Source organism: Culex pipiens, chromosome 3 (assembly GCF_016801865.2).
Source record: "Culex pipiens pallens isolate TS chromosome 3, TS_CPP_V2, whole genome shotgun sequence".
Lineage (NCBI taxonomy): Eukaryota > Metazoa > Arthropoda > Insecta > Diptera > Culicidae > Culex > Culex pipiens.
Genome location: NC_068939.1, coordinates 5,375,757 through 5,519,935, shown reverse-complemented (window position 1 = coordinate 5,519,935; position 144,179 = coordinate 5,375,757). Strand labels below are relative to the sequence as shown.

Below are 144,179 nucleotides of genomic sequence, written 5' to 3'. Positions count from 1 at the left end.
GAGTACGAGAAGTTTTTTAGGGTTTGAAAAAGAATATTCTTTACAAAAATCTACTTATGGAATTGAACACTGAGAATTTTAGTAAGGTTTAGCTGAATACTGTATGAAATATGAATTGTCAGAAAAAAGTGCTTGTTTTAAAACAATAATTTTCTGAGTTTTCAAACTTAAATTATCAGTGCATCGAATAGTTCTCAAAATACATAATTAAGTTGTTTAATAAATTCTATAAGATCGATGCCAACATTTACTTCCCCGTCCGACGGAAGGCGTGATCAGACAAAGCTCGTCTCTAAAAATGCCACAGGGACCTCATGGGATCGAACCCAGGTCGACTGGGTGAGGGGCAATCACGCTTACCCCTACACCACGGGTCTCCTCGGTTTACAGTACTGAAAAAAAAACTATTGATGTTTGAGAGAGCAGAAAAATGTCTGCGATCCAACCAAGTTTTTATTTGAGATTCCTCGAAAATATCGACAAAATTCAATTTTAAACCCAATTTTGAATTGAATTTGAAACGGGTAAAAAAAGAGAACTCTGAAATTTTTAGATCATTTGTGTTTGATGGTTCATTCATGTGACTTAGTCAATGTATTGTTTCTTTTTGGGGTAAAATTTAGCCGTGTTTCTAACTAGTATCTCTTACTATTTCTGTAAATGCAGTAATATTGGTTATGTCTCAGTTCATGATTTGACACACTTTGTTAAAACAGCCTAAAATGATCCCATTTAATGTTCAAAAACGTGAAATCTAGGGACCTATAGAGGAAAATTAAATTTTCTGGGAGAAAGCACAGCACAAACATAACTAAAACTACCAGATTATTATAATTAACAGTTTTACAATGCTTGTGATTGTTATCAATATTGTTTTTTGGGCAAATTATTATAAATTGATTCCGACCTTGTTATTCCATGATCTTGTTGCTCGATTGGAACCCCGATTTGACAGTTCGATTGGAAACATGAGAGTGAAATGTCGCCTCTCCATATAGGCTCTAGTGAAAACAAGCAAACAAAATCAGGTTTAAAAAAAACTCTAAATAATGCAAAGTATACGAAAAATGCATTCCTTTATGCTAAAACTTATCTATTGAAAAAAATATTCAAATAAAATGAGATTTCAACGTAAGTAAAAAGATGTCCGCTTTAATTAGAACACGACCTTCCACCTTGCTTCAAACAACCCCGACACAGTTTAAAAATGCCCTCAAAGGCGTTACACCGCAAAACAAATGAGTCCTTGTAGGCAAAGTGTCACTGCCGTCTTTTCACCGTCAACCCCTAAAGCCCAACCCAGAACCAGAACCCAGGTGCCTGCCATTCATAGGAGAGTGTCACCCAGTTCCGGTTCAGCTTCTTATATAAATGGGAACAACTTCCATGAACTGCTTGCTCTCAATGACATAATTATTTCACCCTCTTTCTGGTGCCTATGCCAGGCGAAAAAGCCCAGCCCAGGCCCGAACCAAGTTCTTTTCAAAATGTGAGAGATGCTTCCATTCTTTACGTTTTCCAGTGAAAAAGTCGGAAAAGCGGTGGAAGTTGGAGCGGGGGGCTTTGATTACATAACCTTACTCACTATAGCAGCAGCAACTTGTGGTGGTGGTGGTGATGGTGGTCGCCATTCATAAAACTTTTCCACGGCAAGGACGTTCCTGTGCAGCAGCAACAACCGGTTGATGACTCTAGCTGGGTGCTGCTGCAGAACGTGACCACTTGTGCTGCTCTGCCAAGTGCAAAGCTCCCAAACCCCAAAACTAGACCACACCATCAACCGCCGTCCCATGAGGGAAGGACACACGTCGTTGGTTATTAGCAACTGGGTGGCCCAGTGCAGCTTGCAGATTGGCTTGCCAGGTTTACTGAATTTGTAAGGGATTGTGGAATCTCGTTAGATTTATTAAAAGTGTATTTTTGTTTTTTTGAAATGTTATTGTTAGTTAATATTTGAGATGAATTGAAGTTTCTTGTTTTAATTTCTAATACGATTCGTAAATTTAAGTTTTGAATAAAAAATATTGAACATAATAATTTTAGACAAAGAATAAGAGTATTAAATTATTTTAACAAGATGATACTGCCCCCCAATCTTCCTCCTTATAAACTGACTGCACAGTGCACGTACACACATGTCAGTGTGGGTGGACCAGCGAGCAATGCACAGTGGTCCAGATCGCAAAATTAAGTGGAAAATGGATTTTCCGAAAAATGGTGACGTTTTGGAGCTTTGGTGTCTTCAGAAGAGTTGTTGCAAATGGAAAGGGGCAACTTTTGGTTTGGTTTAAAATTAGGGTGGTTCACGATTAGAGTGATTTTGAAAATCTAACTTTTCAGGAATATTTTTGGGAATTTTTATGTCTTGTAGAAAGTTGATGGGCTTGCCAATCCAAGCAACTTTGTCGAAGACACCAAAATTTTATCTCGTAATCTACGCGTTCTATGACCAAATTTATAGAAAGCATCTGAGCAAACCTTTAAAAATCAGTTTTTTGAACGTGGCAATTCAGGGTTAACTTTTAGAGAAAAGTGATATTCGGAGCACTTTTAGAGCTCTACAAAACGAACATTTTCATTTTTTGACATGTCAATTTGGACTTAAGGGTCAAAAGTTACAGCCATTTTAAGGTAAAAAAGATGCAAATTTAAAACTTAAATATCTCAAAATGGCGCAAGCCAAATTTTAAGACTAGGTTGCATTTGAAAGAGGAGATCCAGCACTACAAACGCTGAAAAAATCTCAGGGGTGTTTTTCTTTAAACTTGAGATATCTTCATTTGAAAAAGTCTAATTTTCAAGGGAAAACCATATGGGACCACCCTAACGAAATTCGAAAATAGTCCAAATATATGTTTTTCCATGTAATTTTGCCCGCTGAATCTGAATCTGCCCTCAGAATTGAGCAAAAATGTCAACAAATCGATTTTTGGTCATATTTTGGGTTTCCATGTAAAATTATCATTTAAACCCAAAATATGACCAAAAATCGATTTGTTGACATTTTGGCTCAATTCTGAGGGCAGATTCAGATTCAGCGGGCAAAATTACATGGAAAAACATATATTTGGACTATTTTCGAATTTCGTTAGGGTGGTCCCATATGGTTTTCCCTTGAAAATTAGACTTTTTCAAATGAAGATATCTCAAGTTTAAAGAAAAACACCCCTGAGATTTTTTCAGCGTTTGTGGTGCTGGATCTTCTCTTTCAAATGCATCCTAGTCTTAAAATTTGGCTTGCGCCATTTTGAGATATTTAAGTTTTAAATTTGCATCTTTTTTACCTTAAAATGGCTGTAACTTTTGACCCTTAAGTCCAAATTGACATGTCAAAAAATGAAAATGTTCGTTTTGTAGAGCTCTAAAAGTGCTCCGAATATCACTTTTCTCTAAAAGTTAACCCTGAATTGCCACGTTCAAAAAACTGATTTTTGAAGGTTTGCTCAGATGCTTTCTATAAATTTGGTCATAGAAGGCGTAGATTACGAGATAAAATTTTGGTGTCTTCGACAAAGTTGCTTGAATTGGCCAGCCCAACAACTTTTTAGAAGACATAAAAATTCCCAAAAATATTCCTGAAAAGTTAGATTTTCAAAATCACCCTAATCGTGAACCACCCTAATTTTGAACCAAACCAAAAGTTGCCCCTTTCCATTTGCAACATATCTTCTGAAGACACTAAAGCTCCAAAACGTCGCCATTTTTCGGAAAATCCATTTTCCACTTAATTTTGCGATCTGGACCACTGTGCAATGTGACGAGACGCAAACGGTCGGTGGGTGGAAAAGTAGGTCAAATTTTAAAATAACTGGGGAAAAATTATGCTATAGAATGCGGGAATGTCGTTCTCGTTCAAATCTCTCTCATTCTCTTTTCCATTTATTCTCTTCTGAAAATTAAATTTCTCCAACGCATTGGAGCGTTCTGTTCTGGCCAGAATGATGAGAAACACTTGGTTGACAAGCTTCATTTTGGTTAGCTTAATTGTTGACTTATAAATTTTCAAAGATGTGTAATGGAACAACTTAATGTAAAAAAATGGTATTCAATTTATTCTACCTTATTAGTAAAAATCGTTTTAAGCTATAAGTACGATATTTTAACTTTTCTTACAAAAAGAAAGCTTAACGACTCAAGTTATATTTTTCAGAAATATTTTAATACAATTGAAGGAACGTTAGTATTATGATCAAGCATATTTTTATATAAAAAAAATCTTAAATTGTAACAAAATTCAAAGTTTGCAAAGATTTGCACTCTCAGGGTTGTTACGGGAGAGTCGAAAAAAAATCCGCGCCAAATCCGCGCCGACCTAAAATCCGAAACCGCGCAAAATCTACGCCATATAAAAAAATATCGCGACCAACATTTAAGAAATTTTATTTTTTAATGAACAAAAACTAATTCAGAAAGTATTTGATAAAAAAACTCGTTTTATGGTTAAAGGCTCCAAAAGAATGAAAGCAATAAATACATTTAAAATATCCTCAAAAGATGGTCAAGGCAAGGGTCATGAAAAAAAAATCTTCAAAATAGAAAATACAATATTAAAAAACTTAAAAATTTAACTTCAACAATATAACCTCAAAAATAAATCGAAATCTAAAATTATAATATGATAAAATTTTAAATTTCGAAAGTCTAAATATTCAAAATCTAAGATTTTTTATACAGTTTGTAATCCAAAATCCTCGCTAAAATTTCACTCCGAAAAAAAATTAATTTCAAAAACTCTTACATAAAAACTCTTACATAAAATTGGACTTCAAAAATTGTGGAATTCAAGAATTTAAGAATTTAAGAACTAAGAATTTAAAAATAAAAACATTTAAGAATTTACGAATTTTAGAATTTAGGAAATGAAGAATTTGAGAATTTTAGAATTTTAGAATTTTAGAATTTTAGAATTTTAGAATTTTAGAATTTTAGAATTTTAGAATTTTAGAATTTTAGAATTTTAGAATTTTAGACTTTTAAAATTTTAGAATTTTAGAATTTTAGAATTTTAGAATTTTAGAATTTTAGAATTTTAGAATTTGAGAATTTTAGAATTTTAGAATTTTAGACTTTTAAAATTTTAGAATTTTAGAATTTTAGAATTTTAGAATTTTAGAATTTTAGAATTTTAGAATTTTAGAATTTTAGAATTTTAGAATTTTAGAATTTTAGAATTTTAGAATTTTAGAATTTTAGAATTTTAGAATTTTAGAATTTTAGAATTTTAGAATTTTAGAATTTTAGAATTTTAGAATTTTAGAATTTTAGAATTTTAGAATTTTAGAATTTTAGAATTTTAGAATTTTAGAATTTTAGAATTTTAGAATTTTAGAATTTTAGAATTTTAGAATTTTAGAATTTTAGAATTTTAGAATTTTTGAATTTTTGAATTTTAGAATTTTAGAATTTTAGAATTTTAGAATTTTAGAATTTTAGAATTTTAGAATTTGAGAATTTGAGAATTTTAGAATTTTAGAATTTTAGAATTTTAGAATTTTAGAATTTTAGAATTTTAGAATTTTAGAATTTTAGAATTTTAGAATTTTAGAATTTTAGAATTTTAGAATTTTAGAATTTTAGAATTTTAGAATTTTAGAATTTTAGAATTTTAGAATTTTAGAATTTTAGAATTTTAGAATTTTAGAATTTTAGAATTTTAGAATTTTAGAATTTTAGAATTTTAGAATTTTAGAATTTTAGAATTTTAGAATTTTGGAATTTTGGAATTTTAGAATTTTAGAATTTTAGAATTTTAGAATTTTAGAATTTTAGAATTTTAGAATTTTAGAATTTTAGAATTTTAGAATTTTAGAATTTTAGAATTTTAGAATTTTAGAATTTTAGAATTTTAGAATTTTAGAATTTTAGAATTTTAGAATTTTAGAATTTTAGAATTTTAGAATTTTAGAATTTTAGAATTTTAGAATTTTAGAATTTTAGAATTTTAGAATTTTAGAATTAAAAATTTAGGATTTTAGAATTTAAGAATTAAAGAATTTAGGATTTTAGAATTTATAAGCTTAAGGATACTGAAATCATTTTAGATTTGAGAAATTGTTTTCTATATTGTTTTGAATTTGATATTTCTTAGTTTAAAAATTTTGACTTTTTAATTTAGATTTTTTTTTAATTTTCAAATTTTCGATTACCCAATTTTTTTTTATTTTGAATTTCAGATTGCTAAAATTTTGAATTTCAAAATTTCAGATTTTTTGAATTACGATTTTAGAAATTTCGAAAAAAAATCATTTGTATTTTGATTTTTTTTGTTATTACAAAAACTATTAAAACATTTTTTTTCGATTTTTTTAATTTCTGAAGCTTAGAAATTGGAATGTTCTGATCTTTTTATTTTCGCCAAGAATGTTTAAATTTAGAAAAAAAAATATTTCTACCGATTAAATTCATTCCAAAATTCGAAAGTGGAGGCCAGCTTCTGTTACGTCCAATCAAGGTCATATTTGGCGCCCACCAGAACAAGCCCCAATAATAGTTTTTGTTATACATTTTAATGTCTATATCTTAGGGAAAAGTTTGTAATTTTTGATTTACAAAATAAAAATTTAATAAATCCAGTATTAAATTTAAAATAAATAAGGTTAAAAATCATTACTCAAAACTTTAAAAAAATTAAATATTCAGAGCTGAGGATGTTAAGAAATGACAAAAAACATATAAAAAATAATTTTTACATAATCTTTATCTTCATTTTTCGACGTTTCGTACTAAGAAAATACAAACATTTTCAAAATTGCCATCCGCGCGAAATCCGCGCCTGAGCAAAATTAGCCAGCAAATCCGCGCCAGATCCGCGCTATCCGCGCGAAACGCGCCATCCGCGCGATCCGCGCCGTCCGTAACAACCCTGACTCTTAATGACATTGTGGGAGAGTGCGAAACAAGATCGAGAGAAAGGGAGTCTCAGCAGATGATGCCGCAGAGATTTGTGAGGAATGTATGCTATTGCTGGAAGCGATGGCATTGACCTGCTTGCCTAGTATGTCAGTTATGATTTGCTTGTGGCTAGAACTAGTACAGAGATAGGTACTTATAGTGCAAATTTGAAATAATCTACTCTGATCTACTATAATTTTTCTTTTGGTGTATTCTTTAAGAAAAACAGTCAACACTTATATATAAAATCATAAAATTTAAATATTGTACACAATGATGTGAACACCACTCCGTCATATATATAGTGTAAACAAACAGTATAATCGATTGTTTCCAACCGCATCATCTTCCACCCAGGAAATGAGCCACATTTCCCTTATCAGCGAGAAACCAACCCAACTAAACCAAGTTTTGCAGATTCATGGCCAAGGGGGAAGGGCAACGGTGGGGGTAACCCCGAAAGCTCCGTCGCTCAAAGAAGTTGTGTGTTTGCGCTGCTGTTGATGATTGTGCAAGGCAAGACAAATTACTTTTGCATGCTAATTTGCAAATCCGCTTTCGCTTTGGGTCCAACTTTTTTTTTGTCTTTGTTGAGGAAGAAAAGTGTAAGATTTGCCTTAAAAAAAATAGATACTCAATGAAAAAAAAAATGTTACTTTCAATCGATTCTTTGGTTGTCCATATCGAAGGGACCATCGAGGAAGAGAAGCATCAGTTTACAGAATGATGCCAAACGAAGACTCGAATATTTTTTCCCTGATCCCAGCAATGGAGGAGAATCATGGCAAAAGTTCAGCAAGCAGAACAAGCGAATTTCTAACATACATAAAGCCCCGTTTTTAAAGAAAAATATCTATACATGCCATGAGAAAGAGAAAATATTGACAAAAGGAGGGATTTTTTGAAAGAAACAAATCGAGTAAGAGATTCTCCGATGAAAATCGAGCAAAGAAGAGAATCGAAGTATGCAATTTAAAAAGACTGATGAAACCATCGATAGATGGAACAATATTGGAGATAGCGAAGATCGACCAACCAGAGAATCGACTGTAATTTGGCTCAAACTATGTGGGGGCCTTCCCTAAGACCAAAGAAACCATTTTGTCTGCATACAATTTTGGCAGCTTGGCAACAATGGTACGTAATTATTCGAAATCTGTAATTTTTAAAGGAATTTTCTTCAGCAATGTTGTAGGTATTGATGAAAAAGAGGTACACGGAAAAAAATCTTGCCGATTTTTTATTATATTTTTTCACAAATACAAAAAAAATTGTATTTTTTTTATTTTCGAGATTTGTTGATATGTTTTAAGGGATCAAAACCCGCAACTTTTGAGCCGTAGAGAAAAAATGGTACGAAAATTTACCGCCAAGTTACCAATATTTGAAAAAGAGATATTTAAAAAAAAGTCGAAATTTTAATGCATAACATTTTTTTATCTCATTTTTTTTTATAAAAAATTGAATTTGCATGCAATCGCAAAGTACTTTACAGATGTTTTTTAATAAAGTATCTCGTTTTCAAGATATAGCCACCAAAAATTTGATTTCAGTGAAATATTTTCTAATGCCGATGTCTCAGCAACTAATGGTCTGGTTTTCAATGTGAAACATTCGTGAAATTTTCCGATTTTTTCGAATACAATATTTTAAGTGGTTACATACATGTAGAAAATTACAAAATTTTATATTTCCTTTTTTTAAAACCACTTCAAAGATGATTTTCAATCACTCCTGAAAGTTTCATGAAGATATTTCGGGATTTAACTGAGTTAGAGACAATTTAAGCTCAGAATTTGGCCATGCGTAAAGCAAACTGTCTGACTTTCTGAGCGTTTTTCTTTGAACACCAATTTGATTTACGGGTGGCACGATATCTCGAGATGGGACGGACCAAATTGGCTGAATTTTTGGGTGAAGAAATCCAAGATATATTCCGTGTGCATGACGAAGCCCGATTTTAAAATTTTGGATTTTCAAAAAATACAAAAATCAAAAACTGTAAATTTTTGAGCATGAGCATGGTTGACTGCCAATGAGTTGCTACTCCGTTATTGACAGATCAGCTGAAGTTAAACAATGAATCAAAAATTATCAGTGGGAGCCAACCATCCGTTCACTGTTTAACCTCTGAAGATCTCTACTTTATTAGTCAATACCGGCGCCCTCCCAAGAAGCCTGCAGTTCAACGAAAGGGAGGAATGTTAGTCCGATAGTTGAAGTTGCAGACTCATCAAGCACATAGTTTTTCGCTATATACTTGTTGATACCGCTTGAGACCGTTGAATCCACAGCATCTCCTTCAAGCATCACGTGATTTATATTTTTTTGGGTTAGTAGGATAAGGTATTGGCTTTTCGATGCCTCCCGAGCTACGACGCTATGGGGAGGACTTTCATAACAGACCCGTCGGCGGGCCTTCCGAGCAACGAGCGGGTAATCTTCTCCTCGCAGCACACAATACACGACAAAAATGTGAAACAAAAGGCACACAAAAAATAAAATCACTTTTCACTCCGAATATTTTTTACGACCACACGCTCCCTTTGTCAATTATGCACTCTCAAAAACTGTAAATTTATTATATGAAAAACATAAAAATATTTTCAACTTTTTTTATAATTTAAGTTTTTTTTAAATTGGCCTTCGTCATGAACACGGGACCGGTTTAACGAGTCTTCTCCAAAATTTTCAGCCGATTTGGTCAAAGCAGTGATGAGATATCGAGGCACCCGTTTTTTGAAACTACTATCAAATGCCTATACCTCGGCCATGATACAACCAAATGTCTTCATTTTTTTTGTTAATAGATGAAAATGTATATTTTAATGCCATGAATACAGATTTTGAAAGAGTTTAAGTGTGTGCTCAAACCAACCTCTGACATTAAGGACGATTTACAAGAGTGATTTTGTAGCCTCTCCTTAGTGAGGAAGGTAAAACTCTGGTGTTGAAATGTTTATTTTGCAGTATCAAGAATGGCTCTATTTCACTTCTTGGTGGATAATTTCGAGTATATTTTATGCGATGAATAAAGATAACAAGAGTGCCTATGAAATTCATCATTCAACATCATTTTGCTTCTCAACTCAACGGGAATGATATTAACAGGTAATCCTGAAAAAAATATCCTGTTGGGTGATCGGATTCGACTTGCAAAAATCAAAGTTTAAAATTCCATCGTTATCAACAAATTGCAACTTTGCTTACAATCTGCCGATGCTCATCAAAAAAAGTTCGAACGTCCTTCGAAAGTGAAACTGACTCATCCAGTCGAAGATGACGATAAGCAAACTTTTAACGGTGTTGTTGAGTTTATTCCTGCAGACTCATCTAAAAAAAGAAAAAGTGCAAACATTTGCCTTCTTCCTCTAACGCCGAAAAATATCCCCTTCAAGTCAAACCAAAGAAGAAGAGTCACGGCTAATTATTGGCACTCGCCGCAGACTGTAATCCTCTTTGCTTCTTGAAACGAAAGAAGAAAAAAAATCAACCCCCAAAGCTTGTGCACTGTGGTAGCCGAGCTGGGCCCACACTTATTGCTAGTTTTGTTTACATATTTTATTTTTCTGTTTTGTTTTCACACTAGCAGCACCCACTGAAATTTGAACCGCTCAGACGCCCAGGTCAGACCAAGTTGCACGTGCTCGGTCTTTTCCTTATGCTTCTTTTGCTTCTTCTGGTGGTGGACTATTGTGAAGGAGGAAGGGGAAAACTTTTGCGAACGAAACGAAACCAACGGTCGGTAGGTAATAATAACCAAAACAAACGCGTTCAACTTCTTCTTGCGTTTTTCGAAAACTATTTGGACCAGACGTATCGCGCATTCCACGGGCTATGATTCATCGTTTTCGTATGCAGCTGAACAGATTTGTATTCACTGAAAAAAACCAATTCTCGAAATCGTGAATTAAATTCACGAATGCGAGAACCACGAAGGAATATATTCACGTTCATGGTGCAAATGCACCATACTCATGAATAAATTCCTTCGTGGTTCTGACATTCGTGAACTTAATTCACGATTACGAGAATTGTTTTTTTTTTCTGTGTTGGAACAATTTCGCTGAGAAAAACTAGTTTTCCTGCAATAATGTTATCGGCTAAATATGTCCTTTCCGGTTATACCATTAAATCTACATGGCTACCACTTTCAGAGAAGTTGCCTCTTCCGGTCCCAGTATAAATCATGGAACCGAAAAAAACCTCTCCTAATCACTTTAACCTGCCAGTAGAGGACCAGACTTCCTGTTTCATTGATTGCCATCCTGCTTACAAATCCCTCAAGAGAGCTGTACTAAATTGCTCTACCTATCCAGTCCAGTCCGAGTCCCATCCCATACCAATTCAAGTGCCAGCTCCTAGGTCATGTTTTATGTTTGTTTTCCAGCAAACGCGGAGTGGATGGTATCAACAAGTAGCGTGAGTTTGGATCCACTTGAACTTCTCTTTGCCATCCCTTCAATGACGACCGACCTCAGATCTAGATGTGTAGAGGTACGTTACCTTCATGTCGCGATGAATCAAAAGGTACGACGCTTCGAGGGCAGGAAGTTGGGCAATCTCCCCTGGCTGGGGTAAGCTGTCAACTGTTGAACCTGAGAGCAACCACTTTGAAGCCAAACCAATGATTGTCCAATGACCCCACGATATCAACCCGGCCAAGCACTTCCTCCCAGCTGGCACTTGGTATTTTTATCCGTATTATCCGCATCGACCGGGGGCCAGCTGGAAGATTATTTGATATTCAATCCAATTTCACGCCGATGCTTTCCCCCCCTACAAAAAAAGTAGGAAAACAGCCCGAATTGCGCCGCGGTCACACAAGGTTCTTGTCCTCTAGAAGGTTCCGTCTGCTGTTGCGCTGCGCCGCCAAGGGACAGTCAGCGAGTTGTGTTTGCTTAGGATCTACCACAGAAGCAGCCAGGAAAGGCAGACTGAAGTCAACATTTCCACCAGAGCTCCGCAGAGCTTGTTTTGCGGTGCAATCACTTTCGCTAATCGTACCCGTGTTGCCAGCTTTGATTGTGGTGAACCATTTTAATGGCCGGTTAAATACCTAAATATCGGTACTTGGTTTTTTCTTCATCACCAAATAATATTTTCAAATTTTTTTATTAACCCTAAAATTAACCATAACCGGTCTAAAACAATTTTGTTAGGCCTTTTCATATGTAAGGGGTTGAAAATATTGTTATCCGAGAGACCGGACATTTCACGTTCACGTTACTTTCATTTTTTAACAATAAAACTGGACCCATATTTGCTGAGTTATCGTCACTTTAAAAATTCAACGCTATTTTGGAGAAGTACATAGTAAAAAAATGAATGTTGGAAGATTGAAAATCTGTTTGGTTGAATAAAATCTATTTTTTGAGTAAATTTACCAAAAACAATGTCTAAAAAAAATTTATTCGTCAGTACCTGATGGTAAAATACACTTTTTTTTATGCAAAATCTATCAACATTTCCATATGTAAAAATACCGATTTTTTGTGTAGAGAAATTTTCGTTTTCTTATGAACAATTCTCTACGAAATCGTTTTTTTTAAGAATTTTATTTTTTGTATTTTTTAATTCGACTGAAACTTGTTTGGTGCCTTCGGTATGCCCAAAGAAGCAATTTTGCATCATTAGTTTGTCCATATAATTTTCCATTTGGTGATTTTCTATTTAACTTGTTGTCACTAAAACTTGATTTGCAAAAAAAACACTATTTTAATTTTTTTTATATGTTTTAGAGGACATAAAATGCCAACTTTTCAGAAATTTCCAGGCTGTGCAAAAAATCTTTGAGCGAGTTATGCATTTTTGAATCAATACTGATTTTTTCAAAAAATCGAAATATTGGTCGCAAAAAATTTTCAAATTCATTTTTCGATGTAAAAGTAAATTTGCAATCTAAAAGTGCTTTAGTTATATTTTGATAAAGTGCACCGTTTTCAAGTTAAATCCATTTTTAGGTGACTTTTTGAAAATAGTCGCAGTTTTTAATTTTTTTTCAATAAGTGCACATGTTTGCCCACTTTTGAAAAAAATATTTTTGAAAAGCTGAGAAAATTCTCTATATTTTGCTTTTTAGAACTTTGTTGATACGACCCTTTGTTACTGAGATATTGCCATGCAAGTGTTTGAAAACAGGAAAATTGATGTTTTCTAAGTCTCACCCAAACAACCCACCATTTTCTAATGTCGATATCTCAGCAACTAATGGTCTGATTTAAAATGTTAATATATGAAACATTCGTGAAATTTTCCGATCTTTTCGAAAACAATACTTTCAAAATTTTTAAATCAGGACTTACATTTCAAAAGGGCCAAACATTCAATATTACGCCCTTTTTAAATGTTTGTCTTGTTTTAAAAATTTCAAAAATATTTTTTTACCGTGTACATTTTTTTTTATCATGTATCATTTTTTTCAGTGTAGTCCATACCCATACCTACAACTTTGCCGAAGACACCAAATCGATCAAAAACTTCCTTCAAAAGATACAGATTTTTGAAATTTCATGCATCATTTTTGTATGGACAGCTGCCAAATTTGTATGGAAAATTTTATGAACAAACTAATGATGCAAAATGGCTTTTTTGGGCATACCGAAGGCACCAAAACAGTTTCAGTCGAATTAAAAAATACAAAAAAAACTAATGACCGAAATCTGAGAGAACTGCTCTTAAGTAATTTTTTTGAGGCTGTATCTCAGAGCCGCTCTGATTTTTTACGAAAAAAAAATATTTTCGAAAAATAACGAAATGCTTACTATTCATATTTCTTTAATTGTGACTTGAAATTGAACAAAAGTTTGATTTTCTTTTTATTTATTGAACATGATTTTTGCATCCTCTAACCTCTCGGTCATTTCGGTTTGTTTTGGTTTTTTGACTTTTGTCTGCTTTTAACTGGGCTACGGCCCAGTTATCGAGCGCCCAGTTAACAGCGCCCGAACAACTACTGTAATCGAAAAAAAAATGATTTTACAATTGAAAATAAAGTATTTTTTTTGAAAAATTGGCATCACTGCTGGATTATTTTTGACCAAATTATGACATAGCTCAAAAGATGGAACTGCGAAAAGATGAAAATTGCGTTTAATTTAAAATGTTTGATGACGTTCATTTTTTTTACTTCATTTAAGATGTAACATTCACGATTCATTTCTGTGTAGTTCTCGAAAACGGTAAACTTTATCATTTTTTGTAAAGAACTTTTCATTTTACCAACATTTTTTCTTAATTTTGTGTTTGATATCCAAAATAATGGCAACACTGTCCACACATTTTTCTCAGAAAAGCACAGAAGGTGACTTTGAGAAAATCGAATTCTGTTGTCAAAACTTATACTGACAACAACTATCGATTTTTAAATACATTGGGTATGGGGGTGAGACTGGGTCATACAAAAATGATGAAATTTGTATGACCCAATTTTTGTAAGGACAACTGTCAAATTGGTACGGATTGTATGGACGATTCGGTGATAGGGACCTCCTCCACAAAAAGTCCATGTCCGAAATTCAGGAGAATATTTCTATTGGATTGCTGTTTACTGATTTCGTATGAAGTCAGCTGATTTTGTATTTGATTTTCTTCAAATAAAACCATATGTCTGAGTAATTCTCCAGAATTGAAACTGATTAAACTAGAATAGACTCGCTTGCACCAAGGCGCAAAGCAAGGAATGGGCATGACAAGAAGAATTATTAGTTCTCGTCATGCTTTCTTGGCGAATATGTTCTGAAGTTAAAAAAAATGTTTACTATTCGGCTCAACTGTGACTCGTATGCCATCCCAATAAATTTTTATGAGTTTTTAAATGGCTTTGAAAAAATAGAGATTACGTCTCGAGAGCACTACACCACGAATATTACTCAGCTACACCACCATTCTACTCATTTTTGTCCCATATTTCTACAAAACCAATACTAACATTGGACAATTTTGCAAAGAACAAGTGCTACCGTAACAAAAAATGTGGGTATTTCCAAATTCAAAAACTTCGTCATCCCTCTTATCGTCACACTAACGAGACTCACGTCCAGTTGAGATTGTTCCACAACAGTTACCAAGAGTCACTGGACGCGATCAGTCATGCTGACCTTTGCTTTTATTTTGCTACTCCTTGGCACGAGCCAGGCCCGGGGAAAGTCCGAAGAAAGTTACGGTTGGGATTTTGTGCAGCGGCAAGTAGGATTCAAACAATAATACTTCTTATTTCTTGTTTCAGATTTCGTCAAACAGTCAACAAACTTTTCGCTCAACTTTTATCGACATTCGTTCAATCCGGACGAGAATGCGATCCAGTCGCCGGTGTCGGTTCAGGCCACACTTTCGCTCTTGTATCACGTAGCTAGTAATAGTACCGCTGCTGACATGCAAGCGATTCTCGGGTTGCCCGCTGCGAAGAAAAAACCTATTCCGAGTCTGGTAGAGTTCCTCAACAGCACTGGTGGCAGTGACAGCGTCCTCAGGATGGTCTCCAAAGTGTACCACAGCCCGGAAGACCTGAATCCAAAGTTTCTTCCGCTTCTGCAAGATTCCTACAAGGTCGAGGTTGAAGAAGCAGATTTTAAGCAGAAACAAAAGGTAGCGGATTCGGTGAACCGGTGGGTCAATAGCTCTACCAAAGGATTGATCCCGGATTTGATCACGGCCAGCGATTTGAAGGACAACGATCGTTTGATCCTGTTGAACGCGATCACCTTGGACGCCAAGTGGGAACATCCGTTTCCGAAGAGTTCTGCCAGGAAAACGTTCCATTTTGTGGACGGCGATCATGACGTTGACATCATGTCCATGGATGAGGAGGTCTCGTGCGGTAACTTAGGTGATTTAAACTTGCTGGAATTACCGTATGAAAGTGAGACCGATTTGTCGATGTTGTTTGTGATGCCGAAGAACGGGTCGTTACAAGATTTAGTCAACCAACTCACGTTGGAGTTCTACGAAAGGCTAAATAGTGCACTTAAGCTTGAATACGGAACGGTTGAGATTCCCAAATTTTCGATCAACTCCAAAGTCAAAGCCAAGGACGTGCTGCAATCCATGGGATTGGGATCGGCCTTCGAGGTGAAGGCATTCAAAGTATTCGCTCGGAAGCCAGCTCAGCTTTCCGAGTTGCGCCAGAAGGCAGTGATTAATGTGTTCGAAACTGGAACCACAGCAGCTGCCGTAACTGGTGAGTGTGTTTGGCTTGATTCAGTGGGAGATGGTTTTCTATTTTGTCTTGTTCAAATTTGCAGAAGGCCAGCTGGTATTTCACACAATTCCATTGGAACTTTTCATCGGAAATCGTCCCTTCATCTACTTGATTCGCAGAACTTCAACGAAGGAGATTTTCTTCATCGGACATTACTCTCACTATAAGCAGTAAATTAATACCAACAATTACTGAATAATATTAATCAACATTTCCAATAAACAAACTGGCAGCACTGCCAACCTCATCGTAAACTGCATCAAAGGCTACGGATGACCATCCGAAATCGACTCATTTGCCCTGTGCTTTTGTCCCCAAGAGATCCCCAAGTACAGCGCTTCCTCACTGTACTCGACGAGCTGTGATTACATTTTTTTCGCTTCTTCTTTTCAATTAATATCTTGGTTGGTTCAGTGATTTATACTTGGCCCTTACTCTCACTCTCGTGGCATGGCTCGATAGGGTCTCTGGCTGGAAGTTATTATGATTATCATCGCCATATCGGCAGCCATCAGCGCGCGGCAAAGGAACAAATTATCACGCGCGAATGGCAGTCTTTTGCTTTTTGAAAGAAGCAGAAAAAGTTTGAGCAAGCGACATGGTCGGTATACTTTGTGAAACATGTTGTAATCATGCTTTGAGAAGCAAGTTTTAAACGTAAAGTTTTATTTTCATTTGCTAGCTGTTTGTAATAATCGATCAAAGGAATAATTCACTGGAAAGTAAACGAAATCCTTCTTTGCAACATCTTTAGCCTGAATCAAATGTGGTGACTAATTGGCTAAGTAGGAACATGTAGCACATGAGTCATAATGTGAACAGTTTCGGTATAAAAAGACCATTTTAAGAATTAACTATTTTAACGGGATTTTAAAGTGTCATTAAATGCATTTGACACGATTGTAACAGAAAACCGCAACGTTAAACAGTTTCAAATTCTTCAACTCCTTATCGCTGTTAAACATGATTCACACAGCATTTCCAACCAGCTTGAACGTGACTCGCGTGATCCATCTGCCTGCAGTTATGACAAATCCGAACCCCACTCGTCACCACAAAAGCTCCCCCCGACTGCACAAACAAAATCATCTCGATTCTCGGTAATGGACGGTGCTTTCCATCAACAACAACATTGCGCACACATTTTCCCAGTGAAATCGAAAGGTATCGCTAACCGTTGGTATAATAACCAAGCTTGGTGAAAAATTCCACCTTTTCAAACGTGCGTAATATTCGAGATAAAATGTTACGATGGATAATCTGTGCTTGTCTCAAGTGCGCACAGTGGCAGAGGTTTGAGGTTTCACCAGTCCACCGGACGAGCATAGTTTTTCACTTTCGTAGCAGCAATGTGTGCACCGCAACGATCAAGTTCACTTTTCGCATAGATAAGCCGGTTTGCTGTCCCGATTGGAAAGATAGTCAACTTTAAATTAATATCGATAGATTTACAAATGTATTAAAATCTTAAACATGTAAAAATATATTGTTTTTAAAATATAAATAAATTCAATAAATTAACCACTATTTTCTCATCTCGGATAGTACTCAATGAATGCAACTCCTCCTTAGACTACGCATCATTTGGTTTTAAACGTTCAAGTGCAACAGAGATAAAGCTTAAGAAAAAAAATAGCAGCAAAATCGCGAACAATCAACATACCAGTGCTAAATGTTGCTTACAACGAGTCAACATACCACGCTGGATAGCAAGTTGTTTCTTCATCGTGCAACAGAGAAGAAAAAATGCACCCGTTTGTTAATATTTGGCTGAGGTGGTTCCGAATGTTTTACTAAGATTTATTTCTGCAGAAAAAAAATCGTTTCAGATAGTTTAGAAAGGCAAATCTTTATTTATTCAAAACGAGACACCACATTGAAGAAAAAACTTTGAAACTTATTTTAATCCACCCCAACTGTTATTTTTGCTGGGCCCATCAAAGGTTATCCAAGCGGTATTTCTTTAACACGTACAACTGCAAGTCATAAAAACATTAGCAAGATCAATGCACTGGCTGTGGAGTATAATCCTTCGAAGGATTTTGAAATTTAAAATCATGATTTGTTCTGTAGTGTTTCTAGATTGTTAATATATTATAAGTTTTATTTGCGTTAAAATAAGACAACATTCGGTCTGATACCATATTTTGATATTTGGGAACCCTTGAAAAACAACTTTAAGTATTATTCAAGACTATCGTAGTTTGGATACCATGATGATGTTTTTTTTGGTATTACAGGGTTTTTTTCCGGATTCCTCTAAATGTATCCGCCCTTCAAAATGACAATCCAAACAAGTGCTTTTACTGGGATTGAGGAATGAAAAATGTCAAAGACGTTTCTTTTAAATTATTGATATAGGGTATATGGCCCTATTTTGGACCTATTATGCAAAGCGTCAACATATTTCGCTTAGTTCTCAGGATCGGTCTAACTAATTTGACTCGTTTCAGGATTGTTTTGTGCCTTAATTTATGCTTAACAAAGTGTACTATTGAAAATTTAAAATAATTTAACCATTCCATTGTAATTAGCATTTCAAGTAAAACATTTTTTGGATGCTTTTTGGACTTATTGAATGTATTTTGGAGACATCGCTGAACCTATTTTGGACCCACACTCTGATTGGTTGAAATTTGGACAACTCGAATTACGGCGTGCGGCGGCAACACGCACACTTACAAAAACTCGGTTTGATAAACCAAAGGGCCTATCCACGATTATAATTTGGAAAATTTCTTTTCAGAAATTAAACAATTATGATGAAACAATGGATTTGAATTTGAAAACGTGTTTCAATCATATTGAATGGAAACTCATGCATCTTTAGCAGGTCTCTGTCCTATTTACAATTTGCATATTCTTACGACCTAATTGTTCAGGCATTAGAACATAAAAGACAATCCGTTATTACTCGCAATAAAAACACATTATCTTAAAATTAAATGAATGACACAGATACATAACAAGTTACAATGAAAAAAGGTTCTAAATTTTACGCAGAGCTTATGTTCAAATATTATTAAACAATCAAGAAATTTTAAAGGGAGATTATAGCTTGTAACTTGGTGTGAAACTTTCTCATCTGTCATGTTAAACTTTACAGTTGCTTGTTTGTCTTGTTAAAAGCAGATTTGAGGTTTTCAAACATTATTTTTACTTCGAACTTACCATCACTTAGGTTGCTGATATAATTTTTAAGAAAATCATTTATGTCAATACTTAGTTAATTATGTTTACATATAAATTTTAGGTAATATAAACCGGCTCCGTGGCTTAATGGTTACGACTTCTGCCTCACAAGCAGAAGGTTCAGGGATCAAATCTCGGCCGGTACCTTTGAAATTTGGAATCAGGAATTTGAACTTTGAATATGAACAAAAACGAAAATTAATCAGGTGGGATTCGAACTAACACCTCCAGATTGGTGGTCTGGGACGCTAAGCAGTCGGCCATCAGAAGGTTCACAATCTTGCAGTGAATTGATCCGTAGTGTTGAAACATGTTAGGCATTGTTAGCTCTTTCTCATATTAAATAAATACGCGCTGATCCCTGATTTGCCTGACGGGATTGGAAGTCTAAATATAGATCGAGTTTCCTTCAGATGCTTGCTTCTATGTTTAGGCGGGGCCGAACAATGCCCAGCGACCTCGGAATTGGACCGCAAGGAGCTCTGTCATTCTGAAACGGGTTGTTGGAAGCAGCGCGAGGGCTATCACCACCTAATACCCGGGACTGAGATAAGTTGTATCAGCATTCGGCATATACAAAGTCTGATACAAACTATACTTTCCCATAATTTCGCTACCGGTTAGCGGGTATTGGATTGGACCACACACACATACACACACACACACACACACACACACACACACACACACACACACACACACACACACACACACACACACACACACACACACACACACACACACACACACACACACACACACACACACACACACACACACACACACACACACACACACACACACACACACACACACACAGGGGGGTTTTTCCGGATTTCTCTAAATGTATCCGCTCTTTAAAATGACAACTCAAACAAGTGCTTTTACTGGGATTGAGGAATGAAAAATATCAAAGACGTTTCTTTTAAATTATTGATATGTTCCTATGAAAATTTGTTAAAATCGTTGAAAATTATCTATATCGGGATACCATGATTTGGTATTTTTGTGGTATTTCATTGTTTTTTCTCTCGAATTGCTCAGAAACAAGATTTTTTTTGTATTTTTTCTGAAATCATTGATTTTGTATCAAATGGACACTCAAAAGAATTGGACCTTATGAACCCCTTGCATCTAGTTTCTTTTTAAATAATATTCTAATCTAATCTAATCTAATCTAATCTAACCCTAGCGCAGCCAGTCTTTCGAGGGCATCCTGGAAAATGCCTTAGGTTGATTAACGCCTAGCATCCTCTTGTCATTATTAACAATTGCAGTGCCCAATGCAATAAATTGCTTTGAAACATCACAAACGTTAAAGCGGCCAGGCCAACTGCGTAAAGTTTACCGCAAAGATGATTCTTTGAATTGGATTGAGTTTGAACACGAATGTTCAAACAACAACACATTTCTGAATCGACAGGGGAGGAAGAAACGTGGGGATCCCCCGCTCACGTTCCTGTTTGTAGGAGCAATAAATCGTTGGGAGCCACCAGCTAAGAAGTTTTGGTGCTCCGGGACCGTCGAGGATGGGACACTGTATTTCCACAAATGCCCTGGACACTATTTGCCGTGGTTATAGCGCCACAACTCGCTCTAGTTTCTTTTTAAATAATATTCATAAAACAATACTAAAATTTTGTAGGTGGAAGAACATTGTAGAGCGTCCAATTTCCCGTCCCGGGAAAAAAATCCCGGGAATTCCCGTGATTTCCCGAAAAATAATATTTCCCGTTTCCCGGGAAATTTGTTGATTTCCCGGGAATTCCCAAAATTCAAGCATTTTCATTTACTTTTTGATCGTATTTTTTTGAAAATTAACAAAAATGATGAGAGAGCACCTAACTTAATTTATTCATTTTAATTTACTGGGCATATTGAACTAATAAAAAATAGGTTTATTTCAGGTGTATTTCAGATAATATTTATTGTAAAACAGGGTAACAATGATAGGATTTCATTCTGTTTTTTTTTCCAACTGGTAAGGTTTTTCTCAAAATTATTATTTTGTAAAACCTGTACTGTACTGTACTGGGTAGGCCACACAAGTTCCATGCACTATTGTTGGAAAAAAATGTTTTAATAGTATTTGAAAAATAGTGACGTTGGAAATTGTATTTAGCATTTTGGGGTAACTTTGTACAAAGTATTTGTTGTTAAAATCAGATTTAAAGTGTTAAAATTTTACACAATCATTAAAGTTGCTGATATGTTTTTAAGAAAAAAAGTCAATGAACTTAACTTAGTTTATAAGCTTTTTAACAATATACATATAAATTTTAGGTAAAATTTATAAAAAGAAAAAAAATTGCCTAAAAATCGATTGAATGTTTGTTGCCAAAATTACGGTCTAGAACAAGTTATTTGCCATGAAAAACATAATTTCTGCATGATTTTATTTGTTTGCTTTGTGAGTCAACGTTATTTTTAAACATGAAATGGTAACAGAGCGAATTTAAAAGCATTTTTATGGTTGAGAAGCATGGACTTTACTCACTGATTCAAAATTTGATTCAAAAATAATACTTCTAAAAAAAATCAATTGATTTTTTTTATTTGGTAGGAGTTTAAAGACAGCATACAAAATTAGAAAATTTCAATATTTTTGTAAAGTTATATGATTTTTAAAAGCAATCAAGCCATTAATTGACCCCCACACTCATTTTGAAAATTAAAGTTGCTGTTCTATACAATTTAGTTGCAAAATATCAATCAGAATCAGGAAAGATCAATTTTCGATAAATTTAAAATTTCACGTTAAACGTTCAAGTTCCCGGGATTTCCCGGGAAATTTGTTAAAAATTTCCCGTTTCCCGGGAATTTTGTAACCCCGGGAAATTGGACGCTCTAGAACATAGGTATACCAAAACAAGTGTTGGTAGCTATGCTGGAAATTAGTATTGGAATGGTATTTTCTTGGAATTATTTAGCACTTGGAATATCATGGTTTGATACTGTTGTGGTTTATTACCAGGCAACCAAGGGCACATTTTGCTTTTTTGCCTTCCTCACCTCACTGAGGCAAGGCTATAAAATCACTCGAAAAATGAACTTTTTAAATACACCTCTCAGATATACCTTCAGGTATACCTATCGACTCAGAATCAAATTCTGAACAAATGTCTGTGGGTATGTGTGTAGACATGGTTTTGTTTCCACACGATTATCTCAGAACTGGCTGAACCGATTTTGGCCGAATCCGCCTTATTCTGTTCCTTTTGGGGTCCCCTAAGACCCTAATAAATTTTATTCTGTTTAGTGAAGTACAAAGTTATGCCATGAAAAAGTTTTTTTCTAGCTACTATAAAGGGTGATTTTTGCATAACCTCAAAGGCAGGGTCTTTTTGCCTACGCGCGAGAGTCGCGCAGCATGCATATTGCCCGGTTGCCACATTGTTTAAGCAGTGTCTGCGTCTCTTCTGGAAAAAGTCTGTATTAAGTAACGTTTTTTTTTGTATTCCCGTGTAATGCGGTAAACAAGCTTTGAAAAAGGTTGTATGACCTTCATATCCTTTTGAAGAGTCTTTGCAAATAAGGTTCTTATTTTTTTTTCACAATCTAACCGTTCGCATTCCTCAATTCAAATAGGAAATGCTAAATTCCTGTTGTGACCACTTAAGTTATATTAAGTATATTAAGTGATATTTATATACGTTTAGAAGCCGGATCTCAGTAATTTTGATGAAGATGTTATACGAATCTATCATGTAACCCGTCATTGGATAGGATCACAGTATATTTGATTGTGGTGATGTCTGGAACTGGATATATCATGCGACCTAACTTGAATAAGGTGCGAAAAACAGAGTACTGAGACAACCGAATGACAATGATATCAAAAAATCATTGCAAATCCGGGTGACATGGTGTTAACATTTTATTCAACCCATTTAACTCGATTCCACCTCCCTTTCCTTTCTTCACTGCGGACATCAATCATCCAGGCCGTTGGGTCCCCCGTACAATAGTTGGACGATCAATGTGGCAATGTCGGAAGTGCTAAAATCATTGTCATCCAGCCAAGCCGATATACGACGTACGTATTCGCGCTGCTTATATGGAAAGGGACATTATAGTTGGGAGAAAAAAGAGTTTCATTCACAACCACTTGTTAAATGTCACCGATGGGCAAGCATACCGCATCAGCAGAGATGGGAATACATTACGCTTTGACCTGAAGGGATGAATTTTGTCCTTATTCTGATAGAGTTAAAAATTTACTCAAGATCATACTTTTCAAGAATCATTAGAAATTGCGATTCATGCCAATAGATAATTAAAATTATGAATTCTTTCGTTCCATATGTTACGCAAATCATTATTATTCAGCTTATATTTGAAAGAACGCCTTCAATACCAAGCTCAGAACATCTGTACAAATGTTTTCGCATTGAATATCTCAACAACCTAAACAAGTATCCATATCTGACGGCAAAGTAACGATTTTTATCGCCTCGCTGTCACACAGACTTCATGGTTGAAGCTGCTGGTGAACAGCGGTTCAGCAGTGACGCGTTAATTAAATCAGCGCGAGCCCGGAGAGTGCCATCTGCGTGTATGTGTATTACTTCCAGCCGGGAAAATATACATGACCACACTCCGTTTGGACGGATGTGTAATCTTGGGGTTGGGACGATCGACCAAATTCTGACTGTAATCAATCTCCATTAGACGTTGGTTGTTTGCGTTTTTGTGTGTGATATATCCGCCGAGAGCAAGCTCTTCTATAGGTCACTTGGGCACTTGTAAGATTTCCCGGAACGTATAGTATAGCTTCTAATATGTCCCCGTCGACGGTTGAGGTCAGCAAATGGGCCCCGCCATCATCATCAACGTCGCTGCTCCATAAACTTGTATCAAAATTGAATCCCTCGTCACGAACGATATAAAATAATGACACTCGACGGCGATAGTGCCCGGCTGAGTACATTCATTCATGGTAGATGGACTGTACTATAAGCTATAGCTAGAGCTATCACTTGAGGCAATCAGCGTTATTGTTTTCGTCCTCCTACGCGGACTCCAAAAAAGTGCTTGCAATTCTCGAGTATTTATTTTTATTTTAGATTTTAGAAAATACTCAGCGTTATTACAGCGATATTGTTGTTTGAACTTTTCACAATTCAGAATGTAATAAATTCCGTCATACAAATCGATTCGGGCGGGGCTGGCAAGCCCTTGTTTGGCCATGTCACGTCCTTCACCCCTATATAGCAGCAGCACCGCAGCAAACCTTTAGATGGCCGTCACACCAGGAATGGCAGAATGGCGCAAAAACAACTGACTAAATAATAATAATAATAATAACAGCAACGCCGATACCGATACCACCTCCCCTCTCCATCCATTTAATTACGTTCAATTGTGAAGGGAGGGTGCGCGCTGCTTTGGAATTTGTACGGACATCAACGACGACGACGACAACGACTTTGTAATGCGCGTTTGGAATGGGACACTTGCAGGTAGTAGGTATCGACGAAACAATGCAATTCTTGAGGAAAACATTCACCTTGGTAGTTAGATAGTGATTTAACGTTTAAGCTGTTACGATAGATCAGAACACTGGAAATTACAAAAGTTTTCCATGCTCCAAAATCAACCTGTTTGAATCCCCCTACAACAGGTCGGTCCGTCGGTCTACGAAGCCACTAGTTGCTGAACGAACCACTATAAACAACAACACCGTTTGATAGTCGTCCAACTATTTGAAGGTGCTTCCTGGGTGAAGGTTGGGCGAGTATTCGCTGCACATCAACCGTGTAGTAGGGGCGTAGAACGTCCAAAAATGGAAAAGTGAGCAACAACGCCTCCCTTCCTATCCCCGTGTCCAGGTTGGAAACCACGACACGTGACATCATATTAAACGAGGGGGGAAACCTACTGAAATTTACTGAGCAGGGTGATCCTCAACTTTGATATGCGATCAAAAAGATTGCAGAATTATTCAAGTTCATCCATAACGGCAAACAGAACCAGAAGGCAGTTTTGTACCGCAGACTTTACAGCTTGCAGGTATGTACAAACAAGGCGAATGAATTCAATTAATAAAATTTAAATTGATTAATTTGCAAGACGCTCGCGCTCCCAGCTGCGGTAAGTTGTGGCACGACCACAGCAATAAAACAATTTAGTATTATGGCAAGCGAACAAAGAGCGATGCACTTGAAACTTGAAACCACTTTACCATCAATTTAGAGTGTGCGTATATTCTTTATAGTGCGATCCCAATCGAATTACACGTTAAACTAATGTTATCGCTATCCACAAACCCATCGAAAAAAAAAGTCCAACGATACCGCTATACCGTAAAATAAAACAAGTAAACCCTAATCGCGAAAAAACAAAACTACTCTTTTTATGGACGATGGCACGAGTTTAGCGGGATCTGCCCCCCTTCCTCCCCTCAAACCATGAGCGCTGCTGTCTGTTGCTTCACCTTCCTCAGCCGGAACATTATGGCGGTCAATAAAATATATACAAACGACCTGCCCACTTCCGAAAGCCGAGTCCCAACAAGCGATGAGCGCGATACGTTCGCGGGGTCTGTCTCCCATTGACGAAGAAAGTGACCACGTGAACATTATGTTTCGTCACAGACAAGTGGACAGGACTGTTAATGGAACATTTTTGATTTGGATGAAACTTTGTGTGAACTTTTCTTATAACCAAAAGTAGACATTTTGCATACAGTCATTCCACATATTCGGAACACCCACAATTTTGGAACACTTTTGTGTTAATTTGTCAATAGCAATGCAGCTTTTTTGTCGACCCTACTATTTTTAGGACCTTTATTTGGACATTCTCTTGCTATTTCTCTAGTAAAAGTATTTACTTTTATTTCAAGACTATTTTATCCAGAGCAGCAAAACACTGCCTGTTCCATAATTGCGGGATGTTATTGTCCCTCCTGAACACCTGAATTTATCTGATATTTTCACAAAAAAAAAGTTATCAGACCATGAATAGAACATCACTATGCTTGAGTTTCATTGGTTTCAGTGAGTGAAGTCATTATTTTGTTACAAATATGAACTCCTGGAGAGATCCAAAGTTTGTTTACATTCGTAAGAAAAAAGTGTTCTGAATTTGTGGATTTCAAGGGTCAATGTTTTTAGCATAGCAGTTGCTACTGAGCAATTCCAGCCCAAAACAGGAATTTTTTAGGTACTTTTTTCTCGACCGTCTCCGATTTCAATGAAACTTTGTAGACATGTTATCCTACGCTTATATAAGCCATGTTTGTGTATATGGAGCCAGTTATGGAGCGATAATGACATTTGAGAAGGGCGTAAGTGTTTTTAAATATTTTTGTAATTCGTAATTTAAATATTGCTGTATCTCGAAGCCTTTGCATCGTATCAAAAAGTGGTCAAAGACAAACTTGTAGGAAATTTGACACTGAAAGAAAAAAACACTCCACTTTTATGAGATTTTTTTATTTTTAAGTTTAAAAGTCAAATTTGAGGGTGAGCCCACGATTTTTTTTTTGTTAAAATTTTTGTGGAAATAGCCTAAGATGTTACAAAAAGACTTACGAAAAATGAAGGATGGAGCAACTCACCTAAAAAATACAAAAATCATTTACTGAAACTGTTTTTTTTTTCAAAAGTGCTCTAAACATCAAAATTTTCAAAATCCGAACTCGAGGGTCGATTTTCCAGACAATTTTACCTGGTGAAGTTACAGTGGTTTTAAAAATAAAAATGTTGAAAAAATAGTTTTTTTTGTGGTTTTTTGCATTTTATATATGACAGACTTGATTTTTCAGTCTCGAAAATATTTTTACCGGAAAGCTCGTCCAATTTCTCATAAGTTTGTCTTTGACCACATTTCAATTGGATGTATGGGCTTACAGATATAAGCTAATTTACTATCCAGGTTACTATACTTCACTGAAAAAATATTATGTTTTCAATTATGAGCAATGTAATTACCTTATTAAAACCAATGTAACTTCACAAGGTTTGGACTTAGGAGCCACCTTTAGTTTTGGGCTTTAGAATGGATTTAGACTAACGGTAAGGCAAGGGTCTTATAAAGGACGTCAAATAACATCACCACACCGTAAACGACGTTTAAATTCATTGTATTTTCCGAATTATGAGCAAAAATGTAAATTGATTGACAAAACCACGCAAATCTGGAGTTTTTTTTTTTTTTTTGAAAAGGACCAATAAACCAAATTTTCAATTTTTGCTTTTTGGGTGTTTTTTAATACCCCTGACTCAAGGCTGTTTTAAAACACCCAAAAAGCAAAAACTGAAAATTTGGTTTATTGGACCTTTTAAAAAAAAACTCCAGAAATGTTGTTTATTTCGAGGTTTTTAAATAAGCTTTCTGAAAAGTTAGATTGTTTGAAAAAGTTTGTTCAATGTTTAGAATGTTACCAGGAGCTATTACGAAGGTAAACAAACAACAAGGGAACCTTCAAAGCATTTAGAGGCTTGGTGGTGGAAGTGTCAAATTAAAATCCACTTGAGGGCAGAATGGACCACCCTTTTCCTGCCTTATAAAAACAATCAAAAGTTGCGAAATTTGAGCTAAATTGATTATTTCACTACTGGTAGCTTCACAAATCACGTTTAATGCAACATTAGATGATTTTTTAGTTGTTTTAATGCTTATTGGTAAAAATACAGGGTTGTTACGGAGAAGTCGAAAAAAAATCCGCGCCAAATCCGCGCCGTCCCAAAATCCCAATCCGCGCGAAATCCGCGCCATAATAAGAAAAATAATTTTGCGCGACAAATATACAACAGAGTTTCACAACAATTTAATTTTTATGAATGTATTAGAGAACAAAAATTTAAATCGTTTTATGATTAAGGGTTCCGTCGGAAGGAACGCAAAAACCACAAACGTTAAAATTATGTTGTATTCAATAAATAGAATTTAAAATCCAGAATAGCTTTATCTTAATCTCAAGACCCAGAATGTTGAAACGCTGAAAATTATATGATCAAATTTATTTTTGCTAGGATGAATTAAACCAGAGAGAAAAGCCATAACAATAAATTTAGCAAAAAACAAATTCAAATAGGGATTTGAAAATTTAAATTTAAAAAATCAATAAATTGAAAAAAATTAAAGATTTGAAAATTCATAAATTTAAGGATTAGATAAATAACATGAAGTTCGTGCTCGACACGAAATTTGTATTATATTCTTCTAAAAAATTCTCAATCCTAAAATATTACTTAAAAAATGCTCCAAAGTTATCAGACTTTCTGTAATCTATGATGGTGACAAAAATTGTAGCATTTAAGAATTCTGCGGTTCTTTTATTAAGATCCAGAGTTTGAGAATTTAAGAATTTAAGAATTTAAGAATTCAAGAATTCAAGAATTTAAGAATTTAAGAATTTAAGAATTTAAGAATTTAAGAATTTAAGAATTTAAGAATTTAAGAATTTAAGAATTTAAGAATTTAATAATTTAAGAATTTAAGAATTTAAGAATTTAAGAATTTAAGAATTTAAGAATTTAAGAATTTAGGAATTTAAGAATTTAAGAATTTAAGAATTTAAGAATTTAAGAATTTAAGAATTTAAGAATTTAAGAATTTAAGAATTTAAGAATTTAAGAATTTAAGAATTTAAGAATTTAAGAATTTAAGAATTTAAGAATTTAAGAATTTAAGAATTTAAGAATTTAAGAATTTAAGAATTTAAGAATTTAAGAATTTAAGAATTTAAGAATTTAAGAATTTAAGAATTTAAGAATTTAAGAATTTAAGAATTTAAGAATTTAAGAATTTAAGAATTTAAGAATTTAAGAATTTAAGAATTTAAGAATTTAAGAATTTAAGAATTTAAGAATTTAAGAATTTAAGAATTTAAGAATTTAAGAATTTAAGAATTTAAGAATTTAAGAATTTAAGAATTTAAGAATTTAAGAATTTAAGAATTTAAGAATTTAAGAATTTAAGAATTTAAGAATTTAAGAATTTAAGAATTTAAGAATTTAAGAATTTAAGAATTTAAGAATTTAAGAATTTAAGAATTTAAGAATTTAAGAATTTAAGAATTTAAGAATTTAAGAATTTAAGAATTTAAGAATTTAAGAATTTAAGAATTTAAGAATTTAAGAATTTAAGAATTTAAGAATTTAAGAATTTAAGAATTTAAGAATTTAAAAATTTAAAATTTAAGAATTTAAGAATTTAAGAATTTAAGAACTTTATTTAAGAATTTATAAGTTTTTGTTCCATTGATTGTTTTTATTATCAATTTTAAAAATTTGTAAATTTGGAGAATTTATTCTTGATTTTTAAATATTTTGAATTCCTGATTTTTTGGATTTTTTTTTTATTTAGAAATTTTGATTTTTTTTATTGTTGGCTATTTAAAATTCAGAATTTTTCAATTTTTGGATTAAACAACTATAAAAATAGAATTTTAGAACTTCTGAACTTTTAATTTTGAATGTTGGAGCTTTCATATTTGAACATTTAGATCTTTTTATTTTTTCACCAAAAATATGTAAATTAAAAAAAAACCTTTCTACGGGTTAAATCCTAACTAAAATCAAAGGCGGAAAGCCAGCTTCTGTTCCGTCCAATATTGCTCATATTTGGGATTTGACCACAATACGTCCACCAGAGCACCCCCAATATTTTTTTTTGTGTAATCCGAATATCTATAGAAAAGCTTGAAATATGGTTCAAAAGAATCAAATCAAAATGTATCCAGTATAAAATAAACAATACATATTGTTAATAAAACATAACCTGAAACTCATAAGAGATGGAATATTTAGAACCCGTATCAGATGTTAATAATGAGTTGAGTGTAAGAATAAATTTATTTAAAAAATCTTTAACAAAAATTATCTCTTCTTGTAGATTATTTCGACGTTTCTTATTAAAAAATTACAAACAAACATTTCCGGAAAAAATCAATTTTGTTTCAGTAACAACTTCTAAGAAATTAAAGTTTTTGCACATAAAAAAATTACAGTAATTCCTGATAATAATTTTCTTTATAACTTGAAAGTTAATTATTTTATTTATCAAAATTGTCATCCGCGCGAAATCCGCGCCTGAGCAAATTAAGCCAGCAAATCCGCGCCAAATCCGCGCTATCCGCGCGAAACGCGCCATCCGCGCGATCCGCGCCGTCCGTAACAACCCTGAAAATAGTGTCTTAATACAACATATTAACACTATTTTCAAAAATGTTTATTTTGGTAAGTGACTATTTTTATAAAAGTGGTCTAACTTCATGGAAACTATGTAAAAAAGGTCCCTAAAGCCATTTCTTATCTCCCTTCGACGTTGTATTAGACAAAATGGCTTGTTTTCTAAGGTGGCCCATCCTGCCCCGCAGGGTGGCCCATTCTGCCCCGCACCCTGGAAAAGTAGTCGAAAAAACATTTTTTTAAAGTGGGTCAAAAATATTTAAAAATTTTCATCAACCAAGTACACAACATTGAAGGGAACATTCCAAAGCATAAGCCTTCTGCACTGAATTCATAAATTTGATTTTTGGCGCATTTTACTTAGGCGGCCCATGGATTTTTCATTTTTAAAAGGTCGGGTAAAGTCGAGAATATTCTATAACTCTTGAATCCAATCCACTGCACCTAACTAAAAATGTAAGGTTAGTTTTACCTTTTTCATTAATTATTTAAAACATCGGCACAGATTTTTCTAATACGTAATTTTCATGGTCCAAAATTTAATGAATCTTTTTCATTCATTTATTGATTTGTTAATACATATTGGATAATTATGAAGGCACGCATTTGACATATAGGTATTACACTGGTAAACAGCATTACACTTTTTTCAGATCACTTTTACACACTTGTATGGGATTTTTCAGTTCAAGTTTGATTACACACTTTCGTGTAATCATACTTGAACTGAAAAATCCCATACAAGTGTGTAAAAGTGAACTGAACAGTGTGTAATGTTGATTATCAGTGTATGTTTTATTTTTTGACATTGCTAATATTTCTGAAGTAAATTTTCAAAACAACCTATGAGTCATGGGTTTCCTATGCAGATAGGACCTTTTGAAAATGTAATCTAGATTTGTAAAAAACGGTTCCAACTTAAGCTGGGGAATTTTTTTTTATCCAAGCACCTTTCAAATGACGAACGTTTTTCGAAAAAAAAACTTTTTTGTCTTAAAAAGACATGGAACAAAATATTGGAAAATAACACAAGAAAATTCAGAGTTTTTCATTGAGTACGTTTATTTTTTTTTATTATGTTGTAATTATGAATAGTTTGATTTTTATTAATTTTTCTGCCTGTGTGGATCAATCGGACCGCGCACTGGACTCACAATCCAGAGGTCGCCGGTTCGAATCCCGAGGCGGACGCAAATAAATTCTTAGTGTAAATATAGGTTTTCGGTGCCCTCTCCCCGTGCCATACCTTCACACTTAGGAGACCCGGGAGGCGGAGTCTTGTCGCAAAAAGAACGATACATGCCTGTGGATCCGTTGACGAAACCGCAAGGTTTAAGAGGGCCACATAATAAGGTGTTACGTCGATTCCGTTTTTTTTTTATTTTTATATATTTAGAAATTTTGCTTCTTGATTGATTTGCAATTATTTTTGCTTACTATTTAAGGTTCTGAAAAGTCGAAAAAAGTCAGATAAAAAATAGCATCCATCCATACTTCGACTTTTCACACAACAAATTGAGAAAGAGAACCATTTTTGAAAATTCTTATTTTTGTATACGTTCAAGATGAGAAAATGCCGTATTTTGAGCTGGGGAATAATTTGGTTAAAATTCAAATGACAGTGTAATCAACAAGATTATCTAGGGACCATTCATAAACCACGTGGACACTTTTTTGGTAATCTCGAACCCCCCCCCCCTCGTGGACAATTGTCCATACAAAAAAAAATCTTTTTTGTATGGAGCATGGACAATCACCATACCCCCCCCCCCCCTAAAGTGTCCACGTGGTTTATGGATGGTCCCCTAAAACTGTCGAAAAATAGTTTAACAAACAACTTTACTTTTAAGATAAAGTATCAAATTTGCAATCAAAAAAATACATACATTACAGAAATGTCTATATCGTCCACCGATTTCAAGTAATAGCCTCTTGAAAAAGTTTTTTGTTTTACAATTCCGTCATAAAACTACTAATTTTTCCTTTCATTCTCAAACGACGTTCAGTGGTTTTGATTGATGCTGAAAAGCAGAACTTTTCAGCACATGTTTTAGATTGTCTAAATACAACGACATTCGACGTACAATTTCATTCAAAGTGTTGAATGGAGCTTGATTTGATTCAAACTTTTTTTTGCAACTTGTTGCATAATAGTAGTTTATGCAACAAGTTGCAAAAAGAGGATTTTTTCAGCACGAGTCGTACATTTATCCAACGAGGTTCACCGAGTTGGATGAATACGAAGAGTGCTGAAAAAATCAAGTTTTGCAACGAGTTCCATACAACATTTTTTGCAATTCCGAAAAACACCCATTGAGTGAAATTTTATGTCAAATTTTCATGTATTTTGTCAATAAATCGTTTGAATCAAAAAAAATGTTGAAAGGTGTTACTTTTCGAAACAAGTGCTGAAAAGTAGAACTTTTCAGCATTTATTTTGAAAAGTGTTGCTATTCGGTTCTGTTATTTTTGGTACAGAAAAGTAGGCTATTTCGTCGTTCAAGAATTACAGGAAAAGTAAGTAGTTTCACGACGGAATTGCAAAAACTACTTTTTGCAACTACATTACAGAACGATAGATAGTAAATTGTTCAGAATATATTTAACATAGATTTTTTTTGTATTTGTAATGAACTGAGTAAAAGTTCCTAAAATTTAATTATATTCTGGGCTACAGATTGAATGGAAACATAAATGATTGTAAAAAAGCTTTTTTCGTGTAAAATACACTTGAAAACGTAATTGAAATTTGTTTTAATTACTCCTCTTACGTAGGCCACAGGCCATGTTGAGGGCAATACACTTGAAAAGTATTAGCAAAAACCATATGAAATTTTTTTTTTTTCATATAACAGCTTTTTTCGCACAAATATTAAAAAAAAGCCGTACATCATTCTCAAATATACTTAATCAAAATCTGAAATGCTCTGTATTTTATTCCATTAAACAAATATCGTAATCCAACAAAAATATTTCAACACTTTAAAGAAATGTCAAGTTCGTTTGCCTGTGACGTGTGGCGCTCTCGTAATGGCCCATAACCCGAAACTGGTTCCAGAGCGCTGCAGCGTTGTGGGTTCCTTCCGTTTTTTTTTACCGCCAAGCTTTCCCTTTGGTACGGTGGGCCTCTTCAAAGCGCGCGAGCCTTCGCCGGATGACTTATTTATAGAAAATAGTGTGATGGGCCAGCATCATCATACCAGTTTGACTGGATTCGACGGTGGTATTTATTGATGGGTGCATCGGCGTTTAGAGTGCATTGCATTGCATTACCGAGAGTGAGAGTTGGCCGGAACCGGCTGGACCGGATCAACAGCTGATGTTACGATGCGAACCTGGTGGGAAAATGGAAATTCTGCACTTCCGTTTCGGTTTTGTTTGATGAAAAAGTGTTGGTGTTGCTGGTCAATTGAACAAAACGACACAAGTGATTGCGACAGATGTTCTTCCCAGGAATTAGGAGGTATTATATCATGACACAGCAGTGATAAGGGAAAACAACAGAAGCACTTACGGCCATGACAGAATAAAAAAACCCCACAGGAAATCACATATTCCACACCAATGCATCGAGGCAGGGCCGGGTAGGGCAAAACGAGTTCATTCGCAAATTAAAGTCAACATCAGAATACAAAAGAAATCCTGGATTCCGATCACGCCCCAAATCATCCACCCGGCTCCATCATAATACGAAACGACCAGAATAAAAGCACTCCCAAATAAGGGCAAGCCGCGACGGAATGTCGCATGCGATGCGGGCTCTTTGTATTTGTGTCCTGTTGACCGACGACTGCAGCACAGCAAGAACTGGCCGACGCCGGAAGTACTGATTGCTGCTCTCGTCCCGTAATCGCATTGAAATCTTGGTACGGCGATGCACGTTAAAACACTCTGCCACTGATGATGGAACGACTTCAGATTGGGATGGGGACTACATACAATACATACGTTACAGACACACACGCACAGCTCGGCAGCAGCAAGAGTTGAGTGTTGACGAGAGAACGACCTTGCCATCGCTCGTACGTACGTGTGGTAGATCTTTGAAGAAACGGCTGAAGGTTGACAACAACAAGCAGCAGCACACACAATCGGTCATGCCGCCAAGTTTGGTCCATCGGAGATAATGAGGTCGTCCAGATATATGCTGGACAAAGCTGAATCAACTTCAACCAGCAAGTAACTAGAGGTCGAAAACAAGGTGCGTCTGCTAGCACTTTTACGTGTGTCTTCCTGGATAGCGTGAGTTGTGGAGTGACATGTATAATGACAGTGTGTAGAAATTATGGTTTAGCTCACGTGAGGCTTCGAAAAAGTTCGGCCAAGTTGTGGTATTGATTTATTTTTTATGATTTTATTTTTGTTTGAATTGTCATTAAAATTAGTCCTGGATCAATCATTTACGATTTGTGGTTCCAGAGATTTAAAATATAGATTTTTACAACTAGAAAGTTGTCCCATTTAAATGAAAATGGAGATTCTTGCTTGTTTTCGTATCAATAACGCCTTCAAATTTGTGCTTGATCAGAAAAAGTTGAAAAAGTTTATAAAGTTTTCGAGTGCTCATGCGTTTGAGGTGTAATTCCTTAGTTATAGAGACTTAACTGCACAGAAAAAAATAATGTCAATTTGGAAGCTTTAATTTTGGAAGGTTGAATATTACCTCTTTTATGATGTAATTTTACCTCAATTTAGACTGAAAAAGTGACATTACACCAGAAAAGTGGTAAAATTATACATTTCCAGAGGTAAAATTACACCTTTTTTCTGACATAAAAGATGTACCCCTTCCCAGATGTAATATTACCATGATTTTTTTTCTGTGTGTGGTGAATATTCAGTGCATAAGACTGTTGTAGAAGCTATCATTTCTTGTCGGCCTTTTAGAGTCTTGTTGCATCAATCAAAAAAAATTATGTACCTATACATACACAGAAAAAAAAATCTTTTATGTCAGAAAAAAAATATATAATTTTACCTCTGGAAATGTGTAATTTTACCACTTTTCTGGTGTAATGCCACATTTTCAGTCTAAATTGAGGTAAAATTACAACATTAAAAAGGTAATATTCAACCTTCCAAAATCACACTTTCCAAATCAACATATTTTTTAACTGTGTATTATTTGTAGAAGAATTTAACGTATCGTAATTAATTTTTCACTTCAATTTACTATTTCTGTACTTAATATCCAGAACCATCATTGACAATCATTGCTCCATGCTCCATGATTACACCATATATAAACATAAGAATGGTTGGATCGGTGGAGAATAAGATTTTCTCAGTGTTACCTAATTATCACTTGTTTTTTTATCCCAGATATCTAGGGACCGAATGGTACGATTTTCAATGTTAAACATTTATTTTTCTGCTTGTTTACATTTTTGTTAATGTTGATTTTTTCAAATCTTACCCAACACTTGAAAATGTTTAAAATAAGTTAATCCTGATTATAACAATATTGAAAAAAGTAGAAAATTTCACAAAATTAACATTTCACAGCATCGAAAATCAGGCCATTACTTCTCAAGATATCAGTGATCAAAAACGAGGGCTTTTCGGCAATACTGAAAAAAAAAATTGTTTCCTTTTTTTTAACCTCAGCATCCAAATACTGTATCAACCTTGGTATCAACAAAGTTCAAAAAAGCAAAGTGTAGGGAATTTCTTCGATTTTTTTTCAATAAGCAAGCCTGGGAACTATTTTGAACATTGAAAAGATGATTGAAAAATGATGATTGAAATTGAAAGTGAAGTGTAGTAAACTTGATTTTAAATAAAAAAAAATCTTTGACCTTTTTACAGATTTTTTTTCGCATGCTATTTTTGTATGGATAGCTGCCAAATTAGTATGGAAAATAAAAAAAATAGGATAAACTGATGATGGCTATGGCTATTTTGGGCATACGAAAGGCACCCAAAAAGCCAGAAATATAAAATTTAAAAAAAGTCACATTTAGTAGAGAATTGCTCTAGTTATCGAACTGGTTATGCGCTCTTTTTAAATGATGCTCCAGATATTTTATACGTAAAATTACATTGAATTTCGAATAAAAATTATATGAGATAGAATAAAAGTTTCATAGATCTGTAATCACCAGCGTGCATAGGGTGGGGAATATGAGGCAGTTGCCCCATCATCCTCAGAAATTTGTTCTAAAATTGGTCAGGGGATGTTCATAAACGACGAAAATTTTAAAAATCTCATATTGTTCCCTCACGTTCCTCGAAGTTCTCGCCACGCTAGCGACAGTAATTCTCTAGAACTTTGCCTTTTTTCGAGATTTTAAATGTTCTTTTTTTATTTTGAGGAAGCTTTGTTCATGGATTTCCTATTATATGTCAAAAGAGGTTATGTTGCATCATTAGTTTTTCCATGCATGTGAATATTCGAACAACCGTAGAGATTTTTTTTTTGAAAAGGTCCTATAAGCTACAGTAGTTGTTAGGTAACTGGGCTGCTTTTTAACTGGGCGCTCGATAACAGGGCCGTAGGCTAGGCCGTAGGGCAGTTAAAAAGCAGACAAACGTCATAAACCAAAACAAACCGAAATTACCAAGGGGTTAATGGATGCCAAAAGCCTATTCAATAAAGGAAAAAACTTTTTTCAAACTATTTAACTATTTATTTAATTTCAAGTCACAATTAAAGAAATATGTAAAGTAAGCATTGTACATAAATTTGAGTAACTTTTATTTTTATATTTCATCAAAAAACATTATGCATTGGTAGTCCCCTCGTTATTTTTCGTGCAGCCTAGTTAGCGAGTAGCATTCGATGACTGGGCTACGTACTCAGCCCAGTTACCGAACAAGTACTGTGTGTGGCGGTGAGGAAAATTAGAAAAAAAATATGCGTTTTATTATTTAATATTGCCTATTAAATTTTGACTGTAATGGGGTCGCAGAACTCGAATTTGATGTCAAAAACAAGAAAAAGAAAAAAAACATTTTTCATTTTTGTTCGTGATTTAATAAGGCCGATGCAAATATTTTTAAAAGTTTTTGTCCCTCGGCTCTGGCCGTAGTCGAGGGGGGGGGGGGGGGGCAAAAAAAATCAAAAAAAAATAATAAAAATATTAAAATAACATGCCATAGTTTCAACATTTGCATGAAAAAAGTGTTTTAAAATTTATTTTACACTAGTTCAGTTGTTTTGCAATAAAAGTTTTCAAAAAATGTAAAATTTGACGAAAAAAAAAAACTTTAGCGATAGTAAGTAAAAGTAAATCTTTCCCAGTTCCTGAGGGGAACACCCTTGAAGAGTATCGGGGCCGGCATTTACAAAGCGGATTCAGTGGCAGTTTCATTCTCAACTTAATGTTAACATGTTAAGGTTAATGTTAACATTCCATAGGTCGCCTCCCTAAGGTGTCGTGATAAGGTCCAGTTTGTGACGATACACTACCTTCCCTTTACTAAGCAATCGATTCCAGAAGGGAAAAGATCACCAGTTGTGTTGGTCCGAGCCGGGATTTGAACCCCGATCTACCGCTTACGAGGCGGAAGCGTTACCACTGGGCTACGTGGCTCGGTCAAGTTTTTTGAAAAAATATTTTTTTGCCCCCTGATTTTTCAGGCCAACATTGAAGGAGGGGGGACAAAAAATTTAAATAAAATTTGTAACAACCTAATCCGAAGTCCTATACAAACCTTCGGATAGTCGAATTTTCGAATTATCGAGTCTGGACTGTGCACAATATTGAAAAAAAATGTATTTTTGGAAAAATCAAAACTATTGTCAAACAAAATTTTGAAAATCATTTTTAGATGAAAAATCAAATTTTCACTTGAAATTTACTTAACTTTGGACCGTTCTCAAGTTTAAGGCAATTTTAGGTATTTTTTTCCAAAAATGTCTTTGTTGACCAGACTGACAACCAGCATTACACATAATTCGGTTCACTTTTACACACTTGTATGAGATTTTTCAGTTCAACTAATATCACATATTATATACCGTCATCAGGGGTGACATTGGGTCATTTAAATTTCAGTATTTTTGTATGACCTAATCTCACCCCCAGACCCAATGACACCCCTGATGACGGTATTACAAAAGTGTGTAATGTTGATTCTTAGTATGGTTACAGCCTCTTAAAGTTTAAATATTGTGGTTGACAATGTTAAAAAATGAATCTTTCGAGAATATTAATTCTGTTCTTTTCAATAAACATAATTTCAAAATTTCAGAATCAAGAAACTTTTTGTAAAAGCTAAAAATACTTGTTTTTAACGTTTCAAAATGATAAATCATTATACACAATATTTAATTGCTTTTAACTGTATATGTGACAGAATAATAGTAATATTAATTTTATTTGGTAAAGATATCCTGTTAGTGAGACTTTTTATCAGGGCAAGGATGGAAATAATGAATAATGATTTTGTTTTAGAACAACTCAGGGGTTTCATCTTCCAACTTACCTCCTCGAGTGCTGCAATGGTCTGCCGGCACTGGACCATCCGGGACACGAACGTGGACGTCGTCGGCGAGTTGTAGTCCTCGCGGGTTTCCTCGAGGAACTCGCTCACTCCGATTAATCCTGGCATTTTGGCGGTTGTTTTTTTTTGTCTCCTGTTTCCTTCAAAAACACCTTCTGGTCTGGTTTGATCGACGACAGGTGGTTGCCCTGCCAGATGCTGGGGCCCTCTCCCTTCCCCTCGGTTTCTTCTTCCCTTCGTGCGCGCTCTTTTAGCGCTCGTTTTCGTGGAGTATAATTCGATTTTTTCGATAATTTTCCTTCCCTTCACACTCTCCCGTTGCTTGCGCTCCTCTCTATCTCTCTCTCTCTCGAGGGTATAATTAGATTCACTTTACCTTTTGGGTGCTGCACCTTGCGACCTTCACACAGACACGCACTTCAAAATTTATCTTCTTCTCAAATATTTATGACCGCAATTTACACCATCCTCCTCGCTTGTGCTTCCACAACATTTGCTAAATTTGGTTTTCCAGCTACAATTTTGCCTCTTCTTGCCAAGGAGGGACACCTTGCGCACACACACACACGCACGCACACTCACACACTCCCGAGGGCTTCTGCAACAACAGCAAACTGGCTCGGAATTGTCCCCATCCGGTTCCGAGCTGGAACGTCGTCGTAATTCACTTCCAGTGACATGATGTTGTCATATCTCTTGGCTTTCTTTGCTTCCTTCTTTTTTTCGAACTGTGTGACAGCTGCTAAATTCCAAGGGACTGACACAATCCGATCCAATCCAAGCAGGCAACGGGCAGGCCCTTCTCCGATGTCTTCTTTTGTTTTTTTTGCGTCACTCACCACCAAGCCCTTGGCCCAGGTGATTTTCTTCTTCTCCAAAAATTCCGGAAAATTGCGTAAAAAAAAAACTTTCTTCAGCGATACAAATCTGCCCGAAGTCGTCGTCGCGGTCGTGTTCTGATAAGTCTAAAAATATTTCGCACTGCAAATAAAAGGAGAAGATGGGTTTTGCGAAATTTCAATACACAGCAGCAGCAAAGTGGTGAAGAAAACTTTTGTGGCGTAGAGAGAGACACAGACAGAACACAGAGAGGCAGAAACGCAAGAAAACACCCACTTTTTCACTGGGCAGCTGCGGAACGTCGCGACGCGCCTCCCCGGGAACCGCGATCCGGAACCACGCACGGTGTCCGCCCAGAAAAGTCGCGAAAATTGGGCTTCCCTTTTTCCGAAAGCGCCCCTTGCTTGATTGATGTATTTTTTTTTTTTGCTTTTTTTCTCTCTCTTGCTCCCAGCGCAGTCTCGCCTCGCGCGATCTCTCGACACACACTTTGCGACCGTTTAAAATGCTTGTCAATCTGCAACTGAAGCGACGGCGACGACGGGCGACGCACACACACGGACAAACCACTGGGCCAGCCATCTGTCGCAGAGGGATCGTTCGTGCGTTGTGGTACGAATGTTGAGGTTTTGTTCGGGCGAACTCTGTGGGGCTGCGTAGCGGAATGTTTGGATGGACGCTTCGCAAACGCGATGACGTTTTGAAATGTTTCGCATGTGTCACCTCGCTGCACAGACAAATCGACGTGAGTTTTTCATCAAGACCATTTTTTTTAAGTTCAAATAAATAGTGTAAAAGCAGACAAAAATCAAAATATGTACAAACGCAAAGCCATGGCCACTACATTTTTTCGGCGCAACAAAAGTGATGCACACGTCGGTTTGGTGCAACGCGCATAATAAACAAAAAAATCAAAAATTCAAAAATATAGATGGCATGGAAAAAAATAGAGAAAAAAAAATTTCTTTATTCATGTAACTGAAATGAAATTTTTGAGAGGACTTTCCACATTTCGGCATGTTTAAATTGGGTCCTTAAATTTTGCTTAAATTAGTAATATTTTTGTTTACAACGATAAATCTAATCTAATCTAATCTAATCTAACACAAACGCAGCCAGTCCGATGAAAGCATGCTGGAAAGTCTTGTGATTAGATTACGCCCCAAGCACTTTTCTTGTCATTATTAATAATTGCAGTACATCCGAGAACACCCGAAAATGCATTGCAAAAATTAAAGCGGCCAGCCCTACTACGTTGTGTTTACCGCAGAGAGGATTCTGAGAACGGATCACATTTCACAGAATCTACAGGGGAGGAAGGATGCGTGGACATACCGTACCAAACGCTCCTGTTTACAGTTTCATATGTGTTTTGTATAATGTGTTAAGTGTAAAATATAGTGTGATTATATAATCAATTAAATATAATAATGCAATATAATGATCATTTAATAAAATCCCATCACCTCTATATAATAACACGCACCCAAGCAGACAAACAGCGACACAAAAGAAATGAAAATGAGCATGCAAAAACAAGACAGCGCGTCCCCGTGGTCAGCGCACTAATGATGCCAAAAGAAAGGAAAATGAGCATGCAAAAACAAGACAGCGCGTCCCCGTGGTCAGCGCACTAATGATGCCATTATTTAATTATAATAACCACTCACCCAAGCACACAAACAGCGACACAAAAGAAATGAAAATGAGCATGCAAAAACAAGACAGCGCGTCCCCGTGGTCAGCGCACTAATGATGCCATTATTTAATTATAATAACCACTCACCCAAGTACACAAACAGCGACACAAAAGAAATGAAAATGAGCATGCAAAAACAAGACAGCGCGTCCCCATGGTCAGCGCACTAATCTATTTTTGTTTACAACGATAAAGCTTATTTTCTGAGTACAATGACCCTTAGAACGACCGTAAAGGATTTAAAATGGATTTTAAAATCAATTTTAACTTAGCTCCCCTTCTTGACACAAAATGTCCTACTTGACAGCTCGTCCCAAGGGAACCACAGTTGATTAATCTTAAAAAATGTTGTCCTGTCAATTTCAAGGTCAATTTACTTGTTTGCGTTTAAATTTAAAAAGTGATCTGAAATGGTTTGTTATCGTGTTTTTTAACGTTGTACATAAAAAGTGACATATGGCTTAAGGACCCTATTCATGAGTTTATGTTTTTATTTTTATTTTTTGTTTAATAATATTTTTTTTTGTGATTTTGTATTTTTTTCTTTTTTAGGATTTTTTAAAATTTTTATTTCAATAAAGATATTTTTAAACATTAGATAATTTAAGCATTTTCTAGCATTTTGTTTATAAATTGCAAAATTTCTGAATCTTGATCTCGATCTTGATATTTCCAAAGCTAGAAAAAATCAGTAAAGATTCAATTTATTTTTTGAATTGTTGAATATTTGTATTTTTTTCTGTTTTAGAATCTCGTTTTTTTGAGTTTTTGAATTTCTCAATTTTCGATCGTTTTAGGAGGCAGTTTTTGCTAGAGTTTTTGTATATTTTGCTTGGTTTGTTCCGGAGGTTGTATCGAAAATGATTCCTCTAAGAACAAGGTATATTCCCATTTTCCAACCGAGCATTGCAATTTTGAGGTCCAAAAACATGAAAAGTATTAAAATTGCTCGCATTTTCGTAAAACTTGATCAATTCCAATTCTATTCGATGCATTCGAAAGGTCATTCAAAGCTTTTCAAAATTTGTCATAAAAATCCAACATTGATTTGACTTTTTCTCATAGCTTTTGTATTTTATTGCTAAAAGTGGATTTTTAAAAAACCTAAGTAACTTTTTGCAACAACCTCCAGCACCCTCACTCCCTTAGGTAAAAAATAAGGATTTCATGGACTATAAGCCTACGTAATTAACTTTTTGGCCAATCACAGTTATTCTCATAGATTTACGATTTTTCTATAACAAACTAATTACACTTTTGTCACTTTTGGTGTATTGGATGTTGTTGCAATCCGATTTCAATGAAACTTTGTAAACATGTTATCCTAGGCATATATAAGCCATTTTTGTGTATATGGAGTCAGTTACACTCGATAATGACATTTGAGAAGGGCGTAAGGGTTTTAAATATTTTTGTATTTCGCAATTTAAATATTGCTGTATCTCGAAGCCGTTGCATCGTATCATCAAGTGGTCAAAGACAAACTTGTAGGAAATTTGACGGGCTTCCCGAAAAAAATACACTGAAAAAAAACACTCCACTTTTATGAGATTTTTTGATTTTTTAGTTTAAAAGTCAAATTTGAAGGTGAGCCCATGATTTTTTTTCGTTCAATTTTTTTGTGAAAATAGCCTAAGATGTTACAAAAAGACTTACGAAAAATGTAGGATTGAGCAACTCACCTAAAAAATACAAAAATCATTTACTGAAACTGTTTTTTTTGAAAAGTGCTCTAAACATCAAAATTTTCAAAAGCCAAAAAAAAATCAACGAACGTTCTTTTTAACCGAACAATTTTTTTAGTGTGTAAACGTAATCTCACCCACATTAGCATATATCATTTCTTATCCTAAAAGCAATCCACTTTAACGACCCCCGGGTCTCTTGTGGGCTCTGTTGCAAGTTTCTGCTCATTTCTAGGCGTCCGAAGGTTATGTGTGGTGAGTCACCCAAAACCTCTTTTACGACGCAAATGGACCGACGTTTTACTTCCCCATCCGATAGAAGGCTAGGAGGATAAGGCGGGAATCGAACCCGCGCCCCATAGCAACTCAGGGATCGGCAGCCAAAGCCGCTAACCACCGCGCCACTAGGCCCTCTTCTTTTCCTATAAGGCTTTCTAGGCCCAGTGAAAAAAATATAATTTAACCCAAAAATTACGAACTTCTCGTCACAGTGTCCTGATGCAAACAATGATCGAGCTCGAGCTGTCACAGCCCTGCGAAGTATGTTGTCTGACATATCGGGCGGCCAGTAAAAAAAAACCAGCTAGAAGTCGCCTGACAAAAAACTTTTGCTAGAAAAAGATAGGAAACCTGATGCAAACAAACGTCCAGCTGTAATGTAAACATACTTTGAATGTGTTGGTAAATTTCTGACTGGAAAGCCTTGTATGGTCCTAAATTTAACCTCAATCTTTTTCATTTTTCAACACATGCGCATGTAGATAATTCTATCCAGATTTGTGAGCGAACATGGCGTTACAAATTGTGCACGCCCGAAATGTCAACATCGCACAGTGGTACCTACATTAGAAAAAAGTGTGGCTGTCAAGCAATAGCACACTTTTTTGTAATTTTGACATTTAATTCTTAACGCCATCTTCACTAAACAATCTAGATAATGAAATTTATTTGATCGAAAATTGCCATGACAATGTTGTGGACAAATTCCTACACCAATAGCCAAAACTTTTCCTGTAAAGAATTGTGCACGCCCGAAATGTCAAAATCGCACAGTGGTACCAACATAAGAAAAAAGTGCGGCTGTCATTTTTTGTAATATTGATACTACTGCGTAATTTTGACATTTCTGCCGTGCACCATTCGTAACGCAATCTTCTAATCTAATCTAATCTAATCAGACCTTAGCGCAGCCATTTTTTGGAGGGATCCTGGAGAGTGCCTTAGGTTAGATGACGCCTAGCACTCTTCTTGTCATTTATTAACATTTGTAGTGCGCCATTGCATTGAAATGCATTGAGACATCACAAGCGTTAAAGCGGCCAGGCCTACTGCTTAAAGCCGTATCGCAGAGATGATTCGTAATTGAGTTGAGTTTGAGCACTGAGTGTTCGAACAACAACACAATTCTGAATCGACAGGGAAGGAAGAAGCGTGGGGACACCACCATACGCTCCGAGATTTGGTTGTATTCGTTGGGAGCATCATGCTAAGAAGGTTTGGTACTCCGGGATCCTCTGGGATGGGACATTGTATTTCCACGAATGCCCTGGACACTATTTGCCGTGGTTATAGCGCCACAACTCGCTCTGCACCATTCGTAACGCAATCTTCACTTAAGAGGCAGTATTTGTAAATATTGCTCGGTTTGTTCTAGAGGTCGTATCGAGGTGCTCCGATTTGGATGAAACTTTCAGCGTTTGTTTGTCTATGCATGAGATGAACTCATGCCAAATATGAGCCCTCTACAACAAAGGGAAGTGGGGTAAAACGAGCTTTGAAGTTTGAGGTCGAAAAAACCTAAAAAATCTTAAAATTGCTCGCATTTCCGTAAAACTTCATCAATTCCAACTTTCTTAGATGCATTCGAAAGGTCTTTTGAAGCACTTCAAAGTGTGCCATAGATATCCAGGATTGGTTTGACTTTTTCTCTTAGCTTTTGCAAATTACTGTCAAAAATGGATTTTTTCAAAACCTTAATATCTTTTTCCAACAGCCTCCAACACCCATATTCCTATGGGTCAAAAGATAGGCAACTTCATGGACTATAAGCCTATGGTATTAACTTTTTGGCCAATCGCAGTTTTTCTCATAGTTTTTCGATTTTTCTACAACAAACAATTTACAACGTTAGATTTTACCCTGCTGGCCTCCATAGCGGCACTTTTTGGTCTCAATTTTGTCATATTCGGAATCCTCGGACAATTTCACGTGAGTTAGAGGTATTGGAATTGTAATTTTGATTTAAAAAATAATTAAATAAAACATTTCTGAAAAAAGAAAAAGATTTTATTTACCCTATAATCAATGCGTCAAATGCTGTATCAAGTAGGCGAAAACCTGTTTTACCCCTAATCCAACAAATTGTTAAAAAATATTTTAATTCATTCTTAATGGCAATTTTTACAATCAAATTTACAACTCCAATACTTTTAACTTACGTGAAATTGTCCGAGGATCCCGAATATGACTAAATTGAGACCAAAAAGTGCCGCTATGGAGGCCTACAGGGCAAAAACTAACGTTGTAAAATGTTTGTTCTAGAAATTTTGAAAAACTATGAGAAAAACTGCGATTGGCCAAAAAGGTAATACCGTAGGCTTATAGTCCATGAAATTACCTATCTTTTGGCCTATGGGAGTATGGGTGTTGGAGGCTGTTGGGAAAAGATATTAAGGTTTTAAAAAAATCTATTTTTGACAGTAATTTGCAAAAGCTAAGAGAAAAAGTCAAACCAATCCTGGATGTCTACGGCAAGTTTTAAAGTGCTTCAAAAGACCTTTCGAATGCATCTAAGAGAGTAGGCATTGATGAAGTTTTACGGAAATGCGAGCAATTTTAAGATTTTTTAGGTTTTTTGGACCTCAAACTTCAAAGCCCGTTTTACCCCACTTCCCTTTGTCGTAGAGGGCATGAGTTCATCTCATGTATAGACAAACAAACGCTGAAAGTTTCATCGAAATCGGAGCACCTCGATACGACCTGTTACACATTGGTGAAAAACTCGCTCTTAAAAATCTGGATAATGAAATTTATTTGGTCGAAAAATGCCGCAGTGTGCGAATTACCGAGCGTTTACTGTAGTGAAATATTTCAGTCTTCAAAATTTGCAAAACGCACGCACCTTTTCCATTGCGAAACATTGAAACCCCGATTGTGTCACCACGTCAATCAAATCTGGCCACACTGCTCTGCCTGTCTGTCACTTTTCATTCGTGGATTCGTGGTCGTGGTTTTCTGTCGCAGCATTTTTTGGGCCAAATCTTGAAACCTCCTTGCGTGATTTGGGGATTACTTCCTGTTTCGGGAGCGCAAATTGTCCTTTACGGTGTTCCGGATACGGGTTTTTCTATTTGCGGGTTTACCGAGTGCGAACGCAGTTTTCCGTGAAAAAGATTGTGTGCACATTTGGGAGCAAAGGCAGGAAAGAAGACAAGAAGAAGTGTGTGTGTGAGTGCTGTGCAGTGCAGTCATGGCCAACTATCACCAGCACCATCGGGAACGCCGTGGCGGAGGTGGAGGTGGCGGCGGCGGTGGCCATCGGCACTACAGAAACAACCACTCGGGTGGCAATGGGGGTGGCCACAATCAGCAGCAACAACAGCAACCGCCAAGTGGTGCCAAACGGTCGTCTCCGTCGGAATCGTCAACGTCGGAGGCGAACGACTCGACCTGTGTGGTCTGCTTCAAGCCGATTCTGATCTACGCCATCGGCGAGTGTGACCACCTGTGCTGTTTCGAGTGTTCGGCCCGGATCCGGGTGCTGTGCCGGCAGAATGATTGTCCCATTTGTCGGCGCGATCTGGCCAAGGTCATCTTTGCCAAGACGATGGCCCCGTACCGGGAGTTGGACGTGCGGAACCGGTCCGGGTTGTACGATAAAAAGTACCGGATCTGTTTCACCGACGGGGACGTCCAGCAGGCCTTCTTCGAGCTGCTGGACAACAAGTGCCCAAGGTGAGCTAGGAGGAGAAGGAGTAGAATGGGGAGGTTTGGTGCATCGGAGGAATTTCGTAACGTTGGAGAAACTTGGCCAGCTCTGTGCGGCGTGGTGTGTGCGGAGTGTGTCGCGATTGTGATGTTGCGCAAAGAGCAAAAAGTGTTGCGTACAGTGGCGCACAACCGATTGGGAACGCTTGTTCTATTAGTAATTTTTATGATTTTGAACATCTTGGAAATCTCTTGTAAATTCTCAAAATTATTGCAATAATTAAAATTGTAATGTTTCATGAAACGTTTCTTAATTTGTTTGCGCACCTGTACTTGAATTTAACACCAAACAAGTGAGGAATGCATTCGCCTCAGTCTGCTCGTGGAAATTCCGTCGCGCACTAACCAATCGTCCAAATGCACCCTCCGTTCGAGATCGTGTATTCCCTCGATTTTGGCACCGGCCAGCTTCTAACTCCACTAACGACCACCCCTTCCAGATGCGACGAGAAAAACTTTCCCAAGTTCGACCAGCTGCGGGAGCACGTCCGGAAGCGGCACGAGCTGTTCTACTGCGACATTTGCACCGAGCACCTGAAGATCTTCTCGTCGGAACGGCGCTGCTACAGCCGCCAGGAACTGGCCCTGCACCGGCGGGTGGGCGACCCGGACAACGTCGGCCATCGGGGCCATCCGCTGTGCGAGTACTGCGACAAGCGCTTCCTGGACAAGGACGAACTGTTCCGGCATCTGCGGAAGGAGCACTTTTTCTGCCACTTTTGCGACGCCGACGGGGCTAACCACTTTTACGGGTGAGATTTCGCTGTAGGTGTGGGTGGCCCCCACATGATTAAGCAAGAATTAAACGACGAGAAAATTGGCACAGAGTCAGAGTGGTGGCAGCTTTATCACGTTCTTTTCAAATTACACCCACAAGCAAAATTAAAATCATTTGAATGAGTTGTCACCCTGAAGACGAAGAAGCTCTTTAGCAATCTGCACACGACCCTTTCTCGAAAGGTGGTGAAAAATGCTCTAATCCCCCCTCCTTTTTCCCCCCTGCAGGGACTACGACACGTTGCGGGATCACTTCCGGCAGGAGCACTACCTGTGCGAGGAGGGCGAATGTGAGCAGGAACAGTTTACGGCGGTGTTCCGGTCCGAGATTGACCTGCGCGCCCATCGCGCGTCCGCCCACGGCAAGTCGATGAACAAGCTGGCGAACAAGCAGACGCGGACGCTGGAGTTGGAGTTTTCGTACGCGCCACGACATCGGGAGGGCGCCGGTGGGCCAGGGGCAGGAAGTGGCCCCGGAGGTGGTGGCAGTGGTAGGGGACGGGTTGGGGCACGCGAGGGAGGAGGAGGTCGAGGAGGTGGCCACACGGGTGGTCACGATAACCAGCGGGAGTTTGACGCGTTTGTGGGCGATCTTGGCATGATGACGCAGCACGCTCCCAAGCGGATAGACGCCAGCAGTGAGCAGGACTTTCCGACGCTCGGTGGCACTGGGAACAACCCAGTGTTTCGACCGAACAATGTCTCAATACGGCAGCGCGTGTTTGGAGTGGCCGGTTTGGCCAGGACGAAGGAGAACTTTCCGGCGCTCGGAGCGGAGGGTGGAGACGGTTCCGGAGCGACCAGCGTTAATGAGGGCTTTAGCAGTAAGATTACGGCTAGTTCGTTGCTGAAACCGGGTCAACCGAGTAGTAGTAGCAGCAGCAGCGGCAACAGTCAACCCAGCACCAGTATGATGATCCACGTGTCGAACCGACCTTCAACGGCTTCCTCGTCCAAGTCTTCTGCAACGGCGAAAAAAGCGGCTGTGGCCGATTTTCCAGCGTTACCGGGTAAGTTTTTCATGTGTAACTTAAAATCAATATTTAACATATCAAAAAAATTTAAGTGTTTCAAGAATTTGTATTTTTTTAAATTTATTATGCAGTCATAATCATTTAGATTCAGTTAAATTTACCGATTTTTTAGTGTTGAACAGTTTACTAAACTGCAACATTATCGAAACACGGTAAAAAGTTAAATTTTGTTCATTTTAACAGATTTCTCGACTACCGAAATCAGAGAAAAATCTAAATTCTAAAAAAATATAATTTTACTTAATGAGTTGGTGATAAAATTTGGAAAAAAAAACCAAACTACAAAGGCAAAATATTTTATTTTATATACTTTTTTTTACCGAATTCGGTTAGGAGTTGGGAAATCGGTAAACTTTAGATCAGTAAACCATCCACTAAAGTAAACCAAATTTAACCGAAAATCGGTTGTACGTTGAACAATAATTAACTTTATTATCGAATTTCTTTACTGCCGCTCTAATCTGGTCCGTCCCATATGTAAAAAGTGAGTGCTGAGATAACGCTGTGAGAAACCCAAAAAAAGTTTCACCATTTTTCCCATTCTAAACTAAATATTTCTATATAATTATTTATACAGTTATTTCAATAACAGTCTTAAAAACGCAACTACTATAAATTGGATTAAAAAAACTAACAATTTGGAGGTAAATTTGAGAAATTTCCAGCAAGAGACCAACTTGACTTTATTTGTCCATAAATAAAGGCAAGTCGGTTATGATATCAAGGTAGGCTTGAACATTTACAACACAGTTTCAACCTGGTTCAACTGTCATTTCCAGGTTTATTTTGGTAGTTTTCTAATTAAATAATTATAACCAAATAATAAAAAAATGTTTATTTCAGATTTATTTGCTTTAAATAATGTATTTAATAAAGTTCCTGGATATGAAAATATGATCTGCAACGACACCAGAAATTGTCAATATATTACAGAGGCAAATTCTCAACTGCTGAGCCCTTGAAAATAATTTAAAAAACTACGCTTATCGTTGGTGGAGTCTCTCCCAGAACCAGGATCAACCTTATTCATTCAAGAAAAAATATAACTAATTTTATGGTTTAGATATTAGCCATAACGGTATGTATTTTATATTTTCTTTCCGTGGTTGTACATTTCAAAAGAAAAAAGTCACTAAAGGTTTGAAGTATCTTGTTTTTAAATCTTCATATATTTCTTCAAAAATGAACAATAAATGATATTTTCAAGTTATACGTACTCTTAAAAACATACTCTGTAGATTTCAAATAATTTCGCAGCCATTTAAACGATTTGCGAGACATTTCTATATGAGGAACTGACTTGCCTTTATTTTGCATATGGGACAGCACGAAAGTCATATTTATTTTGGATTTTTTAGAACAAACACTACTTTTTTATTCAATAGGCTAAAAGTATATGTAAAATTAAAACTTTTGTCAATTTATCTCTATTTTGACAAAAATACATATGGGACGGACTAGATTAGAGCGGCTGTTTAAGTTTTTATCGAATTCGGTCATTTTCAGTTTACCAAACTGTTCAGCAGTTAATAAATTCATTGAATTTTATCGACTTCGGCATAAACATCTATTTAAGTGTGAAAAAACATTTGAAAAAAAAAAACAAATTGAAAATATTCGACTTTAATATTATTTTATTAATTTTTTGAATAACATTTAATTTAAATAAATTAAAATCTAATACTTTTTATCTTAATTAGGCAATTTTCACAAAAAAAATAAAGAAAAACAATCGTGGGATCACCTTCAAATTTTACTTTTAAACTTAAAAATCAAAAAATCTCATAAAAGTGGCGGTTTTTGCCTTCCTCACCTTACTGAGGAAAGGCTATAAAATCACTCGGAAAATGAACTTTTTAATTAGACCTCCTAGGCCTACCTTCATTTGTACAAATCGACTCAGAATCACCAGCTGAGCAAATGTCTGTGTGTTTGGCTGTATGTAGACATGTGTACCAAATCAATGTCACTGGAATATCTCGTCACAGGCTCAACCGATTTTGGCCGGAGTGGTTTTAATCGATCCGTCTTAAAGTCCCCTAAGTTGCTATTTAAATTCATGCAGTTTTATCATGTATTTAAAAAGTTATGTTAAAAAAACTGTTTCATATTAAATTAAAATTATGGTAAAAAGGGTGGTTTTTACATGAAACCCTCACATGCTATATATTTTTAGAAAGCATATGAGAAGACGTTTTAGGTGGAGTAAGAATTTGCAAGATCTGACTTACCTATCTTAAATTACAAGCAGTTTAAAAAATGGTCTGAATTCACATAACCTCAACTGGTCGGGTCTGATCGCCACGAAAAAGCCGTGTAGAGGGATGCCATTTTCCTCAAAGGCCGTGTCTGTATAATCTTGACAAAAAGTCTGTAGGTAGTCTGTTTTTTTACTCATCACTTAGGGGAGATCCATAAACATGTGGACACTTTAGGGGAAGGAAGGCACCAACCACCTAAAGGTGGATTAAGTAACGTTTTTTTCTTTCAGTTTATTTTTTCGGAAAGCAAATTTCATACAAGTTTGTATTTGACCACGGCTTCAGAGAGGGTCCGGTACAACCGATTCCCTATTTGACATGGAATTGCTCTAAATAAGTTTTCTAAATTTAGGTCGAAATGAAATCAAAAAACAACCTATTTAATGTTAGATTTAAAAAAAACCTAAACCCATTACAAATGGCTGAGTTTAAATAATTGTATGTGCAATTAACATTTAAAAGCATTTTAGAAGTCAGAGTTCTGATGAAAATCGTGTACAATCTATCATCCGTTGTTGGTATGTAGTCGAAATAATTTACTGATGAGTCGTAATGCTTGAAAATCGGTAAACTTTATCTTAAGTTGTGAGCTTATAAGTGAATTTATAGATCATTTTTAATTTTAATTTTAAAATACAGTCAAATACGGTTTTCGTTAAATACCCAATTTCTCCCCATCTTCAGGAACAAAAAGTAAAAAATCCGACCTGTACGCGGACATGGAAGGCAGCACCAACGGAATGGTCAACCTGAACGCGATGGCCGCCAAACATCGCGCCATGGCCGACGACTACGTGTCCGTTTCGAGCGTGGTCTCCAAGGTGGCCACCGTCCAGGCAAAGGACACCGCCAAAAAAACCGCGCCCCAGAACGTCGTCCCGAGTGTCAACTCGACCAAGGCGTTCCCCACGCTCGGCGATCCAAAGCCCAGCGGTGCCAAACCACCCCAGTGGCTGGTGGCCAACAAGGTCAACTCGACTTCGTTTCCCGCGTCCTCGTCGTCGGCCGCTTCGGCTACCAAGAAAAAACCCGCTCCGGCACCGAATTTAAAAGAGGAAAGCAACTTTGTCAACTTGAACGCGTTGACGGGAAAAAAATCGAGTGGGGTGGAAAGTTTTGTAGTCGCTGCTGCTTCGTCAAAGGACAAGAACGCCAGTGACAAACGGAACAACAACAACAACAACGAGCAAGCTCAGTCTAAGGTGGGCAAGGCCAAGGACAAGAGTAAAACGGGTACCAACGGCAGCGGAGACTCGCGAAATAATAAGGAGAATGAAACGCTTCCCGGGGATAACTTCCCCGCTCTTGGTGGGGGTCAGGTTGCGGATTTCGCGTTGGCCAATCTCGGTGGGGGGAGCAGCGCCGGGTCGGCAAGTTCGAAGCGGGGACCGCCCGGCTTTGAGAATGTCAATTTAAACAATAACAACAATGGGGCGCGGAAGGTTCCGGGACCGCCGCCCGGGTTCAACAACGTGACGGTGAATTCGGTGGCGCGAAACGCGAACAATTTGACCTTTACTAGCTCTAGTGGGGAGAGTTACGACATTCTGCCTGGGACGTACAAGTACGTGGCGCCGTCCAACTCGAGCAAGCGGAATCAGGTGAGGGGAAATTGAAATTTCGAAAATGCTGAAAATGACATCATTCTTTCCTTCGCAGAATCTTGTGACCCAGTTCCAACGCTCGCTGAAAAAGGACGACGCGCTGGCCGAGTTCCGCACCATCTCGCAGATGTTCCGCGATGGTTCGTACAACCCGGGACCGTACTACGAGCACTGCAGGGTCGCTCTGGGAGACCGATTCCACGAAATCTTCCCGGAATTGCTGGTCCTGTTGCCTAACATCACCAAACAGCAGGTTGGAACCGCTGAGGATTGAACTTAACTTAGATTTAACCATAATTTTGTTGTTCCAGGAACTGTACCTGGTGTACTGTCAGGATCCGGCCAACAAGCATAAGATCGGAACAAAGAGTACCAGCAAGTTCGCGCTCGAGGTTTGTCACGTGTGCAAGCAGGTCCTCGTGCGGGACGACCTGACCGAGCACTTCCAGTCGCACTACATGGAGAACAACTTCCCCAAGCTGGATAAGGGCCCGGCCCTGGGGGACGGCAAGCTGGCGTCGTCGTCCGCCTGGCGGAAATAACACCGTCGAAAGTGTAACTAAGGTAGATGACCATAATTTTGGATGTGCTTTTTCTTTTAAAGCTTAAACAAAAAATCAACACGGCTCCATTCAGAGGTAAAAATGTTTTTCTTGATTACAATCTAAGTTGAATAGTCGGTAGAAATTATCGTTCGAACAAGAGTTTATATTTTTTTTCGTTTTCGAGGCCAAAAGTTTTCTTTTTTTTTTACCATCAAAAGTAGTTGAAGCGTGTGTGTGTGCGTGAGCTCTAGGTTTTTTCTTGTAATCGAGGAAGGTCGAAAAAAAAGGTTGCGTTTGTTTGCCCCCGCGCGCAAGCTAGAACGTTAAACGCGAACCATTTCGTGAACCCGCGCGAATGACTCAACCGTGTATGTTCTTTTGTTTTATTAGATTATTTTTATTTTTTAAAAGTGCGCAATATAAATAACGGAGGAATTATACGCGTATTTTGCTCTTTCTTTACCTTTAATGTTAATATATAAATAACCTGTACAAAACAGAAAAAATAAATAAATAAAGCAGTGCAACGCAACAGGCTTCAAACAATGTAAAGTAAAAAAAAAAGAATATAAATATGTAATCCCAAGCAAATATCCGACAGAAAGAAACCTAATCTTCACGTTTGCCCATCCAGCAATTTTCTCTTTAATGTAAATAAAGGATTTCAGTTTCAGTAAGAATTGCTACCCACTATATCAAAATATTATAACATAGAGAAAACAGAAAACAGTGGTTGTATAAGCGCTTTGATTAAACTTCGGAGTTTGTTCTGCTTATATCACATGGCCCAAATGTATATTAAAGTGAAGAACAGGTATTTCGAACATTCAGTTTAGATCGCTGCAATAATTTTTTAAATGTTTTTGAATCGCCTTTCCTCAACACTTGCTCTAAATGCCTTAAAACAAATATTTAAAAAAATGTATGATTTGGTCTAAAATATAAGTAAAAAAATATGTTTTTAAACTTTTCAAAATTTAAGCTTGATTTATATTGAAATTATTTCCAATTTTTAACATTGAAAATCGAACCAATAGTTTTTCCAATTTTCTCTGCTTTTTAAATATATTTTTTTAGAACTGCTTTCCTAACACTTGAAAACGGTACTTTTCGATTGAATATTAAATTTTGCTTTAAAAAATATAAAAAATGTCTGTCCAGATTTTTTTTAATTCATATTTCCTAAACCAGATTAGCACCATCACGCACTTTGGTTCAAAAGATGTAGTTTTAGTCCATCAAAACATATCACAAAATTTCGAAAATAAAAAAAAAACGTATTTTGGCAATTAAATTTTTAGTTATAAAAAGTTAAATAAAACAATGGATTTGATGAACTTTCTGAAAAAAGACAATGAATTTAAAATAGGCGCTACTAATTTCTATGTGTTTTTCTGATTTCAACATTTAAGAGTCACTTTTGAAGGTGCGATTTTTGAGATGAAAAATAAATAACATTGAAACCTTGGTATCAACAAATTTATTAGAAATAACGTGTATTTTTATTTCAGTGTATTTTTTTCTGAAAGCTCGTCTAATTTCCATCACTTTTTGATACGATGTATGCAGATTCAAGATTCAGCAATACTTAGGTTACGAAATACAACAACATTTGAGAACATAAACCCTTCTCAAATATCATTCTCGATTGCATCTGGCTCCATGTGCACAAAAAAAATCTTCTTTGAGCCTAGGATAATATGTTTACAAAACTGCCGTTATACGCATAATTGACCCATGTTCAAAAAAGTGCAACTGAGAAAAACGCGGTTGAAATTTTTCGTCCGTTTTTTGTGTTAACGCATAATTGTCTCGTTGGTCCCTCTTCACCCCATAAGTCCCTAATCATGCCAGTTAGCAGTTTATCACTTTTATTTGTAATCCTCTTGCTATACAATAGGTAAACAAGACACAATACGTCGTAAAACTGATAATTTCGTAAAAGAAAATACTTGTTGGGAACATTATGCGTAGAAGTTCAACGATGGGACAAACAGACTTGGTGTTGTTTTCAATGAGTTTCCGAACAAAATACTAGATTTTATGTGTTTTTTGAAAAGTAAACGTCAAACTAAACCTAAAAATGTCAAAAAGTCAGAATCGACCAAAAATGACATGGGACAATAGGGTGTAATATCAAAATCGATTTTCCAGCACAGCACTTTTTCAGTTCCTTTTTGGGTCCTAAACAACTCCCCAAAGTTTGGGAACGATTGGTTTAGTCCTCACTTTGCGCAAAGCGATTCAATTTTCCATATAAATGTGTATGGGAAAACCCATTTTTTAAGATTTTGATATTTATAAAATCCAAGTTTCACGCTATACTAAAACCGGATTCATCATACTCTCTTCGGGAAAGTTGTAGAGCACCTTCCAGAGCATCCGAATATGAATCCGGTTTTAGTACAGCGTGAAACGTGGATTTTATATATATCAAAATCCAAAAAAATGGTTTTTCCCATAACGTCATGATTCGAATTCCCGGACGCTTCGAAACCCGGACAATTCATCTTGTTTTATCAATTATTTGGATATAAGTTCGCATTATGAATGTCAAAACTGTGTTATTTGATGAATTCCAACATCAACTTTCATTTAAAGTTTGTTTGAACGCTGTAGTTAATGCCAAAACAATTAAATACAATAAAATTATAAGTTTACCAAAAATTTGAAACATTTCACTTGAAATATTTCATAGGCGTTCGAAGCACCGAGAAGGCAAAGCAGAAATTTATGGTTTCGAATTCCTTAAATTCTAGCAAATTTTTATATAAACTATCGATTGTTTTGATGTTAACAGCTTATTTGAGACCTAAAGAATGCCATTCACTAACATTTCAGTCCAAATTTGTGCGATTCATACGTAAAATCGAGTGTCCGGAATTCGAAGCAAAAGTGTCCGGATTTCGAATCAGCTTTTATCAGTGTCCGGGATTCGAAGCACAACAAGTCACTTTAATTTTAAAATTCTGATGAAAAATGGTTAGAAAAGACATAGTTTGCATGCATTTTCTTGAAACTGACTGTTTGTACTACATCCTGATGATGTTTCTACATTTCCAACTTATTACATGATTTTTTGCCAGCTATAACAAAAATGTTATGCTACTAAGTGTCCGGATTTCGAATCATGACGTTACAAATTTATATGGAAAATTGAATCGCTTTGCGCAAAGTGAGGACTAAACCAATCGTTCCCAAACTTTGGGGAGTTGTTTAGGACCCCAAAAGGAACTGAAAAATTGCTGTGCTCGCTAAATTTGGACAACTTTATTTTTTTCCATACAACCATATTACACCCTAATGGGACAATTATGCGTAGAACGGCAGAAAAATCGATGCCAACATTTCAAAAAGCATCATGTACACACCATCCTTTTTGAGAAAAACGCCTTTGAATGTTGAGCATCCATTTTCAATTCCCATTTTAATATAAAAGCAAAATAAGATGTTCTAATGATAACAAACGATGAAAAACGTTTCTTTTATTGATACTTGATCATCCAAATTCAATAAAACACTATTTCCGTAATTTTATTTGAGTAAAACAAACATAACTCCTTTTGAAATCACCAACGTCGATATCACCCTGCTGTCATTGAGGGGGACGCTTTGTTATGATTCGTTTTTCTTCGCCGAATGTACATGGCGCTTTGTTCATGTTGCTTTTTTTTCGTCACGAGGTTCATGTAGCTTTTTGTTTGACAGGTTGACAGGGCTATATAAACAGGGACTGCTGATGGCAGAGATTTTGTTTATGTTACTTTATTTAAAATCATGATTAAACAGACTTTACTGAAGTAACTTTTGCTCATGTTTGGTGGAGAGGTAGCTTATTAGGAGTACTTTCAGAATATGCAATAACCCAGAAAGTGTCAAAATGTACATGATGCCTTTTGAAATGTTACCGTCGAAATACCTGGAAAATTTTGGTCATGAATTGCCTTATTACAGAGCAACTCTCACAAATCATCCTTAGGGTGGTCCAAATTCGGGCTTCCTCGGGGCTACCCTCTGAAATCAAAGATTGACCGATAACTAGGCTAAATTTCAAATTTGAGCTCATTCTGACCTCGGGAACCTCACCCTCTAAGCCTTTGCAGATTATATGGGAAAATCCCGAAAATTTATGTAGAAAAGCAACCTCTTCAGTTTTATACCTATAGAAGGCGAAATAACTATTCAATTCTTACCAATTCTCGGAACTAAGATCTTCAACCAATTTGGAAAAACTTTCCTGAAGACACCATATTTTTAGGATTTATTGCTAACAAATTATTAGCCTGCGAAAATGAAATCTTTTGCGCGGTTTTTTAGCGGTTAAACATTTCAAAATCCACATTTTTTATATTTCAACACCGCCATTTTGGCCGACATTTTGTATTTACAAATTCTCAATAACTTTAAAGTAGTTTATGAGTCATGCTTAAACTCAACAATCAAAATTAAGACAACGAAAAACAATTTTTTTTAGATTCGATTATCCGAAGTGAAGCGAATAATCGAGTCTGGACTGTATTGGCTTTTTAATTTGAAACAAAATACTGACAACAGCTTGATTGTTAACCCTCTACTGCCGACATTTTTTTTTCGAAATTTTTTATTTTTCCCGTGTTCAGGAGGTCATTTTGAGCAACTTTTGTTCTACGAAAAACTTTACTTCTCTTGTTTTATGTTTTTCTTGTTTCATTTTTAGTATTTTAATTTGCATTTATCTTGTTTAGTTTATGTTTGTTTTTGGTAGTCTACTACCTCCTATCATTACATTTTGCCTATCTATTTTTTTCATGTTTTTACAGTAACTTTTTAAATTTTTTGCATGTTTTTCACATTTTCTGCTATAAAATGGCACCATCATCATTTAAATTGTAGATAAATGCGTAGAGGCATAGTCTGGGGCACTAGAAAAATTACTGCATTCTTCTTTTTACCGAGGGGGACGTCACTTCCGCGCTAACCGAGCGATAAAGCTTCCTTTTCAAACCTTTGCAGCGTTCACTTTCACCTTTCCGCTTTAACTTGCTTTAACGCGCGTTAAACGCGATAACTTGCTTTTTGGCTTACCTTTTCTTGCGTTCTCGCATCACACTGCTCGATTTTTTTGACAGCGAGAACTGTCAAGAGTAAATGACAGTTCTCGTTGTCAAATCAGTCGAGCAGTTTGTTTTGCTGATTTTTTCTCCGTCACTCGGACGGATGGGGGTAAAAAAACGGTGGCGCCCGGAGTGGAGGAACCAAGATTCTTGCCGCGTTGTGCTGGTCAAAAGAAACACTAGCGGCCAGCTCTAGCGAGTTGGTAGCTTCCGGACGGACACTCATGAAAACGGGAGTGTTCCGGGTTGCACGATGGGACCGGCGTTGGGTGCAAAGGGTCTGCCAACGATACTGTACGATTATGAACCTGCTGAGGGCAAAATTGGAGGCGGCAAGGTCACACGAAAGGTGTTGAGGCCACTGATGGTGTGGGTTCTGGTCGATTCACACGGTGCCAAAAAATCCGTCTGAGCTGGATTAGTAGTAGCAACAAGCAGATACACCAGAAGGTCCACGGTAGAGGAAGCGTCTGCATCGAGCTGCCGGAAGTGGTATTACGTACGCTGGGATTGTCTTTACAGATAAGAAAATTGTAACAAGGCGCGGCTTGGTTATCGTTACCATTTTTTATTATTTCGAAATGGCTCTACGTCGTCGGCTCTACATTCAATAAAGTATTCAAAACTATTTTAGTAGTCGTCCCCTTTGCCCCCCAAGCGGCAGGCAGAAATGGCGGCTTTTAACCGCAGCATTTAGGCCTGCAAAGCTAATAAGCGTTGGAATAAAAAGTCCTTCGAAACTCCACCTAGAACTTTATTACTCTTCTTCTCGCCAAATGTGTCAAACTGTGGCGCATTTTCCTCTTCTGAATGGACCTGTCCACTCCAACGGCACAGAACTTAACGGCACCGGTTTCCCATACAGGTTACAGCAGAACTCGCCGATGTTGTGGTCCAGACAAGCCACACGCTAAGCCGCTCGTCGGCGTCATTTGTTGGGAGCTAGTTTGCTTAAACGCCCGCAAAAACACCGAACGGCACCATCCACTGTGCCATCGGTTTCGATGGACACTCCTCCCTACAGCCGCCGCCTTAAACTCTCGGTTCTCCTCTCGCAGCTCATTGTTGGGATTGGTTAGAAAATAAACTTCCCGGGGAGTCGCACCAAAATGCCCAGATGTGGTGTCTTCCATCGATTGAGCACCGACACCGGAATGACACCCAGGGCGTTGCTAAGATCTGAAAAAAACATCAACTAATTAAAACTCAAACTCACCCGCTGAAAAGAAAACTTACTCTTTAACTTTTTCTCCCCCTAGCTGCAGCTTGCCGGTCACTTTCGGGTCCAGTTGCTGTTTGCCTCGTTGTAGCAAAACGCAAGTGCCGGAGTAAAGTTTTCCGACCTTTGACCAAAAAAATCGCGAACTGCTTTGTTTTAGTTTTCCTTTTGCGGAAACTGCTTGAAAACTTATCAAAACAAATACCGAGTTGCCAAACTTGATCGAAAAACTGCTCGAGCTATGACAGCAGGGATGCAAGATCGATTTCGCTTTGTTCAAAAGTCGAGCAGACGCTGACCGCTTTAACTCGCTTTAACGCGCGTTAACTTGCGATAACTTGCTTTTAGGTGGCGTTATGTGAAAACTCGGCACGATGAGTAGCGTTGATGCTTTTCGAGCTCGTTTTTGTGCGTTTTAGTGTGTTATCGCGGAGTGACGTCCCCCTCGCTTTTTACTTTAAATATAAGAAATGTTAGTAAAAAACACTGCCAAAGTTGACCTCTTAAAAAATGACATTTTTAAAAACATTGGCTAAGTCACATATAACTATTAAAACTTCCAACCCATAAATTTTCTAAAATCTTAAGAGTTCTTCTTTCCAATGCTTTTTAAGATCAAAATTTGGTTGAAAAATGGATTTTTGGCGATTTTTTAAATCGAAGCCCGTCTAAAGGCGGGGTTGGGTTGTAGAGGGTTAAATTGAACATAAAAATCTACAAAATTTAAAAGGAAGATTGGAAGCTTAAGCTTTTTTCAGATAAAACAAAAACTGAAATTTTTAATTAAGTTGTTTGAAATTTTTAGGCCCTTCGAGTTAACAACAGAACTCTGAAGAAGTCCGCAAGTAGTAGGCGAAATACGTATCTGTCAAGATATTTATATATATTGCGGAATTATGAGGACCAACTCGTGTTTTAGTATGCTGAAAATTATTATTTATCTATTTTGTTTTTTTTTTTTTGTAAATAATTAGGCTGGCACAAATTTTCAATGAATCAATGGTTGCACTTGTATTTCAAATAGGGTTTTCATTGAAATGTAGAAATTCTGGCTTGTAATTTCAATTATTATATATTTTTTTTAATTTTGAAAAATATTTCCATCGGCAAATAAATTAAATAGCTCAAAATTCTCTACGCAGTTCAACGTGTTGTGAAATGCGATCCTCTTCAAATGTTTGATGCTCAAGTTGAGAACATAAAGGATTCAAAGTCCTCGAACATGAAATCAGAACCTCTGCATTAGATACTTCACGTTATACAAGCGGATTACTTCCTCTTTTTTGTTCGCTCTCCAACCAGGTGGGATCGATCATCCCATCTGATCAAAGCGCGCCTAATAATTTCTACCTGACGATGTGCGAGTCCTTTCTCCACGATCTGCCCAACCAAGCAGCAGCAGGGCAGCAGTAGGCGGTGGTGGTGGTGGCGAGAAGGAACCACGAGGTCCCCTAGTAGGCATATGTTGCTATTCTTCATTCTTTTTTGGGCTCTTCTTCCACACTGCACAGCACCTTTCGAGCCTAGAACCGGTGTTTTTTTTTACCACGCTTGCTGTGTCCTTTTCCTCGACTGGTAGGGTGAAGGAATTTAGTTTGGTGTTATTTTTGCGGAATGTGGTATAAGAGTGGGTGGGGACGAATTTATGGGGCGATACCTTAGACTAAGCGCCTGAGTGAGGATAACCTTCGCTATGCGAGAGTTTATTTCCTGTCCTCTGGATGAGTTCTCGTTCTGTTTGAGAAGCGTGCCGTTGTCCAATTGCTTCTTTTGGTGCGTTTTCCTTAATGCGTTTGTAGTAACATATGGGGTGCTTTGGAAATTGTTGAACATTTTTTTAAATAATGCTGATTGATAATGGCTTTTGGGATATTGCTTGTACAATTAAAAGAAATGTTCAACAATTGCCAAATTACTCACAACCCCTAAGAGAAAACGAACTAACTGTAGCATGTCCTGGTACACAAACACACACGATTACAAACGGCCGTTGCCATGGGTGCAGCAATACGCCCGGCCTGCTGCGAGCTCCTTGCGCGACCAGCAAGGACCTCAGTCTAGTGTGGCCTGCGGCGCCGAAAACTCTTCTATCTGCCGTCCGCCTACTTCGATCTACCGCGCATAATGCCGATCTACAAAAAGGCCAATCGGCGCAAGGCCTCAAGCTACGAGGTGCTCAACAATAACGTGGACTACGGAACGCGCCACATTGACCACCTTCCGGGGCCGTATTCGCCGGGGGTGGCCTCGCCGTACGCGGAACGGACGGATTTCAGTGAGCGTACTAGGCGGGCATGCCAGACCGCGTCGACTTCGTTCTACTTGTGCGCGTGCAAGGCCATCTTCGTTGGGGATGTCGGCACTGGGAAGAGCTCGCTGGTGAATCGATTCTGCCACGAGATCTTCGACGGGTCGTACCGGGGGACGGTTGGCGTGGACTTTGAGGTGGAGAAGTTTCACGTGCTGGACCATGCGTTCAGCTTGCAAATGTGAGTATTTTCATACCTGATTTTTATACAATTTTGAAAACAAACTTTTATCACAGTTGGGACACAGCAGGCCACGATCGGTTCAAGTGCATTGCCAACTACTACCGGAACACCAACGTGATCGCAGTCGTGTTCGACATGACCAGAGCTGAATCGTTGATGAATGCTCGCCGATGGATGGATGAGGCCATGCGACACAATCATCCGGGGACGTTAAAATTCCTGGTGGGAACCAAAAAGGATCTATTGGTAGGAAAATAAAACGTAAATATTTGAAACAATTCAAAATAAACGAGATTGCTTCACAGGAATTCGACATTCACCAAGAAATTGAAAGCGAAGCAATCAAAATGGCACAGGAGCTGCAGGCCGAGTACTGGTCCGTGTCGGCACAAACTGGCGAAAACGTGACCCGATTCTTCCGGCGAGTTACGGCCCTGGCCTTCGACGGAGCTGTGCAGCGAATGATGGAGCCCAACAATCCCGTAGTACACCCCAGTGGCAATAGTCTTCTTAGTAAGTTTTCTAAAGTGAGATTAACATCAATTTTATACTAATTTTATGTTCTCTCCAACAGATCTTTACTTCCTCAAAAAGGACGAAAAGGATAAAAAGTTGAAAAAGTGTTCCTTTTGTAGAATAAACTAATTTATTTATTGATCAAGTTAGCATTGACTCTATCAATTCGAATGACATTCCTTCAAACTAACCAAAATGGACGAAGCGAACCAGAGAAAATCCGTCACATTCCAACCGAAAGCGGCCCCAAAAGCAACCAAACTATCCGAATTCGCCTCAAACTTGAAACAATCGCTCACGGCCCGAGAAAGACAGGAAGTAAATTGATTACGCACCCTATTGATTCGAGACACGCCCACGCGTTTGTTTGGCCGGCTGGTCAGCGCAGCTGTTACGCCGGTCGTCAGCGGAAACCGACCGGCCGGCAAACATTTCCCCCTTTTTGTTTACTTTCATCCTTTTTAACTCGTTTCCCTTGTAACGCCGCCGTCGCAGATTGTTGTCGATGAAATCGATTATACACCCCGGCGGTTGGCACCGCCACAGTACGGCGAGGAGCGGTTCGAGTGGGACCAGTTCCAGCAGACGTACCCTGGGGAGCAGTTGGGTGAGACAGAGGACGCCGCGTTTAAGCGGAACTCCGTTGTTAGTTTTCAGTTGGGCGAAGAAGTGATCCCGGAAATGGAGGAAACTGCACAGGTATTCTGTAACAATGTAACAAATTGAGAAAATGGGATTACCACGTGGTTTCTCAACAGGCACCGGATAAACCAGAAGCGTTCGATCTGGACCAGGAGCCGGACTTTAGCGGTGTCATCGATCGGCGCAGTCCGTCGCTGGAGAAGGACATCAAGACGTATCATGTGAAAATCCTGATAACGGAAACCGACGACATAATTCTGTTTGAGAATGCCAGCCATACCGTTTTGAAGGATTCGGACGAAGCGGCCGCGGTCGAGGAGCAAAACGTGCACTACGAGACGAAGAAACGAAGTCGCCGGACGGCCGTGGCCAACGCCGAAGCGCAGACGCCGGAACTACTGCACAAGTCACGTGGCGTCAATACGGAGCGGATCATGAGGCAGGAAGTGGCTTCGTTTGTCTCGAATTACGACATGTACGACACGTACAATGACTTGGAGCGGCACACGAAGGAGATTGATCTGGCGGAAGCTTCCTCGTCCAAGATCGAGATTACGACGTACTCGCGGGAAGGGATGGAAGACATCGACGAGATGCTGAACAAGAGTGACAACTTCCATCTGTCGTCGATGATTCTGCAGAGATTGCTGGCGGGGAATGTGTACCGCGAGAAGCAGAAACGCTTCCGGAACATGTACCTTCCGGATCCGTTGAATACCGACGCGCGATATCTGTACCGATTGGACACACTGTGGACTTACAAGACCAGAGAAACCATGGGTAAGGCGGTTGCAAGTGCCAGCTGGTGTCAATCGGATGGAGACATCGTTGCGATCGCGTACGGAATTTACGGATTCACGGCGTTCGATGATCGTAGCACCGGATACGTGTGCGTTTGGAGCATCAAGAATCCGGTGAATCCCGAGCGCCGTTACATCTTCCCCGTTCCAGTGACTTCGGTAGCATTCTCAAAGCGAACCCCGCAACTGCTCGCGATCGGGCTGTACGATGGATCGGTACAGATCAGGGACATAACAGACAACTCCCAAGTTCCGGTAGGTGTTTCCGAACGAAGGACATCTCCCGGATTTGAACCCATCTGGGATATCGAGTGGATTGAGTCGGAGGATGACAAAGATGAGATATTGACAGCTGCTCAAGACGGCACGATCATGAAGTACACCCTTAACATTGGTCAGTTCTTGATCGGTTATCAACAGCTCCGATTAGATCGCGTCGAGAGTGAAATTGAGGGCATCAAGGTAGACAAGAAACGTGACTTTCTCGAAGCGGACCGCCACCCGCAAGCCCTAAGCCTCAAAATCCACCCAACGAAGAAAGACATCTACTTTGTCGGTACGGACGAGGGTTGCGTTCACCGTTGTTCCATCAACTACCCATACCAGCACTCGGGTGTAACGCAAATGCACAGCGGCGGAGTCTTCTCCATCGAGTACTCACCCTGGAGTCCGAAAATCTTCCTAACCTGCGGCGGAGACTGGTGCATCCGTATTTGGATCGAGGAGATCATGGAACCCATCGTAACACTAACCACCGGATTCGGCCCAATCCAGAATGCCTTCTGGTCGCCAGTCAACTCGACGATCATCGTGAGCATCACACAGAGTTCGGTTCAGCTGTGGGACCTGAAGAGGCGCATGCTGAAGCCGGCTTCGAGCACGAGTTTCGGCGATTCCACGACCTCGCTGACCGTGGTCAAGTTTACCAACTGTGGCCGAAGTCTGCTCGTCGGGGACAGCGAAGGGCGAACGTACATTTGCGCGCTCGAGGATATGCCCTTTCCGCCACACTTTCAGTACGATGAGCTGCAGGCGGCGCTGTACAAGAGTTTGATCTGCAAGCCCGAGCTGCTGAAGCAGGTCAAGCGGTTTGGGTATTTGGGTTATTGAGTTCGTTTTGTGTTTGCAGTGTTTCAATACTTTTAGAAATAAACATTTGTGAGTGGTAATTGGTTTTGTCACATGTTTCTGATGAGTCTTCAAATTATCATAACGTTCGTACATAGACATAGAATTCTGGAGCAACATTTGAAATTTTGATCGCTGGAACTATGTTGCTAATTCCGAGACAATTGGTAACTTTTTAACAAAACTCGAACTGTAAAACAATAGCTGGTCTCCTCAGCTGCCTTTCAATACTTTTGAACCCGGTTGGTAGAGATTTCAAGCTTAACATTTCCAAAGAATCACTTTACCATAAAAAGGGATGACATTGTTTTGACAGCTAAGTGGTTCTCTTGGATTTTTTTAGGATTATAATTTAGAGATTTCCAAAAAAAGTGTCCAATTGGCTCATAGATGCACAGCGTCGTATAAAAATTTTCGCAAAAGAGTCCAGACTCGATTATCCGAAGTTCTCGGGAAAAAAATCACTTCGATCAAATTATAAACAATAATAGTTGTTGTCTTGTTTTGGGTTGTTTAAGTCAAATAATTTATATTTAATATAACCCAAAAAGTGCTCCGAAGTGAAAATTTGAAATTTAAAATGGTGCCCGAAATCTTTATTTACAATTAACCACGTGAATTGGACTCAAATGGGATTGCAAAACTTGAAAAATGTTTAAAGTGAGGGAATAAAAACTACAAAAAATAATGTATGTGTCCATCATTCGATTACCGGAAGCAATTTGCATCAGTTGATTTTGTACGTTTTCGAGCAGAATAGACACGAGTACGACAGAAACTATCCTTCTTCTTTAAAAAAAATGTATTTCAATTTGGTATCGGTGTGTGTGGTCCAACTGATCTCCAACATTTGCATCATATCCGAATTAACCACCGGAGATGATTCTCGGGTCCACCATAAAACCATTCCGGTGGCGATCGTGTTTAGATTTAAATTTTACTACCCACAAAAGCTACTCCACTTTCTGTTCAGCCAAATTGTTTAATCGTTGATAATCACGCGCGATGCATCTGAAAGGAGGACAAAACATCAAATGAACCATAAAAATCCCACACTTCCCGACCTCCGGGAACCGACCCAACCTCGTACGAGACTAAGCCGCCAGGAGTGAAATTTCTTCCCGCCCCAATAATCGTTTTATTAACTTGATCGGATTGGTCGCACTCTTAAAAGAAAAGAACGCCAGACAAGAATCAAGCATTTATGCATAAATTAATAAATAATTAGGTTCGGCGGTTTTCTTCATATTTCAGGTTCGTCGCTTTGACGATCCCCGCCGATTAAGTCTCCTCAACGTGCGTGTCCCCCCCAGCTGACACACACACACACACAAGGTGACATTTTTAGGAATAATGCTCCTGGCTTAAAACTTCGTCGTCTTCATTGACGCCCGCGGGAGAGGTCCCCACAGATGAAACAAGAGTGAGTTTTATAGCTTTTTAATGACTTTCAAATTATCGACTTTCGGCGTGACAACCCCGCGCGACGACCGGCCGTTTTTCGAAAATATATTTCAGCGAAAAGAAGGGCAATAAAAGCTAAGCCTAATTACGACAAATTAATACCCCTTTTTATTCGGCGCAGAAAAATTTAAGGGCCGGTTTGTTTTAAACGGTTTTAATTCGTAAAATTGCTGTGCAAAAAGCGGGTGGTCTCAGAATGGTCCCTTCATTTGAGTGAGATATTTATTGTTGAACATGTGGTGGCGTGATATAAGTACTTCAGGTTACACCTCAAATTATAACTTGTTAACGTTGTTGTTTTGTTTTGATTTATAATTAAACTTTATTTTACCTTTCATGGTCAATAAGATTTCCTTTAAACAATGTTTTTGAAAACCTTAAGAGGCATTTTTTGTAAATTTTGCTCGATTTGTTCTAGAGGTCGTAACGAGGTCCTCCGATTTGGATGAAACATTCAGCGTTTGTTTGCATGTCTATACATGAGATAAACTCATCCCAAATATGAGCACTCTACGACAAAGAGAAGAAGTGGGGTAAAATGAGAATTGAAATTTGAGGTCCAAATAACATAAAAAATCTTTAAATTGCTCGCATTTTCGTAAAACTGCATCAATTCCAACTCTCTTCTACATTCGAAAAGTTTTTTGAAGCCCTTCAAAATGTGCCATAGACGTCCGAGATAGGTTTGACTTTTTCTCATAGCTTTTGCAAATTACTGTTAAAAATTGATTTTTTTAAAAAACCTTAATATCTTTTTGCAACAGCCTCCTACACTCATACTCCCATACTGCCGTTTTACGGCGATATGATGTATACGCCATTTTGGACATTTTCAATTTTATTGTACAGTCGGATAAAGAATCTTAAAAGCTAACTCCTGACGAAAGAATTTTTCAAAAAACTGCTCTGGGGCCCATTTTATTAAGCAAACAAACAATGATGTATACGCCAATTTTACTCATCATGATGTATGTATACATTGAGAATTGATAGAAGTCAAATTCAATACTGTTTGAATGTTGATTTGAGGTTTTGGGATCAAATCAAGACTGGGCAATATGTTATTACATTATTTCGATTTAATTCTTAAGGGGACGTCCATTAGGCATCATCCATAAAATTCGTCACGTTCTGAGGGAAGAGTGGGTTTTGAGAAAGCGTGACGTTGCGTGTTAAAAGCATAGGGAAATCGGGACAAAGGGGGGTGGAGTAAATTTTGGCTGATTTTAATGTGACGTACTTAATGGATGACACCTTATCCACATCCACGTAGATACTTTTTTGAAAATTCTAAACCCACCCACCTCCCTTGTGGACAATTGTTCATGCAAAAAATGTGTTTATGGAGCGTAGACAATCGCTAAGGGAGCGTTCTTTTATTACGTAACGCAAAAAAAACGGATTTTTAGACCCCCTCCCCACTAGTAACAAAATTTCCATACAAATTTTAAAAATTTTGTATGGAGCGTAACACGGCCTCCAACCCCCCCTCCCCCCAACTTTGTTACGTAATAAAAGAACGCTCCCTAATACCCTCCCCCCCCCCCCCTTAAAGTATCCACGTGGACAATGCATTAAGGGATCCGCTCAGCTGTAAAAATAGCTGGCACAAAAATATAGCCAGCCTAGTAGCCAGCTTTGATCAAGCAATGTATACATACATCAATGGGAAGTAAAAGTAGTGATTTTTTATTGCTATTTTTTCGGCCAAATGATGTTTGTGGTTTAAAATCGTAGAGAATGGGAAAAAAACAAGATATTTTGTAGGGGCCACATTTTTATTGTACTTTTTAACAGTTTCTACAGAGCAGACCTCAAATTATTCATTTTAAATTGAAAAAATGAACAAAAACAGAAAATCGTGTCTACAGCAAAATCACCTATATGGCGTATACATCATATCGCCGTAAAACGGCAGCATAGGTCAAAAACTAGGGAATTTCATGGACTATAAGCCTATGGAATTAGCTTTTTGGCCAATCGCAGGTTTTCTCATAGTTTTACAATTTTTAATGTAATTTGTAATCCGAAATTTTCATCATAAGATATTTTTAATTTTGAGAATCACAACAGTCACAACAGTTAACAGTAGCAGAAATGTGATGACCAAAAAAAGATGTTTTTTTAAGAAAAATTAAAACATTTTGTCTCAATTTATTTTTAAATGCAACCTTACTTAATACACCATATTGATCAGAAATGTCATTCTAGAGATAATGATTATAGATAATTTAGAGCTATACATTTTTTGCCTTCCTCACTGATATAAGGCTATAATCCTGCTCTAAAAATGAACTTGTTATTAAAAGCTCGAAGACCCTCCTTCATGTATACATATCGACTCAGAATCGAAAACTGAACAAATGTCTGTGTGTGTTTTTTTTTTTTTCACTAAGTTTTCTCAGCACTGGCTGAACCGATTTTGACCAAACCAGTTGCAATCGACTTGGTATAGGGTCCCATACATCGCTATTGAATTGTTTGAAATTTCGATAACTAGTTCAAAAGTTATGTATAAAAATGTGTTTTCACATATATCCGGATCTCATTTATATGCATGTAAAAGATGTCCGGATCCATCATCCGACCCATCGTTGGTTAGGTAATCGAGAGATCTTGCCAACGAGTCCACAACATTGAAGATCTGGCAACCCTGTCTCGAGTTATGACCACTTAAGTGATATTTATATACATTTTTGAAGCCGGATCTCGATTAAATGTATGCAAACGATGTCCGGATCCATCATCCGACCCATCGTTGGTTAGGTAATCGAAAAGCCTTTCCAACGAGTCCACAACATTGATAATCTGGCAACCCTGTCGCGAGTTATGACCACTTAAGAGCGAGTCCACGAGCAAAGCATACCCATCTCGCATCGACCGCACAAATCTGCCTGAAATTTTCAGGGGTTGTTTGTACATATGAAACTAGCATCTGGCCAAAATATGAGCACTCTAGGTCAACGGGAAATGGGGCAAATCGGGATACAAAGTTTGAAGGTTCAAAAACGTAAAAAATCTTAAAAAGGATATAACTTAGGCAAAATTCAATTTAATTTCAAAATTCAAAATGCATCTTAAAGGGCTTCAAAAATGCAACAAAACGCAGGGTGGAACATCCCAATTGGTTGAATCTAAAGGGAGTTATTGGCATTTTAGTGAAAAAATAGCACAATTTTCAAACTCAAATAAAAAAGTGTTCCATCCAGATATCAACTCGGTTCGACCTGCAGCTTGTAGGGGACATCTGGAACTATCATCTTAGACTGAGAACGCTTGGGGTAAGGCAGTTTAACACATCAAATAGATACTTTTACTTTTAGTGAATTTTTTGGCTGTAAATTTTTGCTTGGGGGACCCCTTAGATCCCATTTTTTGATGATAATTTTATCATATTCGTGTTCCTGAGACAATTTCACAATAGAAACATGCATAAAACTGTTTATTTTCATCCATTTTAACCCTTTAAAAAATGAAAGTTAAAAAAAATCTTCGATTCACATATATTGAAATTCAAGTTCGTTTCCAAGGATACTAGATGACACCAGAAAAAAGCAGAATCTCAATTTTTTTAACTTTCATTTTTAAAGGGTTAAAATGGATGAAAATAAACATTTTTATGCATGTTTCTAGTGTGAAATTGTCTCATAAGATTCTTTATCAGACTGTACAATAAAATTGAAAATGTCCAAAATGGCGTATACATCATATCGCCGTAAAACGGCAGTAGAGTGCTCATATTTTGGCCAGATGCTAGTTTTATATGTACAAACAACCCCTGAAAATTTCAGGCAGATTGGTGAGGTCCAAACGACGTCTCATACAAAGGGGTATGCCCTGTTCGTGGACTCGCTCTTAAGTTTTATCTGTGTACTTATTTTTCTGGATCTAAAAAAAATAGCTGAAATATGTGTCTAAACCACTCATATTACCCATTGTTGGTAAATAGTAAGGAAGGCATCAACCACATAGGTGGATTAAGTTAGTTTTTAACTATGTAAGAAAGGTCCCCCTAAAGCCATAATAACGATAATCGACGGCCGAAATCGATTTGGCATTTTCGGCAGTTTAAAACTTTCAAACATGTTTTAACTAGTTACCCTAAACAGGGGGACTGGTCGAAGTGAATTTGACGTATCCAAACGAGCATTCGCCTTTACGCCCAGCAAAACTTGACAGTGTTGGCAAACTCTAAACATACGTTGGCAGATCGATTTAGCAAAATCTAGCCAAAAAGGGTATAGAGGAGAAAAGCAACTCGCGACAAAATTTTGAGGCTAGGAATTTTGACAGGTATGATTTTCATAAAGTATTCGTCTCCTTTTCTCACCCACAGAAAACCTGGGAACGAGGTAGCTGTCAAACTAGGCCAAAATGTTAAAGTCACTCACAAAATGAACTTTGAGTGATTTGAGTTCATTTCTGACGTCACGATTTTCTCCTCTATTAGACAAATATTAGATTGCTTAGATGGCTTGTAAATCTAATCTTATCTAATCTAATCAGACCCTAGCGCAGCTAATCTTTCGAAAAGATCCTGGAGAGTGCCTAAGGTTAGATTACGCCTAGCACTCTTCTTGGATTGCTTAGATGGCTTGTAAAGAATACAAATTTGATAATGTGTTTTTTTCCTGAGTGTTTGTATTTAGCCCTCATTTATCAATCATTTATCAATCAACCAATATTCTGGAAACTATTGATCCGACTTTCAAAACATGAAACTCTTTATAATTTAAACATTGTCAAATTTATTAGAATCAATATTTTTCGAAAGTATATTTAATTTATTTTCCGTCATTTCTGATTTTTGAGTTAACATTCTTCTAAACCAATTCATTACATGCAGCTAAAAAGAATCTAATCTGAATGCTTGCTCAAACGAATTGATTATGTTTAGATTTGAAAACAGGTTTCGTTATCGGTTCCGTAACCCATCACCAGGAATCAGACCCATGTCAGGATAGAGAGAGACCACGCAAAAATCTCTTACACGGCCTGCATCTTGCAGTAACGACTTCCACTTCACATCCCAAGGTTTCCCATTCATTATCAATTCCATATTTTATATTCTACGAGTGCATATTTTTATATATTTGTAAGCCAAGTTTTCTGTAGGTTCTCAGATCATCATCCGGACCTGTTGCTGAACGAGTCAATCGACAACCTTTTTCTTTATTTATAGAAAAAAAAAACTGTTGCACTCAGTTTTCCCTGACTCTTGAACGGTTCTCATTAAGGTCCGACGTCGCTGAGTCTTACTATACAGTGTGTGAACTCGTCGCTCAAGCTGAAGGTTTAATCTTATTTGACGGATGCGGCGTCATATATTAGTTGAACATACAAAAGTGTGACAGTTTTTCTTGAGACTATTCAAGTGCGCAAATACAGATCGTTAGCCAGGCCGGGACGAAGATGAAGCAATCCAACGGAATTTCGCACGTGATTTGCATCTTAATCCGTATTTGAGCGTTCTAAAGAATTCGATGCATGTGTCGCGAAAATAATTCAAAAGTTCTGACCCCTTTTCAAACATTAGTCAACGCCGTATTCATACTCACGAATCCCCTATTAAATCGAGTGCAAAATGCAAAAAAAAACACGCCTCGCCCTGAAGGGCCTCAGAGTGTGATGAATCACTGCCAACCAGTGCCATTCTTCATTGAACAAGTTGCGCAGAATAAACACCGACCGTCAAAAGAGAGTGTCAACCGCAAGTGACATCAACGCTCGCGCGCCCGCTTAACGGAAGACATCACAGGCGACGAACCCCGGATGAATAATGTCGCCAACGCCGATCGTATTGAAAAAAAAAAAAAAAATGAGAGGGATATTAACCTGTGACTAAGTCAATGTAGAAAATCGTTTTTTGTTTGTTTTATTGTGTGTGTGTGTGTGTGTGTGAAATTTGGTTGAAAGGAGATCCAATCGTTGGCCAATCATCGAAGCCAGTAGTGAAGGGAAGAGTCTTTTTTTTGTGTGTGAAACTGATGGCCATCAGCAGCAGCTGCTGCTGCTGAAAGTCGTTTTTTTTGGCGGGACACTTTCGCACGTGATTTGAGGTTTGAGTAAGCTGATATTTGCGAAGGAGGTGAAATTTGATACAGCGTTTGGTTAAACTGGGACAGGTGAAGAAGTCGTTGAACTTCAACTTACTTTTGGGTTTTATTTGTTACAAGTATCAACAAACAAAACTTTCAAATTAGTTTGGCTTAACTTTATTAAAAACACATAAAATATCACGAACCATATCAGAGGACCCCCCAGGAAAGGTTCCTTGCTTCGCCTAACTTAAGCCTCCCCGGAATCACCTCAATAAGTGTAGTAAACTAGCACTGTTTATTGCGTAAACGACGGTTCCGTCCTGCCGGGGGAGCCTCACGTTTCTCAGCATACAAATTCTCCACTTAACTAGAAATTGTCATCATTATGCTTAGCTTAGATGGCTGGTCGCTGGACTCTATATGATGAACTATTAAAGAAATGCTGCTGCTGACTTTCGGGGACTTACCGCCCCGCGAGAGGCCATCTCTGAAGGCAAAACACTTTTTTTACGACTTTCTGATGGCTCCGAGTGAGCATATTAGTTTTGAATATTATTTCTCCGTGTGTGTCGCTCGGATCTTCTGAAGAAGCGCCCGAAGCTCGAATTCCTGGGCGGTGGTTTTTAAGAAATTAATAATTTTATAGCATTTTTATTACCGGTGAAATTGAATAAAAATTAAAGATTAGAGTGGACAGCGTCGAATTTTTAACAGAGTGCTGGCCGTAGGTTCGACTAGGTCGTGGCCAAATTTTGCCTAGAAACGTTGTGGCGTTCCGGGCAATCGCTTTTTAATCCCCGGAGTCTAGTTGGATGGATCAAAACGGTATCCGTTAGACCTCATGCTGAGTTGCGTTATTTTTGTGAATTGTAGACGTCGGATGAGTGTTAAATTGATTAACTTAGATTTTTGTACACATTGGCCACTTCCAATATTTTATGAAAGTTTGTTGGATTTGTTGGTAACATTTCAAAAATTCGCTTCTGTGTTTTAGCATTTTGTGCGAGTTTAATTATTACCTCAATTACCTGTAAGTTTATTTAAATCTTTTGTTTTTTTTTTCGGTTTTAGATTTCTATTAGAATATTATTCATATGAAAATCGGTACGTTTTTAAAACTTTTCAAGTTATCTTTTTAAACGACGTGCACAGAAAAAAAATCATGGTTATATTACGTCTGCGAAGGGGTACATCTTTTATGTCAGCAAAATATTTAATTTTACCACTTTTCTGTTGTAATGTCGCTTTTTCAGTCTAAATTGAGGTAAAATTACATCATAAAAGAGGTAATATTCAATACCCAATTGGCGGTCGCATGATTGTGATACATGGCTGCATGAAAGTATATCAGATTCTGCATGAAATTTGTCCTCATGCATTTTTTGCAATATAGGGGTATGACTTTTTTGCCCGTTACCGACAATTATCGACATTACCGACTGCTGTTTGCTGATATTGCGGAAAAAAACTTAACCGAACGAGGATTGAACCATCAACTTCTTGATTATTTATCCGACACGCTACCACCACGCCATGGACGCTTGTTGAATTACGAGGGACAGAGCACACGAGCAAAAATGATCTACGGTCTTGCTGCAAAAAATGTTATAAAATGTAACATTTTCTGCAGCAAATCCACTGTTGCAGATTTTGATATATCTTTTTCCTTTGGGTGAACCTTCCAAATTTACACATTTTTTTACTGTGTGGACACTGTAGGAGAGGGGGGGGGGTGGAGTATGGCGATTGTCTACGATCCATACAAAAATGTTTTTTGTGTATGGACAATTGTCCACGAGAGGGGGGGACAGTGTCAACGTGGTTTATGGATCGTCCTTACAAAACAAAAGTAATTTTGAAAAAAATCCTTGAGAAACATTTGAGCAGATGCAGGAACTCAGATCAAATGAGTAACAAACAGCATACATTTTTTAAATTAATTTCTATGAGCGTTGTCCTCTTAAACATGAATAGGGACAATCCCTATATGTTTTGTACATGGAAATAAAAAAATACAAAATTCCTTTATTCAAGGAATTTTGCCATTTTTCCCCCCATTTAGTAATTAGGTTTTTTGAAATATTAAATAAGAAAAGGAGGCAAAATTCCTGAAATATAGGAATTTTGCTCTTTTTTATCTCAAGGTATAATTTTATGTAATCATTAATCTACAAATAAACTGAAGTTAAGCTAGTTTTATGTGTTACATTTTTAGTTAGGTTTGAGAAAGGCACCAACCAAGTAGGTGGATTAAGTTAGTTTCAAAATCAAGTCTGACATTCGAAAAGGGCGTTTTCAATTTTGCATCATATTTTTTAGAAATGAAAGATAGTGCTCAAGAGTTAACTGAAAATAGGATTATTTTTTTAGAGTGTAACTATTTTTTATGAAGATTCACAACCAATAAAAAATTCTTTCTAGAGATACCAAGATAAAAAAATACATCATCCGAAAAAATACGTTTTTATAACCAACAGCAACTCCATAAGATTTCAGCCATCATTTTTTTTGCTTTTTCAATCTGACTGAAACTTTTTGGATACCATTCGTATTCCCAAAGAAGTCATTTTGTTTTTTTTTTAGTTTGGCCATATCATTTTCCATGCAAATATGGCAGCTGCCATAATGTTTTATGAAAATTCGTAAATCTGTACAATATCAAATAAATAGAAATCCAAAATAGTTTTGTTTTGCAAAAAAACTGATACTGACAAAAAGTGATTTTAAAAATCAGGCAAAAGAAAAACAGTCCGCGTATGATTTAGCATAAATTTTGCCAAAACGAAATCTATAAAAAAAAACTTTCAAAAGATACAGATTTTTGAATTGAATTATCTTGCATACTTAAAAAAAAAGAAAGAAAAATGACAAATTTGAGGCATGATTACAGTTATGCGTCATTTGTTCTGTGGGTTCTTTTTGATCTATTAGACCAAATTAAAAAAAATAGTTACAAAATATCCGATAAGTAATATAACTGTTCCTTAATGTTTTCTAGCTCTTTAGTTTGCACTTTTTTTCACGGATAATTCTCATTTTCGTTTTTTTTGCATATTGAAACATGAAAATCTGGAGTTTTTTTTTGAAAAGGTCCAATAAACCAAAATTTCCGTTTTTGCTTTTTGGGTGTTTTTTGATACCTACTCAAGGCGGTTTCAAAAACACTCAAAAAGCAAAAACTGGAAATTTGGATTATTGGACCTTTTCCAAAAAAAAAAATCAGAAATAAAGTTACTACTTAGTGGCCAAACAAAATGTTATTTTTGGACGAAGATATTATTAACACACGAAATGACAATCAACCATTTGGCAAGTACATGCTTCTGTTCTACTTGGCCAATCTCCATTAAAACTGTCATGCTTGTTGTGTAAATTAGTCCTCAATTCAACATTTCTTTCTTCAACATGTGTGTATGCGATGGGTGGGGTGGGACAACACAATTGGAACACATTTAAGTTGAGTGCGCGATCTCAAAAATCAGCAAATCGGAACGACACGCAACTATGAACAGGTACCGCACCGTCAATCGTCGTCTTCGTCGGCAGAAAAGTCTCTGCTTTTTTTTGCTTAGTAGATCCTCCCATGTACAGAGTCTGTCTCTTGGTTGTAGTTGTAGGTTGCATCCAAAGCGGAGCAACTAAAATTGTCGGCCTATGAGAAATTGCCTGGACGACTCGGTCGGAATCTAACCGAGTCCGGGAGAAGAAAGGTTGCTGTTGGGGTAATCATCGGCATCAACCTGGCAAGTTGGCAGCAGCAATTTCAATGTACCGGTTGGTAATTTATGCTCCAAAGACATGTTATAACAACCATTTGAGTGCTGCCGGTACAAATGGGACAGATGGGGGAGACACTGCTCAAAGGGGATTGCTGAAACGAAAACGAACCACACACAAAAAAAAAACGAGCATAGCAATCATCGTGAGGGAGTTATGAGGGGTTTTGATCCATAAATTGAAGTCATTTGGGTCCAGCATCGGAGCTGTAGGATATGTCGATGGAGGGAAAGAATGCAATTCATATTGGAGCTGGGGTTTTGCTACCTGTTACTCATTTGAAGATTTGAAAGCTGTTTAGAAAACTGTTTGAGAATTTGTTTTATAGATCGGAAAAAATTTCAATAACTTTTTGAAACAATAGAAAATCTTACTTTTGAAAACATCTCAATTAAATCCATCGCACTAACAGCGATGTCTCTATTGACTCATCCATTCAAAATTCAACGTCCAACTCATCTTGACGGACAACCTCGAATATCTCTTTCGTTCCGTAGAATTTAACGCTCGGTTGATTTGAATGGTGGCCACTTCTTTGCTTAATTTTGCTGCGATCGTCAGGAGAAAGCACATCAACCCGACACCACCTTCAACTTCGTTGGAGCAACTTACAATTTCATGAAATAAAGCAAAAACCAAAAATCAGTTCAAATGAGGAGCTCTAAAACTCACGAACCGTCACATTGTGCTGATTGCGATCGTGGCCAGACAATGAAATTATACCTATATGGGGGGAAATAATTTAAAGCCAAATCCAGCAAACTTTAATTGCCGACCCTCCCAGCTTTGGGTGCTTTATGGGTAGTGATTTTTGCTTTTGGCGAGTTGTTTTGTTTCGCCAGATTTAACGACCATCGGGTCATTTAGCTTGATTATTTTTTGTTGACGTAGGAGGCGTTGATATAAAAGTAATTTTTAAGCCACATTTTTTTCATATTAAAAAAATCAAGGAATTGTTTTCTAGTATTCTTAAACAAAAATAAAAAATACGCTAAATTACCCTAGTAGCAACCTGCGCTAACTAACATTCCTGTCCCTTAAAATCGAGGTCTACAAACTAACATGGCGGGCGCCGTTGGTGGCCAATGACTGTTACCTATTCGCAACTGATCTAGCTTTAACAATCATGGTGTTTTATCTTTTCGGCGCATTCATACATGCTGTTGATTAGAGAAACACCACTAGATCGTCGAAGCCTATAATCAGTAGTGCTGAAAGGATATTACGGTTCTGTTCAGCAACGGAGGGGCAACCATGGGTGATCTCTCATGCTCATGCTCATGCTCATGCTCAAAAATAAAAAAATACGCTAAATTACTAATTGTAACCAGCAACCTTCACAATATCATTGGTTAGGAATTTTCGAAATCGAAAACTTTCCAAGTCCGACTTTCCTTTGAAGATCGCGCCCAACCCAACCACTGTACGAATCTAGTACAGATGTTATGCTGTTGGCAGCTCAGTATGTACAACAAACTCACTCGAGCTATACCTACTATAGTTTCTCCAGCAATAGTTGGTTGGTATTCCGTGGAGCATATTGTTCCACATCGTTAGTGGACGCTACGACGCGATCGACTTGGATAGTAAACAGTCAATGTTTTGTGTTCTTGTTTCTTTTCTCTAGAGCCATTTCACTGTACGGTAAACATTAGGGTGGCTCATTTCAAGGAACAAACGATTCTTTCTTTTCCGCATACCTTTTTAATTTAGTTTTTTTTTTACAAATTTAAAAACTAAACGAAAACTCCAGTATTTTGAAATGGTTAAAAAAAATATTTTTTTTTTCTTAACGGTGCACATCAACCAGAGATTTTGTATCCAGATTTTTGTTTTAGACATTTTCGTATCTACGGGTACTATCGAAATATGTCTTTATTCATCCCCTAAAATACTGTCCCGAAAGTAATTTACAACAAAGTTTGACTAATTTTACTATCCCGTTGTTGCAGGATTGGGTCCGTTAGTTTGACAATTTTGGAATAAGAACTTAAGAAGACAACAACTTTAACTGTGCACCCTTAAAGAATTTCCTAAAATCTCAAACCACCCTAATACACATACGATTTTTTTGCTAGTTAGTGTGAATGTTCGTGCCTGTGTTGAGCAGTTTTTGACTCTCATGTGTGTGTGTGTGTTTGTGTGTAATTTTTATGCCCTTCCGCTCGTCCGACTTCCCCTTTTTAAATTGGTAATGAATGGGCTGTACAGGTGGGTGGGTGAGGGTTCCAGCAGCTGGAGGAGGAAGAGGAGGGAAAAATAAGGTATGGCACATTACCATTTTACTTGGCCCTCTCGAGTCGCGGCTCCACGGCTGGCTGGACTTCTCGGCGCACCGTCAAATGGCTTATTGTTTTTGATGGGATGCATGTGTGTGTGGGAGTGTGTTTGTATGTGAACAATGTATGTACTACTGGGCACAATCTGCACACATACATGTATAGAACGGTACATACACGTGTTCGAGCACGTTGGTAAAATTTGAAAAGTTTATGGGAATGTTTTGTAGAAATCTTCTAAGATTTTTTTTCTGTTGTTAAAAAATGTATTGTTAGGAATTCCTAAAAAAAAAGCAACTCTATTGAAAACGTTACAAAAAATAGGGTGCGTTAAAATAGGTCAGATTTTTTTGAGTTAAAAACTATAACTGTTTGAAATTGTAATTTCCTTATTTAACCTACTTACCTCTAATGTCCAGGATAGCAACAGCGCTCGTCAATTAAATTTGAAATTTCTAGTAAACTATTTATACAAAACAAGCCTTACCCGACAAACTTCGTTCCGCCTTTTTTCGTTTGTTGACGTTTTTAACTTTTTTGCTTCTTCAGACTCCTGTGATCTAAATTTGATATTACGTAACTTTTCTCATACAATCTGCAGATTTTTCGGAATTGGTTCCAGAGTGGCCAAAGTTGTAACTTTTTGGCGTAAAAACCTTTTTTGGACTTATACGAACCCAACGCAACAAAGAGCACCTCGATCTGACGTTCCGTGTTGAATTGATTCGCGTTCGAACAAAACCGTTGAAATTTTTTATATATATAGAAGAAGAAGATAGATATTCCAATTATAATTAAGTTCAGAATGTTCAGACCCTTGAAATATTTTTCAAAGTTTATGTCAACCCCTCCCCGTCTCAAAAATTGATAAGAAAATAAAACAGGAAGCAAAGTCATTATTTTCGAGAATCTTCAAAAACTGCCCTAATTTTCAATACAACTTTTGAAGAAAAAAGAAGTCGACACAAAAAGATTTTTTTTCACAAAAAAATTATTTCAGCACTGAAATGTTTTTAGAATTTTCAAGGTTTTTGCTGTAAAATTTTTAACTTCCAATTTTTCACCAAATTCCAAAACTGTTCCTTTGGAATTTTATCTAATTTTTTTCTCCATATCATAATATAGACCATAATCGAGGTTCTTAAACAAGATTTTTTTTGAAAATTTCCAATTTTGCCTTTCTTACTAAAGAAAGGTATAGGGTTTGCTTTTGGCTCAGACTCAAAATCAAGCTTCGTAATCCAATCATTTCTCGAGAAATATTGATTCGAAAAATCTGCAAAAAATCATGGACGAGAATTGGTTTTTTTGATTTTGAAAATTGAAAATGAATGTGTGATGTGCATGTGTGCGAGTACAGCTTACACCCGGCCATGGCGAATGGGGCAAAAAAACAGCGCTTTTCAGTTTTATGGAAAAGGGAGGTTGGTTTTTGAATTGATTCATGAATGGACCATTCTTTATTTTGCTATTTCCTTGAAAAAAAAAATCAACTGCCGTTATCTTCTTTTTGTAAGACAGGCTCTATCTCACCCCAGGTGGGATTAAATCGGGGTTTTTTTTTGGTTAGCTTCTGCAATTCACTCAATAAATCCTAATTTCTAATTGAAGACTTGATTTGCAAAATAATTATGCATACAGTAAGATTTGACAACTCCCCGCGCTGCTCTCGAGTGTAAACAACAACCTCCCTTAGGCTCTTTTTTTTTAATTTGCAAAAATTGTATTTTGGGCGCCCTGGGGCTTCCTGAGGGGGCGCTTTATCTTTTTCGAAAAGGCGCAGCACAAATAGGCAACTTGGCAAATTTGCAAAATGCAAAGTTTCTCTTGGGCCCTGCTGAGGGCGCAAAATGGTTTAATGAGGGCGACATTTTTTGTAAAGAACTTGTTAGTCGACGACTAACCTCGACTAACCTACAGCTGAGCCCTGCAACAACCTTGAAAAGCACGTGGTTGACCGTGTTCTCATTCTCATCAAAAGTTCCATGCCTCTTTTCGTCGAGAAAATTTATGTGTAGATCAAAAATAGTTTTGAAATGTCGAAAGTATTTATTTTGAGTATCGCTTCAGATAATTGTTAGTTAACTTCAGAGCAAAAAATCAAATCTAATCTAATCGAATCTCAATCAGTCTAATCTAATAATAACCAGAGCAAAAAATCAAATTTTTATATAAAAAATAGCATCATCAAAATCAAGTTGGTGAGAATCAAAATGCGTCTCCTACCAAAGCTGTGGTGCACTGCAGGCTACATCCAGGTTTATTCTTTTATGTGGAACTAGACTACGACTACGACTACTGCACTAAATTCCTTTTTTCAAATATTTTTTGATTAGATTCTGCAATTCACTCTATAAATCAAAAAATAAAAAAATATAAAAATTTAAATCACAAGCCATGGTATTAACATTTGAATGAAAAAAGTGGTTTAAAATGAATTTTTGCAATTCCGTCGTGAAACAATTTACTTTTCCTGTCATTCTTGAGCGACGAAACAGCCTACTTTTCTGTACCAAAAATAACAGAATCGAATAGTAACCCTTTTCAAAACAAATGCTGAAAAGTTCTACTTTTCAACATTTTTTTGATTTGAACGATTCATTGACTCAATGCATGGGCATTTGTCATATAATTTCGTTCAAAGTGTGTTTTTCGGAATTGCAAAAAACGTTGTATGGAACTTGTTGCAAAACTTGATTTTTTCATCACTCGTCGTATTTATCCAACTCGGTGAACCTCGTTGGATAAATGTACGACTCGTGCTGAAAAAATCTTCTTTTTGCAACATGTTACATAAACTACTATTAACGCTTGCTCTGTTGTTTTGCCATCATTATTTTCTAAACACTACTTAGATAACAGACGAATTTTTTTTTGCAGTACCGTACAACGGAATTTTACTAAAATTGAAAATATTTTTAAACAAAGCTAAACGTGTTAAACATGTTAATAAACACAGGAGAATGCATTTTAAAATGTTTTCAGCTGATTGCACTCAAAATTTCGATAAAATTTTGAAGTTTAAAAAAAAACACAGATCTTGAAGCGAGGCGACATAAATTTGAAAAATATTTGCAACGGCCCTAATGTCTTGAAAAAAAATCAATACTAGATTTTGAAGGTCCTCCAATAAACAAAATTGTTTTTTTGAGTGATTTTGAAACCACCTATCCAAAAACACAAAAAAAAATTTATTGGACCTTTTCGAAAAATAAAACTCCAGGATTCTAAAAAGTGAGCATGCACAATTTAATTTGATAGAAAGACTTTTCTATTTGTTTTCGACAAGGTCAAAAAGGTCCTGATAAAAGTCAGTCTTACAAATTCCACTCTGGATGTTTAAAACTATTTTTTGAACAATTTAACAAACATACGTGACTGAAAATGCACAGAATATGAAAAAATGTATTGGTGTCATGTTTGGTAAGGATAACTAAAATTCTATTCAAGATTAACATAAATAAAGTGTAAAAACATTTTATTTAGCATGGAAATTTCTAGGTTATTTTAACATTTTTCCTTTCCGAGAAATTGGGTGTTTTGGAATCATGGATTTTGTGAAATTTGATATTTTTGAGCGTGAAAAATCACTAAGCCTACAATTGATTTCGAAACCATCTAATTTAATGTATGCGCGGAAAATTAAAAAAAATGATTATATTGAATTAATTGCCACGTGTGTCGCGAAAAGAAAATAAAACATTCACGATATGTGGATTCAGTCAGATACCTACCCAAATAACATTTTTTGTTGCGGATCCTTAAATGCAACTATTTCGTAACTCCCAAAATGTGCTATCACAACATAGTTAGAACACTCGTGGTGCCCTAAAAAGCGCACGAAAATTTTGTGTTGGCAACATTTACCCGTTTGTTTCAACTTTGTCACGACGAAGTTTCAGAAACAATTTGTTTGTCTAAATATGTCGGTAAAGTAGTTTGTTGTGTTGTCATGATGTTGCCATTATGTTGTCGTGTAATTTGCGCGAAACAAAAAAAAAATCTATTTGAACAAAAAAACTAAAGTACCCCTGTCGGGATTCTGGACTGGTACCTTCAGATCTTCACACCTTGCCTCTACCACTGAGCCACGGATGAATTGATGAAAGGGCTAATGGTTGGGCTGAACTGTTTATAAGGATTTTTGATTTCAATACTATTCTTAGCACACAAATCGGGCTAAGTCACATGTTGCAACAATGGAACCAATAAGTTTTCAATATGTTTCGATTACAAAACGAAATGGATTGTTGCAAAGTTGTTTTCAATTCGAAACGTTTGCAACATTACAACGTATTGTTGCCAAAATGTCATTTTTATGTTTCTACAGCAAAACAAAACAAAAACTGGACTTAGTCAAATTTATCATGTTGCCAAATGCTACTTGGGTAATCAAATCCCTCTTCCGACACACCGTCCCCTAGCACCGCTGGTACGGTGCTTCTTTTCACGGTCCGTAAACAGCAGCAGCAGCACACTAAATCACACACATATTGTGTGTGTGCAGAAAGTAAATGAACGAACAAACACCTGTGCCCGGGAGTGCGCGCGCGTATTACCTGCGAGAAGTTTAAGCCAATCCAAGCTAAACCAACTCCTACTCCAACTCCAGCGTCGACTGTGGGCTACGACGACCGAGCCAGTAACCATCGAACGGTAGGGCCCCCAAAGTCGGGATCGAGTGTCTCCGTGTCCGGTTGTTGTCGTACTCGGTGTGTCTTCCCCCCTAACTCGAGTGTATAGATTGAGCTTATGCTGTGACTGTCGAAGAAGAACCGAAGAAGTTCAGCGCAGGTCGCGTGGGTGACGTGACTTGTGCCAAAACTTTCTTTAGAGCTCGATGCGTACTACGACGATCGCTTCCGCTGAAACAGGAGACTAACGCTTCCGGTCGATGGGGCGAGACTTCCGAATGTCTTGAAGACTGCTGCTGCTGTCGTTCGATTGCTTAGTCAGTCAGCGATTGACATCGAAGTTGGGAGTTCTGCGCGGTGTTGCAGTTGCTTAAGCTGTGTGTAACAATTTCATTACCAAAGTATTTAAACCAAAGATAATCGTGAGGAAGATCTGATGCAGTTGGGATTAACATAACGCAGAAGAAGGAAAATGAATTCAACTTTATCACCCTAATAATTAATTTATATGTGTTTTCGAGGTGTGAAACTGTGCCGCGTGAAGAAGAATGACCCCCTCAAAACTTCGTGGGTCAAGTGTTGAGAAAAAACAGAGCGCACTAATAATATAATAAGTGAGAGAAACGTATAAATTATTCCAGAATTTATTTGTGCTATTCTGGTGCGTTTGGGTGCAGCCGTCAGTTTGTGTTTTTATGGTTGGATTAAGGAAAGGGACTGGCGCGAACGGATCATGTTTTCCCGGCTGTGTAAGAACAGCATTTTTCCCAGCGGAAGTGGAGGTGGCGGTAACAGCAGCAGCAGCAGCAGCGGTGCATCAGGAGCGTCCACTGCAGGTGAGTTTGTTTATTTTGCTGTGAACCTTATAGCAATTTTTAATTCCCTTTTTACAAATCTCAATGCTTCAAAGCAATTTATAATATCCAAGAATTAGTGTGAACGTGTCTAAATTAAATAACAAAATTTTCAAAATCTTAAAGTTTTTTTTAACTGTTTTCAAAAAAGTATATTAATTGTTTTACCTTTTTATCTGAAAACGTTTAGATTCAGCTGAATACCCAGCTAAGGATTTTTAAAATAATTTTTTGCTTCAATTGAATTTTCTGGAGTAACATCTGAAAAAGGGCGGATAAGCATTTGTACAGCTGGAACAATTTTGCAAATTCTGCGACAACCGGTAACTGTTTCACAAAACTCGAAGTGTAAAACAATAGTTGGCCTCCCCAGCTACCTTTCAACAGTGCGGGTTTTGCTAAATAGTTGTCTCAAAATTTGCAAAATAGATCTTGCTGCCAAAACGCTTATGCGCTCTTTTCAAATGTTTCTCCAGATCCAGGAAAAGTTAGAGGGAATCAATTTTGAAAAACAGTGCACTAATTTAAATAATTTTGTTCATCATTTCAAAACATTCACTATCAAACAATACGTTATTAAATTATAAGTGGAATTGATTTTCTATATTTTTGAGGTATGATAAAAAATGAAGCAGAATAATCACTTCACGCTAGTCTTAATTGTTGAAATTTAGCCTTCAAAAAGTTTGTTACGAGGTTTGTTATATTATTTTGAAAGATTACTCATATCTTTAAATTTTGATGAACTAAGTTAAAAATAAATCAGATATTTTTGATTCTATAAAAAATTAGATCTGTGCCATCAATTAAAACAATCACCAAAAACTTTTCTTAATCCACCTTTAGGTGGTTGGTGCCTTCCTCACATTCATAAAGGCAATACATTCAGTAAAAATAGCAACATTCCCCCTTAACATGTTTAACAAATCAACTTTATTACTAATTTCTTTTGATAGGGTTCGCAGACCTTCAATATTTCTGGCTCATCGGCAAGGTCTAATAAAAAACCTATTCAACGATAGTTCGCATGGAAGATTCAGACAATATTTCTATGACAATATCTGAAATTCGGCCCCCAAAAAGTGTATAAATAACACTTAAGTGCTAATAACTTTTGATAGGGTTGTCAGATCTTCGATGTTTTAGACTCATTTGAAAGGTTTTTCGATTATCTAACTAACGATGGGTCGCATGATGAACCCGGACATCATTTTCATTGAAATATCTGCGATCCGGCCTCCAAAAAGTGTATAAATAACACTCAAGTGCTAATAACTTTTGATAGGGTAGTCAGATCTTCAATGTTTTGGGTTCATTGGAAAGGTCTTTTCAATACCTTCCTGAAAATGTATAAAACCCACCCTTTTACAATCTTCCCCTTTTTACAATCTTCCGGACATACGCCAAAATCGTTTTTTTAGCATAACTTTTGAAGTACTTTACTAAACTTGCTGATTTTAAAAAGAGACCTATGGGACCCCAAGACGGATCGAATGAGATTAATACGGTCAAAATCCATTCATCCAGTCCGGAGATAATCTAGTGACAATTTTTTGTCCACCCACCTACACACATCCACACAGACATTTGCTCAGAACATGATTCTGAGTCGATATGTATACGTGAAGGTGGGTCTAGGTTTTCAAATTAAGAAGTTCATTTTCCGAGTGATTTTATAGCCTTTCCTCAGTAAGGTGAGGAAGGCAAAAAGGGACAATTACAACAATCACCAAAAAAAGGGATTTGCATGGAAATATATCCTAAGAGGTAATTTTTGTCCCCGATCACAGTAAAAAAATGTTCAAATTTGGAAGGTGTAATTTTGGAAGGTTGAATATTACCTATTTTATGATGTAATTTTACTTCAATTGAGACTGAAAAAGTGACATTACACCAGAAAAGTGGTAAAATTATACATTTCCAGAGGTAAAATTACACATTTTTCTGAAATAAAAAATGTACCCTTTCCCAGATTTAATATTAACATGATTTTTTTAACTGTGTGATCACGTATCCGAGCTCCATTTTTCGATATCTACGTACGATCTCTACCATTTTTGAACATTCGAAAAAAGCGTTTTGCAATAATTTGCAGCCTAAAATAGTGATGGTTTGGAAATTTGGTGTCAAAGGGACTATTATGTAAAATTGGTCGTCCAATTTACTCAAAATTCTGAAAAAATGAATTTTTCATTAAAAATACAAATCTAGTTTTGAAAATTCGGCCATTTTTCGTTACTTAATTGTAAAAAAAATGACACATGCTATTTTATGAGAAATTTAATGTACCTTTTGCAATAACCCAGAAGGTATTTTTTTTCATCAAGAATATTTTTTTTTTTTTCATTTTAAAATTTTAAATGATTGGTAAAGAAAACATGGAAGGTGTATAATGCATTTCAAAACACTTTTTTCATTCAAATGTTGAAAACACGGACCGTAATTAAAATTTTCATAATTATCTAAAAAAAGACTGTTATCTTACAGAACGTTACCGTGCAAAGGGACTTGATGGTTTCATTGCTAAATCGACGTCGTCGTGCTATCTTGTCGCATCCGCCATTTCGACGTTCCGAGAAAAACGCGTTTTAATGTTTGACCTTGAATAAACAAAAACTAGAGCATGCAATGTAAACAATAACAAACACGTTTTGTTTGGCTGACCATTATGTGCATTGTTCCGAAGTTTGGTTGTATTTGGTTGCCGGAGTCCCGAGTTATAATTACAAATGGTTACGGTAGTCTAACTTTTACGTGCGTCAAACGCGTTCTGACCTGAAATCCCTTTGGCCAATTGTCGCACTTACATCAATTTTCAGGGAGTGACAAGATAGCACGACAAGATTGAAACTACTTTCATATGTTAAGTGACAAAAATGCACGGAGTTTTTTCGGTTTTTGTTGAATATCTCAGGATTGAAATCAAATTTTGGGGATCTGTGAAGGTCAAAAGGTGAAGCATTGTGAGCTGCACAAAATGGCGTTCTTAACTCAATTTGGCCCAAAATGCACGTACGACAAGTTAGCACGATGGCGACGAAATAACAAATACCTTCTTTTTCCGGATGAGGAAGTGAGATTTGTATGAGCTTGTTTGACAAGGATACTATATTTATAAAAAAAATCCAAAACACAGCGAACTTGAACCCATCCCAGCTGTGCCAGTTCTCAACCGTGTGGCATTTGGTATTTGACTCGTCCTCTATGCGGACAACCTTGATGGGGATAAAATTAGCATACTAAACGAATAAAAACAACACGTTCGACGACGTTTGGAACCCGCGCGAGGACCACGGACAAAAGTCGAAAATAAAGGCCAGAACAAATAAAAGTGAAAAATAGGTCCCACAAAATCAGCATTAAAGTCGAGACGATAAGCCCCCTTTCTTGTTTCTTGTGTTATTGTATTATTGTCGTTTTCTGACTGGGCTTAAAAAGCTTTGCTTAAATTGTGACGTGATTGAAAGGTGAAGTCGGTCGTAATTCAAATTGATTGTGTGAAGAAGATCTCAGGTCGCGCGGAGGTAATCAACGCGGTCGTACGCGGATCGATATGATCTGTCTGGAGCTGAGGCTCTCTGGACTCTGGAGTCAGAGCGTGTGGCTTAAAATTTGGATGGGGAAGATAAATTGGCTTTTATTGCGCTGCGATGGATCGATTCTGGCGTAGATGGATCGATATCAGGAGGATCATAGGGGAAGGCTACCTATAATTGACTAGTTGGGCTAAAATGTTGGTTTTCATACATTATGAGTTTTTTTTGGATAGCATTCCCTATGCTCGATGCAAGAATATCAACGGGGGTGTCCAAAAAAACTAACACAGATCTTTTTCAGACCATAACTTATCAGCCAATGCTCGAAGCGTAGAACAAAGCTCTTGGTGGGGTGTTGTTGGACGTAATCAGTGTTTTACTAGCTGCAGCGTCGTGCTTGGCTTAATTGTGCCCGCGGCCATTTTGTCGAATATTTCGGGGGTCATAAATCCCATCGGAGATTGTGTGGTTCAATTTTCTCCGTCAAAACCATATTTCACGACGAGGGGATTTCGTTTTTTTTGTTGCTTCGGCCATAAAGAACAAGTTGGGGAGGGCCACAATTAATTGCTGTTTTTGGCCAACATCTCATATATGCATCGTTTTGGTGCATCAAGGACTCACCTCCTCCCGGGGTTCAAACGGGCAGACAATAATTATATGATTTAAAAAATTCTTTCTCCCCATTCCATCAAAAAAAGCTCCGTCGTAAAGCCATTCCAAGCCATTTCTGCGCGGGACCTTTTGGCTTCTCTTTTTTTTTGGCAGAGGCTTTATCCTTCATTGATCTTTAAACTCCCTTTCTTTGGATGATGATGTTGCGCACTTGGTCCGCGGACGAACTTTACCGGTTTATGTGCTCTGCGATTTCGTGGGGGAACCGCACCAAAAGTGGCGACTAAAACTCCATAAATAATCGCTGTTCATACGGCGGTTAATATGACCAACATACGCGCTCGAGTTGATCATCCACCCTTTTTTTTCGCTCGCGGATTGTGGCATATGAGTGTGTTGGCAAGGGGGCAATTGCAGAGAAAATCTTTTTTTTCACTTGATTTTAATTTAAACTCCTTTTCCGAGCCGCCAGGATGTGCGGACGTGTAAAATGATTGCTTGAAATGGGGTCAATTGTGTGAGGCATTATTTTTTTTTGGTTCAATAATTACAAAAAAAAAAACAATTAGATGGGTGTAGGAATTAGCCTGAAGATTATTTATAATCTTTTTCTGTAAAAAACTATTTTTTAACATTTTCCAGGAAATTTATAACGATTAGACTTAATTGGTAGCGAAAATGTAATTATTAGTCCTAGTTTGTACCGAAACTGTGAAAAGTCTGCGCGAAATTCCCCGCATCACCCCTCGGCCGCTGTCAGTGGGCGCTCACCAAGCAACTCACCACAACCCAAGCAAGAGCGTGAGAGAAAACTGCGCGACCTCAAGAGCAAACGGGAAGTCAGCGAGAGCATTCAGTCTGCTGCGATCAGCCTAAGCAAGTGCATGTCCGCGCACCAACGTGCACGAGTGTGGTTAAAAACCACGTGTGTCCCGCGCGTTCGAGGAAAGTTCCGCGAACGGTAGTGACCCGTGTGTGCTCCCTTGTGAGACGTTCCGTGTGTCCGCCATCGGCCCCTGTGCGCCCTCCTCAAGCGTCGCAACGACGGCTCCGCGGGCAAACAGAACCCGCACCAGCAAGAGGTAATTTCTGTCCTGGCGAATTGCCCGGCCAAAAAACTAATCTATCGCGTACCCGCACAGCCTCAGGCCCAACGCAACCCGGGCGCGACACGAAGAGGACAGAGGTGCAGAAAAGGCGGCACGGCGGCTTCGAAAAGGTAAAACACCATGTTCCGGAAACACGCTCGTTCCGATCTTAATTCTCCCATCGTGCTCACACACACAGGGTAAAGCGACGAACCAAAAGTCCCGCGTGGGAAACGGAACCGCACCGCACACGAGACGGTGACGCATCTGCCTGGACGAAGGCTGACTCAAAAGCGGGTAAGAGAGACAAACAAAATGGCGGCGTCCAAATCTCAAGGTCACCTTCCCCACTGTAGACAATACCATCCCGCGCTCGAAGCGCGGTCAAGCCAGGAAGAGCGACATCAACGAACCGCGAAAATTGGTGCCGATACGATCTCGAGAACGCCGATCTGGAACGGCGTGGGTACAACTAGCAGCAGGAACAAGAACGCACAGCGGGTAAGAATCGCCGAAAGCGGGACGACTTATCCCATTAATTGGATTCCTCTCCATGTAGAACCGGCCTAAGCACCTCCACCTCCACCACCCGCAACCGAAGCGGACGGCCACGGTCAGATTGACCGCCACGAAGACCCTCCAGGAGAGGTAAGAGGAAGAAGAAGGTGGAGATTGACACGGGATACTAATGGAGATGCTTTTAGGGTCTTTTGGTGGAGACTCGAGCTCGTCTGGACATCGAGGCGGACCGGTGCTGAAGAAGTTACGGGCGGAGCGGGCCGAATCGAACGGCCGCGGTGCAGCACAAGAGCACACGTTTGTGCGAATCGCGTGAGAGCGCGGGGACGCGGATCGTTCGGCGCTTCCGCGTCGTGGGCCGTCAGGAAGGATCGAGTCGTGGCTGACTTCGGGGTGACTGCTGTGGGCGAACGCGGCAGCATGCAGCAACAGTGAGAAGGAGAGGCGCCAGCGCGCAAGTACCGCTAGATTTAAGCACAAATTCACACAAAAAACATTATGTTCCGCATTTAGATAGAGCCAGGTCAGGCAAAGTTTGCGAGGTCGCCTAAGCGCATGTTTGTATGTTTTGAGAATCGGTACGCAATACAGTCATGAAGTTTATTTTGTTGGGTTTTTTATGCAGCTCTTGAGCTAGCCGGAAACGTCTCATTACAAATTTTTAAGCATTAAACCAATTTGCGCCTACGTAGGTGAAAGTGGGGCAAGTGTAACAAGCTAAGGAAATGCTCGTTATAACTCATCAAAAACGTTAAAAAATCTGTCGGATTTTTTTATAATCATCTTATTCCAGGTCTTGACTAAGACTTTGATAGAACAAGTTTTTAAAAAATTCTGTTTTTTAATGTAAAAAAAAGATTTAATTTTTTTTTATTTTCCGTACGTTCTTCTCAACTAGTGGGACAAGACGAACAACCCGTTGGGGCAAGAGGAACAATGCATGAAACAACATGTTAATTTGCTAACAATTGAACTGTTATCACTCAGATACATCAGATTAGAATGTATTTGAAACGTTTCTTTAATTTTTAGATTAAATAATAATATTTTACTAAAAATTTGATCGTTTTTACGAAAAAAATTATTACTTAGATGAAAAAAAGGAAATTTGTATAATATCACTATATTTTGCATGGACAATTTTTTTAACAATTGTTTAACAGTTTTTAAGTACTTTTATGTATTTATTTCCGAATAAAATATGTTGTTGCAGCAATTCGTAATTTTTTCCATACTAAAAATCCATATGGTACACTTGCTCCACCTGAACAAGCAGCTCTCAGCAAAAATAACCAAAAGTTAAATCATACTTTATAATAGGTGCAAGTCATTGGTAGGGACACTACTGATCCAGGAAAAATAGCATTTTGATAAAATGAGCCTTAAAACGAACCCTTAGCCTTATTTTGTACTTTCCAAATATTATAAGAAAACGAAGGTTTTGAAAAAAACTTCATTAAATCTTATGCCCCGTGGCGCTTACGTCGTTTTGGCGGTTATGTGGTAGTAGAATCAGCTAATTGCATTCCCGGGCAGACGGTAATAACAAAACTCATGCCATTTCAATAACAAATACTGTTAAAATAACAGAAAGTGTTATGGAATCTTCTTGAAAAATCCATTTTTGCATAAGGGTTTAATAACAATTTATGTTAACATAACAAAATTTGTTATTGGTCTGATATTGGTTGAAAGCCAAAACAACTTTAGAATAACATTTTCTGTTATGGAAGAATACCTCCAACTGTTATTGGGATGATCGGATTAGTTGTTAAAATAACAAAAAAGAATAACAAAGATTTGTTCGAAGAATAACTCAAAATGTTATTAGTCTGTTATTACAATAACAATCCAATAACAAAAAAAAAAACATAACGGCGAATAACGAAACTTGTTATAAATAACTTAGAATGTTATTGGCCTAGTATTTTCAAATATCAGAAAATGTTATTTCCGTCTGCTCGGGTTGCTAGCAACAATTCCTCATACTGGAAATAATCAAAATTGTAAAAATTACGGCCGTACGAGCGATTGTTCCTCTTGCCCCATATGGTCGTCTTGCCCCACCTTCCCTTATATTTATTCAATATTTTAAAGGTTGAATCGCTATTTAATTTCAAAAGATCAAAGAAAAAACGGACGTTTAAATTCAAGTACCAAATATTATTAAAAACGAGCAATTATCTACGAAATCGGTCTTTTTTCTTCAATTTTAATTTTTGTATTTTTCAATTCGGTTGAAACTTTTTTGGTGCCTTCGGTATGCCCAAAGAAGCCATTTTGCATCATTAGTTTGTCCATATAATTTTCCATACAAACTTGGCAGCTGCCAATACAAAAATGATTTATGATAATTTGAAAATCTGTATCTTTGGAAGGAATTTTTTGATCGATTTGGTGTCTTGGGCAAAGTTGTAGGTACGGTTATGGACTACACTGAAATAATATGATACACGTTAAAAAAAATTGGGTGATTTTTTTCACTTTTTTCATTTTTTGATATGTTTTAGGGGACATCAAAAACCAACTTATCAGAAATTTCCAGAATGGGCAAAAAATCTTTGACCGAGTTATGAATTTTTGAATCAATACTGATTTAAACAAAAAATCGAAATATTGGTCGCAAAAAAATTTCCATTTCATTTTTTGATGTTAAATCAAATTTGCAATCAAAAAGTACCTTAGTGAAATTTTGATTAAGTACACCATGTTCAAGTTATAGCCATTTTTAGAGAACTTTTTTCAAAATAGTAGCATTTATTCATTTTTTAAAAAAATAGTGCCCATGTTTGCCCACATTTGAAAAAAATATTTTTGAAAAGCTGAGAAAATTCTCTATATTTTGCTTTTTTGAACTTTGTTGATACGACCCTTAGTTGCTGAGATATTGCCATGCAAAGATTTAAAAACAGAAAAATTAATATTTTCTAAGTCTCACCCAAACAACTCACCATTTCCTAATGTCGATATCTCAGCAACTAATTGTCCGATTTTCAATGCTAAAATATGAAACATTCGTGAAATTTTCTGATCTTTTCGAAAAAATAGTTTTATTTTTTTTAAATCAAGACTAATATTTCAAAAGGGCGTAATATTGAAAGTTTCGCCCTTTTGAAATGTGTGTTTATGCATGATCCCTTAGGTTAAAAATGAGGTAATTCATTAGTTTATGGGTTTTTCTGAAGAATTTGATTTTTTATGATAAAAAAAACTCAACTATTTTTAAAGTATGACTATTCTCTGCATCCTAAAAACATTTCCGAAGACACTAAATCGACATACCATTTTTGTATGGGCAGCTATCAAATTTGGATTCTTCAAAACAGTTTTAGCACGCTGTATCGATTTTCAGAAGCAAGATAAGTTCAGATCGTTTTTTTTTAACTTCTGCAAAAAACTCCTGTTTCTGTTGTCATAATTTAATAATTTTTTGTTCAATAAAAAATTTTGCAGTTCTAAAAATTGTTTCTTGCAAGACAACTTTATCTGATATAATATTTATTTTACTATTATTTTGTTATTTTTTATACCTGATTTTAAATCGTATTGCTTCTATGGTTAAATCGACACTGAGTATGTGATCGCCATTCGTTGCAATTCCCCATAACTTTAGTATACAATTAAAGACGGCTGCCAATAGCTTGCAGAGTCCTGATAATTTAGCAGTCCAGATTTCAGTTAAAATATCTAATTTCAGTGAGCAGGCTTGGCCGAATGGTTACGTTGTCCGCTTAGTTAGCGGATGATTTAAGCCATTTCATTCATTCAAGCCTTTGGACTCCTAAGTTCGAGCAAAAACTTGCAATAGAGATCACAAAAGACCTGGGGTCGTTAAAGTGGATGGTTTGATTGATCTGAATTCAGTGAATTGGATTAAACGTGCAGATATTGATACTCTGACTAAATTTCACCGAAAATATTTAAATCGATCATGCTTGCGTCGAATCCAAAATTGACCAGACAGATCCTTCCAGGTCAATCGAATCTTCGATGGTTCTTTCGGAACCAACCAACGGAACAATACCTGCCAGCTTAAACACCCAAGTGGCGGTGGCGGCAGCGGTGGGTCGTGCCAAGATCCAATCCCGTGCCAAATTGTAATGATGGGTAATTTACATGAACTACAATTTCTTCACGCGCCGCCGCTGCCACTCGAATCGCTCCAATGGAAAGGCTCAAACAATAAAACTCTGCCTGATTTATGCCCGCGTTTTTTCTCCCGCTCTCTCTCTCGATCGGCATTTTTATAAGCAAAATGCACTTTTCGAATAAATTTCACTTCGGCAGCAAACGTGTTGCTCTCGGTGGCTTTATGGGTAACGAGATTATAATAAAATGCTCCTTAAAGGGAAATCCGCGACGCGTCTCGTCTGTCTGTCGGGGCGCGATCTGGCCGGGCAACTTCTGAATTTAATTTAAATTTATATTTATTATTAATTTAAAACGTTTATCGATCTATATCCACACACGTTTATGTCTTTAAGGAGAGTGCGTTACAGCAAGCAACAAAAAAAAGGTGGAGAAGATGGCGCGAAAATTTCGGTGGATTTTAATGTGATTTTTGCGTTGGGCGCGGAAAAAAAAAGTTTATACACACGAGAATATGACCGTTATTAAAGCCGATGCATTAATTTGCTCGTTGATGCAGAGAACTGCACGAACATAATCGAGCCCGATCGGTTTTACGAGATAATTAAAAGCCGATTGAATCAAATTCCCGAGCCGGGAAGCTTAAAAGTTGATGCGTTTTTTTTTCGGGGTAGGGCAACCTGCCTCCGCACGATCTGATCGTATAACTTTGGGATTTTTATTATTTGCTTTAAATGATACTGCAAACTTTTACGACCGTGGCATAAAACAGGATATTTAACAAGCTTTTAAATGTTAAATATGTTTTTTTTGTTCCAAGGTTGGATCTATATGAGAATTGCGTACAAAATGGTATTTTTCTGATACAAAATATTGCATAAGATGAATCGAAAAAAAAATCAACACCCCGCCTAGACGTGTACAGCGAACCAATTGAACCGCCCTTGTAAACAGTCGGTTTGGTTTATTGTGTTATTAAGGTGAAAATTTTAATTAAAAAATCTATCACAACGCAGCAATCTTTTTAATTAATCGGCGTATTTCCAAGGCCTACTCGGTCAGCAGAGAGACCACGCGGACTTCCCTCACTAATCCAAGTCGGTGGGATCAACCGTTCGGGAGGCCTGCTATGCTTGTTGACTCAATGTTGAGGCTATTGTCGGTTTTCCTGATCGTTTTCTTATTTTGAGAGTAAATTGTTCGATTCAAACTGAAAGTTAGAAAATTCTTGTTGTATCAATTTTTTTAAACAAATCTAAATGATCTGGCAGCTTTGCTAGGCGACGAAAATTTTATAATTAGTAGTTTGCCAGCTGCTTCCTTCGCAACTAAAAACTAAGGGTTAGGGAAGAGATTTGACAGACGGAAATCTTTGTTTGTCACATTTTTAAGAGGATAAGGGACATTTTCCACGGTATCCCCAAATCAGTTTCGCTCGGATTCAGATAGTTTTTAAAGATGCATGGGATTGTAAAACTACAAACTTATTTTAAAGCATTTAAAAAAAATATTTTTAAATTTAGCATTTTTCCAACCTAAAAAGGTGCAAATTTTTTGCACGTGCAATCTCCGACCCAGCCCTGCCTCGTTACATCGAACGAGAAACCATAATTTCCTCGCAATCACGACCTCATAGCTCAACAACCGGCCAAGAGGTCCAGCGTATTGGCGGTGAGGGATGAGCTTATATTACACTCGGGGAAAATTAAGGAGGCAAGCAAAACAAAAAGACGAGAAAATAGGCTTACCAATTAAATGTATTACCAGCCGGCCCCCCTTTTTTCCCTCCCGGCTCTGAGTTGTGGAGAGGGTGATGAGTACAAAGGCAAGAGTTCGAATAATTCGAACCGACGGCGGCGCGAACAGGTTAACAACATAATTGAACCAAACAAAGAGTGAAAAATAGTGGGGTTTGGAAATTGGCAGATAAACTCCCAGCTGGATTACAACATACACTTCAATTAGGCTTTTGGTTGAGAGCGATTCTGAAGCAATTACCCCATTTGCTTGTTAATTCGAGCTATTCGGTGCGTTTAGTTTATTTATTTTTTCTACCGATTCATTTGTTTTATTTGTAAGTTTCAACGAGAGCTCTAAATTAAACAAAAATGATGAAGATCTTGTAAGACATAAACATTCTGGCTTATGTTATTTTTATTTCGAAGCTAGTTCTTTGGATGGCTTGAGGTCGATCCCTATCATCACAATTCCCCAGAGACTGATAAATGTGTTTAGCGCAGCTTAGCGCTGAGCCGGATCGTGATTTCCAAGAACCGAGCGCGAGCATCACGCAAAAGTGCAACGAACGGCTCGGCCAAGCCGTAGAACAACGACTCCTATGCAGGAGACTTGGTAATGTTCGCCAATTCTGGCAAAAGCTAGGTATTCCTCTCGTTGATGGTCCTCAGGAAGAAGTCACGCGTGTTTTCCCTCAAGAGCAAGCAAGATATGTTGTTTTATGATGGAATCGTGATTGATTTTCATCCCTCCTCCCACCATCGGCCCGCTGTCCGCCGAAATCATTATCATTACTTGCGTCACAGATAAAAAGAGGAGTTTTTTTTTTATAACTTTTCGTCTGAATTATGTCAATGGTAGACCTTCTTCCGAAATTTAGTTGAGAATACCGTGGAGAATTTCCCTTATCCTCTTAAAAAAAGTGCAGCTTTACTCTTTCCTCCGTCCAAATTATATCCTTACCCTGGGTGTGATTTGTTGGTAATTGGAGTGGGAGTGGCCGGCATTCCAACTGTCAAAAAAAATCCAACTCCCATTGTCTGTGCCCCGCCAGAAAAGGCTGGTAGGAAATCTTTAATCTGTCCGCGCGTGCAACCACAACTTTGAGGCGGATTGGCGCGCACTTTTTCTTCCGCGCGGGAAACATCTCTCGTCCTCTCGGAAAGCTTACACGCGCCGCACGCTCGTACCCCCAAAGTTGGAGAGCACGCTTCAGCCTCCCCCCATCATTTGGCCGGCCAAGTCGGGCATAAATCTTCCCGCGGAAAGGCAGCGATTTTCGCGCGGCAAAAATATACATCATGAAAATATGGCGCGGGAGAAGGGATGAAATCGTGGAGGCTCTGAGCAGGCCATTTTTGTACCCATCAATCGTGAACTTGGTAGGCCTGTTCAAGGACTTGATTGGGCGAACGGCCTACTCGATGGAGTGTTGTTCTAGGTTTCAAGAACATTTTTTTTTTCCTAAATCTTTTCGCAACACTCTGTTGGCCACAAACGAGTTGAAACCGATTCCGGCAGATTGGTCAGGCCAGGAAAAACTGCACGACTGACTGACGTCCTCCCGTGAATTGTGAAGGAGTGACCAGCAGCAAAATGTAGCAAAAGCAAATGACTAGGCGGACATGTTTTGCAGCGAAAAGCATGAGTTCCCGGAGCACAAGACAATTGCTCTAACCTAGTTAGATTTAGGGCTGCAAGATTAGGGCGGGCAGGTTTTGAAAAACGGGCGGGATATTTTTTTTTTCCTTGCAACTTCATGTTGGTGGAAGGCTGAGAGTAACTAAATTGCGCAGATAATGAGGCCGTGCAAGTACGTATAGGGATTGGAATGCAGAAAATTGATTGTTTAACGTGAGCTAACCCTGACGGATTTTTTTGTGTATTTTTTTAAATCCCTTTTTGTCACTAAAAATTTATTTACATTATTTTTCACATTGGGAGTTATTTAAAAAGAGATTCTACAAGCTATGGAATTCCCTATGTTTATAAGACATTTTTAAATAAAACTCTCGATATGTTTTACGGGACTTAAATTGTCTTCTTTTATAAAAATTCCAGAAAGGACAAAAAATCTTTGAGAAATCTATTTTTTTGTAAAAAGATTTGATTCTTTAAAAAAAATCTTGAAAAAGGTTAGCCAAAAATGTTAACTTTAATTTTTAATGTAAAATAAAATTTGCATTCAAAAACTACTTCAGGCCGCTGCAAATATTTTTTTGCTTATCCCTCTTTTAAAAACGGTCCGAAAAATCAGAGAGCAAAAACATTTATTTTTTTCAAAAAGCTTCAAAATTTTAATGTTATTTTTAGTGCAATCAGTTGAAAACAGTTTAAAATGCATTCCCCTGCGTTTTTTAAACAAGTTTGAGTTAATTTAAACATTTTTTAAGTTTCCGCAAACACTTTTTTATTCGCAAAAAAAACTATCGTTGAAATTTAGATTTTTTGAATACTTATGTTTGCAAATCGACTGTACATTTTCCATGAATTTGAATTGAATGTTTTTTTCATTTTTTTAAGTTAGGCCGATGCAAATATATAAAAAAGTTTTTGTCCCTCGGCCCTGGCCGAGGTCAAGGGGGGGGCAAAAAAATAAAAAAATATAAAAATTTAAATAACAAGCCATAGTCTTCACATTTAAATGAAAAAAGTGTTTTAAAATGCATTTTACACTAGTTCAGTTGTTTTGCAATCATTAGTTTTCAAAAAATCTAAGATCTGACAAAAACAAAAATTATATCGAAAAAAAAAATTTTGCATCGAAAATTTTCAAAAAATTTTAAGATTTTTTTATAAACCCAAACATGCTAAAAATAATTTTAAACGCAGGAGAATGTTTTTTAATTTGATTTCAGCTGGTTGCACTTGAATTTTCATTGAAATTTTTAAGTTTATTGTAAAAATATTTTTTTTGCCCCCTGATTTTTCAGGCCAATTTTGAAGGGGGGGGGTGACAAAAACTTTTAAAAATATTTGTACCAGCCTTATCAAAAAATGGCTTTAAAACGGTGCAATTTATTACAATTTCATGAAGTACTATTTGATAGCATTTTTTTGTACATTTAAAAATAAAGTCAACAATTTTTTAACCATTTCTAATAGATTTTGTTTAATCACTTTTTTTTTCAAAAATACCTGACTTGGTCGAAGATTTTTTACCCATTTTGGAATTTTCTGAAAAGATGGACATAACTAAATCCTCTGAAACATATTAGAAAAAAATACAGGCCTCGATTATCCAAAGGCCTTGGACAAATTTCACTTCGGATCATCGAATCACAAAAATAATGTTTTTGTCGAGCTTAAATATGGCTAGTTAGAGTAATTTAAATAAATGAAAGATGGCGGCGAAGCAATATTGAAAAAAATGTTAAAATTTAATAGGCAATCAACTATTAAAATTTAACTAAAATTGGGTAGCAGAACTTATTATTATTTTTTGTTCATGATTCGATTATCCAAAGTCGAGATTCGAAACATCAGATAATCGAGGCTTCGGATAATGCAGTCTGGACTGTAGTATTTTTTTTAATTAATTTTAGTGACAAAAAGTGATTTTAAAAATCAGCAAAAAAATCCCGGTATCATTTCTTAAGGTGCAGTCTTCATCTATACCTACAACTTTGCCGAAGACACCAAATCGATCAAAGCATTTCTTCAAAAGGTTCAGATTTTTGAAAAATAATAATTTCAAGCGTTCCATAAACCAGGGTGACTTTGACAGGTCTGGGATTATTCGCAAAATTGAAAGTACAAATTATATATAAAATTATAAAATAATATAATATAGTATAGTAAAAAAGTATAAAATCATAATGATTTTGGTAAAGAAGTTAATAAATCCTAAAAGGGCTTTAAGAGCGAGTTTTTCACCGATGTGAAACAGGTCGTATCGAGGTGCTCCGATTTGGATGAAACTTTCAGGGTTTGTTTGTCTATACATGAGATGAACTCATGCCAAATATGAGCCCTCTACGACAAAGGGAAGTGGGGTAAAACGGGCTTCGAAGTTTGAGGTCCAAAAAACATAAAAAATCCTAAAATTGCTCGCATTTCCGTAAAACTTCATCAATTCCGACTCTCTTAGATGCATTCGAATGGTCTTTTGAAGCCCTTCAAAATGTGCTATAGACATCCAGGATTGGTTTGACTTTTTCTCATAGCTTTTGCAAATAACTGTTAAAAATGGATTTTTTTAAAACCTTAATAACTTTTGCCAACAGCCTCCAACACGCATACTCCCGTAGGTCAAAAGTTAGGGAATTTCATGGACTATAAGCCTACGGTATTAACTTTTTGGCCAATCGCAGTTTTTCTCATAGTTTTACGATTTTTCTAGAACAAACATTTTACAACGTTAGTTTTTGCCCTGTAGGCCTCCATAGCGGCACTTTTTGGTCTCAATTTTGACATATTCGGAATCCTCAGAAAATTTTACATTAGATTGAGGTGTTGTAATTTTGAATTTGATTGTAAAAAATGCCATTTAGAATTAATTAAAATATTATTTAGCATTTTGTCGGATTAGGGGTAAAGCAAGTTTTCGCCTACTTGATACAGCATTTGACGTATTGATCATAGGGTAAATAAGATCTATTTCTTTTTTCAAAAATGTTTTATTTAATTATTTTTTAAAGCAATATAACAACTCCAATACTTCTAACTTACGTGAAATTGTCCGAGGATTCCGAATATGACAAAATTGAGACCAAAAAATGCCGTATTCTTGGCCTACAGGGCAAAAACTAACGTTGTAAAATGTTTGTTCTAGAAAAATCGTAAAACTATGAGAAAAACTGCGATTGGCCAAAAAGTTAATACCGTAGGCTTATAGTTCATGAAATTCCCTAACTTTTGACCTACGGGAGTATGCGTGTTGGAGGCTGTTGGCAAAAGTTATTAAGGTTTTAAAAAAATCCATTTTTAACAGTAATTTGTAAAAACTATGAGAAAAAGTCAAACCAATCCAAGATGTCTATAGCACATTTTGAAGGGCTTCAAAAGACCATTCGAATGCATCTAAGAGAGTTGGAATTGATGAATTTTTACGGAAATGCGAGCAATTTTTAGATTTTTCATGTTTTTTGGACCTCAAACTTCAATGCCCGTTTTACCCCACTTCCCTTTGTCGTAGAGGGCTCATATTTGGCATGAGTTCATCTCATGTATAGACAAACAAACCCTGAAAGTTTCATCCAAATCGGAGCACCTCGATACGACCTCTAGAACAAACCGAGCAGAATCTACAAATACTGCCTCTTAAAGAAGATATTTTTATCAAGTTTTGAAAAAATTTCAACTTTTGTTACGAAAATGTTGGTAAATGAGATTATTTAATTGTTTACAAATTGTCACGATTTTCGCATACCTCGAATTCCTTGTACAATTCGCTTCGCTTCGCTTCGCTAGGAGACGGTGATTTTAGCGGATTGCAGACTGGATTTTCGCCATGTGATGTGATGATCAAGGGGTTTCCAGCATCAAGGATTACTGACCAGTCTAAATGGAATTACCAGGATTACTGGCAATATGTCATGAATTACTTTGATTTCCCTGAATTACTTGGGATTTCCAGAAACCACGCAGAATTGCTCAAATTTATAAAAATAACTTGGAATTAATGCCTAGCTTCCAGCATATTGAGAATTGGATCGAATGACAGCTGTCAAATGCACAAAACCACGTGCTTGGCAATAGTACGTCCATCCCGGGAATTTTCGGCACAAAATTCCCGGGATTTTTATATGTTGTACGGGGAATTTCCGAAATTAAACAAAAATCATAATTTGGCCTGGAAATTACATTAGTATAACAATTAATAAGTTTAAACTTTTCTAAAATTTTACATAAATTGGTACCATTTTATTTGTTGTCATTTTTGTTTTTAGACATCTTAAACCAATTTTCAAGCTTCAAAAATAAATATTTATAAGATACTTATTTAATTTGAATTAGAAATGTGGTGCATATAAAATTCAAAGCACAACAGAGAACAGCAAAAAATTGTTTAACACTGGAACGCCCAACGCATGTCCAACTTACACAGACGCCCAAGCCTCCCAAAAAAGGAGGAACAGTAACTTCAACTCACTGGTTCTCGGGCATTACTCAACCAATCGGGGCGATTCTTGTTTCCAGTGATTTGTAAGAATGTCTAGATGATCCTAAAATTGTACAGAACTTAATTCGATCAAATCTATAATTTTTGCGATCAAAAACATCGTTCTACCTTTTTTAAAACGACTGCCGCCGCGGAATTTTTGGCGATTTTTTTTACATGCGAAAAAAAAAAGTTGGAACGATGTTTTTGATCGCAAAAATTACAGATTTGATCGAATTAAGTTCTGCACAATTTTAGGATCATCTAGACATTCTTACAAATCACTGGAAAGAAGAATCATCTTGATTGGTTGAGTTATGCCCGAGAACCAGCGAGTTGAAGTTACCGTTCCAACTTTTTTGGAGCCTTGGGCGTTGGAATGTTAAGCTATCTAAAAACTGCTATCCTTGTTTAGATTGATATTAATAGTATTGAGCTAATTCTATAAATTTAAAGCTTGAAAAACATAACAAATATAAAGAAAACATAGATTTTATTACTTTTTCAAAAACTAAAAACTTTCCGGGAATAAATAAATATTTTTCTCGTTTTCCGGGAAACTCAAAACCTCGGAAAATTAGACGTCCTGCTTGGAAATCCTCGAACAAGTGGGTAAATATCAACATCATTTTGAAAACTGATTTTGGCGTTTGATTGCATTTAAAATTCAAAGCACAACAAAGAACAAAAAAAATCTTCAAAACTATCTAAAAGTGCTATCCCTGTTTAGATTGATTTTAATAGTATTGTGCTAATAGTTTGATTTTAAAAACATAACTAATATAAAGAAAACATAGATTTCATGACGTTTTCAAAAATTTCCCGGGATAAAAAATATATTTTTTCCGTTTTCCGGTAAACTCAAAACCCGGGAAAATTGGACGCCCTACTTGGAAATCATCGAATAATGTGGTAAACATCAACGTCAGTTTGACAACTGATTTTGACGTTTGAGTGTTTTTCATCCGAATACATTTGAATTAGAGAGCATCCAAATTGGCGGACATTTCGAATCCGCTCTGTACTTCTTACAACCATAAAAAGCATCAAGGAAAAGCAAAATGCATTCTGCCGATTTACCTTTAAAGAATTATTAGTAGTTACTTGAGTTAGGCCGTTGCAAATATTTTTCAAAGTTTATGTCGCTCCCCCCTTCAAAATTGGTTCGAAAAATCAGGGAGCAAAAAAAATATTTTTCAAAAAAACTTCAAAATTTCCATGAAAATAGAAGTCTAATCAACTGAAAACAATCTAAAATGCATTATTCTGCAATGATAATCATATTTAGCATGTTTGGGCTTGTTTAAAAATGTTTTGAATTTTTATGAAATTGCAATGTACAGCATTTTTTTAAAATTTTCGTTGATACTTAGATATTTTGGAAACTAATGATTGCAAAACAACTGGACAGGTGTATAATGCATTTTAAATCACTTTTTCCATTAAAATGTTGAAACAATGGCTCGTTTTTTTCAATTTTTATACTTTTTTATTTTTTTGCCCCCCCCTCGACGTTGGTCAGAGTCGAGGGACATAAACTTCAAAAAATATTTGCAACGGCCTTAATGGGAAATACACGAATTACTGAGTAACTATGGAATTACTCGAATTACTACGGAATTACTAGGTAATTTCAGAATTACAGGAATTACTGCAGAATTGCGGAGTAATTCTGGAATTACTGAATTACTTACTCAAAATCCGAATGATCCCGTACTAGCTGTAACTTTGGTTTCATACATGAAAATCAATAGGCAATAAATAGAATTATAAAAGATTTATCGAAATTATCTTTTTAACAGTTATTTTTTATTATTTTATTATTTTCTGAAGTTTGTTTTCACAAACAAGAATCATGGAATTACCAGGATTACTGGGATTATTAGGAATTACCAGGATTACTCTGGAATTACTCAGTAAATCCGGAATTACAGAATTACTTGCTCAAATTCCAAGTAATTCTGGATTAGTGACCAGTCTGACACGATGCTGGAAACCCCTTGGTGATGATTGTCTAAGCCCAAGTTGCCTAGGAATCGATAATTGGGAATAGAACCAATTCCACCTAAACCAGATTCTCACCACCATGGCAGCCGTCCAATGCCGGCCGCTCCCATCTCCACCGCGCACCAGGGACAAGGAAAGGGAATTGGAAGACGGGAAGTGTTGATGCTCCACTTTTTTAAGAGTACACTCAACCCCCGGTGGTTGGTCACTTTTTCGTTTGACACTTTTTTAGTTTGTACCCCGTTGGTTGGTCAAAGTCAAACTAAAAAGTGACGAACTGTCACTTTTTACACGGCGCTCACGCACACTATCAAAACAAACGTTTCGTAGTGTGTGTGAACTCCGTGTAAAAGGGGTGTCAAACTAAAAAGTGACCCCGTTCGTTTGACAACAGTTGGTGTCAAACCATCGGGGTTTGAGTGTATTAAGGGAAAATCTCCACGGTATCCTCAAGTAAGTTTCGCTTGGAGTTGGACGGTTTTTGGGAAGGTGAATGGTTTGAGGAGCCACCCTAGGCGAGTGGTAACGACCGTTGACATTGTTGTTCGAATTCTTCGTGTGTTCTCATTTCTAATGGGAATGCTTTCAATTCTTCTCATCTCTTATTGGATGAATTCTATCAGTCGCCCAGGCTATTTATAGCGAGGTAATGTAGGTTCATTTCAAATGCGCCTGCATGCATGCAATGCAATGCATTCTTGTATGTTCTGATATTCAACTTGCATTCAACTTTATTCTCGTCCGTTTCTTGGATTCAACTATATCAGTCTAAGTCCTACTAAAGCTACTAATGCTCCACGGTAAAGTGGAAAGCATTTTGCTTGCCAATCCTAAGGACAGGGGATCGAACCCCGCCGTGAGCTTGAAGTTTTTCATTAATTCCAAATTCAATGAGTCCAGAACTTTCTCGTTGGGAGCAGATGGGTATCGAACCCAGAACCATTCGCTTATAAAGCGAACATCGTAACCATTCAGCCACGACCGCTCCTTCACTTCGAATTCCTTGTACAATTTTCCACTAAGAGAAGATAAAATTGGTTTCCAAATAATATGTTTTATGTGTTTTTGAAACTCAATTTATATAAATGTTGAAATATATAGGCATTTCCATACAACAATTTTCATATAAAATAGAAAAAAAAAAATCACATTATTTCTATTTTTTGTGGAATCTTATAAGCACAGCCAGGGTCAAAAATTACCAACGTACAAGCTCAAAATTTAATTTCACAGACTACCCGCCTCAAAAACCAATCCTCTTGCCACATTATTCGCAATGTAGCGAGAGCCAAAATTACACATGTCGATAATACGTGAGAATAAATCCCCTCCCAAGGCACTTTCCCACGGGGCAAAGCTCCCTAAGCAACATACTCTTTTTTTACGAATTTCAAAAAAAAGATAAAGCAAAAAAAGGATCCGCAGCATATTATTTCGGCGAAATCCATAAGTTTCGAAGGTCCCCACAATCCTTCTCTCTCTCGGTGCATTTCCAAACAAGCTAACAGCTAAAATATGATGGATTATCGCTTCGTCTTGCGGTTGTTCCTGGCCAGAGCCTGCAATCGCACGCGGCCGTCTTCCCTCGCAATTTTATCATTACCCGAAGGCAGGATGATAAAGCTGCTTCACCGCCGCCATCGCCACCCCTCTATAACGAAGAGGACTCCCTTTTTCTTGTGCCGCGGCGGTGAAGGGACCGCGCAAGGAAGCCCGTTTTGCTGAACTTTATGAGACCGGCCACGATGGCCGCCGGAGGTCCCTTGAAGGAAGGAAGGAGGGGGGACATCACGCAGCAAGATGGCACCAAAACCAAAACGACGACGACGACGACGACCCGGCGAAAATATTATATACTCTATCGAATTTAATAGCTCGATCGTGATATGCGTGACTTTGACCGTGGCAGCCGGTCATCAACGGCGATGGACAGGCCCCAACACCCGATCCACCTACCTCTACCACAACCAACCATCCCGCCGGATATGCACAATGTGATGCTGCCGGGCTGGGAGAGCTGGTTCTGGTTGAGGCTATGTTGTGGCATCTCGCGGCCTCTACGGGATGCATTTCTACCTGCATGCAGTTGGGGAGCATAATCCGAGGCATGGGCGTAGAGAATTCTGTTAGCAGTCGATAGAACCCGTTTAGCATCATTCGTTATTTCATACTTACAAGTCTTCATACAATTTTTTCGGGCTGGTCATACAAAATGGGCATGCGCATATGTATATTAACCCTACTGCCCATTTTTTTATTATTCATTTTTGTTTTATTTTTCCTGTGTTCAGGTCATTTTGAGCAACTTTTGTTTTACGAAAAACTTTACTTCTCTTATTTTATATTTTTCCTGTTTAATTTTAAGTATTTAAATTTGCATTTATCTTGTCAGGTTTGTTTCTGATAGTATTTGGCCTACTCTATCACCTCCTATCCTTTTGCCTATCTTATTTTTTCATGTTTTTATTGATCCTTGCACTGTAACTTGGATTTGGCCCGCACTTTTCTCTCGCACTTTTGACAACAAAATTTCCAAAAACTAGAAAACCAGCAGTTGTTTATTTATATTTCCAGTCGCAGTTTCCACCAAACTGGACATTCGCAAATTGCGATTGACAGGTGAGCAACATCGGCTCGCTTTGATCATTGTTTAAGAAAAATAAAATTTCCCAAGCCAGTTTGACAAGTCGCAATAGTGCGATCGATAGTAATAATTTAGTGCGAAGTCCAAGTTAGTGAGAATTGCGCAAAGGCATTGTCTGGTACACTACAAAAATTACTGCGAACTTATTTTCACATAATATAGAGGAAATGTTAATAAGAAACACAGCCAAAGTTGACCCCAGAAAAAAATGATTTTTTTAAACATTGGCAAAGTCACATAAAACAACTCACACTTCCAACTTTAAAATTTTCTTAAATTTGAAGGGTCCTTTCCAATGCTTTTTAAAGATCAAAAATTGGTTGAAAATGGATTGTATGGAATGGTTGTAGAGGGTTAAGAATTTTCTAATGGAGTTGTTTGTTGTAAACTTTAAAAACAGATACCCGGGAAATTTCCCTTTTTTTATTTTACTCTGAATCACTAAAAGATAAATTAACAAAATAAGTATTTTTCAAGTATACCAAAGTTATAATTTTTTGAAAAAAAGATTTTTAAGAAAAATATAATATTTTGTCTTTGTAATATAAATATAATATTTTTTTGCGATTTAAAAATATTTTATCAAGAGAAGGCAAAAAGACCCTGCAAAAATACTTTTGAAAAGCTGGAAAAATTTCTGCAATTTTCTATTTTGTCTTTATATCAGATTGCTGGCAAAATGACTTTTTCTCAGTGTCTTTTTATTTTTTTACCTGTCGATATCTCAGATATTATTGATAAATGCAATCTTGTGAAATTTTCAACTCTTCTTCTTATTGTCATTATTTTTTGTTTTAATCTATATATATAAAAAATTTCGATGGTTTTGTTCGAACGCGAATCAGTTCAATACGGAACGTCGGATCGAGGTGCTTTTTGTTGCGTTGGGTTCGTATAAGTCCAAGGAAGGTTCTTACGCCAAAAGTGACAACTTTGGCCACTCTGGAACCGATTCCGGAAAATCAGCAGATTGTATTGGAAAAGTTACGTAAAATCAAATTTTGATCACAGGAGGCTGAATAAGCAAAAAAGATAAAAACGTCAACAAACGAGAAAAGGCAGAACGAAGTTTGTCGGATAAGGCTTGTTTTGAATGAAAAGTATCACAAATGTTTTTTTAACTGTATTTATCAATTAAGATTTTTACCCATTCAAACTTCAAATAAAATTTGCATTGGCCATTGAAGGCGAAATTTTAAGCCTCAAAATTCAAAACATTTTTATGAAAATAAAAGTCTAATCAACTGAAGCAATCTAAAATGCATTTTTTGCAATTCCGTTGTAAAAGTGTCAACTGTTCCTGTCCTTCTGGAGAAACGAAACGGATTACTTTTCCCAACCAAAAATAACAGAATGGAAAATAAATACCTTTCAAAACCAGTGCTGAAAAGTTCTGCTTTTCAGCACTGAAATGGATGCTGAAAAGTTGAATTTTTCAACACTAGAATCGAAAAGTAACATTTTTCATTATTTTTTGTATTGAACGATGAATTTACTTAACACATGGATCATAGGCATGAAATTCCATTCAAAAAGCGTTATTTTGGAATTACAAAAAAAAAGTTGTAAGCAATTCGTTGCAAAACATGATTTTTTCAGCCCTCAGCAACACTCGGTGAATCTCGTTGGGTAAATGTAAGACTCGTGTTAAAAAAACTGCTTTTTGCAACTTGTTGCATAATAGTAGTGTTGTTGCATAATAGTAGTTTATGCAACAAGTTGCAAAAAAAGATTTTTCCAGCACGAGTCGTACATTTATCCAACGAGGTTCACCGAGTTGGATAAAAACGATGAGTGCTGAAAAAATCATGTTTTGCAACGAGTTCCATACAATTTTTTTTGCAATTCCGAAAAACACCCATTGAGTGAAATTTTAAGTACAATTTTCATGTATTTTGTCAATAAATCGTTTAAATAAAAAAAAATGTTGAAAGGTGTTACTTTTCGAAACAATTGCTGAAAAGTTCAAATTTTCGAAACAAGTGCTGAAAAGTTCAACTTTTCGAAACAAGTGCGGAAAAGTTCAACTTTTCAGCACCCATTTCAGTGCTGAAAAGTAGAACTTTTTGAGAATTTATTTTGAAAAGTGTTGCTATTTGATTCTGTTATTTTTGGTACAAAAAACCATGGCGTGTAATTTCATTTTCTATATTTTTCTATTTTTTATTTTTTTGGGCAATTAAAACTTCACTTCTCCACCCATGGAAAAACTTCAACAAAACTGCATCATAACAGCATCAGCGAAATAAAAGAGCCTGCCAGTCAGCGGCGGTGGTAGCAACCTCAACAGCAGCCCTGCCTTAACGATAAGAAGAATCCGTCCAAAGTACAGAAACAACAACCAGAAGAAAAAAAAATATGCCATACCAACCAAAACACACCAACGAAACCTCGAGGTCCCTCAACATAAACAGATTCTTGATTTGGAAAGCCATGCGATAACACGATTTGACCGTTGACCTCGACTTGATGGCGCGAGGAAATTGTTGGACCGCTCTGCCTTCACTTTCCCGCGCCCGTTGCCCCGTCCTTACTTTTCCGTTCCACCGTGCCATGGCCACTTACACCAGGGTCATTAAAAAGTGGGCCACGAAATTTGCACCCCCATCACGCCGCGGACATTTCGTCGGTGGAATTAACGATGTTCAAATGGGATTACAAAGTGTTTGATTTTTAAACCGACGACGCTGGTACAATCAACTAGTCCACCCAGCTAGACCTGCTAGGCTCCATTCCAAGCCCTTGTCCCTCGACCAGTCTTGTCCAACAGAACTGTGAACCCAAAAACCTAATTCAAAACTCCAATTTATCTTGTTATGTCTCGTCGGTCAGTCGTCGTCGCGTTGATTGTTGGCTCTGGTTGATGAAATTCTTGCTCCCTCCTCGTATGATGCCGTCTCGTCGTCGTCGATAGAGGGTCCGTGCTGTCGATATTCGTCCAAGAGAGGAGATACCTAAACCATGCAGAACGACCAGACTGTCTGGACGCATGCTGCTGCTGGCCGGTGCCGAAAATCCAAATGAAGACGAAAGCTTCGGAAAAGAAACACACCCTCAGAGGAGAGAAGAATGTGCGTAAATAATCTCCTCCTTTGGGGTTTTGAAGATCGCTTTTTTGTTGTTGTTGTTGCTTCTCTTGATGTTGATGTTCCCTTTCGGATTTGGACAGAAGAGGAGCGCGCTCTTCAGTTGTGGTAAATCTTATTTAGATTGGCTAACAAACAGGTAACACGTGTTCACTGTCGTGGCTTGTGTTCTACTGATACTCGAGAAAATATGCTGATTTGTTGTTTCAGAAAGGGACTTCATGAAGGCTGGGCAGAATTGAACTTTTAAAATTTTGGTTTCTTTTTCTGTTTATATGAATTTAAATAGTAGGTACAAGTTTACAAGCAGAATTTCTGGAAATCGGAACCTTCTGCAACTCTAATAATTTATCAAAAAATCCTTTGCTTATATATAATTTTCAGCAAACTTTTGTGCTACGAAAAACTGAATTTCCTTTTTATCTTGCTTAGTTTTTAGTTTTGTGTACTTTTTTATCATGTTTGATTTTTATCTGATAGTTTTCAACCTTTTTTTGCTTGATTAGTTTTTTTTTCAAATATTTTTATTTTTAAGCTTTTTATTACAATTTCACGAATGTTTCATATTTAAACATTGTAAATCGGACCATTAGTTGCTGAGATATCGACATTAGAAAATGGTGGGTTGTTTGGGTGAGACTTAGAAATCATCAATTTTCTTGTTTTTAAACCTTTGCATGGCAATATCTCAGAAACTAAGGGTCGTATTAACAAAGTCCGAAAAAGCAAAATATAGAGAATTTTCTCAGCTTTTCAAAAAAAATTTTTTTTCAAAAGTGGGCAAACATGTGCACTAATTTTAAAAATTGAAAAACTGCGACTATTTTCAAAAAAGTCACCTAAAAATGGATTTAACTTGAAAACGGTGCACTTTATCAAAATTTCACTAAAGTACTTTTTGATTGCAAATTTGATTTTACATCGAAAAATGAATTTGAAAATTTTTTTGCGACCAATATCTCGATTTTTTGAAAAAAGTTTTATTAATTCAAAAAATCATAACTCGGTCAAAGATTTTTTGCACAACCTGAAAATTTCTGAAAAGTTGGCATTTTATGTCCTCTAAAACAAATCAAAAAATAAAAAAATAAAAAATAGTGTTTTTTTGCAAATCAAGTTTTAGTGACAAAAAGTGAAATTAAAAATCACCAAAATTTTTTTTACTGTGTATCATTTTTTTTCAATGTAGTCCATATCCATACTACAACTTTGCCGAAGACACCAAATCGATCAAAAAATTCATTCAAAAGATACAGATTTTTGAATTTTCATACATCATTTTTGTATGGACAGCTGCCAAATTTGTATGGAAAATTATATGGACAAACTAATGATGCAAAATGGCTTCTTTGAGCATACCAAAGGCACCAAAACAGTTTCAGGCGGATAAAAAAAATACAAAAATTAAAATTCTAAAAAAAAACCGATTTCGTAGAGAATTGCTCGAAGGCAATTTTTGCGGCATTTTTGGTGGCCTGGAAAATCTGATACTAGAGATATGATTTTTAGATTTTCTTTAATACAAATAAAACAAAAATATTGTCATGCGAAAAATAAATAAAATCATATTTCGATGCTAAACCAAGGGGTCGTATCAACAAAGTTCAAAAAAAGAAAAATATAGAGAATTTTCTCAGCTTTTCAAATATATTTTTTTTAAATGTGCAAAAATGTACACTAATTTTAAAAAACGAAAAACTGCGACTATTTTCAAAAAAATTACCTAAAAATGGCTATAACTTGAAAACGGTGCACTTTATCAAAATTTCACTAAAGTACTTTTTGATTGCAAATTTGATTTTACATCGAAAAATGAAGTAGACAAATTTATAACTCGGTCAAAGATTTTTTGCAAAACCTGGAAATTTCTGAAAAGTTGGCATTTTATGTCCCCTAGAACATATAAAAAAAAAATAAAAAATAGTGTTTTTTTGCAAATCAAGTTTTAGTGACAAAAAGTTAAATAAAAATCACAAAAAAAAAATTTACAGTGTAGAACTTTTTTTTCAGTGTAGTCATCATCCATACACCAAATCCAGACACCAAATCGATCCAAAAAAGATACAGATTTTTGAATTTTCATACATAATGTTTGTATGGAAAATTATATGGACAATATGTAAAATGGCTTCTTTTTGCATTCCGAAAGCACCACAAAAGTTTCAGCCGGATTAAAAAATACAAAAATTTAAATTCTAAAAAAATGACCGATTTCGTAGAGTATGTACTCGTGGACTCGCTCGTAGAAAATCTTGAATTTTTTTCTAATTCTTTTTTGTCAGAAATTTCGTTGTGGTTTCAAGCATCGTCCTTTAAACAACAATAGCATCACCGATCATGGAGAACAAAAAGCTTCCAATTCAAACTGAAATGTGCATTCTTCACGCATTCAAATCAAACACAACTTCGAAAGCATTTCATCCATTTGATCCACAAAAAATAGGTGAACGAAAAAAACGGAAAATCCACTTTGATTTATTGTGCACGAGGATAATCAATTTTCCCACTCATCGGAGAGTGCACTGAAACACACACAATATTGATGATTTTTTGAGGGTTTTATTATTTTACTAGACACGCACGTGGCACACCATAAACAACCTAGGATTCATCGGATTTGATTGTTTCGGCAGTTTTATAACTTTATTTGTTTTATTTAAATTTACAAAAAATCACGAAGGAACAAAATCACAAACATAGTACTTCTACATAATTAAAACTACAATGCTTCAATGCTTGTGATTACAATTAAGATTTCTAATTAAGTGCCCAAACGTGGCCCAGAGCAAGTTCTATCGACAAAACGTTCTGAAAACCGATTAAGGTACCCGATATAGGTCTTCATTCAACGCACTGCTCCAAGTGTGGAAAGCGAAAATAAGCTGTCTCATTCCCGCGAGAGGACGAGCTGTGAGATGATGAGTATTAGACGAGACATCGCTTCTAATTCTCCGAAGCCATTAGAACTTGTACTCCGTCTGATGGTCTTCGTCGCGCCTCACCGAGAACAATCTCCTTCTTTTATTTTCGGGGGAGGGGGCGGACACCACAAAATTAAAAGTTAATAAATAATTTGGTGTAGATTACACCGTCCGCGGCCACCTTTGATCTCCCCTTTGACTCTCCTCCTCGGATCGCCAGCTAATCTTGGCCGTCTTCGTCCCGAAAAGTGTGCTGTGCACAGTAGCCACAACGTCGGGCGTCGAGTCGAGTCGGACGTTGGACACACGCAGGGAATGTTTTGACGAACGATCGCAGTAGGCAGTGGGTCTTGCGTGAGATCTTCAGGGGCTACTGCTGCGCCGGCCAGAAAAGGCAAAACTTGGCGTTGAAAACAAACATGCCGCACGATACGCTCTGGCCGATGGTCCATTTGTGGAAGATGCTGTGAAGCAAGCGGTCTGTCGAGATCGTAATCGAACTAGAACTACTATTTAAGGACAGTGCACATAGCTTTGGTGGTACAAAATAGAGTTGCTGTCGCGCGCGTTCGGTGTCTTGTTGAACATCGTGTAACACTCGCACAGCAGCGGCTTAAATGGCGCAAATTAATTGCTGATAAATTAAGCGAGGAATAAATTTATGTTGCACCCCGGCCACTTACCGAACCGGCCACACGCGGAATCTCCGGTAGCGAATCATTGCATTTACACCATGCAACCGACTCCGTAAAAAGAATTCCTGCTCGGGGGGTTGCGCAGATGTATATCTTTCTTCTTTCTATCGCCGACCAATATCTGTTTGACCATTTTCAAATTCCGACATTGTTTCCGCGTCGATTTGGACATCGCAGTAGCCCTTGCCGCTTCGCCCACGTAGAAGCGTGGAGTCTAACCGACGAGGTCCTACGGTGGTACCGCCAAGCAATGACCCTGCCGCCGCAGGTTCCGCCTGGGATTATCGTTTTATGGAACTTCACATCATCGCGTCATTATTATCGTTATTAGACGACGATGATCATCACATTCTCTTCGCGCCCTTTTTCCCCTCTTGCTCAGAGATATTCTAGCCGATTCCGAAGGTGGCTTTCGACGGCAAGTTAATTATTTTATGGCATATCCGCGCTCGAGAGCCGCGATTCTAGTCCTAATGGACGCGCTCTCGACAAGATTCTTCGACAAGAGTTCGATTCTGTTCTTTTATACTATTATCACCCCGCGTGGTTGGGTGGCTGGTGGGTCGTCGGGGTAGGCTTATCGACCACGGTCAATCTGGGGGCGCTGAAATTCTATACCATTATTAGGCATCAGACTGCGCGAGGGCACTCGAGGGGTTCAAATTATGGGATTGCCTCAAATTGTCGGAATTTTGCGCCTTCAGAACAATCTGCTTCGCCTTCGGTGAAGACTCGATCTCTGATAAGGTAGAAGGTAGAGCCTTACGATATCATAGTTTTTTTTCTGGTTTGAACTTGATTTAAACTTTTATATAATATTATTTACAACTTTGCTACAAAAATACTTTTTGACGTAGACTTACGTCTTTGTCGAAGGTACTGGGGTGCCATTCCAAAAAACCCGGGCCGAAGGCCCTGGAATATTGCGTCATCCGTCAATCGCTTGTATCTTCCTTCCCTCAAATCGAATCGGCACGATTTTGGTTCCATTCGATTCGAAAATTATTCAGCAATTTGCTATTAAATTTTCAATGTTGGCAAAATAGTTTAACTATTGTAACAACTCAATGTTTTAAAATGTTTTCAAAATGCAGAGATTTTGCAAGCAAAATGAGCGCTTCCCACTCACGGACGGGAAGGTCAAGTACCTATTTTGATGGGAAAATCACACAAGCAGCGCGACCGGTACCGGTCGCGAAAAAGGAGGGGAAGTAGCGGGCCGAAAACATATATAAGAAACTGCGCCAGATTTCAGACCATCATTCACGTCTCAGACGTCGGACCGGCAGCAGCAGCAGGAAAGCTCAGCCCAGAGCAGCAGCAGCAGGAGAGAGAGGGACCAGAACTGGAAAAGAAGCGATGATCGCCTTCTCGTCGCCACCGTCAGCCAGTTGCCTCTCGATGGCCGGACCGTTTGGATCTTTCGTGGTAGGGGGTGAGGATTTCCCAACTCTTCGGAGTTGCCTCACTCCCCGTCCCTCGTCCCACCCGGGACGAGGCAGCAACAAGATGAGGCACGCGCCTGCTGCCGTCTTGCCGAACAGTTGCCTCTCGTGGGTCGTTGTTGTGAAATAATCAGGAAGAGGGTGAGGACTTCCCAACTCTTCGGAGTTGCCTCACCCCCCGTCCCTCGTCCCACCCGTGATGAGTCGGTGAAATGCCTTTCAGGAACTAGTGTTGGTCTTCGGGGGTGACGGATTGCACAGCTTTCTGAGGCTGCTCCCCCCCAACCCCTCTCTCTTCCCCGCATTATGCTACCAAACTTTCATTCGGTTCGTGAAAAAATTGTTTTTCGTTCTTCTCTCCTCCATTCGATGTTTCGATTGTTTAAATAAGGCTTTCTAGTCAAAGATTTACCAACACATTCAAAGTATGGTTACATGGCAGTTGCGGTCCGATTGAGTTGACTGGAGTGTGTAAGTTCTGTCTTGTTGGGGGGTCCATCTCCCATTTACGATCTTATTCCGTTAATGTATTTCAAGTATCTAGCTAATTCTTCAAAATTAATATATGGAAAACTCTATGTCCACATCTCAAAACTTTACTTAGTCTACGCCATTCCGGTTATGTCTGTGACATAACTACTTTGACTTTTTTGCAATTCCGTTCAACCATTTCGGGCCTGATGGGTCATATATAACCCAAAAATCAAAATTTTCTACGGTAGCCTATAATTTTTGTATGGTCCTCAGGATCATTTTCCTATCATCAACTAAAAAAATATTTTTTTTGAAAATTCAGGCTTGTTACTTTTCTTGGAGTGATGAACTAGTCTATTTTTCCTCCCCCTAAAAAAGTGTGATTTTTTTGAGCTCATGTCAGTGCTAAAAAGTTCAACTTTTCCACTCTCTACTTTACGGCGCCTTGAAAAAAAAACGGCACCTTGAAAACTTGTAAAAATAATCATAGTCTACACCAGAGGCGCCGACTAGTCCAAAATGTTGGGGGGGCACGGTTGTTTTCCAAAATCGTTAGGTGAGAGTGGCGATTTGATGTTTAAGTTTATTGTATATCACGAATTTTACCAATTTGAATATTACGATGTGATAAGAGTTTTTTTCATCCGGAATCCATTTTTTTTTTTTGAAAAAGATAATTTATTAAAACGTGATTGAGAATGTTTATTGGGGGAATTTTTTATATGTTTGGTTTCTAATTGGCATATTCTCACTTATTTTCCAGAAGTAACAGTCAATAATAAAAATTATCAGGTATTTAAAATTCAACAACACAAATATTCTAAAAATGAAAACAAAAGTAAAAAGCAAAAATTTAGAACTTTAGAAATTGGAAAATGCACATTAAAAAACAATTTTTTTTTCAAATCTGCAATTTAGAAAAAAATAACAGAAAAAAAATAAATATTCCAAAATTTAAAAAAAGTTTTAAAAACCCTAGGGTTAAAAAAAACTCATGGCTTAAAAATGTTAAGAAATCAAAAGTTGAAATTCAGAAATTTAAAAAATCAGAAATTTGGAAATTACAAAAAAAAACAATGTTTAAAAAAATCGAAAATTTAACATCAATTTATTTGTTCAGAATTTAGGAATTTAAGAATTTAAGAATTTAAGAATTTAAGAATTTAAGAATTTAAGAATTTAAGAATTTAAGAATTTAAGAATTTAAGAATTTAAGAATTTAAGAATTTAAGAATTTAAGAATTTAAGAATTTAAGAATTTAAGAATTTAAGAATTCAAGAATTTAAGAATTTAAGAATTTAAGAATTTAAGAATTTAAGAATTTAAGAATTTAAGAATTTAAGAATTTAAGAATTTAAGAATTTAAGAATTTAAGAATTTAAGAATTTAAGAATTTAAGAATTTAAGAATTTAAGAATTTAAGAATTTAAGAATTTAAGAATTTAAGAATTTAAGAATTTAAGAATTTAAAAATTTAAGAATTTAAGAATTTAAGAATTTAAGAATTTAAGAATTTAAGAATTTAAGAATTTAAGAATTTAAGAATTTAAGAATTTAAGAATTTAAGAATTTAAGAATTTAAGAATTTAAGATTTTAAGAATTTAAGAATTTAAGAATTTAAGAATTTAAGAATTTAAGAATTTAAGAATTTAAGAATTTAAGAATTTAAGAATAGAATTTAAGAATTTAAGAATTTAAGAATTTAAGAATTTAAGAATTTAAGAATTTAAGAATTTAAGAATTTAAGAATTTAAGAATTTAAGAATTTAAGAATTTAAGAATTTAAGAATTTAAGAATTTAAGAATTTAAGAATTTAAGAATTTAAGAATTTAAGAATTTAAGAATTTAAGAATTTAAGAATTTAAGAATTTAAGAATTTAAGAATTTAAGAATTTAAGAATTTAAGAATTTAAGAATTTAAGAATTTAAGAATTTAAGAATTTAAGAATTTAAGAATTTAAGAATTTAAGAATTTAAGAATTTAAGAATTTAAGAATTTAAGAATTTAAGAATTTAAGAATTTAAGAATTTAAGAATTTAAGAATTTAAGAATTTAAGAATTTAAGAATTTAAGAATTTAAGAATTTAAGAATTCAAGAATTTAAGAATTTAAGAATTTAAGAATTTAAGAATTTAAGAATTTAAGAATTTAAGAATTTAAGAATTTAAGAATTTAAGAATTTAAGAATTTAAGAATTTAAGAATTTAAGAATTTAAGAATTTAAGAATTTAAGAATTTAAGAATTTAAGAATTTAAGAATTTAAGAATTTAAGAATTTAAGAATTTAAGAATTTAAGAATTTAAGAATTTAAGAATTTAAGAATTTAAGAATTTAAGAATTTAAGAATTTAAGAATTTAAGAATTTAAGAATTTCAGAATTTAAGAATAACCAAAAAGATACACAAATACAATCAAAAAAAAGCATTATGACAACTTGATACGACCAAAAATTTGCAATTTTTTAAAAAGAAATCAAGAAAAAAAAATACCTAAAATTACTCAAAAAAATATCGAATTTATCAGCATTTTTTTAAATGTAAAGCTGTCATCAAATGACCATTTTGAAAAGTGTTTCAGTTCATTTTCGCTAAATCCTGATCTACAATGGCAAATCGCAGAATGTTGCGTCTGAAAACTTGATGATTGTTTTGACAAGAGTTTGCGTAAGTTTGCTCTTGTATACTAAGTTTGCTGGTTTTCCTACCTAGTTAGCATAAGAGAGCGCAGTAGTATAGATGAAACGTTGTCGATTTAAAAAACAACAAATGTTTTTGAACTATTTTACAGATTCGCTTACAAGAATTCTATCCAATTCCAATTCAGTTTTAAATATTATTTTCAATTATTTCTGTGATTTTTTTTTTGTAATATTTAAAATAAGAATATTTTTCTTCTAAAATTTCTGGGGGGGGCACAATGTATGGGCTGCCCCCCCTGCCCAATTTTAAGGGGGGCAAAAAGTACCATGCCCCCCCAGAGTCGGCGCCCCTGGTTAATTCAATAGTATCTTGCTGAACCACAAAATTACAGGTGATTGCGGTCGAAATAAAACTTATTTTGATTTATCTGTTTATTCTTTTACATTGAACTTGAAAATTTATCGTAGAGTTTACATTGTTACTTCAAAACTTGTTCAATAATTGTGTACAGAACGGGATTTCCACCTCAAAAAAGTCCCACCGATGATTAGTAGTCGTTGACAGGCGATAACAGATCATTCCTCTCATGTTGTTATATCTATTCATCTCGGCCGTATGTGCTATAAAAGTCAAATAAACAACTCTTATACGGCTGGGGACTCAATACCCCAGTCGAGACATCCGTCCGTTCGATCCGGAGATGCGGCGATGATGGACAAGTTGTTTTACACGCTGCCGGGGCATTTCCTTCACGGCCATCAATATGTAATACGTGCTGACACCTGGGCAAGTTTTTGTCCGGTAGTTGACGAGTTTTTGAAGCGTTTAACATTTTTGCAACTTTTTTGCCCCGTATGAGAAGTTGAGATGGAACTCGGCAGATTCCATTCCAGAAATTCTTCGACAATTGCCGACCAGAATGTTTGAGATGACTTCGTCAAGAAGACACCTGATCTTCCCATACGAATGACCGACCATTCAATCAACTTGACTCTGGTGGTGGTGGCGATTAAGATTTGACCACATATCAAATGACGCGGCGTGTGTAACGACAGCGCTATCAACGCCGAGTTCGGTTTCAAATTCCTGTAATCCCCACGCACTAATCCGTCAGATCTCGCTGTACGCTTATACCAATCGACGACGACGTAACATTGTTCCGAGCCAAAAGCAACAAAAATCTCTTTTCACAGCTCATTTTCATCATTCTTTTTTTATATCCACACGGACCGCGGTCCTTACGACAGTGGACAGTGCCCAGAATCCAGCATCCCAGCGCGCGCGTTCGATTGGAGAATTCAAAACATGCGGAGTTTCAAATAGTCTGAGCAATTCTCTCAACGGAGTTGGAGATTGAAGAGAGGGAGCAACACAGCTGAAGAGAGCGAGAGAGTATGTTGAGGTTCAAAACATTGCGCGGCAAAAGTCGAACCGGTGAGCATAAAACAAAGGTTGGGATGGTCAATTGTTAAAACAATTCCAACGTTTTTTTTTAAAAAAAAGGTCCTATAAACATATGAAAGACTTATACTGCCCATGTTCACATAAATGTCCCATATGCAAAAACAGCAAGCTGAGAAAAACGCATTTGAAGTTTGTCCCATACATAAGGCTACGTGTTAAGTTTTCACGAAAAAACTGGATTTCCTCCCAATTTTTAGAACAAAGTACTGGATCTTATAGGCTTTTCTGAAAGATCTCGCGATTCTGAACAAAACTGCATCAATAACTCAAAAACGATGAAAATGCATTTGGGACATTTATGCGATCAGGGGCAGTATAGGACCTTTTAAATAAAAACTCTGGAATTGTTTAAAAATTGAGCAATAGGAAACTTTTACAAAAGCAAAAATGCAACAATGCAAAAATATAAATTCACCAACAAACCTACTCTGGAGTATTAAATTTCCCAAGGTTACAAAATGTGTAAGTTTCAGTTAATGGCTTGATTGCTAGCAAAAAAAACATACAAATTCAAGTAAATAAATATTTTTTCCAATTTTGTATGCTGTCTTTTTCGTATCGTACAATAAAACAATCAAATTATACATGGTTTTTTATGTTTCCGAAAAGTATTATTTTTCCTCAATTTGTTTGAAACTTTGCAATAACAAGTCTTACTGATTTCAGCTTTGGAACAAAAAAGTAAAGCATTGATTTGAAATATAAAACATTTGTTTTTAAGAAATCTCAAATCAAATTTTTAAATATTTGGAGCAAGTTTTTGAAATTTTTGTGCATTCTTTCATGTAATACGAAGTAGTTTTTCAATGTTTTTTTATGGTTTTAATTATGGAATGGGTTTAAAATGGTTTTCAGCTTTATAAATGACTTCGCTAAGAAGCGCTTTCATAGCACTTTTTTTTTAATCATAGGATAAATCAACATAATCCCACAATAATTCTTTCTTTATTTAATATTTACCCTCTAACTCTCACCCTCAACTTCAAACTGTAATTTCTCGCATTATTTCTTCCTGCACAATCCTTTTTCAGATATTTCATTCTTCCCCCTCCAGGTTCTTAGAATTTTAGAAAAAATTTCAAATAATATTCAATTTTATTTTTTAACCAGATTTCCTAATTTTTTCGCATGTATTATTCAATTAGAACACAAATTTGACTGTTTTCAATCAAAATTATCGTTAAATTTCCAGTTTTATGGATTTTTGGCTTATAGGGGGACTAGTATTCTTTTAAATCTGGAGGTGTAAGCTGGAGGGTAACATTACACCACTACTTCCGCTTGAATTTCTGGAATTTCCGGGAAATTTACAAACTTCAGTATCTTGAGAAGGAATGAGCTTTTAGAAAAAATAGGTACATGAAAAAATACTTTTTATGACTTGAATTCTCAGAATACAAATTTTTAAATTTTCCATTTTTTTATAAGTTAGATGGGACTTAAAAAAGAAAATTTGGTTTGGAATATAATTTTTTGAATTTTTTTTATTTTTTTTTTTGGAAAATATCGAAAGTTTAGACCAACAAAATTTTTAAAAATATTTTTTAAGGCAAAATCAAATGTACCGTTTTCAATTTATAGATTTTTTAAAGTATAAATTTTAAATTTTTCGGTTTTCTGAGAAAATATTTTTGAAAAAAATGCATTTCAGAAAAAAATGTTTTGAAAAGCTGTGAAAATGTCCTATAATTTTTTCTCTGGAACTTTGAAAATCGGGCAATTAGTTTCTTAGATGCAGCTTCACAATAAATTCGAATCGATGCAATTGTGATCTCTAAGTCTTACCTAATTATCCTAATTTTCAACTGACGATATCTTAGAAACTATTGGTCTGATTTTAAATATTGATTTAAATTTATTTAGATTTTCAAGCTTAAAGATCTACTCGTTAAAAATGGCCATCCCAACAATCCTCCATGAACCGCCAACATAACTCCCTGAAATCCCACTCGAGACCTATGCTTCTCAGCCCGACGACTAATCCACCACACACCTGTTCAGCATCCCACTACGCCGCGCGCTCTCTCTCTCTCTCCGTACTATACGACCTGAGCTGAGAAGACTGGAGAAGACCTGCACGACCCACCCGAGTTATGTTTTGGTCTCAGCATCATCGCCGTCACCACACTTGCCCCTGTCCCTTGCCAGACAAATCCGTCCTCGTCGTCGTCGAAATCAGTTTTCAGTCTGTCTTGAGCCGTCCGTTGTAGCGGGTGGATGGTGGATTAAGCCGAGCTTAGCCGCGCTTCCGTTGTTTGTCGTCGTCGTCGTACAAGTTGTGTTCAGGTCGTGTCGTCCGCGGGTTCACACCGGGATTGGAACGCGAAGGTCGTCGTCGACATCTTTCGAAGGAGGGGAGGATCTACGGAAGTGTGTCTTGTCGTTGGAATTTCTCGAGGTTGCCGAAGAATTCCAAAAAGGGTTCTAAAATTCTACACAACAATACCTTCGGTCGCGCGGGGTTCAAGAAAGTGAAGAATTGCAAAACTGAAAAAAAAGGTTTTCGAGAAAAGGCTGATCGCAACCGGTCGATAAGTGAATCAAGTTTGATTTGAAGCATGAAATTACCATCCGACGGTGGACGCGGCGGATCTTGGCGGTCGGGGAAGTGCCTGGGCGTATAGAACACCGGGAAGAAATATTCAAAACACAAGAACAACGAAGGTAGAGGGCGACTTGGAGCGCGCGCGAAAATAAGTGAAGCGTGACGAAATCGTCCCTTGACGATGATGTTTTGGTTGGTGCCATTCTGGAAAAGAATAATATAAAAACATCAAGCCCCCGGGTGTGAACACCATCGTTAGTGTACGTTAATTCCCGTGAAGAAACAGAGCAAATAACGTGTAGGAAAAAAAAAGAATGTAAGGAAAATAAGATCTGCGACAGGTTGCAAATAGAACTCGAAACGATGGAACGAGAACTTCTCTAAACTAGTTGTCCACAAAGGACCGTCAAGAGCAGGCGCTTTTGGCGAAAATTTGTATTGACCAACATTGGTGCAAGAGGTAAATACATTATTTTTTCCGTGCCAACATATTTCTTGTTTGGTTTTTTTTTTATATTTGTTTTCAATGTCTCATTATCAATACTTTAATCATTTTATTGAACTTCAAATCTAAATTCAAGCCAGATATCAAGTATTCCTGAAAATATTGTTTCGATCAGCAGGAAAAATTAAAAATTGGTAAAAATCCCAAAAGTGCTTTATTTGATTAAAACTACAAAAATATAACGTATTCTAAATAGTTTTAAATGGATTGTACGAGCGTTTTCAATGAAAATTTGCATTTTCAGCAATAATTTAGTGCTCACTTATTTTTGCATATTTAAAAAAAAAATAATCCACAATTTTAATTTGTTTCACGAGTACCATGATTGACAAAATAGTTTCAGACCGAGCCACGTAGCCTAGTGGTAACGCTCCCGCCTAGTAAGCGGCAGATCAGGGTTCAAATCCCGGCTCGGACCAACACAACTGGTGATCGTTTCTCTTCTGGATTCGATTGCTTAGTAAAGGGAAGGTAGTGTATCGTCACAAACTGGACCTTATCACAACACCTTAGGGAGGCGACCTATGGAATGTTAACATTAACCTTAACATGTTAACATTAAGTTGAGAATGAAATTGCCACTGAATCCGCTTTGTAAATGCCGGCCCCGATACTCTTCAAGGGTGTTCCCCTCAGGAACAGGGAAAGATTTACTTTTTTTATGATTGACAAATAGGTATTGATAATATATTATACTCGGATAATCAATAATTACAAAATTTATATTTTTGTTCCTGGACGGAGGGGTGGTACGACCCCTTCATTTTTTGAATATGCAAAAAAAATTTGTTTTTCAATAATTTGCAGTTTGAAACGGTGATGAGATAGAAATTTGGTGCCAATGAGACTTTTATGTGAATTTAGACGCCCGATTTGATGGCGTACTCAAAATTCCGAAAAAAAAAACATATTTTTCATCGAAAAAACACTAGAAAAGTTTTTAAAACTTTTTTTCGTAAAATTGCGATAACTCGTGATGGTTGCAAGCATGTTTATATATTAAAGTTTTTGTAATTGTCTGCTCTACAACTTTGTAGAACATTGTTACACTCTAAAAAATAACTCTGCAAAGTTAGAAAAACACGAAATTTCAAAATGAATAATTTTGTTCTAAATGAAAAAAATACCCTTCTGGGTTAATGTAGATTCGAAAAGTAGTAAATGTTCCAAAAAAAATTACAGTGGTGTAACAAAAAATGGTGTTTTTTAAACTTTTTTAGTGTTTTTTTAACGATGCAATATACTTTTTTTTTTAATTTTGAGTACGCCGGCCGTCCAAATTTACATAAAATTCTCTTTGACACCAAATGTCTATCTCATCACCGTTACAGGCTGCAAATTATTGAAAAACACCTCTTTTTTCGCATGTTCACGAGATATCAAAAAACGGACCTCGGATTCGTGATCAGGGGCAAAAGTTACCCCTTAGGACAAAGTTTCACGCAAATCGAAGAGGGGCAACTTTTCCCGATTTCGTGTGAGTTAGTAGAGAATTACCCAATAATAAATAGTTTGCAAATAGAAAAATGGCATTAGCACCTGATTGAACTAAAAACTAGAGAAATGTTTTTTTTAAGTATTTGTTTTTGAATGATACATTTAAAAAAAATCCTAATTACAAAAGCATCCATTCCCCATCTCGGCTTAATGCAATTTGGTAGCTGTTCATATTAACACCTAAACTCCCAAGCTCGAGAAAATGGGGGAATTTCCATACAAATTCTCCTTTTTTTCTCAAGCTTGGGAGTTTAGGTGTTAAACGATTTAAAAATCATAGTAAAAAAAATGTCTTCACCAAAAAAATAATATGGTGCTTAGCTGCCCATTTTCGCATAAATGTCCAAATTTAACACTTTTGAGGTAATGATACAGTCTGGTCCCAAAGCAAGCAAACTTTCAGCAAACTTCTACAAAAAAACTACTTTATTCAAGAAAATTCGTTAAAATCCCACTTTTTACGCACTCCTAGTACGTAACCTGATGGGCAATAAAGCCCCATTCAAAATTTAGAAAACAAGATTTAAAAAATGTACATGGGTAATTCTCCGCCAACTCACACAGCAGTTGCCCCGACCCCTCTTCGATTTGCGTGAAACTTTGTCCTAAGGGGTAACTTTTGTCTCTGATCACGAATCCGAGGTCCGTTTTTTGATATCTCGTGACGGAGGGGCGGTACGACCCCTTCCATTTTTGAACATGCGAAAAAAGAGGTGTTTTTCAATAATTTGCAGCCTGAAACGGTGATGAGATAGAAATTTGGTGTCAAAGGGACTTTTATGTAAAATTAGACGCCCGATTTGATGGCGTACTCAGAATTCCAAAAAAACGTATTTTTCATCGAAAAAAAACTCTAAAAAAGTTTTTAAAATTCTCCCATTTTCCGTTACTCGACTGTAAAAAATTTTGGAACATGTCATTTTATGGGAAATTTAATGTACTTTTCGAATCTACATTGTCCCAGAAGGGTCATTTTTTCATTTAGAACAAAATTTTTCATTTTAAAATTTCGTGTTTTTTCTAACTTTGCAGGGTTATTTTTTAGAGTGTAACAATGTTCTACAAAGTTGTAGAGCAGACAATAACAAAAATTTTGATATATAGACATAAGGGGTTTGCTTATAAACATCACGAGTTATCGCGATTTTACGAAAAAAAGTTTTGAAAAAGTTGGTCGTCATCGATCATGGCCGTTCATGGTCACCCGCGACAGACACGGACGACGAAACAAAGAGAAACGCAAAAAGTAACTTTTTCAAAACTTTTTTTCGTAAAATCGCGATAACTTGTGATGTTTATAAGCAAACCCCTTATGTCTATATATCAAAATTTTTGTAATTGTCTGCTCTACAACTTTGTAGAACATTGTTACACTCTAAAAAATAACCCTGCAAAGTTAGAAAAAATACGAAATTTTAAAATGAAAAATTTTGTTCTAAATGAAAAAATGACCCTTCTGGGACAATGTAGATTCGAAAAGTACATTAAATTTCCCATAAAATGACATGTTCCAAATTTTTTTACAGTCGAGTAACGGAAAATGGGAGAATTTTTAAAACTTTCATAGTGTTTTTTTCGATGAAAAATACGTTTTTTTCGGAATTCTGAGTACGCCATTAAATCGGGCGTCTAATTTTACATAAAAGTCCCTTTGACACCAAATTTCTATCTCATCACCGTTTCAGGCTGCAAATTATTGAAAAACACCTCTTTTTTCGCATGTTCAAAAATGGAAGGGGTCGTACCGCCCCTCCGTCACGAGATATCAAAAAACGGACCTCGGATTCGTGATCAGGGACAAAAGTTACCCCTTAGAACAAAGTTTCACGCAAATCGAAGAGGGGTCGGGGCAATTTTTCCCGATTTCGTGTGAGTTGGTAGAGAATTACCCACATGCAATACATCGAGAAAAATAAATTAACTGTGTTTCGATGAGTCATTAGGTTGACAAGAAAAAAAAATAAAATTTTGAAAGATCTTAGGAAATATCCCTATTTTTGAGGTTAAAAAATAGTTCCTGTGCCAATTTGGAGCCAAATCGGTTAAGGTTTAAGGGTTGCTATTGAAAACCGATTTGGATCAAAATTGGCAAAGTTACTTATTTTTATCGTCTGACTGTCACCAATAAATATCATTTATTTCGTTAATTGATTTGAGTTTGTTTGTATCATTAATTTTTATTTTTTGTCCTTTCAATCTCGAACAGGTTGCGACTTTTTTGTGTCAAAAAAAAAAACAAAAAAAAAACAAAACTATTTTAAAATTTTCTAAGTTTTTAAAATTAGAAAAGTTTGTTTGATAAAACTGACTGAGTTTCTTTATTTTATTACACTGCCTCTAGCACTGCCCACACTTCCATATATTACGGCACATCACTTTTTGTATGGCTGATCTTGAAAATTATTGTTTGCAGTCACATTTGAGAAGAATTAGAAATTTTGCTCGTACTTCGGATAATCGAATAGGCAAAGCAAAAGGGAAAAACATTTATTTTTGAAGAATATAAATGTCCCACAAGAAAAAAATATGAAATAAATATTATCGCAAATTTTCGAAAAATATAATAAAGCTGGTGGTATATTCTGCAAAAATGAGTATAAATTTAAGATGAAATATTGCAATTTCGAAACCAGCTCAAATCGCTTAAAAAGCACCAAAGATCTCCCCAACGTTATTTCTTTCAGCAAAATTAAAGTCACGTCAGCCAAACACGAACCAAAAAAAGACGTGGTTTGCCAACCTTAAACGGTTCAACTATTATCGCGGTCCTATTGCTCTTTTTCATCTTTTCATACAATTTTCCTTGCTGTCGGCACCGCTGACCGAAACCTTTTGAAGGCGGTTTTTCGCGCGTCGATGGTCAACAAAACGCACTGACCGCAAAATTGAGGGTCCCACTTTTTCGCCAAATCGTCGTCACTTTGACGCACGCACGCACAACTGGGTTGGGGAGGGGAGCGGTTATTTGAGACTTTGTCAGCTCCGATTTCGTCAAAAATGTTAAACGCGTCGTCGCGAATCTTCTTGTGACTCTTTTTTTGTTTCTGTTTCTTCTTGACCACTTTCGGACCTATGAGCTGATGTTTATTTTGTATTTTGTGGTTCCGCCCCGACTCGGTTTCGCGGTTAATTTACCTTAACTTACTCCAGAAATGAAAATCCGGATTGAAATTCCCCATTCCTTCATTTCACCTGATTTACTGCTGCTGCTGCTACAGGTTCTGTATGTAGAAGGGAGACATCAAGCCCAAAAAAATAAAAGCAACAAAAAAAGCCGCTAAATTGAGTGCTCAACGTAAACGATTCAATTTCAATTGGGGAATTTAAACGTGACGTGCGCGCGCGACTTTGTTTGATGATGTCTCTGGATTGTCGAGGAATTTGAGACGACATTCGACCGAGTTCCAGCAGGGCACTTTAAAGTCAATCAATTCATGTCACCTGAGTCACCTGAGTGGAGGATTGATGATGGAGATGTCAATGCTTTTAGTATTATTTTGTTAAATTTTATTTTAAGCTTAGCGAATATTTTTTGTGAATTATGGTACAATTATATGAAACCAACCAACCAAATGTGTTATTTGATGAATTTTAACATCAACTTTCATTTAAAGTTTGTTTGAACACTGTAGTTAATGCCAAAACAATAAAATAAAATAAAATTATAAGTTTACCAAACATTTGAAACATTTCACTGAAATATTTCACAGGCATCTGAAGCACTGGGAAGGCAAAACAGACATTTATGGTTTTGATTTCCTTAAATTCTAGCAAATTTTTATACAAAATATTGATTTTTTTTTTATGTTAACAGCTTATTTGAGACTTGAAGAATGTCATTCACTAACATTTCAGTCCAAATGTGTGCGATTCATAAGCAAAATCGGGTGTCTTGAATTCGAAGCAAAAGTGTCTGGATTTCGAATCAGCTTTTTCAGTGTCCGGGATTCGAAGCACAACAACTCATTTTAATTTTAAAATTCTGATGAAAAATTGTTAGAATAAACATATTTTGCATGCCTTCTCTTAAAACTGACTGTTTATACTACATCCTGATGATATTTCTACATTTCCAACTTATTACATGATTTTTTTTTTAAGCTAAAAAAAATTGTTATGCAACTAAGTGTCCGGATTTCGAATCATGACGTTATCGGTTAGCAGTTTATCTGAAATCTTCATAGTACGATTCATACTGCTTTCCATTCCTAAAAGCACATACGTCTCATTAGGCGTCATTTCGAATGTCTTATCTGCAATCAGCCACACTTTTGGTCACATCAAAACCGCACTTTGATAGCACTTCACCCATTATGAATGTCCAACTCGGAGTCGGCCACATTCCACCTGGTGCACACGTCTCTCTCTCGAAATAACTAATTGACCTAAAATCGCCCCTCTAAATCCACTTATCCGAGACCAGCTGTCCAGCAAACCGAGTCCGAGTTGTTGACCAATGACCCAATCCCTGGGAGAGAGAAGTGCGTCTGGACACGGCAAATCGGCATCGTTTGCGAATCTCCGTCATATTCCGCAGAACCCATCCGGTCAAGTCGGGGGTCGGGTTATTGGGACCGATGACCGGCCGACCGACCGACCGGGTCCGGGGCCATTAGACGATGTTTAATTGAATTCCATTAAAGATCTAGCGGAATGGACGTCGAGTAGACATCGAGTCCTGAGAGGGGGCCGCCGGTAGGGAGAAGAAGTAGAAAAAGCATCAAACTGAAAGAGAGGGGGGGATTCACAAATTCAAATTTAATCTCGACCTGATGGTGGTGTGTGCACCTGGAAGCTGTGCTGCGGGGATGTCTCGTCGTCGTTCAAAAACGTCAGATTTATGTTTTTCGCATTAGATGCAAAAGGTGCATGCCAGACGATGGTCGTAATTTGAATTGGCAATCTGCATCGTCGTTGTGCGTGCCTGGGTCTGGTCTCGGATGCCGTGTGTATTGGCCATATGCCATCATCCATGGATCAACTTTCTCAGGTGTACCGAAAAAAAAAACGGCCGGGGCCTGGTCCGCGGAGATGTAAGTGGACGATATCGAAACTGACCCCGGGTCCAGCAGCTGTGTGTGTTCAAGCAGGTTGTATTGGTGGATTAAATCTTTGAGGGCGGCGGGAATATCCACTTGTCTGGTCAAACGTCCTCATCATCATGTGTGCCATTCAGGCAGCGGCGGCGGCGGCAGCAGCATGGCCCATGGGGTTCTGGCCATCATTAGCATGCGTTCGGGGGAAGGCAAAAATATTTATGTACGACAGTTGGTTGCCGCTGGATCTCTGCCCGCTCAGGCCCAGATGGCGTCGTTGGGTTTCTCGGTATTTCTTCGATCTTGGTCAGCGGCGGCAGCAGCGGTTTGAGCCGTTGAGCCCGGCTAGACCGCATTATCTGACTTATTTTCAAGCACGATTTGCTGCCACTCGAGGAATGTGCGCCCGCAATGAGGCAATCAAATTCATGAACCATCTAAAATGCCATATTTTGCATTCTTTTTACATAACATTAATCTGAACAAAACAATTCCATAAAGTAGGCTTTTGCAACAATGTCACGCCACAATCAATCTGTCGCTGCCAACTGGCAATTTTCCTCTCCCCCCCAGAAAACCGTTACCCGTAATGACTGCCCTCGATATTCCGGTAGTGCACACAGCTCACTCCCTTTCGCATCAATCGATCCTCAACCGATGATGACGATGGCCTTTGAGCCCTTGCGCGTTCCCGGAATTGGCCCTCTAAGCGCGTCCATGCCACGTTTGGATTTAAATTGCGCAAAAATCACCTCTCTGTTGGGCGGAATCGCGCGCAACAAATTGTACACAAAAAGTATCGCTTTGTACGATCGACGATCGAAGGTGGCTGCGCGTCGCCCCTGGCTCTGATTGGACGTCCAAGAAAATGTACAGAGAGTGCCCTTCCGAGGGGTTGGGAGAACTGTTTTTCCTTTGCGGCGGCCCGACCGAGCTCGATTAGATAATGACCCCGGTGATCGCTGAAGGTACTGTAGAAAAGGGTGGATTTGAACTGAATCGGTAGAAATTACCCCTGAGAATAAGGAATTAGGGAATCCAATACCACATACTAATGAAATAAATCTGTTTTTAAAAACAAATATTTAGATGTCAAAATCAAAACATTTCCAAAAAATTTTTAGTCAGAATGAACCATCCCCAGATTCCTCAAACCCAATTCATTGAATTTATACACGGAAAGGATTTTCATCTCAAAATCATGATAAATCTTGCTGAAACTTAAATAAAAATCCAAAAGAACTCATCACTGAAATGGCCAAATTTAAGCTAATCCAGCTCGGCTCTGGTAAAAAAATTGCTGGAACAGCAAAATGATTGTTAAAATCAGCAAAAATCAACCAGCAAATGGACTGTGCTGGTGATTGGACCCGTGTTTTTTTTAAATAGTTGAAACAAATATTACAAAAAAAACGTTACTTAATCCACCTTTAGGTGGTTGGTGCCTTCCTCGCATTCATAAATTGAATACACTACACAGCCTCAAAAAAGTGTATAAATAACACTTATTTTTATCAAAATATCTGAGATCCGGCCTAAAAAAAGTGTATTAAAAACACTAAAGTACATATAATTTATTGTAGGGTTATCAGATCTTCAATCTTTTGGGCTCGTTGGAAAGGTCTTTTGATTACCTATCCAACGATCGCATGATAGATTCGGACAACTTTTTCATCAAAATATTTGAGATCCGGCCTCAAAAAAGTGTCTAAATAACACTTAAGTGCTCATAACTTTTGATGGGGTTGTCAGATCTTCAATCTTTAGAATGTGTTGGAAAGGTCTTTCAAATACCTTTCTAACAATATAAAGCATGACGGGTTTTTTTTTACAAAAAACACCTTTTCGTAAATTGTAAAATCTTCCGAAGTTTAGCTAAAATCGTTTTTTTAGCATAACTTTTGAAGTTCTTTTCTAAACTTCATAAGATTAACTAGGCTCTTGTGGGACCCTAAGACGGGTCGAATGAGACCAAAACGGTCTAAATCGGTTCAGCCAGTCCGGAGATAAACGTGTGCATATTTTTCGGTCCACGGACTTACAGACATACACATGCCCAGACATTTGTTCAAAATTTGATTCTTAGACGATAGGTATACGTAGGGGAGATGGGGGTAAGACGGCCACCCTAAGGGAGAAGTCTAATAAAATTTACACAACAGATTATTTTGATCTCAAATTACGTACATATTGTTCTACTACTAATCCATTATAGAAATAACATAAATTAGTTGGTCTAAAAACCAATTTTCAATACTTTTCAGCAATTTAAAAAAAATAATTGAAATCGTGTATATATGAAATACGCGGGGTAAGACGGCCACCCAAGTGGGGTAAGACGGCCAGTGCTATAAATTTACTTAATAACTTTGCTAAATCTACCCAAATACCTACATGGTTGGTTGAACAGACTTCTCTGAACATCATAACAATTTTGGTTGAAAAAAATAAGGTTTCAAATGTGAAGGAAAATGCTGTATAAAAAATTTAATATTTTGGCTCAGTGAATTTCATATTATTGCGACCACATTTTATGAAAAACTGTGCATTTTTACTACAAAACAAACACAATTTGATGCAAAATAATTAGTATGTGTATTTCGATTAGAATAAGTAAATCAAAATTATGTAAACAATATTAAATTCGCGATTTTTATGAAAAGTTTGATAGGATTTCATACTATTCAATGAGTGTTGCTATATCACAGTAAAGAATGTTGTCGAAACGGTAGTTAACAGCATTTTGATTAAAAATGGATATAGTTTTATCGAAAATGCTTTTTCTTTATCTACAAATATGTCTTAATAGTCAAAAACCGTCAAAAATATAACCTATATCAAATAAAATCCACAAATTACGGGTGGCCGTCTTACCCCCGGAGGAGGTGGCCGTCTTGCCCCCAAATAAATTATTTTTTTAAAACATTTTTTGTAAATAGCTCATCGCATTTTTTAAACTTTTTCAAGGGACAAAATCTAGGGAAAACTTCAATTTAACATGAAAAAATATTTGAAGACAGGAAAACATATTGTTATCTAACAAAAATGCCTAAGTTGTAATCCATGAAAATTACATCCAGTTTCAAGTTCAAAAATTATTTCTTTATTTTGAGCTATTTTTATACTATTTCAAACAATATTTTTGGCAAAGGTGACTCCATATGCATTATTTAGCATGAGGAACAGTATTGCTAAACATTTTAGTAATATTAATTAGTATACTTATTAAAACAGTGGGGTGGCCGTCTTACCCCGCCTGGCCGTCTTACCCCCAGCTCCCCTAAGGTCTACGAGGTCGAATAAAAAAGTTCATTTTTCGAGTGATTTTATAGCCTTTAATCATTGAGGTGAGGAAAGCAAAAACAGTAAATCTATCGAAACTCAACCTTTTCATTGATTTACTTTTAAGCATAATTGATTTTGTTTTGAATATCATATGACGGAAGTTGTTGATCAATCCAAAGGTTTTTCTTATTTTTTTTACTAACTGAAAAAACTAACCCTTCCCTGTTTTTTTAGATTTTTTAAAATCATTTCCAAAAAAACCTAAATTACTTTTATTTTCATGCAACTAGATAAAATCTATGAAATATTTTTTGAATAAGCCTTGAAACAAAATGGCAAAATGTTGATTTTTTTATAAAAAAAAGTTTAATTTAGTTCAAGTTTTTAACCAGGAATTGAACAGACATTTTTTTCATCAAGTTCTATCCTTTTGTAAAATCCCGATTTTTGATAATTTTTGAATATTCTCAAATTTGGTTCAAATTTGGTATGGTAGTTCCTTGGCCGTAATAATGAGATCCGTATTTTTTGTTTGGAGATTAGGATGGTCCTATCCGAAATAGGGTGGTCCAAAAATTCCTTTTTTTTGCATCACAGTTTTCAAAATTTAACGGTAAGCAAATTAGAAATCAATAGTAAGTATACCTAACAATTTTCTAGAAGTGAAAAAAAAATCCCAAAAAAAACAGTCCGAATAATATTCAACCAGGCCAAAAGTTGCACTTTTTAAAATTCAAGCATACATTTATTTCCCGACCTGGTCTGCCCATGATCGCATAAATGTCCCATATGCATTTTCATCGTTTTTGAGTTAATGATGCAGTTTGGTTCAAAATCGTGTGCTCTTTCAGAAAAGCCTATAACATCCAGCACTTTGTTCTAAAAATCAGGAGAAAATCCAGTTTTTTGGCGAAAACTTAACACGTAACCTTATGTGTGGGACAAACTTCAAATGCGTTTTTCTCAGCTTGCTGTTTTTGCATATGGGACAATTATGCGAACATGGGCAGTGGTGATCTTGAAATAGAAGAGAGTAAAGCTTTTTTTTCAATTCACTGGAAGATGAATAAGACAAACAATATTGAGAACCACGAAATTGATTCTCCTTGTTGATCAACTTCCCAAAGCTACCCCATCCAACGGGTGGTAGATTCTAGTGACCTGCCACGTGATTAGTATGTGCATGAAAAATGAGTGATTCTGCGCGGTCAACCACCGTCGCTGCCTGGTGAACTACCGGCACGGAACGGAGAAGCGTCTCTTTGACCGAGCCCCGGAGAGGTTACCCGCGTGGGCACTGTGCGTGGTCAACTGGGACGTTGCGGCGCAGAGACAGGTGAACGCCACAAACGTGAAAGATCTGCGAACCCATCGTTGCGTGCCATGTCGGTATATTTCTTGCGTGGAGCGAAGGCTTTTGGATCCTTTGCAGAGGTGGGCCAAACCAGTCGGGGATGGGAAAAACAAAGACCGGCCCCGACGATTCGTATCGCGGCGCAGGTTGGTTGTGTGAGCTGGAAAAATGTAGACGTTTATATGCCGGCTTGCGGAGAAGAAGAGCCGACTGTAATATTGTTATGCAATGTTATGGTCCAAGGACCGCGTACTCATTTATAAATAAATTATTAACAGTCGAGCGAAAATTGTTTTCTTATCATGCGGTTCTTCCAGAGTTGGAGGTGAAAACAATACCCAAGCATTAATTATCTGGATTAGAAGCAATAACTGGGTGTAGAACACAATTGGATTTGAACAAGCCATTAATCTTGTTAATAAAGGAAGAGGTAGTTGAACCCTAGCAAAGATAATATCTACATTTTTGATATTCAAATGTAAAAATGCAATACAAAACTTTTTGTTATTTTTTCATGAAAATATAACAACCAATATTACGATAGAATTAAACAATAACTGAAATATGTTTTAATATTTGATTTAATAATTTAAATAATTTCCACAGCAAGCCTCATAAATCACAAAATTATGAAATCTCTCACCAACTAAAGCAGTTTCTGCCCCCGTGAACCCATTGCACAACAGTCCGGCCTTTCTTTCATATTTTGCATATACTTATGGCAGTGAAATGAATATGCAGTTGGTTCAGCTTCCGAAACCGGGAACTAATTTGCACTCGCGGCGCGGTGCACCCTCTCTCCGACTAAGTGATGTAAACCAACCCTAATGAAGATAGTCATCCGTTTAAAAATTCGCCAGCAAACGGTAACCCTTTCGCATTTCCGCTTTGAAAAAAAAACTAAATTAAGAAACAAAATTAACATGACAAAGGAAAGAAGCTTAAATTTGCGGTGAGTTTCCACTAAATTATTGCTACTATTGGGAAGGAAACTTCTGTTTTTCTTTCCGACGCAGCATCCCAAGAAAATCTCTTTTAAAACAAGCTAGTTACCTTAAGTTGGCTGGAAACAGAGCAATAACAATAAATAATCGCGCTAATAAGTGCGCGAAAGCGAAACGCGTGAGAAGAATTTGAAGCTTGCGCACGCGCGTCGGCGCAAACAATCACGTGCTTTACATTATAATTGGCAGCTGCGACCAGCAAAACTTGTCACTTTCGACTTTCGTCTTGTTCAATGGGCGGGAAGAAAGAAATAGTTCACGCGATATTACGTTGAGCCGCCACACCGCGATCGTTGACCCGATCAAAGTCCGAGGCTATCGCTGCTACAAAGTATGGAGCTTAAGACAACTTGAGCTATCAGATTCAGGTTCTATCATGCTCAAAATATATTAACGTCACTATCGATTAACTAAACCTGGTTGATGGCAGGCCAAACCTGCCCCGATCCAGCGATCAACATCTGTATTTTATCTATTCTTACTTTACCCGGTTGCTTTCGCCACGCCAATTCGAGTTCTATACACATTCAGTGTTCAAACCACGTGAGCATAAATCGCAAAGTTACAAGCTTAGATAAAATCATCGAATTTACTACTATCGATAACCAAAACGCTGAAAAAACAACGATCTTATCACGTCGTTGAAATCGCACCAAGAATCGAAAGGCTCGAATAGCACACAGCTGGCTTCTTGACTTTTATAAAAGGCTTAATTCAGAGCGGATAATAAATGACTCTTCCTAAACGTGGCGACCATTATCGTAGCATTTTCAACCAGAAACAGCTACCGGGTTGTCGTCTGTTTTTGTCTGTTGCTTTTCCACAGTTCGATCGGTGGGATTTGTCAACGCGCGATTTGTTATTCGGTTGTTCTAGAAGACGGTAGGGGGCTCTGGGGTAAAGTTGATTTGATTCCAAAATTTCAATTAAAAATGGTTAGAGATATTTTTGTTCAAGGTGATTTCAAAATATTTTCTGCAGCAAAAAAAAAATAAACACCAGTGTCCAGGGATGCCACATGATTTTTTAAAATGTCTGTGAAAAAGTCTGTGTATGTTTGTGTCTTTGTCTAAAATTCAAATAAATCAATTTACAGTCATAGAAATCTATCAAAAATTGTGTTTTTAAGCATTTGAAGACTAACGAAATAAGTTTCGATTGATATTTTAACAAAATAACAATTTAATGAAGTTTTTAAAAAGTCTGTGTACCTCAAAAAATGTCTAACACGAGCTCAAATGTCTGTGAAACACAGACAAATCTGTGTATCTGGCATCCCTGCCAGTGTCCCCAAGTTCTCAAATTTTCGATCCAAAGCTCGATTTACAACCCAAAACATTTTCTTTGTACACCAATTTATGGTTATCTGTTTGGCCTGGTCATTCATTGTGGTGTTTTACAACAAACACCAAATATACCGGACTCGGGCAGGTTCTTCCGTGAGAGCGATGCTAGTGTAACTCGACAACCGAAAACGAAAGAAGGATTGATGAAGTTAACCCTCTACTGCTCAGATTTTTTTTTTGGGGAATTTTATATTTCCGTGTTCGGAGGATTTTGAGATATATTTTTTACGAAATACTTTACTTCTCTTGTTTTATGGTTCTTTTAATTAATTTGTAATATTTTTAAAGCAATTAATGTTTAAAATCCAATCCTCAAATCCTATTTTCGAATTTCCGACTTTTCCAGAACCTCAAATTATAACCATTTCTTATCCAAAGAATGACTAAACATTTAAAATGTCAATAACAACCTTGATAACAACCATCGAAAAAAAATATCTAAATTCAAATAAAATCAAGCTATTGACAGTTTTAATAAAAATTTAAACTCAACAACAAAAATAGAAACATGAAATATAAAACTTCAAGATTCATTTTAAAAATTTCCAAAGTTTTTATTACTCGGGTAAAACTGGAATAGAAAAAGGATGGCAAATAGTTAAAAGTACCGAAACTTTAATTATTATTCTTGATTTTATGTGTTTTTTATCAATACAGTCCAGACTCTATTATCTGAAGGCCTTGGCAAAATTTCACTTCGGATAATCGAATTTTTGATTGTTGAGCTTGTTGTGATTTATAATTATTAAATCCAAGATGGCGGCAAAATGACCGTAATGAAATTTTGAAAAGGTGCAATTTTTAATTTTATAAGCATTCAATCATTCAAATTTGATTAAAATGGAGTCGCAGAACTCGAATTTAATGTTAAAAGTAAGAAAACAAAAAAATACGAAAAAACATTTTTTTGTTCGTCATTCGATAATCCGAAGTCCCATACAAACCTTCGTATAATCGAACTTCGGATAATAAAACTTCGGATAATCGAGTCTGGACTAGAAACGCTTAAATATTATGGCAGCTATTATTCTTCCAGTATAATTTAAATATGTAGAATAAAGTGAAAAATATGTATATTTTTTATCAGGTTTCCTTCCAATTTTGCGGATTTTGATAAATATTTTTTTTAAATTAATGTTTAATTATCAAGTTGTCACTTCTTATTGTTTAAAAAAAATTTCAATTAGAGATCCAATTTTTCGAAGAGCCCAATTCTTTTAAACATTTTTTCGTACTGTCAAAAAATAAAAAGTAATTATTTTTTTATATTTAAGCGATGTAAATAAAATTAAACAGAATAATAATTTTACGATCATCTTTGATATTAAGCTCTTTTTTTTTAAATGGGAGTTCAAAACGAATTGAGTGCGATTGGTTTGAAAATTTTCGTCACACTAAGCTTTTCGAACAACTCTCGTCACTTTTGCAATTTTCCGACTTTCGATTTTATTTGGTCAAAAATTCACAAATTTCCGACTTTTTCTCGTTTTTTTTTTTTTTGTTGCTGATTTTGGAGAATTTTCGACTTTTTCAACTTGAGTGGCCACCCTGTGTGTAGATTTTGTTTTTAATGTTATTTTCAACAACCTCAAATCATTATATTTTGCCTATTTGCTGTTTTTCATAATGTTTTATACACTTCGATTTTAAAAGTGTTTTCACATTTTTTGATACAAACTAAAATTATCAGCAACAAAGTATGTAAAAAAATAAACTGGTTCTTCTTTTCAATGCTTTTTAAGAATTCAAAGTTGGTTAAACAAATGTGATTGAAACCAGTCTAGAAGCGTGGTTTGGTCTTAGAGAGATGAGTATGTTATTCAAGAATTGATCAACAAAAATCAATTCAATCACGGTCCACGAAATCAAAATTCATTTAATGTACTTTTTGATTGCAAATTTTACTTTAGGTCTAAAACTAATGTCAATTTTTTTTCGATTTTTTTCAGCATTTTTGAAAAAGCATTTCAAATTTTTACCAACTTGTACCATATCTCAAAGGATGGCAATTTTTGTCATTTAAAATAAATCCAAAAATGAGAATTTTCGAAAATGGTTGACAACTCACTTTTTTTGACCATTCGAAAAAAGCTTATTTTCAAGAGTAATTTTTTTCTGAAAATTTCTAAGCAAAACCTATAACTTTGCCGAAGACACTTAATCGATCATTCTCAAGATACACACAGTAATAAAAATCATGGTAATATTACATCTGGAAATGAGTACATTTTTTATGTCAGAAAAAGGTGTAATTATTCCTCTAAAAATGTGTAAATTAAACTCTTTTTCATTGTAATGCCACTTTTCAGTCTAAATTTGAAATAATATTACATCATAAAAGAGGTAATATTAAACCTACAAAATTTACCCCTTCCAAATTTACACAATTTTTTGCTGTGCAGTTTCTTGAATATTCGAGAAGCCTTTTTGTATAGACGGTAATCAATATTGTCTGGGACTTGTATGGATAACCAATGGTTCAAAATGACTTCTTTGGTCACAAAAAATTACACACACCCAAAATAAAAATCAAAAACAAAAAAAAATAAAAAAAATTGTTCATTCTTGAGAGAATTGCTCAACATGTGTTTAGCAAAATTCTGATCAGTATAAAAATAATAAACTATTTATATGAGTTAAAAGTGAACATTTCATGCATCTCAGGATTGTCAAAAGTTAAATCACAGCATTTATCTGGAAACGATGCCCTTTTGCAAATCAACAACCTTTCTATCATGTTGTGTGCCTTTGAACTTTATGCTGCCATGTTTGTGTGTGTGTGCATAATAAAGGGGTACACGATAAAGAAAGCCCACGAAGATGATTGCAAATATTTATGCTCCGCCGAGCAGGCTATACACCATGGTGGGAAGTGGTTAGAGCTATCCATGCGATTACCGCGCTCCGATAAGAAATCCCACCAGATAAATATGATGTGTGTATAAATATTGAACCTTCTCCCCCACCTCCTCCACCTTCTCGCCTGCAGATATCACGCTGGCCCATCGAAACAGCTGTTCCACACGGGGGTATCGTAAAAACACACAGTTTAGAGCGTGCGCCAACCTCGCACGGATAATTGAAATTACATTGCGATAAATGATCGACCTACCCTAACAGCGCAGCCTCCCTCCCTCTCTCGAATGTTGCTACCGGACGGAACGTGGGCTAATCACAACTTCCAGTACCCATTAGACTAATGGAGTTGGGCCGAAGAAGAACCGGGTAGCTAAATTAATTAAACACATTAATTTCACGCACTGCTAAAACAAGCTGAACCTCCCACGGTTTGCTTTACAGTCCAAGAGATACCATTGCTTTCTGGTTCACCAGGTTCCTGGGGAGGACTTTATGCTCTCTCTCTCTCCTCCGGACATCATGTGTGTGTTTTTATGCGCCAAATGGGTTGTCGTGTGTGGCCTGCCATTAGCAATCGGAAAAATTGCCACTAAAACAGCTGACAAACACCATCGTTGGCAACATTAGAGGGGAGGGGAGGGGGATATCGATTATCGTAACGTTCGATAAGTTATGGCCAGTCAGGCTGCACTTTTGTCCGTACAGTACGTTCTTCTTCCGTTGCTCGTCATCGCCGCCCAGACTCTGTCTAAGACACTGGCTGGGAGGTTTAGTCTCGGCGTAGCGAGTGCAAAAGCAATTTTCGTCCCCATCCGTACTGGCGATGATTATCTTAATGAAAGGGGAATTCAATTACTTATGACTATTTCTTTTCTTTTCTATTCTGCCATCCACCCTCGCGCAGCATCCTCAACGGCAGCCGGATCGTCGCCTTCCGAGCCCGTGTCCTCATCGGCAGCAGCTGCTGCCACCACGACAACAACTGCATCTTCATCGTCATCCCGGCGTCATTTGAACCTCCCACTGCTGCCCGTGTTGCCACCGCGATCGGCCACCCAGATAAGGCCAGAACCTCCCCCGCCGTACTGGGCCCACTATCAGCATCGAGTCGTTCCGGCGGCGGTGGTCCACCCCCCGATTCCGTTAGCCCGATCGTCTAGCACAAGCAGCAGTAGCAGTTCGTCCGCGGGGGTCAACGCGTCAAGCAATGCACACCGGTTGCGTGGCCCGGCGGCAGTTTACGGAGGAGGCGTCGGCGCAGAAGGTTATCAACGTGCAGTAACGTTGGAACGGGGCAGAGCCACGCATCGGTACAATATTGCACACCAGCAGCAGCAGCACCAGCAGCGTCAGCGGATCAAAGAGTACTTGTTGAGTGAGTAATTAATTAAGTTATTATTTGAAGAAAACAATCGTGTTACATCCCATTGTATCAGCAAAGTAGCCTACCATAATTTCGGAAGTAATACAGATATGATCCTAGTTCAAAATTAGTCGACTTCTTGCTTGTTACGGTGGTAGACCAAAAGGTATTGAACTCCCGAAGGACCTTGGACTTCCCTATATACCAACAAAGTAGTCTACCATACTCACTGAAGCTATACCAATATGATCTAGGGTCAAAATCTGACGACCTTTTGCTCGTTATAGCGGTAGACACCTAGGTATAACTCCAGGAAATCTTTGGATGTTTCAGGTATCATTTGAGCTCACATAGAATACCCAATTTTAACTGCCCGTAGGGATAAATCAGCAGTTATTGAGATTGACTATTTATCAAGCTTTTATCAGTTCCGATTCTACTATTTCTCTACCCCGCCAGGCCAAGATGCATTTTGTCCGGATTTGGTACGTAATTGCAAGATTACCGCAGACCCGCAATCCGGCCGAAACTCCCCCGAGCCTGTGCCGAGCACCAGCCAGCAGCCTCAGAACAACAACCAACCACGCACTCCCGACCAGGACCAGGACGTCTACGTAGAGATCGAAGAACTGAACCAAAGTGTAGCCGCAGTCCAGCTTGCGACCCCAGAAAAGCCACAACCACCGACCTCAACCCCCAGCTCGACCACCGTCGTCTGCGGTGATATGGGTCAAAACCTGAGCATCCGAAGGCCGAAGATATCACTCACGTGGGTCCTCCGTGAACAGCAGCAGCAACAACAGTCTCAACAGCAGCAACTTCATCAAAACCAGTCTGCCAACGACCGGCGACCACCGCAAATCAACGGGAATTATCTGCAACCGAGTTCCCAATCACGGCGCGCATCTCCGGTAAAGACAACAGCCGTTGCACCTGTACCACCACCACCTGCACCGTCATCCGGATCGTCCAACGGCGCAGCAGTCCCAGCCCGGAAGAAATCCCGCACACGCAGCAAGGAGCGACTGTTCAGCGAAAAGTACGTCAGCGATAACAATCTGACCGAGTACGGCTACAATGAGAAGCTCAAGGCAGTTCACGGTGGCCCGAACGGAGGAGCCTCGGCACCGGCCTCGACCGAGCATCACGGTAGCAACGGCCACCACCATCATAATGGTGTTTATCGTAAAAGCAATCGCAGCTATCGAAAGAACAGCGATCGCCTCAAGAAAAAGGAACGCACCCTGGTATATCCAAGTCTCGTCCAAAGCGAAACCGTCGACATTCTGCTCAACAACAACAACAGTATTATCATCAACCTGAATCAGGAAGAACAGCAGCAACTGCTCAAGGAAAAGTCCCTGAAAAACACCTACTCAGAACCATCCCTCTACACGACCGTGTCGGAGCCGTCCTCGTCGAAGAACCGCCACCGGCATCGACGCCGCCGCGAACGGTACCACCGGTCCGCCTCCCAGCGGTTCGGGTACGAAATCCAGAACGTCGACGAATTCCTCTCCAAGTGTTCCCTGTCCTCGCCCGGGAACATTCCGGTGGTGCTCGCGGCGGCCGCTACCCTCTACCAAACCCGGCCCGGTAGCTACCAGATCGAGATCCCGCTGCCGCTGGGGATGGTCGTCAACGCCGTGTTCAAGAACCAAAACTGGCTGTACGTACAAACGCCCCACGCCGAGGAAGGCTACGTCGCGTACGAGACGTGTCTGCCGCTGGGCATTCTGCCACCAAACCAAAGGTAGGTCTTTGATCTCTGACTGTTAAGAAAAACGGTGCAGGGTGTTATGTTGCAGACATGACCAAAATAACAAATAAAATTGCCGAAATAGAGCATCTTTACCGCAGAGATCTAATTACGTAGCAAAACAAATCTAATTTAGCTTCGAATTTCTCCGGTGTTCTACTGAATAACTTTTGGTAAATGCAGATAATCTTCTTAAATCTAGTTGTGACATTATTTGGAAAAAAATTCTGTTAGTTTTTTCGATTGTTTCGATTATCCGAAGTTTCCAGTTGAATGCCTTTTAAAATAAATAATGCATTTTTTTTTTTTTTTTTTTCAATATTTCATCAATGTTATTTTGGCGGCCAACTAGGAGTTTTGAATTCATAATCACTTTAGGGTACACTGAAATAAAAAAAAAGTACCAAATTCCTAAATTCTAGGAATTTTGGCTCCTTTCCTTATTTAGTAATCGGGTTTTTTGGATTACTTAATAAGAAAAGGAGGCAAAATTCCTAGAATTTAGGAATTTGGTACTTTTTTTTTATTTCAGTGTAGTTTGGTAGTCATACTTAAGTTCGGGAATCAAAAATAAAACAGCGAAAAAAAAAACATTATTTTTTTGTGGTTCGATTATTTGAAGTGAAATTTTTTCAAGATTTTCGGATAATCGAATCTGGACTGTAGTACAAAAAAGCAAAAACAAAAAAATGCCCTCAAGTCAAACAAGTCCCTCAAAATTCAAAATAATTTAATGGATAAAAATTGAAAATGATTGCCAACTATGCAGAATTTAAACAAAAAAAAATAATAATAATTAATTGTCAAAAACTATCAATGCATGTCACTAAATCCCTCATTTTTTCTATAGATCAAGCTCAACCTCCAAGCCAACGCCGTGCTGGGAGTCAAACAAGGACGTGTTCCCACGACCCAGTGGTAACCTCACCGACAGCGAGAAGGAAATCCAACAGCTACGCGGCGGCAGCAACACTGCCACCGGAGCCGGTACCCGTTCCGAGGGTCGTCGCACTCCCCGCCTCAAACGTAACGGAACCAGCAGTCGCAGCGTGGCCTCGGTAGCGTGCAGCAGCGAGAAAAACCTGGACTCGCTGTACCTTCGCGTAGCGAACCAACCCAAATCCGCCGATTCCCAGTCACAATTTGCTCAACTCAAGCTCACGCCCAAGGTGCTCAACGGCAAGTCCGCGGCCGCAGCTGCCACGGCCAAACTGGACAAGGTGCTAAACATGGACCAGTTGGACAAACTGCCCTCCAACGGGGACTACATTCAGCTGCACAAACCGATGCAACATAATCCACAACACCAGCAGCAGAATCCGTTCCACCATCATCACCACCACAAGATTCTGGTGAAGAGCGGAAGCGGCGGAAGTGGCCACTCGGCCAGCAGTGTCCTCAACGGGGGACACTACCATAAGACTGTCAACAACGTTAGCTATAGTAACTCCAACACCGCCGCCGCCGCCAAGACGACCACGAACGGAAGTGCAAACCTGCGAACCTCGGCCACGACGGCCGTCCGGCAGACTCTGCTGGCCATCACCGACAGCTACAGTTCGGAGGCGGTCAGCGTGCAAAAGGGCGACGTGGTCACACTGCTCGCCTGCAAAGAGTACCAGGAAAAGGGACTGAAAAACTACAAACAGTGGTTCTTTGTGCGCACCCGAGACGGTCACGAAGGTTACATTCCGGCGGAGGCGGCCGGGCATGGGTTTTTGTAATCAGTTAAAAATAATCTGTTAATCGTAGCGATGTGTAAATAGTTAGTTGATGTTCTCGTGCAAAAAAAAGCTAGACGCGTTATTTGTTCATAACCAAATGATATTTAAACTATCGTGTGAAGAATAAAAAGTTTAAAACATTAAAAACTGTTGCATTACTCTGATGACACTCTTATGGCCTGGGCTTAACACAACCATCCTCTTCTAGGATAAATTCGGTACCAAAATCACAAGGTGTGAACTTTTCAAACTTTTTTCCGTTTCTCAGAAGGCACGTACAGTAACCGAACGCAAACCCTTCAGCAGCAGCATGTTTTTCGTCCATCACTTTTTTGGTTGGACACTGCAAATATCCACAATACTTGGTATCCCTCTGATCGCCGAGGATTTGGAGATTAAAGTTGGTTAGTAAAAGGATGGAAACTGTAAAGTATTTTAGAAATTATTATGTTTTTTTTTCATATCTCGAAAGTTGTTTTGGAAATCTACCGAATAAATACATTTTATTTTGGACCTTTACAACAAGTTCTACTATATCACTTATAACTTAACAGTTCTGGATTGAAATGCTCTGATTTAAATAGGGTAAGAAA

General features: G+C 37.2%; 7 protein-coding genes across 11 annotated transcripts in view; 6 read left to right on the top strand and 1 right to left on the bottom strand.

Moving 5' to 3' along the window:
* Nucleotides 1–40,232, bottom strand: part of LOC120422826 (arfGAP with SH3 domain, ANK repeat and PH domain-containing protein) — a 62,717-nt gene extending 22,485 nt beyond the window's left edge. Inside the window, exons 1-2 of one of the 2 annotated variants that reach the window (XM_039586361.2) lie at nucleotides 39,988–40,232; nucleotides 38,854–39,852 (exon numbers count right to left, since the gene is read on the bottom strand). In XM_039586361.2, coding sequence (XP_039442295.1) covers nucleotides 38,854–38,979 — 126 coding nt within the window. In that variant the 5' untranslated portion in view covers nucleotides 38,980–39,852; nucleotides 39,988–40,232. Of the gene's footprint in view, nucleotides 1–38,853 lie in introns of both variants that reach the window. The other variant, XM_039586360.2, reaches the window with a different exon arrangement.
* LOC120422827 (uncharacterized) lies at nucleotides 14,904–18,228 on the top strand. Its single transcript, XM_039586364.2, has 3 exons — nucleotides 14,904–15,055; nucleotides 15,119–16,069; nucleotides 16,134–18,228. The coding sequence occupies exons 1-3, from the start codon at nucleotides 14,983–14,985 to the stop codon at nucleotides 16,262–16,264; spliced, it is 1,155 nt and encodes a 384-aa protein (XP_039442298.1). The 5' UTR covers nucleotides 14,904–14,982; the 3' UTR covers nucleotides 16,265–18,228.
* Nucleotides 40,233–46,285: 6,053 nt separating the features above from the next.
* On the top strand, nucleotides 46,286–53,830 carry LOC120422839 (E3 ubiquitin-protein ligase ZNF598). The gene is made up of 6 exons (XM_039586380.2): nucleotides 46,286–47,049; nucleotides 47,523–47,834; nucleotides 48,088–48,869; nucleotides 51,839–52,755; nucleotides 52,814–53,011; nucleotides 53,070–53,830. Exons 1-6 carry the CDS (start codon nucleotides 46,565–46,567, stop codon nucleotides 53,298–53,300), a joined length of 2,925 nt encoding a protein of 974 aa, XP_039442314.1. The 5' UTR covers nucleotides 46,286–46,564; the 3' UTR covers nucleotides 53,301–53,830.
* Nucleotides 53,831–61,739: 7,909 nt separating this feature from the next.
* On the top strand, nucleotides 61,740–62,752 carry LOC120422837 (ras-related protein Rab-34). The gene is made up of 4 exons (XM_039586378.1): nucleotides 61,740–62,104; nucleotides 62,161–62,353; nucleotides 62,413–62,620; nucleotides 62,682–62,752. Exons 1-4 carry the CDS (start codon nucleotides 61,740–61,742, stop codon nucleotides 62,750–62,752), a joined length of 837 nt encoding a protein of 278 aa, XP_039442312.1.
* A 30-nt stretch (nucleotides 62,753–62,782) lies between these two features.
* Nucleotides 62,783–65,234, top strand: LOC120422890 (dynein axonemal intermediate chain 4). Its single transcript, XM_039586454.1, has 3 exons — nucleotides 62,783–62,941; nucleotides 63,119–63,322; nucleotides 63,382–65,234. Exons 1-3 carry the CDS (start codon nucleotides 62,819–62,821, stop codon nucleotides 65,173–65,175), a joined length of 2,121 nt encoding a protein of 706 aa, XP_039442388.1. The 5' UTR covers nucleotides 62,783–62,818; the 3' UTR covers nucleotides 65,176–65,234.
* An 18,086-nt stretch (nucleotides 65,235–83,320) lies between these two features.
* LOC120422851 (putative uncharacterized protein DDB_G0277255) lies at nucleotides 83,321–143,733 on the top strand. Of its 2 annotated transcripts, none has more exons than XM_039586398.2 (4): nucleotides 83,321–84,224; nucleotides 139,645–140,115; nucleotides 140,563–141,856; nucleotides 142,713–143,733. In XM_039586398.2, the coding sequence occupies exons 1-4, from the start codon at nucleotides 84,122–84,124 to the stop codon at nucleotides 143,584–143,586; spliced, it is 2,742 nt and encodes a 913-aa protein (XP_039442332.1). In that variant the 5' UTR covers nucleotides 83,321–84,121; the 3' UTR covers nucleotides 143,587–143,733. The 2 variants fall into 2 exon arrangements, with proteins under 2 accessions (XP_039442332.1, XP_052566018.1); XM_052710058.1 differs by lacking the exon at nucleotides 83,321–84,224 and adding an exon at nucleotides 139,380–139,554.
* On the top strand, nucleotides 89,030–90,653 carry LOC120422852 (uncharacterized). 3 transcript variants are annotated; one of them, XM_039586401.2, is made up of 5 exons: nucleotides 89,030–89,475; nucleotides 89,536–89,612; nucleotides 89,681–89,982; nucleotides 90,041–90,129; nucleotides 90,186–90,653. In XM_039586401.2, exons 3-5 carry the CDS (start codon nucleotides 89,797–89,799, stop codon nucleotides 90,433–90,435), a joined length of 525 nt encoding a protein of 174 aa, XP_039442335.1. In that variant the 5' UTR covers nucleotides 89,030–89,475; nucleotides 89,536–89,612; nucleotides 89,681–89,796; the 3' UTR covers nucleotides 90,436–90,653. The 3 variants fall into 3 exon arrangements, 2 of the variants coding, with proteins under 2 accessions (XP_039442335.1, XP_039442334.1); XR_008212443.1 differs by having other exon boundaries at nucleotides 89,536–89,778; nucleotides 89,838–90,324; XM_039586400.2 differs by having other exon boundaries at nucleotides 89,030–89,982.
* Nucleotides 143,734–144,179: the final 446 nt, after the last annotated feature.

What these genes read in the sequence shown, in the direction of transcription:
- LOC120422851 (XM_052710058.1), top strand. Translation starts at nt 139,413, where the DNA reads ATGGCCAGTCAGGCTGCACTTTTGTCCGTACAGTACGTTCTTCTTCCG. An exon ending in GATCAAAGAGTACTTGTTGA is followed by an intron (nt 140,116 to 140,562) that starts GTGAGTAATTAA and finishes CTACCCCGCCAG; the next exon opens with GCCAAGATGCATTTTGTCCG. An exon ending in ATTCTGCCACCAAACCAAAG is followed by an intron (nt 141,857 to 142,712) that starts GTAGGTCTTTGA and finishes TTTTTTCTATAG; the next exon opens with ATCAAGCTCAACCTCCAAGC.
- LOC120422839 (XM_039586380.2), top strand. Translation starts at nt 46,565, where the DNA reads ATGGCCAACTATCACCAGCACCATCGGGAACGCCGTGGCGGAGGTGGA. An exon ending in ACTCGAGCAAGCGGAATCAG is followed by an intron (nt 52,756 to 52,813) that starts GTGAGGGGAAAT and finishes TTTCCTTCGCAG; the next exon opens with AATCTTGTGACCCAGTTCCA. An exon ending in CTAACATCACCAAACAGCAG is followed by an intron (nt 53,012 to 53,069) that starts GTTGGAACCGCT and finishes TTGTTGTTCCAG; the next exon opens with GAACTGTACCTGGTGTACTG.
- LOC120422890 (XM_039586454.1), top strand. Translation starts at nt 62,819, where the DNA reads ATGGACGAAGCGAACCAGAGAAAATCCGTCACATTCCAACCGAAAGCG. An exon ending in CGGCCCGAGAAAGACAGGAA is followed by an intron (nt 62,942 to 63,118) that starts GTAAATTGATTA and finishes CCGCCGTCGCAG; the next exon opens with ATTGTTGTCGATGAAATCGA. An exon ending in AAATGGAGGAAACTGCACAG is followed by an intron (nt 63,323 to 63,381) that starts GTATTCTGTAAC and finishes GTTTCTCAACAG; the next exon opens with GCACCGGATAAACCAGAAGC.
- LOC120422827 (XM_039586364.2), top strand. Translation starts at nt 14,983, where the DNA reads ATGCTGACCTTTGCTTTTATTTTGCTACTCCTTGGCACGAGCCAGGCC. An exon ending in AAAGTCCGAAGAAAGTTACG is followed by an intron (nt 15,056 to 15,118) that starts GTTGGGATTTTG and finishes TTCTTGTTTCAG; the next exon opens with ATTTCGTCAAACAGTCAACA. An exon ending in CACAGCAGCTGCCGTAACTG is followed by an intron (nt 16,070 to 16,133) that starts GTGAGTGTGTTT and finishes TCAAATTTGCAG; the next exon opens with AAGGCCAGCTGGTATTTCAC.
- LOC120422852 (XM_039586401.2), top strand. Translation starts at nt 89,797, where the DNA reads ATGGCGGCGTCCAAATCTCAAGGTCACCTTCCCCACTGTAGACAATAC. An exon ending in GGAACAAGAACGCACAGCGG is followed by an intron (nt 89,983 to 90,040) that starts GTAAGAATCGCC and finishes CTCTCCATGTAG; the next exon opens with AACCGGCCTAAGCACCTCCA. An exon ending in ACGAAGACCCTCCAGGAGAG is followed by an intron (nt 90,130 to 90,185) that starts GTAAGAGGAAGA and finishes AGATGCTTTTAG; the next exon opens with GGTCTTTTGGTGGAGACTCG.
- LOC120422837 (XM_039586378.1), top strand. Translation starts at nt 61,740, where the DNA reads ATGCCGATCTACAAAAAGGCCAATCGGCGCAAGGCCTCAAGCTACGAG. An exon ending in GAACCAAAAAGGATCTATTG is followed by an intron (nt 62,354 to 62,412) that starts GTAGGAAAATAA and finishes ATTGCTTCACAG; the next exon opens with GAATTCGACATTCACCAAGA. An exon ending in CAGTGGCAATAGTCTTCTTA is followed by an intron (nt 62,621 to 62,681) that starts GTAAGTTTTCTA and finishes TCTCTCCAACAG; the next exon opens with ATCTTTACTTCCTCAAAAAG.